A 144,179-nucleotide genomic window follows, 5' to 3' on the forward strand; every position below is an offset into this window, starting at 1 on the left:
CTCTCTCTGGCTGGCTCCCTTAGTATGGTGGTCTGAGATGCTCTTCTTTCCCGCTCTCCTATGCTAATAGGTTACATATGCTAATACGATACATATTCACAGTCCTAAAACACACACTTCTGGGCACAGGGAATGGGATACACATACAGTCCCTCTGCGTGTGGTTCTTAGCACCCCAAACACTAAATGCATACTCATACTATCACAGGCACAAACACACACACCTGCATACACATACACACACACACGCACACACACACGCACACTCACACATACACACACATGCACACATGCATGCACGCATGCACATAAACACACAAACACACAAACACACCTGCACACACACAGACACACTCAGACTCGTCTTCAGTTGCTGTGTACTTAACACACACTCGTCAGCACCCCGGCATACACACACACACACACACATTCACAGAGTCAGATCTGATGTTACTCATCTTTGTGCTAGCGAGGCGTGCTGAAAGGTTCTGCCTACATGATCCAGCCGCTATCATTCCAACAAGATATCACGGTTTGACACGATTTGACTTCAGTATTCAACGTTTGTCCAGGGTGGGCATAACTTCCAAATCCTTAAGGTAAGAGGTTAAGGGCTGGGATAGGGTTACAACAGAAACAACTCAATGGTTAAGTTTATTCTTCCAAATGGTAAAGGTAAGGGTTAAAGACATGCTCCGGAACTTTGCGACTACTAAGTATTTTTTAAAGCTTCCTCTTTGGGCTGGATGTGTCAATGTGTAGTTCATACATGCATAATCTATGAGCACAATAACTGTGTTAACTCAATTAGACATGAAATCCCTAGTTTGAAGGCAACTCTTCTGGAAGCTGTGCTAAACCATTTCCTCTACATTTTCCCCCAAGTGGACCATCCCCCTAGCAATTCATGTTCTAGCGAATGAGATTCAGCCCCTCGCCATTTGAATGACAGCTAGCAAGATGCACACAGAGCAGAGCAAGAGAGAGAGAAATAATTTGCAATGTTTCCACGAGAGTGTGTGTGTGTGTGCGTGCGTTAGTGCGTGTGTAGAATCTCTGCATGTGGTGTATATGATAATATCTCACATATATAACACATGCATTACACAATAACAACATTATGTTGTTGACACTTCTGCTCTCAATGGGAGATTTCCCCTCAGTCTTTCAGGAATCTGGAGTTTGTAGTCTAACTATACCTCTCTGTTCCACATTGCATCCAAGTACAGTAGCATGCAGTGCTGTGCTCTAACACTCTGGTGTGCAACTCTCCAATTCTACCAACCTTCATCTTGTTGAGCTTTTGGAAAGATTCCACATCTCCTTCTCCGTCTCCCTGGGTCTAAATATAGGGATGGAAATCGTGACATTACAGTATCCCTGTATCCCTGCAAGGCTGCCAAACACACCATAGCAGATCCATCATAAGAAACAAAATAATGAAAGTATTCACTCACTAACATATGCATGGAAATACGCACATTTACAGAATAAAGCTTAAGAGGAGCTTTCTTTCAATCCCTCAAGTCTCTCTCCACAGAATCCATAGTCTTATCAATTGAAAACAATAGCACCTGAAAGATACATATATATCTTGCAGACATGCTTAAAAAGGTCAATCTGCAGTTCCTACAGGCGGTAAAATGCAGTGAATGTGTCACTTCAATAACCACTAAAATGTCCTGCATTTTGAATGCACGGGTTTCATTCCGAAATAATAGTAATCTAGCCTAGGCTTTAGGCAACCATTTAGATCAGTAATGGGTCTTTTCTCTATAGTGTACAAGGTCCAGAAAGGCACATTAGCAGGCCAGTCATAATGTGTATTTTGTCAGGATGTAGAGTACCAGACAATAGTTTGGACACACCTACTCATTCAAGGGTTTTTCTTTATTTTTACTATTTTCTACATTGTAGAATAATAGTAAAGACAAACTATGAAATAACACATGGAATCATGTAGGAACCAAACATGTGTTAAACAAATCCAAATATATTTGAGATTCTTCAAAGTAGCCACCTTTTACCTTGATGACAGCTATGCACACTCTTGGCATTCTCTCAACCAGCTCCATGAGGTAGTCACCTGGAAAGAATTTAAATTAACATGTGTTTTAATACCAAGTCCATATTATGGCAAGAACAGCTCAAATAAGCAAAGAGAAACGACAGTCCATCATTACTTTAAGACATGAAGGTCAGTCAATACGGAACATGTCAAGAACTTTGAAAGTTTCTTAAAGTGCAGTCACAAAAATAATCAAGCGCTATGATGCAACTGGCTCTCATGAGGACCGCCACAGGAAAGGAAGACCCAGAGTTACCTTTGATGCAGAGGATAAGTTCATTAGAGTTACCAGCCTCAGAAATTGCAGCCCAAATAAATGCTTCACAGAGTTCAAGTAACAGACACATCTCAACATCAACTGTTCAGAGGAGACTGCGTGAATCAGGTCTTCATGGTGGAATTGCTGCAAAGAAACCACAACTAAAGGACACCTGTAAGAAGATACTTGCTTGGGCCAAGAAACAACATGGACATTAGACCGGTGGAAATCTGTCATTTGGTCTGATGATTTTTGGTTCCAACCGCCGTGTCTTTGTGAGACACGGAGTAGGTGAAAGGATGATCTATGCATGCTCTCACCGTTGCAGCTTGCTGTAGACCACCCTCTGCCCCCAGCTGTGCCCTCAACACCATATGAGAATTTATTGCCCCCCATCTATCTTCAGAGCTTGTGCTGCTACGTGACCTAAACTGCGACATGCTTAACACCCTGGCCATCCTATAATCTGAGCTTGATGCCCTCAATCTCACACAAATGATCAATGAACCTACCAGGTGCAACCCCAAATCCGTAAATACGGGCACCCTCATAGATATCATCCTAACCAACTTGCCATCCAAATACACCTCTGCTGTTTTCAACCAAGATCTCAGCGATCACTGCCTCATTGCCTGCATCCGTAATGGGTCTGAGGTCAAATGACCACCCCTCATCACTGTCAAACGCTCCCTAAAAAACTTCAGAGAGCAGGCCTTTCCAATCGACCTGGCCGGGGTATCCTGGAATGATATGGACTTCATCCCGTCAGTAGAGGATGCCTGGTTATTCTTTAAAAGTGCCTTCCTCACCATCCTAAATAAGCATGATCCATTCAAAGAAAATGTAACCGGGAACAAACAGCCCCCGTGATATGCAATTTTTCAGGGAAGTTAGGAACCAGCATACACAGGCAGTTAGGAAAGCTAAGGCTAGCTATTTCAAACAAAAATGTGCATCCTGTAGCACAAACTCCAAAACTGTCTGGGACATTGTAAAGTCTATGGAGAATAAGAGCACCTCCTCCCAGCGGCCCACTGCTCTGAGGCTAGGAAACACTGTCACCACCGATAAATCCACTGTCATTGAGAATTTCAATAAGCATTTTTCAATGGCTGGCCATGCTTTCCACCTGGCTACCCCTACCCCGGTCAACTGCCCGGCACCACCCACAGCAAAGCCCAAGCCTCCCCATTTCTCCTTCACCCAAATTCAGATAGCTGATGTTCTGAAAGAGCTGGAAAATCTGGACCCCTACAAATCAGCCGGGCTGGACAATCTGGACCTTCTCTTTCCGAAATTGTTGCAACCCCTATTACTAGCTTGTTCAACCTCTCTTTCGTATCATCTGAGATTCCCAAGGATTGGAAAGCTGCCGCAATCATCCCACTCTTCAAAGGGGGAAACACTCTATACCCAAACTGCTACAGACCTATATATCCTACTCTACCTTTCTAAGGTCTTCGAAAGCCAAGTTATCAAACAGATCACCGACCATTTAGAATCCCACTGTACCTTCCCCCCTGTGCAATCTGGTTTCCAAGCTGGTCATGGGTGCACCTCAGCCATGTTCAAGGTCCTAAACGATAACTGCCATCGATAAGAGACATTACTGTGCAGCCGTATTCATCGACCTGGCCAAGGCTTTCGACTCTGTCAATCAACACATTCTTATCGACAGACTAAACAGTCTCGGCAGACTAAACTCTCCTTTCAGACTCACATTAAGCATCTCCAATCCAAAATGAAATCTAGAATCAGCTTCCTATTTCGCAACAAAGCGTCCTTCACTCATACTGCCAAACATACCCTCGTAAAACTGACCATCCTACCAATCCTCGACTTCGGCGATGTCATTTACAAAATAGCCTCCAACACTATACTCAACAAATTAGATGCAGTCTATCACAGTGCCACTCGTTTTGTCACCCACCATTGCGACCTGTATTATGCTCTCGTTTGCTGGCCCTCGCTTCATACTGTAGCCAAACCCACTGGCTCCAGGTCATCTACAAGTCTCTGCTAGGTAAAGCCCCACCTTATCTCAGCTCACAGGTCACCATAGCAGCACCCACCAGTAGCACGCGCTCCAGCAGTTATATCTCACTTGTCACCCCCAAAGCCAATTCCTACTTTGGCAGCCTTCCCTTCCAGTACTCTGTTGCCAATGACTGGTACGAACTGCAAAAATCACATCTCCCTCACTAGCTTTAATCACCAGCTGTCAGAGCAGCTCACAGATCACTGCACCTGTACATAGCCTATCTGTAAATAGCCCATCGAACTACCTCATCCCCATACTCTATTTATTTACTTATCTTGCTCCTTTGCACCCCAGTATCTCTACTTGCACATTCATCTACTACACATCAATCACTCCAGTGTTTAATTGGTATATTATAATTACTTCGCCACCTTGGCCTTTTTATTGCTTTACCTCCCTTACCTCATTTGCACTCACTGTATATAGCCTTTTTTTCTACTGTATTATTGACTGAAGGTTTGTTTATTCCATGTGTAATTCTGTGTTGTTGTATGTGTCAAACTGCTTTGCTTTATCTTGGCCAGGTCGCAGTTGTAAATGAGAACTTGTTCTCAACTAGCCTACCTGGTTAAATAAAGGCGAAATAAATAAATAAATAAAAATGCTTAATTACAATTCTTTAACCAACAATGCTTTAAGAAGTTTTGAGAAAAAAATATGTGTTAAGGTTGCCAATGAGATGGCGGTGGTATTTATGATCACCGCCGACGATGAGACAGGCTATAGGGAGGAGCTCAGGACTTGGCAGTGTGGTGCCAGGACAACAACCTCTCCCCCATTCACCATCAATGGGGCTTTAGTGGAGCGGGCCGAGAGCCTCAAGTTCCTTAGTGTCCACATCACTAAGGACCTATCAGGGTTCAAACACACCCACATAGTCGTGAAGAGGGCACGACAATGCCTCTTCTCCCTCAGAAGGCTGAGAGCATCTTGACTGACTGCATCACCGCCTGGTATGACAACTGCTTGGCATCTGACCATAAGGCACTACAGAGTTTAGTGCCTAAGGCCCAGTACATCACTGGAGCCAAGCTTCCTGCCATCCAGGACCTCTATACCAGGTGGTGTCAAAGGAAGGCCCTAAAAATGTCAAAGACTGCAGACACCTATGTCATACATCAACTCCTGAACAGCTTCTACCCCCAAGCCATAAGAGTGCTGAACATTTAATCAAATGGTATCCCTGACTATTTGCATTGACCCACTTTTAAGCACGGACTCTCCTGCGACAGCTCTATACACACTCACTGGATTCTACACACACACACACACACACACACACACACACACACACACACACACACACACACACACACACACACACACACACACACACACACACACACACACACACACACACACACACGCTCACACGCAAATACACACACATTCACACAGTCACATTTTCACACTCTTCACATACGCTGCTGCAACTAATTATCTATCCTTTACTAGTATTAGCAGACTGATATAGACATCTGTAGAGCAAGCAAAAAAATGTTTTCAGCATCTACACCTTGGCACAAAAGGTAGTTGTATAATTAAGAACAATAGTTTTGTAATAGAATTGTAAGAGTTGTTGCCCTGTCTCTTTCTCTGTGATTGTCATTCTAATGGGATCCAGAAAGAACAAAACCCTGTCTCTTTCTCTGTGATTGTCATTCTAATGGGATCCAGAAAGAACAAAACCCTGTCTCTTTCTCTGTGATTGTCATTCTAATGGTTCCAGAAAGAACAAAACCCTGTCTCTTTCTCTGTGATTGTCATTCTAATGGGATCCAGAAAGAACAAAACCCTGTCCTCAAACATTTACATAAAAATATGCAAAGTTATGGGGAAAGACACAAAACATCCACATCAAATGAAATATTTTTTCTCAATAAAATAACATGGAAAATAACCACTTTTGTGCAGTATTAATTTACCATCCTTACAAACCACTTAAAGTAAATCTACATTATTGTATTGTACATAGGCTGGTCATCTACAAAGGTTGGTCATCTACACTGCATAGAGTGTCTACTAAAATGGAGTACATTGAGACAGCAAGTGGTTTGTGATGATGTGATGTGATGATGTGGCTCAGTTGGTAGAGCATGACACTTGCAATGCTAGGGTTGTGGGTTTAATTCCCATGGGGACCAGTATGAAAATGTACACCCTTACTACTGTAAGTTGCTCTGCATAGAGTGTCTACTAAAATTGATAAGGAATTAATAAACAGTTTCTGTTAGAAATATAAATAAGTTGCATTTGCAAACAGACAAAATGGCGCCGAAAGAAATGGTAGCAGTTTTACGGTCGCCCAACCAATTGTGCTTGTGTTCTTTTTCGCGTTATTTGTAACTTATTTTGTACATGACCAACTGGCAGGTGTCTTCACTGACATTTTCAGCATGTCCCTGATTGAGTCTGTAATACCAACATGTTTCAAGCAGAACACCATAGACCATGTGCCCAAGAACGCAAAGGCAACCTGCCTAAATGACTACAGACCCGTAGCACTCACGTCTGTAGCCATGAAGTGCTTTGAAAGGTTGGTAATGGCTCACATCAACACCATTATCCCAGAAACCCTAGACCCACTCCGATTTGCATACCGCCCAAACAGATCCACAGATGATGCAATCTCTATTGCACTCCACACTGCCCTTTCCCACCCGGACAAAAGGAACACTTATTTGAGAATGCTATTCATTGACTACAGCTCAGCGTTCAACACCATAGTACACTCAGAGCTCATCACTAAGCTAAGAATCCTGGGACTAAACACCTCCCTCTGCAACTGGATCCTGGACTTCCTAACGGGCCGCCCCCAGGTGGTGAGGGTAGGCAGCAACACATCTGCCATGCTGATCATCAACACTGGAGCTCCCCAGGGGTGCATGCTCAGTCCCCTCCTGTACTCCCTGTTCACCCACGATTGCATGGCCAGGCACGACTCCAACACCATCATTGCGTTTGCAGACGACACAACAGCCTGATCACCAACAAAGACGAGACAGCCTATAGGGAGGAGGTAAGAGACCTGGCCGGGTGGTGCCAGAATAACAACCTATCCCTCAGCGTAACCAAGACTAAGGAGATGATTGTGGACTTCAGGAAAAGGAGGACTGAGCACGCCCCCATTCTCATCGACAGGGCTGTAGTGGAGCAGTTTGAGAGCTTCAAGTTCCTTGGTGTCCACATCAACAACAAACTAGAATGGTCCAAACACACTAAGACAGTCGGGAAGAGGGCACGACAAAGCCTATTCCTCCTCAGGAAACTAAAAAGATTTGGCATGGGTCCTGAGATCCTCAAAAGGTTCTACAGCTGCAACATCAAGAGCATGGGTTGCATCACTGCCTGGTACGGCAATTGCTCGGCCTCCAACCGTACGGCCCAGTACATCACTGGGGCTAAGCTGTCTGCCATCCAGGACCTCTACACCAGGCGGTGTCAGAGGAAGGCCCTAAAAATTGTCAAAGACCCTAGCCACCCCTGTCATAGACTGTTCTCTCTGCTACCGCATGGCAAGCGGTACCGGAGTGACAAGTCTAGGACAAAAATGCTTCTCAACAGTTTTTACCCCCAAGCCATAAGACTCCTGAACAGGTAATCAAATGGCTACCCGGACTATTTGCATTGAGTGCCCCCCCCACCCCAACCCCTCCTTTTACGCTGCTGCTACTCTCTGTTTATCATATATGCATAGTCACTTTAACTATGCATTCATCTACATACTAGCTCAATTAGGCTGACCATACAGTGCTCCCGCACAGTGGCTAACCGGGCTATCTGCATTGTGTTCATTCAGCCACACCCTACAGAGCTCCACAAGCCCTACCTGTATGGAGGCGCTGTCCATTCAGCCACACCCCACGGAGCTCCACTATGCCTACCTGTATGGAGGCACTGTCAATTCAGCCACATCCTACAGAGCTCCACAACCCCTACCTGTATGGAGGCGCTGTCCATTCAGCCACACCCCACGGAGCTCCACTATGCCTACCTGCATGGAGGCGCTGTTCATTCAGCCACACCCAACAGAGCTCCACAACCCCTACCTGTATGGAGGCGCTGTCCATTCAGCCACACCCCACGGAGCTCCACTATGCCTACCTGTACGGAGGCGCTGTCCATTCAGCCACACCCCACAGAGCTCCACTAAGCCTACCTGTATAGAGGCGCTGTCCATTCAGCCACACCCCATGGAGCTCCACAACGCCTACCTGAATAGAGGCGCTGTCCATTCAGCCACACCCCATGGAGCTCCACAACGCCTACCTGTATAGAGACGCTGTCCATTCAGCCACACCCCATGGAGCTCCACAACGCCTACCTGTACGGAGGCGCTGTCCATTCAGCCACACCCCACGGAGCTCCACAATGCCTACCTGCATGGAGGCGCTGTTCATTCAGCCACACCCTACAGAGCTCCACAACCCCTACCCGTATGGAGGCGCTGTCCATTCAGCCACATCCTACAGAGCTCCACAACGCCTACCTGTACTGAGGCGCTGTTCATTCAGCCACACCCCACGGAACTCCACAACCCATACCTGTATAGAGGCGCTGTCCATTCAGCCACACCCCACGGAACTCCACAACCCCTACCTGTATAGAGGCGCTGTCCATTCAGCCACACCCTACAGAGCTCCACAACCCCTACTGGTATGGAGGCGCTGTCCATTCAGCCACACCCAATGGAGCTCCACAACCCCTACTGGTATGGGAGGCGCTGTTCATTCAGCCACACCCCACGGAGCTCCACAACCCCTACCTGTATGGAGGCGCTGTCCATTCAGCCACACCCCACGGAGCTCCATAACCCCTACTGGTATGGAGGCGCTGTCCATTCAGCCACACCCCACGGAGCTCCACAACCCCTACTGGTATGGAGGCACTGTCCATTCAGCCACACCCCACGGAGCTCCACTATGCCTACCTGTATAGATGTGCTGTCCATTCAGCCACACCCCACGGAGCTCCACTATGCCTACCTGTATGGAGGCGCTGTCCATTCAGCCACACCCCACGGAGCTCCACTATGCCTACCTGTATAGAGGCGCTGTCCATTCAGCCACACCCCACGGAGCTCCACTTTGCCTACCCGTGTAGAGGCGCTGTCCATTCAGCCACACCCCATGGAACTCCACTATGCCTACCTGTATGGAGGCGATGTCCATTCAGCCACACCCCACAGAGCTCCACTATGCCTACCTGTGTAGAGGCTCTGTCCATTCAGCCACACCCCATGGAGCTCCACTATGCCTACCTGTACGGAGGCGCTGTCCATTCAGCCACACCCCACAGAGCTCCACAAGCCCTACCTGTACGGAGGCGCTCTCCATTCAGCCACACCCCACAGAGCTCCACTATGCCTACCTGTACGGAGGCGCTGTCCATTCTGGGGTGCTGAATCAAGGGCGCGGCCTGAATGTGTAGATCTTTCTTCATTCCTTGGTCGAGTTTGTTTGTCTTTATGCGTCCTTGTCAATTGTAGGCCTAAGTAATTAATTTGACGTATGCCTTTTATTTCAATGCATGTGTAGGATTTATCTGGCATAGCTTTCATTCGCTGTCAGCTATTGCTCCAGTCACCTTCACATTGATGTCTGTGTTTGAAGTCGGCCTTGATGGCGTGTATTGTGCATCTATTTAATACTGCACTGTATGCGCTGTTCCACAAGTAGGCTAAATTAGTCAATGTAGCCTATGTATGATAAGGTTGAATAGTACATTGTAAATGCCATTCTACATTAAAAAAGCTTAACCTAATATAAACCTAATATTGAGGTGATAATGTCTAGGGGAAATTTTTGCTTGTTTTTGTTGTTCTCCAAAATAGTTATTTCCCAAAAGTTATTTCCCAAAAATTGTTGTTGCTATTTTGTCTTACTTTTTAACTCTGTATTGTTGGGAAAGGGCTCGTTAGCATTTCACGGTAAAGTCTACACCTGTTGTATTCGGCGCATGTGACAAATACAACTTGATTCGTTTTTGATTGGTTGTCAATGTTTTATCGTCGAAGAGACAGGGGGAAAAAAATCGCTCTGAAAGTGATCCAAACGATAGCTCTCGTTATCGTTCTACACTCTTTTTGTAGTTATGGCTGTAATGTGAACGCTCCTGTTCACTTGAATTGGAATGATTTATTTATTTACTGTTATAGTCATCGTTATAGTTATCATCCTTGGTGTGGACGGCCCTGTTCCCCCTAGAGTCGATGCCCGTGCAGAAATCGAATTAGCATAATAGAAACTATCTCATCAAAATCCGCCTGTTTAAACTAGATATATCTGCAATAGCATGAAAAAGTCTGTAGAGTCCGAAAAGTTTGGGCTACACATGACTAGTCTAAAGGTAACCTGCTACCGGGAGAAAAATGTATCGAAGTGAATAGGGCATTTCCATGTCAAAGGTACAGTATATGAGAAATTCCACTGTAAAAATATACATATAATATTCTGTTAGAAAGTTTGGGGTCACTTAGAAATGTCCTTGTTTTTGATTTTTTTGTCCATTAAAATAACATAAAATTGATCAGAATTAAAGTGTAGACATTGTTAATGTTGTAAATGACTATTGTAGCTGGAAACGGCTGATTTTTATGGAATATCTACATAGGCGTACAGAGGCCCAACAGCAACCATCACTCCTGTGTTCCAATGGAACGTTGTGTCAGCTAATCCAAGTTTATCATTTTAAAAGGCTAACTGATCATTAGAAAACCCTTTTTCAATTATGTTAGAACAGCTGAAAACGGTTGTGCTGATTAAAGAAGCAATTAAACTGGCCTTCTTTAGACTAGTTGAGTATCTGGAGCATCAGCATTTGTGGGTTTGATTACAGGCTCAAAATGGCCAGAAACAAAGAACTTTCTTCTGAAACTCGTCAGTCTATTCTTGTTCTGAGAAATGAAGGCTATTCCATGCAAGAAATTGCCAAGAATCTAAAGATCTCGTACAAAGCTGTGTACTATTCCCTTCACAGAACAGCGCAAACTGTCTCTAACTAGAATAGAAAGAGGAATGGGAGGCCCTCGGTGCACAACTGAGTGGGAGGACAAATACATTAGAGTGTCTAGTTTGAGAAACAGACGCCTCACAAGTCCTCTACTGGCAGCTTCATTAAATAGTATCCACAACACACCAGTCTCAATGTTTACAGTGAAGAGTATACTCTAGGATGCTGGCCTTCTAGGCAGAGTTGCAAAGAAAAAGACATCTCTCAGACTGGCCAATAAGAAGAAAATATTAAGATGGGCAAAATAACACAGACACTGGACAGAGGAACTCTGCCTAGAAGGCCAGCATCCCGGAGTTGCCTCTTCACTGTTGACGTTGAGACTGGTGTTTTGCGGGTACTATTTAATGGAAAGCATTGCATTTGGAACAAAACACTCACTAAACCCTAAACCTCAACTAAATATTGTAATAAATTACGTGGAAATTGAGCAGTTTAAGATGACTAAACTGCTTGGAGTAACACTAGATTGTAAACTGTCATGGTCAAAACATATTGATGCAGTAGTAGCTAAGATGGGGAGAAGTCTGTCTATAATAAAGCAATGTTCTGCCTTCTGAACAACACTATCAACAAGGCTGGTCCTACAGGCCCTAGTTTTGTTGCACCTTGACTACTGTTCAGTCGTGTGGTCAGGTGCCCCAAAAAATAACTTAGGAAAATTGCAATTGGCTCAGAACAGGGCAGCACGGCTGGCTCTTGGATGTACACAGAGAGCTAATATTAATAATATGAATGCCAATCTCTCCTGGCTGAAAGTGGAGGAGAGATTGACGTCATCACTACTTGTATTTATGAGAGGTATTGACATGTTGAATATACCGAGCTGTCGGTCTAAACTACTGGCACACAGCTCGGACAGCCATGCATACCCCACAAGACATGCCACCAGAGGTCTCTTCACAGTCCCCAAGTCCAGAACAGACTATGGGAGGCACAGGTACTAAGCTCAGCAAAAAAAAGAAATGTCCCTTTTTCAGGACCCTGTCTTTCAAAGACAATTCGTAAAAATCCAAATAACTTCACAGATCTTCATTGAAAGGGGGTTAAACTGTTTCCCATGCTTGTTCAATGAACCATCAACAATTAATGAACATGCACCTCTGGAATGGTCATTAAGACACTAACAGCTTACAGACTGTAGGCACTTAAGGTCACAGCATTCACAGCATTCATATACCACAACCCTACAGATTATCTCTCAACTCCAACAGTTATTACGAAAACATAATAAAGAAGAGTTTTCCTAGTATATGTGTGATGTTTATACATTGTACATTGTGTGGAAAATGTCCACATCAAAGGGAATGTTTTGGGGAAGATGAAATGTTAAGTTAGTTGTCTAAAATGGGATTTGAGAAAAATCTAGCCTTTGCCTCATTAACTTGGTACTCCTAGAGAAGTGCCCTAAAGGCGGCTACGCCCACTTCTGACCCAAGGGTATAAAACCTGTGAGTATAGAATTTACAATAGAACTATGTGACCCCAGCTGCAGCAGGATCTGAAAAAGTCAACGCAACGCAAGTTTGAGGACAAAGAAATCATTTTCTACCCAAGCTACGGATGAGTAGCTGTGTCTAAGAAGGTGAATTCAAGTCGAACCACCTAGCCTCCATCTCCCATCGAATCGTGGTATCTAAAGGGTTTCATTCCTATGCTGTGAGCTCTGAGCTACAGAGCTGTCTGTCCTCAGAAGACCCCTTCCAGAGAAAGGGGTGAGGTAACAGATTCCTAAGCCACAAAGGACACTGACACCGGGAGGACGAGCAGGGAGGTGCGCAGGAGAAGTGCGTCATCGACCAGCAGAACAGTCCACGCAGAGAATCCCCGGAGATCACCCCCCAAGTAATTACATCATTATATTCTGACCCATAAGACCGGCAGTTTGAGGCAAGGCTAGGGCTAGCTAGCATAGCTGACAAATTCACCCAAATGTATATTTCTCTTGGGTACTTCTTTTTTTCTCTCTCTTTTGAAATCCCCATTGTGGGTAACACGCGCCATAGTGTGTTGGCCCGTTATACTAAGTTCTAATCAATAGCCTTTATAATGTGTTTTGTCTATGTGTATCTTTCATCATAATTTTAGCTTTTTAGTAAATAAATATTCAATTAAGATTGGTGTGGTGCGGACTCATTGGTGAGACCCGGGTCCGTGCAGATTCACAGGCTATATGACGTTCAGAACGAGATTGGTAGAGGAAACTGGTTAATTAGCGGCTGTTGTAAAATCGATATTCTGATATTCTCTGAGGTAATTTGGGAAATAGAAACTCAATAAAAACTAGTTTTCCCATGGTGCTCCAGGTTAATGAGATAATAATTGCTTGATTCAGTTAATCACGTAATTAGAAACTTGTAATCATTCGATGAGCATCAGTCGTCACATTAACCAATACAACGTCACCACAGACACTGAAGAGGCCTGAAAAACACTCTGAAAAACACCAAAAGAAAGATGCCAGGGTCCCTGCTCATCTGCGTGAACGTGCCTTAGGCATGCTGCAAGGAGGCATGAGGATTGCATATGTGGCCCATGCAATAAATTGCAATGTCCGTACTGTGAGACGCCTAAGTCAATGCTACAGGGAGACAGGATGGACAGCTGATCGTCCTCACAGTGGCAGACGATGTGTAACAACACCTGAACAGGATCGGTACATCCCAAAATCACACCTGCAGGACAGGTACAGGAAGGCAAGAACAACTGCCCAATTAACACAAGGAACGCACAATCCCTCCATCAGTGCCCAGACTGTCCGCAATAGGCTGAGAGAGGCTGGACTGAGGGCTTGTAGGCCTGTTGTAAGATAGGCCCTCACCAGACATCACCGGCAACAACGTCGCCTATGGGCAGAAACCCACCGTCGCTGGACCAGACAGGACTGGCAAAAAGTGCTCTTCTCTGACGAGTCACGGTTTTGTCTCACCAGGGGTGATGATCGGATTCGCGTTATCATCAAAGGAATGAGCGTTACACCGAGGCCTGTACTCTGGAGTGGTATCGATTTGGAGGTGGAGGGTCCGTCATGGTCTGGGGTGGTGTGTCACAGCATCATCGGACTGAGCTTGTTCTCATTGTAGGCAATCTCAACGCTGTGCGTTACAGGGAAGACATTCTCCTCCCTCATGTGGTACAATTCCTGCAGGCTCATCCTGACATGGCCCTCCAGCATGACAATGCCACCAGCCATACTGCTCATTCTGTGCTTGATTTCCTGCAAGACAGGAATGTCAGTGTTCTGTCATGGCCAGCGAAGAGCCCAGATCTCAATCCCCTTGAGCACGTCTGGGACCTGTTGGATCGGAGGGTGAGGTCTAGGGCCATTCCATGTTCCCGGAAATGTCCGGGAACATGGAAGTGCCTTGTTGGAAGAGTGGGGTAACATCTCACAGCAAGACCTGGCAAATCTGGTGCAGTCCATGAGGAGGAGATGCACTGCTGTACTTAATGCAGCTGGTGGTCACACCAGATACTGACTGTTACTAATATAAACAGATGTAGATCACAGATACTACACCTTCCACAATACTACAATCTATTGACTGATACAGAAAAAGAATGTGGTAGTTTACTCATATCACAACATTTATTGTAAACAGTACTGTTGTACTGTCACAGTATGTACTGTAACCGTCTGTGACCATTTGAAGGGAGGCTCCACAGGCTGTGTGGCCTAAGGTAACATGACAGATGTTCTTGTGTAGCATGGAAGAGCAGTATTCAACTCAGAGTTTGTGAAAAGGGAGGACTAAGAGGGGGGAGACATGGTTCTTTCTTCCTCATGGGAATCTCCAGTCTCCTGGCACTCTGGCAGCTGCTCCATCTCTTCCTCTCCCTTTTCCGAGATGTTATCCTCTGTTGTGTCCATGTCCATTTCTATAGCTGCCTTGTGATTCTCATCTGACTTTCCTTCTCCATTTTCCTGCTCTTCTTTAACCTCTTGCTCCTCATCTAACCTCTCTTCTTCAGCCTCTTGCTCTTCATCTACCGTCTCTTTTTCAGCCTCCATTTCCTCTGTGTCCCTGCTGTTTTCTTGCTCCAGCTCAGGACCATCAGTGCCTCTCTGAGAGTACCCATCAGCTCTGACTGGGTCTCTGAAAGGATTTTGGTCATTTCCTGATCCTGCTGCCCAGGGACCAAGTCAGTAAGGTTGAAGGACTGTTGCAGCAGATTGGGATATTCCTCCAGGTAGGCTAGGGCCTACACTAACCAGGCCACTAGCAGCTGTACTATATAATTTTTTGTGTGGCCCCTGCTGCCCCGATATCAGCAGCCAGCCGAGCCCAACGGGCCAGCAAGAAGCTCTGCAGTACGGGCCACAGGCACATCTCCAGGGGCTGGAGGTGTAAGGTCGGCAGGGACCACGGCCGGCAGGGTGACAGCTGCACCAAGGGGGGTCAAGAAATCCGTAGACACGTGTCCGTGGTGGCCATCCAGGATCAGCATGCCATTGGTGCTCCTGCTCCGGTCCAACATGTGTTGGAGCCACACCAGAGCCTACCACAGCTCCAAATCTTCGTCACTGGTGAATCTCTCTACCTTGGCATCTAGCAGTACATAGTTGGGCAGGCCTGTCCCCTTCATCTCGGGGAGCTGCCCTTTGATTAGGACCAGGGTGCGCAGTATGGTGCCATCTACTTTGGCTGGATCCGCAAGCGCCTCAAAGTCTACAAATACGTACAGCTCGTCCAGCTACTCTATGTCTGTGTGTGGCAGATCGTGGGCCTGGATGTGTTTGCCAGTGAATGTCGTGAAGGAGTTAGCTTTGTCCTCCATGGAGCGTGGCATCTTTCTCTCTCACCTTCTCCCATCTCTCCATCCTTCTCTCTCACTTTTTCCCATCTCTCAATCTTTCTCTCCCCCATCCCCATCTCCCCATCCTTCTCTCTCACCTTCTCCCATCTCTCCATCCTCTCTCTCTCTCTCTCTCCTTCCCATCTCTCCATCCTTCTCTCTCACCTTCTCCCATCACTCCATCCTTCTGTCTCACCTTTTACCATCTCTCCATCCTTGTCTCTCACCTTCTCCCATATCTCCATCCTTCTCTCTCACCTTTTCCCATCTCTCCATCCTTCTCTCTCTCCTCCCCATCCTTCTCTCCCATCTTCTCCCATATCTACATCCTTCTCTCTCTCCTTCTCCCATATCTCCATCCTTCTCTCTCACCCTCCCATCTCTCCATCCTCTCTCACCTTCTCTCATCTCTCCGTCCTTCTCTTTCTCCTCCCTATCTCTCTATACTTCTCGCTCAACATCTCCCATCTCTCCATCCTTCTTTCTATCCTCCCCATCTCTCTCCTCTCACCTATTCTTGTCCTCTCCCTATCCCTCCTCTCCCTCCCCCTCGCCATCACCCTTTCACTCTCTTCCCCCTCTCTTCTCCCTCCCCCTCACCATCTCCCATTCACTCTTTTCCCCCTCACCATCTCCCATTCACTCTTTTCCCCCTATCTCCCTCTCATCCCTCTCTCCCCTCTGCCCCAATGTCACTCCAAAACTCCAGTCAGGTAATCATCCATCTCTGTGGGAGTCATTACTGGGTCATTGAGCTGTCTCTAACTATCCATTCACTCTCACGCGCTGTCTGTTGAATATAGATGAACTGTATTCACCTCAACAAGGCCAGTTAATGAATAGGGGATCTGCTTTAATGAGGCTAACTGTCAGTGAAGCACAACCTGCCTCATTCGCTCATCCCTCTTTTATGTGTAATTATGCACACACACTTGGAAGTACACACACACAGACATAGGCATAAGCATGCACACAAGCACAGATACACACACACGCACGCACGCACACACACACTCTGTCACATTGAGCTTCAAGAGCAGTGTAGAAGTAGCTCTGGCAATCTTCCAGGCTCAATCAACGTGGCTTTAAAACTCACTGGCTCAAACATCAAGGACGCTTAATACTTTGATAGGAGTTGGATGGAGAGGATGATGGGAAAGATTAAGACGTCCATCTGTTTCTGGTCACAGAGTGAAGATGGGCACAACACACACACACTGCATACACACACACAAATGCTGCATACACACACACACGCCGCATATACACACCAGTGGCGTATATATTTATGGATGCCAAGGGAAGCCAGGACCCCTCCCAAAAATAAAAATCTTTCGTCTCTCTGTGTTTTCTGAAAACTCTGTGTTTTCATGATTTTCCTTCAATTCGCAAGAGGCTGAATGTATCTCACCTGAGAAAAGCATCCAAGCGAGCGAAACAGCGGCCCTCTCTCTATGTATGTGTAGGCCATCTATCTGAAGCTGTCTGGTAAAAAAAAGAGTATGACGCTGTTGCCGCCTTAGCATTGAATGCAAGGGAAGCCAGCGAGCATTTGGCCACCCTTGATAAAAAAGTATAAATAAATAGCCAATCAGCGTTGAGCTAAACTGAGTGAGCTCAGTTTGGAGCCAGTTTGGATTTGGCTTCACTCCTATCACAGAGAAACACGTCATTGATAGAAACCATTTGAATTGTTGAATCTCGTTGTGTTGTTGTCCTCCGGTGGCTGGCTAGCTAGCTAAAATGGTCCCTTTACTAAATTAGCCATGGATGGAGTTAGAGATTTGGACTTGTGGTTTTAATTAATTATCTGTACTGGCCAATGATTATAACGGCAATTCGGATCCAACCATAAAATACATTGTGCCCCTGGACTGAGAGGATGGAAGTTCAATATTTAGTTAGATGTAGAAGGCTAATGTTAACTAGCTAACGTTGCCCATGAAAGGAAGTTAGGCTAGCGAGCAAGCATTTGATCCAGGTAGCCTAGAAGAACAAAAACTAAAAGCATGTACTATATGACAGTCTTAGACCGTTTCCTCGACATGAAAGAGAGGAGGATGGCATTGGCGTTTCTCTACAAGTAGGGTGAGTCAACATGTTTTTATACTTGCACGAACGTATACTGTACACACTCACACATCAGAACCATGGACAGCCACATCATATTTAGCTTACATTGATTGGACTAAATTGTTTTTGGTATCTTTTAGTTGTCACTGTATTAGACTAAAGCATGGGTGATTTAGATGATGTTGAAATGTTAAAGTTGAAATGGTGCTGGAATAGTGGAGGAAACTCCTATTTTTTTTGTGCGCAACTTGCAGTAACTCTCATTGGTTCTAAATCAATAGTTGTTTAGTTGTCCCAACATGTTGGAAATATGAATTTTTCTTGACCATGCTGTAGGTCATGTAACTGTTTGTTACATTCAATATCCTTTGTGAGGTTGCTCTCCGCTACTGTCTTCTTATTGTCTCAGTCTTAGGCCTGGACACTCTAAAAAGAAAAGGTTCCTGGAGTTTCCTTTAGGGGTTCTTCAAATTTAAACTGTGGGGGAACCCCTATAAGTTCTTCAAATAACCCCTTTTAATGGATCCTCAAAGAACCTTTGGAATAATCTTTTGGGGTTCATGTTTGAACTACCCCCCTATTATTATTATTAATAATAATAATGTGCATTACAACAATAACACTATATTTTAACTGTCAGTGTTTATTATGATTTTAGTGACAAAGTAGAATAAATTGTTTTGAATATGAGATAAACTCGCAGTAGAGCCCCAGGTCCAATGGATATATCATCTGGCGTGTTGATGTTAATGTGTTCTCCGTGTCCATAGCCAGAATGATTTTGCAGTGCAAGGTGTTCAAACAGGTTTCAAGTTATATTCAAAAGAGCTGTAGGGAGGGTGAAGTCTGTGAATCACAAAAAGAGTATTTATACAGATGATTAACAAAACATGCACACAACAGTATTCATACCTTGGTTTTGTATTGAATGTTAATGAAAAAACAGTTTTGATAATGGTTTTCATACACATACCTTGTCCACAATGTAGAGGCCTATGGGATATTCATTGACAAGGGAAGGGAGGAGGATGGTAAATGTGATCTGCATAACATACCAATACTAATTCACATGCCTTTTGCATGCCTCCTCGTCTGTATACCTGCAGACACAGACACAACATTGAGCAGTTCAGTCATCTGCACCCAATACAGCCAGCCTTTAACATAATTCTTATAGCCCAACATATTCTTACCTCTTTGTTGATTTGATATCCATTGAATTGTGTCCATTTTCTGTTTAAGAAAGATTTGCAGAATTATGAATAGATAGATGGTATCATCACAAAATAATATCAATTTAGATCATATAAGGGACAAACCTTACCTTAAATTGAGGAGATCTTAAAAATGTTCAGTTAAGTGCCTGCACCAGCTGTCCTCTGAAATCAAAATGTTTCAGTTGGGCAGAAAGGTTCCTGCAAGAACACCCACCAATTAAGGAGGTTCTTCGATGAACCTCACCTTCTATGGGGTTCTTGGAAGAATCCGTTGGGGGCCATTTTCAGTGCCAAGAACCCTAAGGTTCTTCGAAGAACCCTTGTTGAACCCCTCATTTTTAAAGAGTATATCATGGTGGCAAGGCATATGAACTAACAGGTTATAGAGCAAACAATGCAATTATCACAACACATTGGTTGGAATATGATATTTTCTTCTGGCTTGGTTTCCCCAGTGATTTTCCCACTCACCGCTACACACACACACACACACACACACACACACACACACACACACGCTGAGTATGTAACAGTTTTGCTTCCTTCCCTCTCCTCGCCCCAGGGATCCTCTGAACACATTAACATCTGCCTCCCATGAAGCATTGTTACCTATCGCTCCACAGAAGCCGAAGCCCTACTACTTCAAGGTCTCAGAATTTGTGATGCACTGCTAACTAGCTAGCCATTTCACACCGGTTACACTTACCCCCTTTGACCTCCTCCTTCTCCACAGTGATCCAGGTCAACAGCATCAGTCTAACAGTGTTGAGAGAGCGAGAGAGATAGAGAGAGAGATATATATATATATAATTGCATTGTACTTTATTGACTGAAATGCTGTACCACTACACTGCTTTGGCAAAATCTACAAATTGTATTTCATGCCAATAAAGCAATCTGAATTTGAGAGAGGGAAGCTTAGCCCTTTCTACCCTATACCCAGTATGCCCTACCTTACCCACAGAGAGAGACTACACCAGACTATTTGGCCCTACCTATCCCAGAGACTAACCCAGTCCAGTCCACCCTAGCTCACCCAGAGAGAGACTACACCAGACTATTTGGCCCTACCTATCCCAGAGACTAACCCAGTCCAGTCCACCCTAGCTCACACAGAGAGAGACTACACCAGACTATTTGGCCCTACCTATTCCAGAGACTAACCCAGTCCAGTCCACCCTAGCTCACCCAGAGAGAGAGACTACACCAGACCATTTGGCCCTACCTATCCCAGAGACTAACCCAGTCCAGTCCACCCTAGCTCACCCAGAGAGAGAGACTACACCAGACCATTTGGCCCTACCTATTCCAGAGACTAACCCAGTCCAGTCCACCCTAGCTCACCCAGAGAGAGAGACTACACCAGACCATTTGGCCCTACCTATCCCAGAGACTAACCCAGTCCAGTCCACCCTAGCTCACCCAGAGAGAGAGACTACACCAGACTATTTGGCCCTACCTTGTGGCGAAATCTGCTCGGAGCCTTCACCGTGCGCTGCCACTTTAAGAGCGCATGAGCAGTAAGGAAGGAGGAAATAAAGAGAGCTCGTTCAGCTCTTTGGGGAGGGGCTCTTTGGTGGCGCGACAGTTTGATTGTGTGTGCTGTGCTGCAGAAGTTTTGTTTGTTTTCAGCGTGTGTAGTTTATAAAGTATTTAACTCAATCATCGGTGTGATCGCTCTAGGTCGTGGTTGTTTTCGTTTGGGACCACGCCCGTTATGGATCGCATGGATTAGTAGCAACATTGTTGCGAAGCTTTAACATGCAAACCATCGGACAGTCAGACAGTACACCTGCACGCCTGAAGACCACAGCTAAGATCTCTCTTGTTCTCTTTCTCTTTTTCTCTTCCCTCTATCGTTCCAGTGCTTTACCCTGAAACAGACTCTCTATTTTTCCAATGCACTTCCTATTGAAGTTCATTAGAGCTGGACTATTATTGCCCTGCCAGAAGTATTTGGACATTTTAGTTAAAAGGGAGGTTGCTTGCAAGTTGTGTATTGTTATGTGAACTGTATTGAGGTGTACTAATGACATGTGGCCGAGAAGACTGGACATTTTTAAGGCCTTTGTTGTGTTGATGAACACCCCCCCACATTCATACCCTCTGCACTCATCCACTAGAAAATAATACAGATTATTGCAAATCCTATGTTGATGACTGGGTTCGTTCTTGTATGAAGTTGCTGTTGAATTGCTCTGCCATTATTAGTATTAGTATTATTGTATGAGGTATTCTTGTTTGGGTTACCCCTGTGCTGTGATGTGGTTTTATATGGTGTGTATTCTTTTTTCTCTCCACTGGCTATCTGGGAAACAGGCTACCCTCTAGGCAGTCTCTTCTGCTGATGTGTGTGGGTCTGGTAGTGGTACTCTCTCTATTCTACTCTTTTCCTTTCGGCATGGTTAATACCTGCCTGGCGCCCGAACAAAATCTTTCTTTACCCCTCTCTAATAAATACCGCTACAACCTATCCCAGAGACTAACCCAGTCCAGTCCACCCTAGCTCACCCAGAGAGAGACTACACCAGACTATTTGGCCCTACCTATCCCAGAGACTAACCCAGTCCAGTCCACCCTAGCTCACCCAGAGAGAGAGACTACACCAGACTATTTGGCCCTACCTATCCCAGAGACTAACCCAGTCCAGTCCACCCTAGCTCACCCAGAGAGAGAACAATTCTTCCCTGAACAGTCACTTTCGATGAAATGTGTGCTACACACCTTTGTGTGTTTGGTGACAGTGAAGTTGTCACAACGTACTGCCAACAAAAAACTTTTTCTGATCTCTACATGGACTGGGAAACGATGGAAGCTCACAATACCATTATATTTTGAATAAACTGAACAGAGGCACTGAACAATGTTCATTAGCACCTCTTTCACAGGGCTGTAATTTAAACGTAGTCAATTCGAACTATTTCAGTCAGAAATGCAAGGTTAGAAAGATGAATGAATGAGACGACATATACCATGTAAACTAGAGCAACTATTTCAGTAACAGGTGCAATAGATTGGATTAGTTTAGTTTTTCATGACAATGAGAAGCTTGGTTTTGCAGACCTCTCGGTCACTGGCATAGCACACCCCCCGAGCTTTGGCCTTGTGTTTTAGGTTATAGTCCTGTTGAAAGGTGAATTCATCTCCCAGTGTCTGGTGCTTAGCTTCATTCCTTGACTTTTTTCCCCTGAAAAACTCCCCAGTCCTTAACGATTACAAGCACACCCATAACATGATCAAATCAAATCCAATTACATTGGTCACATACACATGGTTAGCAGATGTTATTGCGAGTGTAGCGAAATGCTGATGCTTCTAGTTCCGACAGTACAGTAATATCGAACAGGTAATATCTAACAAATTCCACAACAAATCCTAATACACACAATCTAGTAAAGGAATGGGATAAGAATATATAAATAAAAAATATATGGATGAGCAGTGACAGAGCTAAGATTCAATAGATTGTGTAGTATAGAGTATATATATATGAGATAAGTAATGTGAGATATGTAAACATTCTTAACGTGGCATTATTAAAGTGAATAGTGTTCCGTTTATTAGTGGCCAATGATATCAAGTCTGTAGGTAGGCAGCCGCCTCTCTGTGGCAACAATCTGATGGCCTTGAGATAGAAGCTGTTTATCAATCTCTCTGTCCCAGCTTTGATGTATCTGTACTGACCTCACCTTCTGGATGGAAGCGGGGTGAAGAGGAAGTGGCTCGGGTGGTTATTGTCCTTGATGATCTTTTTTGCCTTCCTGTAACATTGGGTGTTGTAGGTGTCCTAAAGGGCAGGTAGTTTGCCCCCGGTGATGCGTTGTGCAGACCTCACTACCCTCTGGAGAGCCCTGCGGTTGTGGGTGGTGCAGTTGCCGTACCAGGCTGTGATACAGCCCGACAGGATGCTCTCGATTGTGCATCTGTAGAAGTTAGTGAGGGTTTTCAGTGACAAGCACTGCTGCGCCTTCTTCACCACACTGTCTGTGTGCGTGGACCATTTCACCTTCCGCTGCTGTTCCGTCGATGTGGATAGGGGGGTGCCCCCTTTGCTGTTTCCACGATCATCTCTTTGCTATTTGCTGACATTGAGTGAGAGGTTGTTTTCCTGACACCATACTCCGAGGGCCCTCACCTCCTCCCTGTAGGCTGTCTCGTCGCTGTTGGTAATCAAGCCTACCACTGTTGTGTCATTTGCAAACTTGATGTTTGAGTTGGAGGTGTGCACGCCGCATACAAAACCATGAAAAACATATTTCAACCGGGCAGGTGCGACATGAAAGTCAGAAATAGCGATATAATAAATGCCTTACCTTTGATGATCTTCTTCTGTTGGCACTCCAAAAGGTCCCAGTTACATCACAAATGATCCTTTTGTTCGATAATGTTCTTCTTTATATCCATAAAAACTCAGTTTAGCTGGCGTGCTTCAGTCAGTAATCCACCCAGTTTCCCTCCATCAAAATGCGTACAAAATGAATCCCAAATGTTACGAATACACTTTTCCAAACAAGTCAAGCAACGTTTATAATCAAACCTCAGCTACCCTAATACGTAAATAAATGCTCAAATTTAAGACGGAGAATAGTTATTGTCTTTACCGGAGAAAAATACCAAAGAACGCGTTCTCATTCACACGCTTGGAAACACTACAGCCAAAATGGGAGCCACCTAGATAAACTATCATTTCTGGGTCATTTTTCCAAAAAACAGCCTGAAACTCTTTCTAAAAACTGTTGACATCTAGTGGAAGCCCTATAAACTGCAATTTCGGGGGACTTCGCCTTATAATAAGAGTGACAGCCATTGAAAATAGTGGTAGGCTGAATTTTTTTTGGGGGGGGGGGTTTGTCCTCACGTTTTCACCTGCCATATCAGTTCTGTTATACTCGCAGACATTATTTTAACAGTTTTAGAAACTTTAGAGTGTTTTTTTTTATCCAAATCTACCAATTAGCTTCTGTGAATGAGTAACACTTTGGGCACGCTTTTCATCCGGACGTGAAAATACTGCCCCCTACCCAAGAGAGGTTAATGGTAAGTTTGAAGGGTACTATGGTGTTTAACGCTGAGCTATAAATGAACAGCATTCTTACATGTACATAGGTATTCTTCTTGTCCAGATAGGATATAGCAGTGTGCAGTGTGATGGTGATTGCATTGTCTGTGGAACTATTGGGATGGTAAGCAAATTGAAGTGGGTCTAAGGTGACAGGTAGGGGTGGAGTTGATTTGATCCTTGACTAGTCTCTAAAAGCACTTCATGATGATTGAAGTGAGTGCTACGGGGGAGATAGCCATTTAGTTAAGTTACCTTAGCTTTCTTGGGAACAGGAACAATGGTTGCCATCTTGCAGCATGTGGGGACAGCAGACTGGGATAGGGATTGATTGAATATGTCCGTAAAAACACAGCAGCCAGCTGGCCATGCTTTCCACCTGGCTACCCCTACCCCGATCAACAGCTCTGCACCCCCTGCAGCAACTTGTCCAAGCCTCCCAATTTCTCTTTCACCCAAATCCAGATAGCTGATGTTCTGAAAGAGCTGCAAAATCTGCCCCCTTACAAATCAGCTAGGCTAGACAATCTGGACCCTCTCTTTCTAAAATTATCTGCCGAAATTTTGTAACCCCTACTACTAGCCTGTTCAAACTCTCTTTCATATCGTCTGAGATCCCCAAAGAATGGAAAGCTGCCGCGGTCATCCTCTTCAGAGGGGGAGACACTGTAGACCCAAACTGTTACAGACCTATATCAATCCTACCCTGCCTTTCTAAGGTATTCAAAAGCCAAGTTAACAAACAGATCACCGACCATTTCGAATCCCACATTACCTTCTCCACTATGCAATCTGGTTTCCGAGCTGGTCATGGGTGCACCTCAGCCACGCTCAAGATCCTAAACGATATCATAACCGCCATCGATAGAAGACAATACTGTGCAGCCGTATTCATCGACCTGGCCAAGGCTTTCGACTCTGTCAATCACCACATTCTTATTGGCAGACTCAACAGCCTTGGTTTCTCAAATGACTGCCTCGCATGTTTCACCAACTACTCTAAGTCAGAGTGTGGCCGACTCTTTTCTCTGTATACATCAATGATGTCGCCCTTGCTGCTGGTGATTCTCTGATCCGCCTCTACTCTATTTAGAATCGGCTTCCTATTTCGCAAAACAAAGCATCCTTCACTCATGCTGCCAAACATACCCTTGTAAAACTGACTATCCTACCGATCCTTGACTTCAGCGATGTAATTTACAAAATAGCCTCCAACACTCTACTCAGCAAATTGGATGCAGTCTATCACAGTGCCATCTGTTTTGTCAGCAAAGCCCCATATACTATCCACCACTGCCACCTGTATGCTCTCGTTGGATGGCCCTCACTTCATATTTGTCGCCAAACCCACTGGCTCCAGGTCATCTATAAGTGTCTGCTAGGTAAAGCCCCGCCTTATCTCAGCTCACTGGTCACCATAACAGCACCCGTAGCACGCGCTCAAGCAGGTATATTTCATTGGTCACCCCCAAATCCAATTCCTACCTTGGCTGCCTTTCCTTCCAGTTCTCTGCTGCCAAAGACTGGAACGAATTGCAAAAATCACTGAAGCTGGAGACTCATATCTCCCTCACTAACTTTAAGCATCAGCTGTCAGAGCAGCTTAGAGGTCATTGCACCTGTACATAGCCCACCTGTAAATAACCCATCCAACTACCTAATCCCCATGTTATTTTTTCTCGCCTCTGCACCCCAGTATTTCTACTTGCACATTCATCTTCTGCACATGTACAGTGGGGCAAAAAATTATTTAGTCAGCCATCAATTGTGCAGGCCTGTAATTTTCATCATAGGTACACTTCAACTGTGACAGACAAAATGAGAGAAAAAAAATCCAGAAAATCACATTGTAGGATTTTTAATGAATTTATTTGCAAATTATGGTGGAAAATAAGCATTTGGTCAATAACAAAAGTTTATCTCAATACTTTGTTATATACCCTATGTTGGCAATGACAGAGGTCAAACGTTTTCTGTAAGTCCTCACAAGGTTTTCACACACTGTTGCTGGTATTTTGGCCCAATCCTCCATGCAGATCTCCTCTAGAGCAATGATGTTTTGGGGCTGTTGCTGGGCAACACAGACTTTCAACTCCTTCCAAAGATTTTCTATGGGGTTGAGATCTGGAGACTGGCTAGGACACTCCAGGACCTTGAAATGCTTCTTATGAAGCCACTCCTTCTTTGCCCGGGCGGTGTGTTTGGGATCATTGTCAGTCTGAAAGACCCAGCCACGTTTCATCTTCAATGCCCTTGCTGATGGAAGGTTTTCACTCAATCTCACGATACATGACATGGGGCCATGTATCGTGAGATTTTGAGTGAAAACCTTCCATCAGCAAGGGCATTGAAGATGAAACGTGGCTGGGTCTTTCAGCATGACAATGATCCCAAACACACCCACCGCCTGGGCAACGAAGGAGTGGCTTCGTAATAAGCATTTCAAGGTCCTGGAGTGGCCTAGCCAGTCTCCAGAGCTCAGCCCCATAGAAAATCTTTGGAGGGAGTTGAAAGTCCGTGTTGCCCAGCAACAGCCCCAAAACATCATTGCTCTAGAGGAGATCTGCATGGAAGAATGGGCCAAAATACCCAACAAAGGGTATATAACAAAGTATTGAGATAAACCTTTGTTATTGACCAAATACTTATTTTCCACCATAATTTGCAAATAAATTCATTAAAAATCCTACAATGTGATTTTCTGGATTTTTATTTCTCATTTTGTCTGTCATAGTTGAAGTGTACCTATGATGAAAATTACCGGCCTCATCTTTTTAAGTGGGAGAACTTGCACAATTGTTGGCTGACTAAATACTTTTTTGCCCCACTGTAATTACTAAAATACACTTAAGTGTCAAAATTAAAAGTATAAATCATTTCAAATTATTTGTATTATGCAAATCAGATGGCACCATTTTCTTGTTTAAATTTTTTTTAAATGGATATCCAGAGGCACACTCCAACACCCAGACATCATTTACAAACAAAGCATGCGTGTTTACTGAGTCCACCAGATCAGAGGCAGTAGGGATGACCAGGGATGTTCTCTTGATAAGTGTGAATGGACCATTTTCCTGTCCTGCTAAGCATTCAATATGTAATGAGTAAGTTTGGGTGTCAGGGAAAATGTATGGAGTAAAAAGTACATTATTTTATTAAGGAATGTAGTGAAGTAAAAATAAGTCAAATATAAATAGTAAAGTACAGATACCCACCGCCCCCAAAACTACTTGAAAGTACAACTGAAGTACTTTATACCGCTGCACTCTTCCCCCATCCTCACCTCCAGGAGTTCCTGGCTGACCATGTTAGTGCTGCATAACCTATTGGTGACAACACTATTTAGGATATCTAGTTTATTCAATTGGTATACTGACTTGCTTTTTGAAACAAATCTTGAACATATTGCAAAGCAATTGTTGTCCCACATGTACTCTGTTTGCCCCTGCATCACCGGGGGCAAACTACCTGCCCTCCAGGACACCTACACCACCCGATGTCACAGGAAGGCCATAAAGATCATCAAGGACATCAACCACCCGAGCCACTGCCTGTTCACCCCGCTATCATCCAGAAGGCGAGGTCAGTACAGGTGCATCAAAGCTGGGACCGAGAGACTGAAAAACAGCTCTCAAGGCCATCAGACTGTTAAAGAGCCATCACTAACATTGAGTGGCTGCTGCCAACACACTGACACTGACTCAACTCCAGCCACTTTAAATAATGGGAATTGATGGGAAATGTAAATATATCACTAGCCACTTTAAACAATGCTACCTTATATAATGTTACTTACCCTACATTATTCATCTCATATGCATACGTATATACTGTACTCTATATCATCGACTGTATCCTTATGTAATACATGTATCACTAGCCACTTTAACTATGCCACTTTGTTTACATACTCATCTGATATGTATATACTGTACTCGATACCATCTACTGTATCTGCCTATGCTGCTCTGTACCATCACTCATTCATATATCCTTATGTACATATTATTTATCCCCTTACACTGTGTACAAGACAGTAGTTTTGGAATTGTTATTAAGATTACTTGTTGGTTATTACTGCATTGTCGGAACTAGAAGCACAAGCATTTCGCTACACTCGCATTAACATCTGCTAACCATGTGTATGTGACAAATAAAATTTGATTTGATTTTTAGTGTCTGGAGGCTATCCAAGGCTTTAAAATAAATCAAGACAACTACTAGACATTTACACAATTGTATTTATTTCACCTTTCATGCTACACAAAGATAAATAGAATAGATTTTTTCAAAACGAATTAAATCTGTTAGTTGGACTTATTGCATCCGTTACTGAAATGGTTGTTCCAATTTTGATGTTTTATGTAGTCTACTGTATTAATCTTTCTAACCCTGGCAGTCATTGTGAATGCAGATTGTGGGGGAATTGAAGTTATAATATTCAGATATCCCCAGTCAGTGTGGATTGCAATTGGAATCAGATATCACTTTGAAGGCCTGCATAATGTGACTTGATGCTGGTTTTGCAGGTAACCAGCATATATTGGTATGCTGGTGACTAGTTTGTGTGTCCAAAACACAGCAAAGGCTGGCCACCTGCAAAAATCCAACCAAGGCTGGCCACCAGCGAAAACACAAGTCTGGCCACCAGCAAAAACACAACAAAGTCTGGCCACCAGCGAAAACACAACAATGTCTGGCCACCAGCGAAAACACAACAAAGTCTGGCCACCAGCGAAAACACAACAAAGTCTGGCCACCAGCGAAAACACAACAAAGTCTGGCCACCAGCGAAAACACAACAAAGGCTGGCCACCAGCGAAAACGCAACAAAGGCTGGCCACCAGCGAAAACACAACAAAGTCTGGCCACCAGCGAAACGCAACAATGGCTGGCCCCCAGTGAAAACCCAAGAGCGAAAACACAACAAAGGCTGGCCACCAGCAAAAACGCAACAGAGGCTGGCCACCAGCGAAAACGCAACAGAGTCTGGTGACTAGCGAAAACGCAACAGAGTCTGGTGACTAGCGAAAACGCAACAGAGTCTGGTGACTAGCGAAAACGCAACAGAGTCTGGTGACTAGCGAAAACGCAACAGAGTCTGGTGACTAGCGAAAACGCAACAGAGTCTGGTGACTAGCGAAAACGCAACAGAGTCTGGTGACTAGCGAAAACGCAACAGAGTCTGGTGACTAGCCAAAACGCAACAGAGTCTGGTGACTAGCGAAAACGCAACAGAGTCTGGTGACTAGCGAAAACGCAACAGAGTCTGGTGACTAGCAAAAACGCAACAGAGTCTGGTGACTAGCGAAAACGCAACAGAGTCTGGTGACTAGCGAAAACGCAACAGAGTCTGGTGACTAGCGAAAACGCAACAGAGTCTGGTGACTAGCGAAAACGCAACAGAGTCTGGTGACTAGCGAAAACGCAACAGAGTCTGGTGACTAGCAAAAACGCAACAGAGTCTGGTGACTAGCGAAAACGCAACAGAGGCTGGTGACTAGCGAAAACGCAACAGAGGCTGGTCACCAGCGAAAGCACAACAAAGGCTGGTCACCAGCGAAAGCACAACAAAGGCTGGTCACCAGCGAAAGCACAACAAAGGCTGGTCACCAGCAAAAGCACAACAAAGGCTGGTCACCAGCAAAAGCACAACAAAGGCTGGTCACCAGCAAAAGCACAACAAAGGCTGGTCACCAGCGAAAGCACAACAAAGGCTGGTCACCAGCAAAAACACAACAAAGGCTGGTTACCAGCAAAAACACAACAATGTCTGGCCACCAGCGAAAACACAACAATGTCTGGCCACCAGCGAAAACACAACAAAGTCTGGCCACCAGCGAAAACACAACAAAGTCTGGCCACCAGCGAAAACACAACAAAGTCTGGCCACCAGCGAAAACGCAACAAAGGCTGGCCACCAGCGAAAACACAACAAAGTCTGGCCACCAGCGAAAACGCAACAAAGGCTGGCCACCAGCGAAAACACAACAAAGTCTGGCCACCAGCGAAAACGCAACAATGGCTGGCCCCCAGTGAAAACCCAAGAGCGAAAACACAACAAAGGCTGGCCACCAGCGAAAACGCAACAGAGGCTGGCCACCAGCGAAAACGCAACAGAGTCTGGTGACTAGCGAAAACGCAACAGAGTCTGGTGACTAGCAAAAACACAACAGAGTCTGGTGACTAGCAAAAACGCAACAGAGTCTGGTGACTAGCGAAAACGCAACAGAGTCTGGTGACTAGCGAAAACGCAACAGAGTCTGGTGACTAGCGAAAACGCAACAGAGTCTGGTGACTAGCGAAAACGCAACAGAGTCTGGTGACTAGCGAAAACGCAACAGAGTCTGGTGACTAGCGAAAACGCAACAGAGTCTGGTGACTAGCGAAAACGCAACAGAGTCTGGTGACTAGCGAAAACGCAACAGAGTCTGGTGACTAGCGAAAACGCAACAGAGTCTGGTGACTAGCGAAAACGCAACAGAGTCTGGTGACTAGCAAAAACGCAACAGAGTCTGGTGACTAGCGAAAACGCAACAGAGTCTGGTGACTAGCGAAAACGCAACAGAGGCTGGTCACCAGCGAAAACATAAAAGGCCTGCGAAAACACAATGAAGGCTGGTCACCAGCAAAAACACAATAAAGGCTGGTCACCAGCGAAAGCACAACAGTGAAAACACGACAACGGCTGGTCACCAGCAAAAGCACAATAAAGGCTGGTCACCAGCGAAAGCACAACAGTGAAAACACAACAACGGCTGGTCACCAGCAAAAGCACAACAAAGGCTGGTCACCAGCGAAAGCACAACAAAGGCTGGTCACCAGCGAAAGCACAACAGTGAAAACACGACAACGGCTGGTCACCAGCAAAAGCACAACAAAGGCTGGTCACCAGCGAAAGCACAACAAAGGCTGGTCACCAGCGAAAGCACAACAAAGGCTGGTCACCAGCGAAAGCACAACAAAGGCTGGTCACCAGCGAAAGCACAACAAAGGCTGGTCACCAGCGAAAGCACAACAAAGGCTGGTCACCAGCGAAAGCACAACAAAGGCTGGTCACCAGCAAAAGCACAACAAAGGCTGGTCACCAGCAAAAGCACAACAAAGGCTGGTCACCAGCGAAAGCACAACAAAGGCTGGTCACCAGCGAAAGCACAACAAAGGCTGGTCACCAGCGAAAGCACAACAAAGGCTGGTCACCAGCGAAAGCACAACAAAGGCTGGTCACCAGCAAAAACACAACAAAGGCTGGTTACCAGCAAAAACACAACAAAGGCTGGTCACCAGTGAAAGCACAACAAAGGCTGGTCACCAGCGAAAGCACAACAGTGAAAACACAACAACGGCTGGTCACCAGCAAAAGCACAACAAAGGCTGGTCACCAGCAAAAGCACAACAAAGGCTGGTCACCAGCGAAAGCACAACAAAGGCTGGTCACCAGCGAAAGCACAACAAAGGCTGGTCACCAGCGAAAGCACAACAAAGGCTGGTCACCAGCAAAAACACAACAAAGGCTGGTCACCAGTGAAAGCACAACAAAGGCTGGTCACCAGCGAAAGCACAACAGTGAAAACACAACAACGGCTGGTCACCAGCAAAAGCACAACAAAGGCTGGTCACCAGCGAAAGCACAACAAAGGCTGGTCACCAGCGAAAGCACAACAAAGGCTGGTCACCAGCGAAAGCACAACAAAGGCTGGTCACCAGCGAAAGCACAACAAAGGCTGGTCACCAGCGAAAGCACAACAAAGGCTGGTCACCAGCGAAAGCACAACAAAGGCTGGTCACCAGCGAAAGCACAACAAAGGCTGGTCACCAGCGAAAGCACAACAAAGGCTGGTCACCAGCGAAAGCACAACAAAGGCTGGTCACCAGCGAAAGCACAACAAAGGCTGGTCACCAGCAAAAGCACAACAAAGGCTGGTCACCAGCAAAAACACAACAAAGGCTGGTCACCAGCGAAAACACAACAAAGGCTGGTCACCAGCGAAAGCACAACAAAGGCTGGTCACCAGCGAAAGCACAACAAAGGCTGGTCACCAGCGAAAGCACAACAAAGGCTGGTCACCAGCAAAAACACAACAAAGGCTGGTTACCAGCAAAAACACAACAAAGGCTGGTCACCAGTGAAAGCACAACAAAGGCTGGTCACCAGCGAAAGCACAACAGTGAAAACACAACAACGGCTGGTCACCAGCAAAAGCACAACAAAGGCTGGTCACCAGCAAAAGCACAACAAAGGCTGGTCACCAGCAAAAGCACAACAAAGGCTGGTCACCAGCGAAAGCACAACAAAGGCTGGTCACCAGCGAAAGCACAACAAAGGCTGGTCACCAGCGAAAGCACAACAAAGGCTGGTCACCAGCAAAAACACAACAAAGGCTGGTCACCAGTGAAAGCACAACAAAGGCTGGTCACCAGCGAAAGCACAACAGTGAAAACACAACAACGGCTGGTCACCAGCAAAAGCACAACAAAGGCTGGTCACCAGCGAAAGCACAACAAAGGCTGGTCACCAGCGAAAGCACAACAAAGGCTGGTCACCAGCGAAAGCACAACAAAGGCTGGTCACCAGCAAAAACACAACAAAGGCTGGTCACCAGCGAAAGCACAACAAAGGCTGGTCACCAGCGAAAGCACAACAAAGGCTGGTCACCAGCGAAATCACAACAAAGGCTGGTCACCAGCAAAAGCACAACAAAGGCTGGTCACCAGCAAAAGCACAACAAAGGCTGGTCACCAGCAAAAACACAACAAAGGCTGGTCACCAGCAAAAACACAACAAAGGCTGGTCACCAGCGAAAACACAACAAAGGCTGGTCACCAGCGAAAACACAACAAAGGCTGGTCACCAGCAAAAACACAACAAAGGCTGGTCACCAGCGAAAGCACAACAAAGGCTGGTCACCAGCGAAAGCACAACAAAGGCTGGTCACCAGCGAAAGCACAACAAAGGCTGGTCACCAGCGAAAGCACAACAAAGGCTGGTCACCAGCGAAAGCACAACAAAGGCTGGTCACCAGCGAAAGCACAACAAAGGCTGGTCACCAGCGAAAGCACAACAAAGGCTGGTCACCAGCGAAAACACAATTAAGGCTGGTCACCAGCCTAGGCTGCTCTATGCTTTCCCCCCCAGCATGGTTACAGCCAAATCAAACACTAAGAGGAGATACAGTAAGATGTTGATAGAGCACCCTCTCCTGGTAGTTCTGCTACAGTACACTGGAAATAATACTCTAACCCAGAGGTTCTTAAGCTTTTTCAGCTTGAGACTCAAATGAGAAATGTACCGTCTCCACACGAACCAAATTAAGAAACATAAATGTTTACTCATAACTCGACCCACCTCTCACATGCTCAGGGCACACGTCGGGTCCCAAACCATATAGTTTAAGAAACCCTGCTCTCAATTACAAATTATGCAAATATCCCACTTCTGATTTCTTATATTATCCCATGGGATCACATTTTCCTCCATTCCCAAACCCTTTCAGATTATAGATACAGTATGTCAGTTTCTCACATGATGTCCATGCCAATCTATCATGTTTCAGCACATTCTATATATGAGTGGTCTTCTTCTAGCCTGGGTATCAATCTGTTGGTTGCATCATGCTAAGGAGTTGGAATGATAGCAAACAGGTCTGGGACCAGGCTATTCTTGTTCTACTTTCATCTAAATTTTGACCTTTCTGAATGGGACAACCAGGAAAATGTATTAATGGACCAGGTGGGTGTTGTTGTTTGGCTTATAGCCTACCTCCAGCGAGGTGAGAGCAGCTGTGATCTTTATGTTCTCAATGATAAATAAGGTTGTGTTCTGCTGTGAAGCCATGCTTAACCCAGGTCCCTGCCTAGCGACATGGCTAATCTGTGTCACAGCAGGCAGAAACTCAGTATGTCATCTGTGTCACAGCAGGCAGAAACTGTATTCTCCCACCCTCAAGAAAACCAAGTCGATATATACCACAAAATAATGGTTCACTGTGGCAGCTCATGGGTCCCCCAGTATTGTCTGTCTGCAACCCTACCCTGTCTGAGTGACTGATGGCCTCGGTAATGGTGGAATAGAAAACACCTTTAGATGGGATCTTTCTCAGCATGGACCACCTTCAACTCAACCATTTCTTAATAAGTCAACTGTCGTGGCAATAAAGATTTTATTGTGACCATGAAAACTACACAAGATCTTGACAAGTATTACATATCACTCTGGTATTTTTCACTTTTTTCATTGGTGTCAAAATGTACATTCTTTTATCATGTATACACATACAGTAGCAACAGCTTTTTCAATAGAAAAAGGCACACAATGAAACTAGATGGCACATCTTTACATATCGTAAAGAAGTTTCAAATACAGTACATATACAATGAAGAAAATATATATATATTTTTTTGAGGGCTCAGTCAATGCAATTGCAGATCTAAAAGGCAATTCTCCACAACTGTTACAATAAGTGTTCCAAAAGCATCCAAATCCAACATCCGCCAGAGTCCAACCATTCAATAACACCTGCTTTGAGACACGATCCCATCATGTGCTTATGCTGTACAGTCTATCGAGCTCAGAGCAGCCATCGGAAAGAAAATAGACCTTTTCAGAAGATAGGCCTTTATTTTCCTTTTTTCTATTTTTTAAAGTAAATTCATCCCAGCATAATAGTTCCTGAAAGTGTGCAGCACTGAATGAAGGAGCCTCCACCCCTCTGCTCTCCTCTCTACGAGATGTGACAGAGCTGGCTTCCTGTGGACTGAACAGTAGCACTGTAGACGGAGAGAATGTGCTTATAAAATGGCATCCTATTACTTATAAAGTGGGCAGAGGCTTAGCATCTAGGACGCCTCGCACCATTGGATGCCTTTTCCCCATATTCTAAATGTCCAATAGAAGTGCACAACTTTTGCCCAGGGCCCATAGTGATCTAAGTGTACTATATTGGGAATAGTGTGCCATCTAAAAACAGCTAAGGTTCTGTAAATGCCCTCCACAGAATAGATGAGCCTATCACTGACTGAACACCGGCCACAGGCCATTGTCTGTGTCTCTCCTGAGTTCTCTCCCTCCTGAGGGACTAAACAGCAGCATCAGACTGAATCAGCTGTCCTGTGCTTTGAGTGGACTGGAGGGAGCAGTTCTGAACTGGGGGAGGTAGAGGGGGACACTCCTCATCCCTACCACCGACCCCTCGTCACTGTACTCACTAAACATAGAGTCCTGACTCCCGAGCAAAGGGATGGACTCAACGGACGAGCCCCCTCTCCCCAGAACCATCACCTCTTTGAGAAGCATAGCCCTTGTGTCTTCCTCCTCCTCACTCTCTTCCTGACAGTCCATCCCCAGGTAATACAGGTCCTTCTCCTCAATTACCTCTATCCCCCCATCCCTCTCTCCTCCCAGGGCCTCATCCTCCTGCTCTGAAGTCTCGGAAAACTCCTCGATAGAGTTGTAAGAGCAGGAACGCCGTGGGTCCAGGTCCGACTCTCCGGCTCCGGAATGGGAGATTTCCAGCTCCCACAGGCCTCCGGGGAAGGAGCCCGAGATGTCGGAGTTGTTGCCTGAGAAGTTGCCCTCGTCGCTGGAACTGCTGAGGCTGCCCTCCTGCTTGTAGAGGTGGTGGGGGTTGTCAGAGAGAAGCACGGTGGCGTAGGTCACTGACGGCTGGGCTGAGCTCTCCAAACTCCTGGGGAGATCTGGGAGTTGGAGGCTCTCCTCCTCCTCTGGGAGCCCAGGCACCTCTGAGTCCACACAGAGAGCTGGGGAGGAGGCTGGGATCAGATCCTTGTCTGAGCCTGACGTAGGGGGCCCAGTCTTCTCCATGATGGTGGCCTGGGAGATGGTCTCTGAGACGAGGAGTAGTGGCCAGGCTGGCAGACCCTCTGGGTGGCGGAACAACTGCTCCATAGTGTCAGCCTGGACAAGAAGATAGGAGGAGAGTTAGGACTACAGCAAGGTGAACAAGACTATGGATTAGATATGACTTTTTCAATACTGTGGCAAGCTGTCCTACACAGCACATGCATTTATTGGTCTCTATGGTCTCTTACTGTGTTAGTAGCCTGCTATATCTTTAAGTGTGTTTTCATGGCTAAGTGTGTGTGGAGTAATATTCCTGTACACCTCACCTTCCCGAAGTCAATCCCCTGAGCCCAAGAACAGTTGTTGGGGTTGGGAACATCTTTCCACATAAACTTCTTCATGCTGGGATTCAGACAGAATAGAATTTAACAACAAGGTATGGAGCCTTTCAGTCTCCAATCCAACACTCTCACTCATATACATTTACAAAGCATAGTGCGTTTGTGTACGGATGTGTGCTTAGGTGTAGCTAGGACTGAGGGCAGCATGTGTATGTGAAGTGAGCGCCTCACTCGCTCACCCCCTTTCTCCCTCGTTCTCAGAACACATTCAGCCAATCACCATAGTAATTGAGCCCTGAGGACATTCTGTACATTGTTGAAATGTCACGTATAATCGAATTCCATTCCTAATCAATGTGTCTGACTGTGTTCCTCAGATCAATAACTACCTGGAATCACCATTTTAGTCTTAACCACCTGCACAGAGGCAAAAAACATTGATCTTCTCTTTCTAATGTCAGACACAGTCCAAAAGTACTTTCTGTAAATACACCACTGGTATAGAACAGAACACACCACTGGTATAGAACAGAACACACCACTGGTATAGAACAGAACACTGGTATAGAACAGAATGCAACACTGCAATTGAATGTCTACGACTGAGCAAAAATCTGTTAGCAGTATATACAGTTCATTGTCAAATGATTAAACTTTAAATTATATTCAATAATGATGTGAAATATAATCTTACTGGTTTTGGGATATGACCAGGGTGACGAAGAGGACAATGGAGAGGAAGGCGATGATCATCAGAAGCATGTAGGCAGCAGGCCCAGCATCACTCCCCCTAAAGACTGGAGGACAGGACAACACCCTGTGTAAGTCTATCAGTCAATCAATCAATCCACATTGGATCATATTCCTATTGACAAGATGGCACCAGAGATCAACCAATTTTTTTTGTGTTCATTTCTTTGCGTTGTTTGTAACTTATTTTTAAACTTATTTTGTACATAATGTTGCTGCTTACAGTCTCTTATGACCGAAAATAACTTCTGGGCATCAGAACTGCGATTAATCACCACGGACTGGCAGAATACTTTTTTTCCTTTAACGAGTCCGATGTGAATGACATACTGCTTCCCGGGAACAGGCCCAGATCCCCGTCATTTGTGTGAAGAGAAAGGGGCTAGAGGGCGGGCTGCCTTCTGAGAATTCGTAGCCAATCTAATAAACCCCAACTTCCTTCCATTCTGATAGCAAACGTGCAATCTTTGGAAAATGAAATCTACAGCGAAAAATTAAACAGGCAAAGTGTCAACACAGGACTAAGATCGAATCGTACTACACCAGCTCTGACAATCGTCGGATGTGGCAGGGCTTGCAAACTATTACAGACTACAAAGGGAAGCACGAGAGCTGCCCAGTGACACAAGCCAACCAGAGGAGCTAAAGTACTTCTGTGCTCGCTTCGAGGCAAATAACACTGAAACATGCATGAGAGCACCAGCTGTTCCGGAAGACTGTGATCACGCTCTCCGCAGCTGATGTGAGTAAGACCTTTAGACAGGTCAACATTCACAAGGCCGCAGGGCCAGAGGGATTACCAGGATGTGTACTGCGAGCATGCGCTGACAAACTGGCAGGTGTCTTCACTGACATTTTCAACCTCTCCCTCTCCCTGTCTGAGTCTGTAATACCAACATATTTTAAGCAGACCACCAGAGTCCCTGTGCCCAAGAACACTAATGGACCCTGCCTAAATGACTACTAAATGGCCACGTCTGTAGCCATGAAGTGCTTTGAAAAGCTGGTCATGGCTCACATCAACCCTAGACCCACTACAATTTGCATACCGCCCTAACCGATCCACAGATGATGCAATCTCTATTGCGTTCCACACTGCCCTTTCCCACATGGACAAAAGAAACACCTATGTGAGAATGCTATTCATTAACTACAGCTCAGCATTCAACACCATAGTGCCCTCAAAGCTCATCAATAAGCTAAGGACTAAACACCTCCCTCTGCAACTGGATTCTGGACTTCCTGGCGGGCCGCCCCCAGGTGGTGAGGGTAGGTAAGAACACATCCGCCATTCTGATCCTCAATTCAGGGGTGCGTGCTCAGTCCCCTCCTGTACTCCCTTTTCACTCATGACTGCACGGTCAGGCACGACTCCAACACCATCATCAAGTTCGCAGATGACAACAGTGGTAGGCCTGATCACCGACAAGACAGCGAATAGGGAGGTCGTCAGAGACCTGGCCGTGTGGTGCCAGGACAACAACCTCTCCCTCAACATGATCAAGGCAAAGGAGATGATTGTGGATTATAGGAAAAAGAGGACCGAGCATGCCGTCCAAGAGGCTTCTAAACAGCTTCCACCTCAAGCCATGACTCCTGAACATCTAATCAAATGGATACCCAGACTATTTGCATTGCACCCCCCCTCTTTTATACCGCTGCTACTCTCTGTTATCATCAATGCAGTCACTTTAATAACTCTACCTACATGTACATATTACCTCAACTAACCAGTGCCCCCGCACATTGACTCTGTACCGGTACCCCCCCCCCCCCTGTATAGTCTCGCTATTGTCATTTTACTGCTGCTCTTTAATTACTTTTATTTCTTATTCTCACTCATATTTTTTTTTAAACTGCATTGTGGTTTAGAGGCTCATAAGTAACCTGTTGTATTCGGTGCATGTGACTAATAACATTTGATACCAATACAATACCTTAGAGGATCTGTGATAAAACACTTCTAGAATTGGCACTACATTTTTTAACATATGACTTACATTATAGATGCATGCATTTCAGTGCTTTAATATATAAAATAAACACAATCCATACTCATATGTCAAATACATAGGCTGCGTTTACACAGTCAGCCCAATTTTGATCATTTGTCCAATTATTGTAGAAAGATCTGATTGGTCAAAAGATCCAAATTGGGCTACCAGTGTAAATGCAGCCATTGAGACACATTTTTGGCCTGTTGTATTGTATGTTCCTATCTTGAGGGAGGGCTTACCTTTAGTATACACTGGCTCTCCTTCTCCATCCGCGAACACTGGATACAAAATAAACTCGTACTCATCAGTGTCATAGAAATTACCTGGGAAATATAGTCAGAGGACAGAGAGCGGCTCAGATTAAAACAGATTGAACCATTTAGTCACAGAGAACAGAGGCTCAGATTAGAATAGACTGAACCATATAACGTCACAGAGAACATAGAGACGTGCAGATTAGAACAGATTGAACCATTTATAGTAACAGAGTAAAGAGAGGCTCAGTTTAGAACAGATTCAACCATGTCTATAAAACTCACTAGAGGGCGCCAGAAGCTCACAGCCAACAACCTCTCAAACTGGAACTTCAAACGAATTGAAGTGCCACAGTTTGACTAGAAGCTGTTAAGGAGCCTCTTGGACCTAGACTTGGTGCTCTGGAACCGCTTCCTGTGCGGTAGCAGAGAGAACAGTCTATGACTAGGGTGGCTGGAGTCTTAACATTTGTAGGGCCTTCCTCTGACACCACCTGGTATAGAGGTCCTGGATGGCAGAAAGCTTGGCCGCAGTGATATACTGCACCGTACGCACTACCCTCTAGGCACCTTGTGGTCAGATGTCAAGCAGTTTCCATACCAAGCGGTGATGCAACCGATGGTGCAGCTGTAGAACTTTGAGGATCTGAGGTCCCATGCCAAATCTTTTCAGTCTCTTGAGGGGGAATAGGCATTGTCGTGCCCTCTTCACGACTGTATTGGTGCGTTTGGTCCATGATAGTTTGTTAGTGATGTGGACGCAAAGGAACTTGAAGTGATTGGGGGTATGCTCAGCCCCACTTTTCCTGTTGTCCACAATCAGCTCTTTTGTCTTGCTTACATTGAGGGAGAGGTTGTTGTCCTGGCACCACACTGCCAGGTCTCTGACCTCCTCCCTATAGGCTGCCTCGTTGTTGTTGGTGATCAGGCCTACCACCGTTGGGTTGTCGGCACACTCAATGATGCAGTCATGGGTGAATAGGGAGTACAAGAGGGGACTATTTATAATTTTATTTCACCTTTATTTAACCAGGTAGGCTAGTTGAGAACAAGTTCTCATTTACAACTGCGACCTGGCCAAGATAAAGCAAAGCAGTGCAACACAAACAACAGAGTTACACATGGAATAAACAAGCTAAGAACGCACCCGAGGGCTCCCACGTTGAGGATCAGTGGCAGATGTTTTGTTGCCTACCCTTACCACCGGGGGGAGGCCCGTCAGGAAGTCCAGAATCCAGTTGCAGAGGGAGGTGTTTTTATTTTCAGGGTCCTTAGCTTAGTGATGAGTTTTGTGGGCACAATGGTGTTGAACACTGACATGTAGTGAACGAACAGCATTCTCACATAGGTGTTTATTTTGTCCAGGTGGGAAAGGGCAGTGTGGAGTGACAAGCCTTTCAAAGCACTTCATGGCTACAGATGTGAGTGCTATGGGTCAGTAGTCATGTAGACAGGCTACCTTGGGGATCTTGGGAACCGGGACTATGGTGGTCTGCTTGAAAATGTAGGTATTACAAACTCGGTCACGGAAAGGTTGAAAATGTCAGTGAAGACACTTGCCAGTTGGTCAGCACATGCTCCGAGTATGCATCCTAGTAATCTGTCTGAATGTTGACCTGTTTAAAAGGTCTTGCTCACATCGGCTACGGAGAGTGTAATCACACAGTCATCCGGAACAGCTGGTGCTCTCATGCATGGTTTAGTGGGGCTTGCCTCGAAGCGAGCATAGAAAGCATTTAGCTCGTCTGGTAGGCTTGAGTCATTGGGCTGCTCATGGCTGGGTTTCCCTTTCTAATCCGTAGTAGTTTGCAAGCCCTGCCACATCCGATGTGCTTCAGAGCCGGTGTAGTAGGATTCGATCTTAGTTATGTATTGACGCTTTGCCTGTTTGATGGTTCGGAGGGCACAGGGCAAATTCTTATTAGGGATTTTCTTGTCTCGCTCCTTGAAAGCGGCACCTCTAGCCTTTAGGTCAGTGCAGATGTTGCCTGTAATCCCCGGCTTCTGGTAGGGATATGTACGGTCTCTTTAGGGATGATGTTATCGATGCATTTATTGATGAAGCCAGTGACTGATGTGGTATACTCCTTAATGCCATCGATGAATCCCGGAACACATTCTGTAGTAGCAAAACAGTCCTGTAGCTTAGCATCCACATCAGACCACTTCCGTATTGAGAGAGTCATTGGTACTTCCTGCTTTAGTTTTTGCTTGTAAGCAGGAATCAGGAGGATAGAATTATGGTCAGATTTGTCAAATGGAGGGTGAGCTTTGTATGCTTCTCTGTTTGTGAAGTAAAGTTGGACCAGAGTTTTTTTTCCTCTGGTTGCACATGTGACATGCTGGTAAAAATGAGGTAAAACAGATACGTTTCCCTGCATTAAAGTCCCCGGCCACTAGGAGCACCGCTTCTGGGTGCACATACTCTATACTGCTTATGGCCGTATGTAGCTTGTTGAGTGTGGTCTTAGTGCCTGCATCGGTTTGTGGTGGTAAATATTGATGGAAACTCTTGGTAAATAGTTTATCATGGGGTACTCTACCTCAGACATACAAAACCGAGACTTCCTTAATATTAGAGATTGCGCATGAGCTGTTGTTGACAACAGGACACAGACCACCACCCCTCATCTTACCGGAGGTAGCTGTTATCTTGCTGATGAACGGAAAACCCAGCCAACTGTATATTATCAATTTCCTCGTTCAAACACGACTCGGTGAAACATAAGATATTACAGTTCTAATGTCCAGCTGGTAAGATGGTCTCGAACCGAGCTCTACCAGTTTATTCTCCAGTGATTGCACGTTCGCCAGTAGGACGGATGGTAAAGGAGGATTATCCACTCGACAAATTCTCACAAAGCACCCTGATCTGCGCCCACTGTTTTGGCGTCTCCTCTTTATGCGAATGACAGGGATTTGTGCCTGGTCCGAGAGGAGCCGTACATTTTTGGCCTTCGATTTGTTAAAGAAAGAGAAAGAAAGAGAATGAAAGAGAGAGAGAGAAAGAATGAGAGGGGAAATGAGACGGCAAGGTACAACAGGAAGTACATGTACATACCATATAGGTAGAGGAGCTTGTCAGTAGTGGGAAACCTGGTCCACCTCGCTCTGCTCTCTGGGGTCTGGTCCGGCCTGTCCTGGTGGTTCTGACCGGACCACTCTACGACCAGGGACCACGGTACACTGCTGTTGGGCTGCAGAGACCACAACAGGACCACACAACTACTGTTCACACGGGACGCACTGAATGAACGCACACACTGACCTGGAGAGGGAGGGGCAGAAAAGGGAGGACGAGAGAAAGTGGGGAAAGGAAAGGACGAGAGAGAGAAATAAAAATGAAGTTTATATTTTCTCTTCATGAAAAAGCGGTCGGCTGTGAATGCCCTCACGCGTCTGAGCGGTCGGCTGTGAATGCCCTCACCCACTAGTAGACTTATGATGACTGTGGTTTGAGTTCTGACCCTCTACTGGATGTCCAGTAGGAACAATGCCGATACTCCTCCTTCTGTCTTCATCATCAACACACACGCACACACTTAAGTGAAACTGTCACTAAGGAAGAGGGATAATGCCCTCGAAGCCGGTGGTTGGAGGATATATTGGCAAGGTTTGCCAGCCCATTACTTTCTCGGGCCTAACAACTTCCATGCCAATATATCCTCCAACTACCGGCTTTGAGGGCATTATCACTTTTATCCAACAGGTTACCAACATATTCAAATAATGATCTACATATTTTCATTAAAACCATTTTTATTAATTCATTCGTAGTATTTCATCATTCCACAAGATATCATCCCGACACAAATCTAGAGACGCGACCCAGTCGTTCATTCTTTTTGTTCTGTAGCTATAGACACGAACCAGATGTTCATTCTAAATGGTCCATTGCAATACTGACTGGCAATGTTCTAATCCCTTGCTTGCTAGCTAGCCAACTACGGCTAATTTACAGTCACGTCAAAAAGTGCAGCCAGAATAACAGCAAAGTAGCAGCATTTGCATTTGTTTAAGCTGTTTTCTAGTTTGATTTATTTGGATACATCCATAACAATGAGCTTATGATGCGCGACTTTGCCTGGCAGAGAAAATTCTCTCTCATCAGGACACTGTTCAGACAAAAGAAAGAATCTATGACATTCATTTCAGCTGATTTTATTAAATGAAACCATACATTCTCTTTATTACCCACCCCAGCTGACATAGCTATAGCTACTGATTGTATGTACCATTTATCTGTACATTCTCCTGGATTGTGCATTGGTTGAAATATCTGTCTCAGTCTGTGCTACTACTTCTGCTGCCTTGCTTCAGCCTTTAAGGTGTTGATGGTGCTGCAGTGTTGACTTTGTTTTCGGCCAGGATGTTGCTCCAGAGTTTACTGTCGGTTAGTGACGGACGCCAGTAGCTATGGAGCGAACCTTCGCACCCATGTCCACTCACTGACAATCTCCCTCGCTTCTAAACCAGCATTGGCCAGTTTCTGGTCTGTCGTTGTCCTGATGCTGTGATTAGTGTATGAAGTTGTTCCAGCTGCCCTACAGATCTTGGGTAAAAGTGCTGCCAGATACTTCACGCCCATCGGCTCTGTGTAACCAATCCATTGGCATGCCGCCAAAAATTAAAAATAAATGTTCCAGTTTTCGCAACAAAGTATCGATTTAGCCAGTCAACTGAAAAAAAGTATGTGTTGCTATGACAACCAGCTCAATTTGCTGCTTTACATGGGACGGTGGAGATCCCAATTCAATATCGAAAAAGGTCTGAGAGACAGACAGCCAAGTTTATTCAAATCTCTGCTGTTGAAAACCTAGTCTAAAAAGAGATGGGAGATAATGTCTAGATGCTTTTTACAGTGGAGATCAAGATTTAGCAGGTGGTAACTTGTGAAATAGACACCGGCTGGAATGTGATTTTAACCAATCAGCATTCAGGATTAGACCCACCCGTTGTATAAACACACTGATTATATACCATGGATCTTGACTGGGAACGAATCTTGGTGGAATAATACAATTCCGAATGAATTGTGTTTCTATAACGCAAGAACATGCACAACATAACAGTATCAATAGCATAATATTACACTACTATAACACCGATAAACAAGGCTATAAACATAGCAGAATAAACAATAACCTAAACCATAAACATCTTGTCGTAGAGAGAGAAACCAATTACTGACAAGAAATATTTATGTCACCCTCTCTCTCTGGCCCATAGCCACAGGAAGTAGGGGTACTGAGGGTCCTGCAGCATGCCCTGAAAAATATGAATAAAAGTAGTGCACTGGGCCTTTTACAATCTAACAATTTTTTCAGAATGGCACAAATTCCCCGATATCAGGGTACTCATGTTTGCTTTCAGAGCATATTTGATCCCAAATTATATGCATCTATTTCATGTTGGATGCACGGTTAGGCTAAATGAGTCAATGTAGCCTATGTGCATTCGGGAAGTATTTCTCACATTTTTTATTTATTTTTTTAAACGTTACAACCTAAAACAAATCCTCATCAATCTACACACAATACCCCATAATGGCAAAGCGGAAGCAGATTTTTCGATTATTATTTTTTTTGCGCAAATGTATTCAAAATAAATAACAGAAATACCTGAATACCTTAAGTATTCAGACCCTTTGCTATGAGACTCGAAAACTTATTGGAGTCCACCTATGGTAAATTCAATTGATTGGACATGATTTGGAATTGCACACACCAGTCTATGTAACAGTTGACAGTGCATGTCAGAGCAAAAACCAATCCATGAGGCCGAAGGAATTTTCCGTAGAGCTCAGAGAGAGGATTGTGATCCGGGGAAGGGTACCAAAACATTTCTGCAGAATTGAAGGTCCCCAAGAACACAGTGGCCTCCAAGTTTGGAAACACCAAGACTCTTCCTAGAGCTGGCCGTCCAGCCAAACTGAGCAATTGGGGAAGAAGGGCCTTGGTCAGGGAGGTGACCAAGAACCAGATGGTCACTCTGACAGAGCTCTAGAGTTAATTTGGGGAGATGGGAGACCCTTTCAGAAGGACATCTCTGCAGCCCTCCACCTATCAGGCCTTTAAGGTAGAGTGGCAAGACTGAAGACACTAGACGGAAGGACTTTCAGACCATGAGAAACTAGATTTTCTGGTCTGATGAAACCATGATTGAAGTCTTTGGCCTGAATGCCAAGCATCAGGTCTGGAAGAAACTTCCACCATCCCTATGGTGAAGTATGGTAGTGGCAGCATCATGCTGTGGGGATGTTTATCAGTGGAAGGGACTGGGAGACTAGTCAGGAGTGAGGGAAAGATGAACAATGAACAAAGTACATAGAGATCCTTGATGAAAACCTGCACCAGTGCGCTCAGGACCTCAGACTGGGGCGAAGGTTCACATTCCAACAGGACAATGACCCTAAACACACAGCCAAGACAATGCAGGGGTGGCTTCGGGACAAGTCTCTGAATGTTCTTGAGTGGCCCAGCCAGAGCCCGGACTTGAACCCGATCGAACATCTCTGGAGAGACCTGAAAATAGCTGTACAGCGACGCTCTCCATCCAACCTGACAGCGCTTGAGAGGATCTGCAGATAAGAATGGGAGAAACTTTACTAATGTAGGTGTGGCAAGCTTGTAGCTTCATACCCAGGATGACTCGAGGCTGTAATCGCTGCCAAAGGTACGTAAATGTAATATCGTTTTTTAAAAGTCAATTTGCAAACATTTAAAAAAAATCTGTTTTTGCTTTGTCATTATAGGGTATTGTGTGTAGATTGAGGGAAAAACATTTTTTTGTTTTAGAATAAGGACGTAACAAAATGTGGAAAAAGTCAAGGGGGCTGAATACTTTCCGAATGCACTGTATGATGAGGTTGAGTAGTACATTGTGGACGCCATTCCACAGACCTTTTAACCTAATATAAACTTAATGTTGAGGTGATAATGTCTATGGGACATTTTTATTTGAGTTTCTTTTACAGGGACAGTGAAAAGTGCCGGTTTTAGCCAGCCGGCTAATTTTCAACCGCAGTCCCTGGGCAGGTTATTCAAAACAATTACAATAGAGACAAACAATGAGCAGTGAGCACATGCAGAGCAACATAGGACAAGCAACACGTAGCATGCAGACAGAGCAGCAACACAAAAAGCAACAAAGTGTTTCCAAATCTCACAAGCTACAGACAACAGATAACATGGACAGCGGCAATACACAGCTAGGGATAATGTTCACAAGTCTGATTGTCCTTTTGCCATCCCACGTTTGTTTTTGCTGTTCTCCAAGTAGCATTTTAGAGTTTTAAAATTGTGTCAAAGTATAAATGAGCTTCAACTGGTGGATGTATTTCTACACACTCCACTTTGCCATACCCCAGGCACAGATAGAACAATGAGACGGATATTTCACTGGATGTAGAAATATGAAGTATCCGCTTGGCATTTCCACTCACCACCAAATATTTTTTTACATTTGTTTTTACATTTTACCTTTATTTAACTAGGCAAGTCAGTTAAGATATGGTAATGAGAGGAAGCCCAGTGGCGGGCAGAGGGAACGAGATGGATTTTGGCCTACATTCTGCAAATTTTCTCATAGATGAATCTCAATACAGTTTTCTGTTCCCAAAACTAGAATCTGATATGAACAGAGTGGACAAAGTTTTGTAGACTTTTTCCTTTGCAAAAGTTAAGAAATCGTGTTGTTTACGAGTGCAAAGTTGAATTGTGTTATTGCACACGCGCATTTCCCAGAGTAGGCGTTCCCTGACGGAAATATGCAGATGTCTGCTAGAACGGACCAATAGGATCTCGCTAGCTTGTGCTTGGCTCTGCCCACCTCCTTACTTGTTCTGCCCACTATGAATCATCTGTTCCCATTGGAAACGACAGGCTGTGGTCCATCTTCGTTTAGTTATAAAAATCTTTGCCCTAGGTTTAGCTGAACGTCATCCCCAAACTTCCCGCTGCTATGCTCCGGGCTGGTGTGAGAATCTGCAATGCTTATCTTATCGTATCTGCCCCAGCACCACAGGGTCATGAATTACTCTGCACATGCGGGTGCTCCATGACCTGTCTGGGAAGGTTCTAGAAGCTCGCAACAAACCACTCTTAACAAAGGCCACTATGGAAAGCGCAGCGGTAGCATGTGTATATGAAAAACTGTGTTTACCAACACAACAGTGACACCTACGGTAACGGGGCATAATGCTATAAATGATATGCTAAACAGAATAGTAATAACTGTACTATAGAAAATATGGTTCCAAATTGAGCATAGTTACTGAGTCATTTGTGGTTATTACCCCCATTACTACACAACATGTAAAAAGAAACCCGATAGACCCCCCCCCCGCCCCCGAAACTTACATTTCAATTCACGCACAACATTCAGGTATTCATGTTACTATCCACAATAAAAATTGTCCTCAGAAATTGTGCGTCTTCTTTCTTCCTATGATGAGTGAGGGATTCCTAAAAGGGTAGGCTGCTGGGAATTAGCAAAACGAAGAGTGTTGCCCTCCTGTCCTTGACTAGAAAATAAACTGAACATCATATTTCATTTTTTTGGCCCATCCAAGTTGAGAGACCACTACCTATTTTACTAATAATAACAGTACCAGCATCACAGTTAATGGTTTCCTCTCAGCCAACAAGTTATTCATGAAAATATGAATAACAGATAAACACACAACAAACATCCTGGTGTGTCACAAAGACATGTGCCGAGAAGAGCTCCATTTGACAATGAATTCCAAGTCCATTATAATAATTAGAGATGATGGTTTTTGATCCACTCTCAGGCTTTTAACTGACATCAACATTCCTAATCATTTATATTTGAGTCATTTAGCAGACGCTCGTACCCAGAGCGACTTACAGGAGCAATTAGGGTTAAGTGCCTTGCTCAAGGGAACATCAACAGATTTCCCACTTAGTTGGCTCGGGGATTCAAGCCAGCGACCTTTCGGGTAAACTGGTCCAAAATGTTTAACCACCAGGCTACCTGCTGCTGTTCTCACCCTTCCTCTCCTCTCCCTCTCTAGTGAAGCCGCACCCCACTCTGGTCTTGAGGCAGTGAGCATGCCCAGTTTAGACCAACATGCCTGTTATCTCTCACTGATGACCACAAAGTCAGAAACATAGTATTTCAACTGACTATGACATGAAGCAAGAACACCAACTAAATATGCTATTTAAATTGGGAAAACAAACAAGCAGTTTTCAAATAACATTTTCTTTCTTCCCAGATATTTGTTTCTGAACGCAAACTCTTTTGACTGCTAGTAATCTGTTTATGCTAGTAATCTGTGTACTGGGTATAACAGTCCTTCAGCCCTATACAAATACAGTACATTCCCATTCAGTGTATTTTTCAGCAGCGACTTACGTTTGGGGTGTCTATCCAGGGTCATGTGGGTGTTCCTAGTGGAAGAGCCCTGGCTGTTCTGAGCCTTGACCGTCACAGAGTGGACCTCCCCTCTCCACTCAAAGCTATAGGATGACACCAGGCCTATTCTCTCCTCAGTAACAGTGCCCCCAGAGTCCTGGTGCTGTACTACAAGTTCCTCCACACAGTAGGTTGGCTCCACTATGGGGGAATGCTATGGGGAAGAGGAGAGGGAAGAGTTGAGACTATCAAGGACTGTAATGAGGATTTGTTATCCAATGTGCTACTTCCTTAGATTCTCTGATCTGATCTGAGATAGGTAACTGAGTACTGCTGTATTGCACAGACTCATCTATTATTTTCAGAATAAACTAAGAACAACGATATAGTGAAAGGGGAGGAGGCACCTGAGTACACATGTTCAAAAATATCTAACTCTCTGATGTTGACATTTAAACCACATACGATGAAACATGTAATGTGTCCTCTGAAGGCTATGGACTGTACCTCGAAGAGAAGAGTGACGTTCGTCTGCATACTTGCTGGATCCTCCTGAAACACTCGCCAGAAATCAGGACCCTGGTCAGGAGCTGAGAGAACAGAATATAGATGTTACAGCTGTGTGTGTGTGTGTGTGTGTGTGTGTGTACCTACTGTATGACTGAGGCTTGAATCTCTTATCAGAACGTTATTTTCCATTGGCAGCAGGCTACATGAAAACAGGCTACATGGAACAGCTGGATAGGGGAAACGGCTCGAGTCGTACAAAATGGAATATAATGTTGCAGATAAAGTTCTAAAGACCTACATCGCTATACTGAGAAGGTTTTAGGTTCAATAAGGACATATTTGGGTGTTTTTGAAGCATTTGTTAATGTTTATTCGGACCCCCGTACTGTACAACGAGGATGAGGAAGCGAATCGCTGGTTGGGGTAGGTTTCTCAAAAACAAGTGAAATCACAAGATCACATGGATCTTTTTATTTCTTTATGACACTAACCTGTATAAATAAAAGTGAAATGACATGCATGAAGTGATGAGGAAGTCATCCAGTACAATAATGTACCTCTGCTGTTGTGAGTGGTGGTGTAGAGCAAGTGACTCCAGTCACTCCAGGTCCCGGAGCCGTTGATGTGCATACAGCGGACCTGCACATTGTACACCCCACACACATCTGGTTCAAGGACCTCAGCCCACGACTCAGTCTGCAGAGCTAGGACCTGTGGAACATATTCCAATTAAATCACATATTTACACCAAATAATTTATTTCTCAATGATAGCTTCAAAATAAATAAATATTTATCCATTAACTCATAAGCAAATGGATTTTGGGAAAATACACTACATGACCAAAGTTATGTGGAGAGATGCTCTTCGAACATCTCATTCCAAAATTATGGATATTAATATGGAGTTGGTCCCCCCTTTGCTGCCATAACAGTCTCCGCTCTTCTGGGAAGGAGTTCCACTAGATGTTGGAACTGCTGAGGGGACTTGCTTCCATTCAGCCACCCGAGCATTAGTGAGGTCGGGCATTGAAGTTGGGCGATTAGGCCTGACTCGCAGTCAGCTTTCCAATTCATCCAAATGGTGTTTGATGGGGTTGAGGTCAGGGCTTTGCGCAGGCCAGTCAAGATCTTCCACACCGATCTCGACAAATCAATTCTGTATGGACCTCACTTTGTGCACAGGGGCATTGTCAGGCTGAAAACAGGAAAGGGCCTTCCCCAAACGGTTGCCAAAAAGTTGGAAGCACAGAATCGTTTAGAATGTCATTGTATGCTGTAGCGTTAAGATTTCCCTTCACTGTAATTAAGGGGCCTAGCCCAAAGCATGAAAGATAGACCATTATTACTCCTCCCCCAAACTTTACAGTTGGCACTATGCATTCGGGCAGGTAGCATTCTCCTGGCATCCTCCAAACCCAGATTTGTCTGTCGGACTGCCAGATGGTGAAGAATGATTTATCACTCCAGAGAACACGTTTCCACTGCGCCAGAGTCCAATGTCCGCGAGCTTTACACCACTCCATCTGACGCTTGGCATTACGCTTGGTGATCTTATGCTCGTGTGCGGCTGCTCGGCCATGGAAACCCATTTCATGAAGCTCCCGACGAACAGTTATTATGCTGACATTGCTTACAGAGGTAGTTTGGAACTCGGTAGTGAGTGTTGCAACCTAGGATAGACGATTTTTACATGCTATGTGCTTCAGCATTATGCGGTTCTGTTCTGTGAGCTTGTGTGGCCTACCACTTCACGGCTGAGACGTTGTTGCTCCTAGATGTTTTTACTTCACAATAACAGCACTAACAGTTGACCGGGGCAGCTCTAGCAGGGCAGAAAGTTGACGAACTGACTTGTTGGAAAGTTGGCATCCTATGATGGTGCTACGTTGAAAGTCACTGAGCCCTTCAGTAAAGCCATTCTACTGCCAATATTTCTCTATGGAGACTGCATGGCTGTGTGCTCAATTTTATACACTTGTCAGCAACGGGTATGGCTGATATAGTCGAATCCACTAATTTTAAGGATTGTCCATATACTTCTGTATATATAGTGTATACTGTACGTCTTAAAATATATGAATGTTAGGTGATCCAGTAAGAGAGGGAACATTTTGAATGGAGAAAAGATTTCCAAAATACCCATGTGCCCAGAGATGGTGGGCATTTCCAAAATACCCATGTGCCCAGAGATGGTGGGCATTTCCAAAATACCCATGTGCCCAGAGATGGTGGGCATTTCCAAAATACCCATGTGCCCAGAGATGGTGGGCATTTCCAAAATACCCATGTGCCCAGAGATGGTGGGCATTTCCAAAATACCCATGTGCCCAGAGATGGTGGGCATTTCCAAAATACCCATGTGCCCAGAGATGGTGGGCATTTCCAAAATACCCATGTGCCCAGAGATGGTGGGCATTTCCAAAATACCCATGTGCCCAGAGATGGTGGGCATTTCCAAAATACCCATGTGCCCAGAGATGGTGGGCATTTCCAAAATACCCATGTGCCCAGAGATGGTGGGCATTTTCAAAATACCCATGTGCCCAGAGATGGTGGGCATTTTCTAAATTAAAAATATTCTCCAAAATATTCTCATCTGCCCACCAAAAGTGTTAATCAAAGGATTTATTAAAATGACGTATTCTGCTTCATGCCACCAAGTCAGTGTTCCTCTACCAGTAAATGCCATGTATTTTAGGGCAAATAATGCCACTCCTAGATCAGAGATAGAAAATAGAGACCAGCTGATGCTCTTGGCCAGGCGGTTGGAGCTAGATGAGCTCAAGGCCGCATCCGATTTGGCCCCCTATTCAGGGTTCCCCAACTAGCAGCCCACTGGCCGAATTTGGCCCCCTATTCAGGGTTCCCCAACTAGCAGCCCACTGGCCGAATTTGGCCCGCCGGTGATTTTATTTCGCCTCCCAGATTTTCTGAGCAAAACAAAAAGTTAGATATAAAACATTCTTTTGACATAAAATACAGTAAAAACACCAGCAAATCAGCTACAATTGATTTTAATATTGGAAATATCTGTTCCAAAATTATTCCCACGCATAATAGAGAGATACATGTAATCGTATACTAATGTAAACCAGGTTTGAAATTATTACGTTTTAGTCAAATAATATATCTGTTTGGGCTTCTTGCGGTCAATTTACAGTCCACAAATGATTTGTAATTATGTTCTGGCACCCTGACCATCCGTTCAAGAATAAATCGGCGGCCCCCGGCTGAATCTAGTTGATGATCCCTACATAGTGCATCATTTTGACCAGAGCACTCTGGCAAGAGCCCTACGTACCTGCCAGAATGGATGGGCCTTGCCAGTTGAGAGGGCATAGCGGACCTGGTACTGCATATCATAGATGGGCAGTTCTGGGGGCACCCACGCCAGCTTTAGGACCCCACTGGGCATGCTCACTGCCTCAAGGCCTGAGGGAGGATGGGGCTTCACTAGAAGAAGGGAGAGGACAGTCATTATGTAGCCTGGTCAAGCAGACTATACATGTTTTAAAAACATATACTAAATATTATTAACACATGCTGGTGCAGTAGGTTTCAAAAAGCCGCAACATGTAAGAAAATAAATGTAACAAGACCAGAACTCCTATACTGGTCCTAACTCACCGTGATCCATAGGTGTGATGTAGACAGGATGTGACCTCGTGCTGTTGTCCGTCTTGGCCTCCATCCACAGCTTGTAGCAGGAAGTCACTCTTATTGGCTGCAGATTGCAGCTCTTCACTCCCCTATAGCCGCTGGACTCACACTTCGCCTGCCTGACCACACCCACTGGCACACCCACCCTCTCCGCCTCCTCCATGACGTCACAGGACAGGTCGGCCACCCTGGAGAATTTAATGGACACACACACACAAAGACCGTCAGGGTGAAAACACCTTTACCACTTCTGGGTATGTATGAACCATGTCATAGTCAATGGTATGCAACAAGTAAACTTCTACACTGCCTGAGTTTTGAAATCAAGGCAATAATTCACAAATTATCACACACACAGTCATTTACATTTTGCTTGACAACCTGGACTCAGGGGTAGATGTAACATAGTAAACATAAATCTGTCTCCCTCCATTTAGGTGGGCCTAGCCCTGTCAAGGATGCCATGGTTGTCCTTAGTTTAAAGATGGACAAAACACCTGTCTCTGGATTACATCTGTTTAGCTATCATTCTCCATCCATCCACCCAACCATTCATCCCACTGATTTCAAAAACTCAGTCTTCCAGGAAATGGAGAGCAACACTTATGCAGTTCTACTAAGCAATATATATTTTCTTTATATATATTTTTTTTATATTTAAGTCGCATTAGACAGGATTACCTACACGTTATTAAGGCACATGAAAGTTCACGTTGCAGAAGGCATTTCTGGCCAAAAACTCAATTTGATAAAAAAAATAAAAATTAGGCTCTCGTGTAAAGTAGTGACCCGCGACATACTGTACACCTAGTTTCCTGAAACGGGTCACAAATAGCTAAAATCAGGCCTTCATGGTTGAATTGCTGCAAAGAAACCACAACTAAAGGACCCCAATAAGAAGAAGAGACTTGCTTGGCCCAAGAAACACGAGCAATGGATATTAGACCGGTGGAAATCTGTCCTTTGGTCTGAGGAGTCCAAATTTGAGATTTTTGGTTCCAACTGGCATGTCTTTGTGAGACGCAGAGTAGGTGAACGGACGATCTCCGCAAATGTGGTTCCCACCGTGAAGCATGGAGGAGGAAGGTGTGATGGTGCTTTGCTGGGGACACTGATTTAGTTAGAATTTAAGGCACACTTAACCAGTATGCTTATCACAGCATTCTGCAGCGATATACCATCCCATCTGGTTTGCACTTAGTGGGACTATCATTTTGTTTTCAACAGGACGATGACCCAACACACCTCCAGGCTGTGTAAGGGCTATTTGACCAAGAAGGAGAGTGATGGAGTGCTGCATCAGATGACCTGGCCTCCACAATCACCGACCTCAACCCAGTTCAGATGGTTTGGGATGAGTTGGAGCGCAGAGGGAAGGAAAAGCAGCCAACAAGTGCTCAGCATATGTGGGAACTCCAAGACTGTAGGAAAAGCATTCCAGGGGAAGCTGTTTGAGAGAATGGCAAGAGTGTGTAAAGCTGTCATCAAGGCAAAGGGTGACTACTTTGAAGAATCTCAAATATATTTTGATTATATATATTTTGAACACTTTTTTGGTTACTACATGACTCCATGATATGTGCTATTTCATAGTTTTGATGTTTTCACTAGTATTTGACAATGTAGAAAATAGTCCAAAAAAAAAAAGAAAAAAAAAAAAAGAAAAACTTGAATGAGTAGGTGTGTCCAAACTTTTGACTGGTACTGTACGTGACCCGTTTCAGGACGCTAGGCATATGGTCACGTCACTACTTCACAGGAGGCATTTGATATTTATCAAAATGTGTCTTTTTTTGGCCAGAAATGCATAATGTTAGATAGCATTTGGTGTAGGGGGACAAAATACTTTTATGCACAATGGCGCACGTGCAGCTGGTTTGGGTTCTGTGTTTTATACAGTAGATTTGTTCTGTGTGCGCTATTGCATGGTGGCTAGCTATGACAATCTGTTTGTAGCGCTAGTAGTATTGTATGGGTTATTGGTTGGTTTGGGTTAATTAATACACATTGTTTAGTAAGCTCAAACCATTAAAATTGTAGCAACCAGGAAATGACAGAGCGATTTATGTACACTACATCTAACAAAGAGCCAAATGTAAGATCCTCCAGTATTTCAAATGCTCTAATAGACTGATCTTAATCATAAGATAACCAATAGTCACTTTAACTTTATGTGTACAGGTGTATGTGTAGGTTTTACAGGTTTTTGTGTAGGTTGTACAATGCTGTAAGTAGTATTTACCTGGACATGAAGTTGATTCCACCTATAGGTAGGTTGTTCCACCTACAGGTCATACTGTCCAGATCCCCACTGGTCACACAGCTGATATCAATGACCGGATCTAAAACACACAGATAATCTACATCAAATAAATACATTTCCAGGCCTCCCACAGTGGTCTAGGGCACTGCATCGCAGTGCTAGCTGTGCTACCAGAGACTCTGGGTTCGCGCCCAGGCTCTGTCGCAGCCGGCCGCGACCGGGAGGTCCGTGGGACAACGCACAATTGGCCTAGCGTCGTCCAGGTTAGGGAGGGTTTGGCCGGTAGGGATATCCTACCGGCCAAAAGGGATATCCTTGTCTCGTAGCCGGGCGCAGTGCACGCTAACCAGGTAGCCAGGTGCACGGTGTTTCCTCCGACACATTGGTGCGGCTGGCTTCCGGGTTGGATGCGTGCTGTGTTACGAAGCAGTGCGGCTTGGTTGGGTTGTGTTTCGGAGGACGCATGGCTTTCGACCTTCGTCTCTCCCAAGCCCGTACGGGAGTTGTAGCGATGAGACAAGATAGTAACTACTAACAATACCACAAAATTGGGGAGAAAGTGGGGTAAAAAAACAAAATAAATAAATAAAAATATATATTTTTTTCCTGAGGTCTAACCCTAACCCAATCCAAACAACCATCCATCCATCCCAGCACACCTTTAATGTAGATCGTTGAGTAGTGGTAGTTACAGCTATACATCTCCCCAAAAGGCTGGCAGCAATGCAGGGTGTCAGACAGTCTCTGCTCCGATGGTCGAACCGTTATCTTACTGACACGGTCGTTGACTGCAGCGTACTGGCTCTTAGGAAGGCGGTCACGGGAGTTAAGAATCCAGACCATGGTGCTGGCGTTCACCCGGAGGTCATTGCACACACAATAGACGGTCACGCTGTCTCCAAAGCTGGCCACTACTCGCTCAGGGAGATATGTCACATCTGAAACAAAGCAAAGTGAACTCAGTCAGAAAAACTGTACAACAGGCTAATAGCCACATCACATAAAACCTTCAAACCTTTCTAAACTTTATTAGGGTAATGTCAAAAGTAAGTCAAGCCATTGTTTATAGGGAAAATTTGAGGTGGAAATTTTATCGCAGCAAACATAACATTACAGTTGGAACTAGTGGTTAACTGCCTGTTCAGGGGCAGAACGACAGATTTGTACATTGTCAGCTCGGGGACTTGAACTTGCAACCTTCCGGTTACTAGTCCAACGCTCTAACCACTAGGCTACCCTGCCACCCCATATATGGCACATATGGCAGGGTCTACAGACAATCACGGACTACAAAAGGAAAACCAGCCACGTGGTGGACACCAACGTCTTGCTTCCAGTCAAACTAAACACCTTCTTCACCCACTTTGAGGATAACACAGCGCCACCGACGCGGCCCGCTACCAAGGACTGTGGGCTCTCCTTCTCTGTGACCGACGTGAGTAAGACATTTAAATGTGTAAACCCTTGCAAAGCTGCTGGCCTAGACGGCATCCCTAGCCTCATCCTCAGAGCATGCGCAGACCAGCTGGCTGGTGTGTTTACAGACCTATTCAATCTCTCACTATCACACTCTGATGTCCCCACATGCTTCAAGATGGCCAGCATTGTTCCTGTACCCAAGAAAGCAAAGGTATCTGAAATGAATGACTATCACCCCATACCACTCACTTCTGTCATCATGAAGTGCTTTGAGAGACTAGTCAAGGATCATATCACCTCTACCTTACCTGTCGCCCTAGACCCACTTCAATTAGCTTACCGCCCCAATAGGTCCACAGACGATGCAATCGCCATCACACTGCCCTATCCCATCTGCACAAGAAGAATACCTACGTAAGAATGTGGTTCATTGACTATATCTCAGCATTCAACACCATAGTACCCTCCAAGTTCATCATTAAGCTCGAGGCCCTGGGTCTTGACACCGCCTGTACTCCCATGACTGCGTAGTCACGCACGCCTCCTACTCAAATCATCAAGTTTGCAGACGACACAACAGAAGTAGGCTTGATTACCAACAATGACGAGACAGCCTACAGGGAGGAGGTGAGGGCTCTGGGAGTGTGGTGCCAGGAAAATAACCTCTCGCTCAACGTCAACAAAACAAAGGAGATGATCATGGACTTCAGGAAACAGCAGAGGGAGCACCCCCCCCTATCCACATCAACGGGACCGCAGTGGACAAGGTGGAAAGCTTCACATTTCTCAGCGTACACATCACTGACAAACTGAAATGGTCCAACCAAACAGAGATCGTGGTAAAGAAGGCACAACAGTGATCCTTCGATCTCAGGAGGCTGAAGTATTGTAGCTTGGCACCTATAACCCTCACAAAAGCTTACCAACGCACAATTGAGAGCATCCTGTCGGGCTGTATCACCGCCTGGTACGACAACTGCACCGCCCACAACCACATGGCTCTCCAGAGGGTGGTGCGGTCTGCCCAACGCATCACTGGGGGCAAACTACCTGCTACTTTCAGAACTACTCATTCAAGTGTTTTTATTTTGACTATTTTCTACATTGTAAAATTTTAACTATTGACTAACTATTGACTTTAACTATAGTGAAGACATCAAAACTATGAAATAACACGAGTCATGTCGTAACCAAAAAAAGTGTTAAACCAATCAAAACATATTTTATATTTGAGATTCTTCAAATAGCCACCCTTTGCCTTAATGACAGCTTTGTACACTCTTCCAGTTTAAAAGTTATTTTCTGTTTATGGAGGTACACAAAATCAAATCTATTGACTGAAAGCTAAAAAGGGCCATTGCCTATGTGATTAGTTGCATGTAATGATCTTGCTCTTAGCAATGAGACCTCTCAAGTGTAATAAAGAGAGGACATGAAAGAAAGGAGTGAGTGCGTGAGGGAAAACATCCTGGAGCCTCTCCAGGCTCTGCGTGTGTGTACGTGTGTGTCTGTATATGTTTGTCTTGACCAATATAAAATATCATTACAGTTGAAGTCGGAAGTTTACATACACCTTAGCCAAATACATTTCAACTCAGTTTCACAATTCCTGACATTTAATCCTATTAGAAATTCCCTGTCGTTGGTCAGTTATGATCACTACTTGATTTTAAGAATTTGAAATGTCAGAATAATAGGAGAGAGAAAGATTTATTTAAGCTTTTATTTCTTTCATCAAGTTCCCAGTGGGTAAGAAGTTAACATGCACTCAATTAGTATTTGGTAGCATTGCCTTTAAATGGTTTGATTTGTGTCAAACATTTCAGGTAGCCTTCCACAAGCTTTTGGCCCATTCCTCCTGACAGAGCTGGTGTAACTGAGTCAGGTTTGTAGGCCTCCTTGCTCGCATGCTCTTTTTCAGTTATGCCCACACATTTTCAATCGCATTGAGGTCAGGGCGTTGTCATGACTTTGTTGTCTTTAAGCCATTTTGTCACAACTTTGGAAGTATACTTGGGGTCATTGTCCATTTGGAAGACCCATTTGCGACCAAGCTTCAACTTCCTGACTGATGTCTTGAGATGTTGCTTCAATATATCCACATCATTTTCCTGCCTCATGATGCCATCTATTTTGTGAAGTGCACCAGTCCCTCCTGCAGGAAAGCACTGTCCACAACATGATGCTGCCACCCCCATGCTTCACGGTTGGGATGGTGTTCTTCGACTTGCAAGCCTCCCCCTTTTTCCTCCAAACATAAAGGTGCTCATTATGGCCAAACAGTTCTATTTTGTTTTCATCAAACCAGAATACATTTCTCCAAAAAGTACGATCTTTGTCCCCATGTGCAGTTGCAAACCGTAGTCTGGCTTTTTTTAAATGGCGGCTTTGGAGCAGTGGCTTCTTCCTTGCTGAGCGGCCTTTCAGGTTATGTCGATATAGGCCTTGTTTTACTGTGGATATAAATACTGTTGTAGCTGTTTCTTCCAGCATCTTCACAAGGTACTTTGCTTTTCACAAGTATATTCATCTCTAGGAGACAGAACGCGTCTCCTTCCTGAGCGGTATGACGGCTGTGTGGTCCAATGGTGGTTATACTTGCCTACTATTCTTTGTACAGATGAACGTGGTACCTTCAGGCATTTGGAAATTGCTCCCAAGGATGAACCAGACTTGTGGAGGTCTACAATTTTTTTTCCTGAGGTCTTGGCTGAGTCCTTTTTATTTTCCATAATGTCAAGCAAAGAGTTTGAAGGTAGGCCTTGAAATACATCCACAGGAACACCTCCAATTGACTCAAATGATGTCAATTAGCCTATCAGAAGCTTCTAAAGCCATGACAACATTTTCTGGAATTTTCCAAGCTCTTTAAAGGCACAGTCAACTGAGTGTTTGTAAACTTCTGACCCACTGGAATTGTGATACAGTGAATTATAAGTCAAATAATCTGTCTGTAAACAATTGTTGGTAAAATGACTTGTGTCATGCATGAAGTAGATGTCCTAACCGACTTGCCAAAACTATAGTTTGTTAACAAGAAATGTGTGTAGTGGTTGAAAAACAAGTTTTAAATGTCTCCAAGCTAAGTGTATGGAAACGTTCCACTTCAACTGTATATTTCCATTGTCCTGGCTCTTCTGTGTGTTTTTTCAATAATCACTTCTACACTGGGGCAGAATCCCTCAGTGGTCCCCATCTTTCATTATGTGTGTGTGTTTTCAATAATCACTTCTACACTGGGGCAGAATCCCTCAGTGGTCCCCATCTTTCATTCTGTGTCTTTGTCCTTTATGAAGAGCCTTCATCATGTGAGTCAGAGAGGGCTGACAGATTAATCTACAGCTCTGCAGTAAAGCTATAGGAGGAGAGGTTGGACATAAACAGACAACCTCCGAAAACCAACTCTCTGCATGAGTCATCACAGAGAGGGAGAGAGGGACAGAGAGAGAGAGAGAGAGAGAGATGGGAGAGAGAGGGTGAGAGAGACAAAGGGGAGAATAAGCTAATAAACTCATATCTACTGGGTGAAATTCCACAGTGTGCATCACAGCAGCAAGATGTGTGACCTGTTGCCACAAGAAAAGGGCAACTAGTGAAGAACAAACACCATTGTAAATACAACCCATATTTATTTATTTTCCCTTTTGTACTTTAACTATTTGCACATCTTTACAACATTTGAAATGTCTTTATTATTTTGGAAATTCTGTGAGTAAAGTTTACTGTTCATTTGTATTGTTTATTATCTTGGTAATGTTAAAGCAAGTGAAGTAGATAATCAACAATAAAAATTAATAAAGCGCTTAAATTAAATATGTAATAATTAAATATGTGAGAGTGAGTGTGAGAGAGAGCGAGATCAACTAGACTAAAATTTTATTTTGATGAAGATATAATCCCCACCTTCATATTCGAATCTAATTTTGTCTTTATTAATCCATCCAGCTCCCTAATTGCCACCTTGATCCTGTCCCCATATTTGACATTACATCTGACAACCTGAGACAACTTCACAATTTCCAAAACAAATATGTTGGCCAAGTTACCCAATGTATACTGTATCGGCTGCAAGTGTATGTAATGCATATTTCTGAATCATCGCGTCTCTAACAGTACAGTATGCAGCAGTTACAGACCCATCCCAGTCTCCTCATCCAGGGGTTCCAAACCAAATAGGTTTGCTAAGTTACCCAATTTCCCAAATATGTTTGCTAACTTACCCAATTACCCAAATAGGTTTGCTAAGTTAGCAAACATATTTGGGTAATTGGGTAAGTTACACAATGTATACAGTATTGACTGCATGGAAATGCAATGCATATCTATGAATCCTCAAGTCTCTAACAGTGTAGTATGCAGCAGGTACAGACCCATCCCAGTCTCCCCATATGTGTGTGTTTGTGTGGGCAAAATCTATCAACCACAGATGATTTATGACAGTGTGCTAGGAAAATAGCTTCTCCTTTCTCTGTTGCTCATTGTGGAAAAAACTGATTTCAGTCTTGGGGGTGTGGTTAAATGTGGCAGTTACTGAAGCTTGTCCCACATGAGCCACCATAGGAACAGAGCCAGAATTACTTCTGAACTAATCTAAGATAACTCAGAAGAAGGCTGTAATTTTTCCGTATGTTTTTGCAGAGGGTTTAGTCATGCAGTTTTACATCCAGCTAAAGTGTTTTTCCATAGGAAAACAGTATTTTTCACACCGGGTGCCTTTCCTTCGCTGGGCAGGCCGTTTGGGAACTTTTAGGCTAAATTAGAATATACCCGCTTCTCCAGGCACCACTACACCACTGCATAGGGCTGATGGAAAGTCAGCAGTTACACACAGCATGATGTTAAATTCCATAAACTTATAATAAGCCAGTAGGTCCCAATAATAATACAAAAACACAACCATTAAGCATTACCCAATCTAACTGTTCAACTATCAGTTGTAATTGAAACATATTTTTCTTCTCTATGTTGCCTGCAGCATGATCTATTTTGCCTGCGCACATGACAGACAGTCGTTGATCGGAGCACGTCTCCGGAGTCACCGGAGGAGCACTTATTAATCCTGCAGTAGAATTCATTTAGGCCAGCAGGCCAAACGAACGACTAAAATGAACGAGTTACTCAGAAAAACAAATCATGAGTAAAAAGAGTTGTTCAAAAAGAACGAATCATTGGCAAACTGCACATAACTAAAGCATATGTGTACATTGCTGTGTAACCAGAGGTTTTATTGTGCAGGTATACAGTATGTGAGGGGACTTTATCTGACTATATTTAATGTGTGTAAGTAGGGCAAGGCAGAGGTCTTACTGTGCAGGCAGAAGTCAAGCGAGTATGATAAGTTAACTCTGTGTTTATGGTGTGTATGTTTCTGTGTAGAGAGAGAGGTCTCACTTTCCAGACGGATACGATGTTGCTGGCTCCAGTCACTCCACAGGTGAGGCAGAGCAGGGTGGTGAGACCGGATCTGGAGAGTGTATTGCAGATCAGGCCTCAGTCCAGTCAGAGACACCCACTGGGCTCCAGACACGTTCACGTGCTGGAACAGAGGAATAGGGGCGAGAAACACAAGATGTCGTACAGAAGTTACTCCATCTGCAAAATGCAGTGTCAACATGGATTGACAATTTGACACAAATACAAAATGGCATTGTGATGACTGAGAACATAACTGAAAATGATATCTACATCTAAGAAAACCATGAGTGGCATTAAGACTCTTCAACATCCTCTATCCTCTAGGTGTTTGCTCTTGTTCTCTGTTGAATTATTATTGGCTTTAGCTTTATTTTCTTTAAGACCTGTACTTAGATGTGTTTGCTTGGAGGCCAGTGTGTTCTTACCAGCCAGTTGGGGTGAGAGGTACTTTGGGAGGTATTGTATCGGACCTCATAGCTCAGTTGGACAGGGCTGGCATGGGGCTGTGGGTCGCTCCAGCTCAGAATCAACTCTCCCTCTGTGGTCTGGGTGTGTGTTAGGTTCAGTGGTGGGCTTGGTTTCCCTGTACAACACAAGCAAATCATAATCATCTTCATCATCCTCCAAACTATGAAACACCATTATCGTCATCATTATGGGCAGCAGGTTGCCTAGTGGTTAGAGAGGGGGTGGCAGGTAGCCTAGTGGTTAGAGAGGGTGTGGCAGGTAGCCTAGTGGTTAGAGAGGGGGTGGCAGGTAGCTTAGTGGTTAGAGAGGGGGTGGCAGGTAGCCAAGTGGTTAGAGAGGGGTGGCAGGTGGTGGCAGATAGCTTAGTGGTTAGAGGCAGGTTGCCTAGTGGTTAGAGAGGTGGTGGCAGGTTGCCTAGTGGTTAGAGAGGTGGTGGCAGGTAGCCTAGAATTTGTTCTTAACTGACTTGCCTAGTTAAATAAAAAGGTAAACAAAATAAATTCTTAATAATCGTCATCATGGCATCCAATGTCGGATCTTAATTTGACCAGTATTTTGTAGCAACATGATTTGAAAGTTTAGTCCGTAATGTTCCTTGATCGGTGGTTAGGCTATTAGCTGGACAAAAGTAGGCTACATGAAAAGTGCAATACTGTTAATACACTGAACTAAAATATAAACGCAACATATAAAGTGTTAGTCCTAGTTTCAAGAGCTGAAATAAAAGATCACAGATATGTTCCATATGGACAAAAAGCTTATTTCACTCAAATTTCATGCACACATATGTTTATATCCGTTAGTGAGCATTTCTCCTTTGCCAAGATAATTCATCCAATTGACAGGTGGGATTAAACAGGTGCACCTGGGGACAATAAAAGGCTACCCTAAACTGTGCAGTTTTATCACGCAACACAACTCCAGAGGTCTCAAGTTGAGGGAACGTGCAATTGGCATGCTGCCTGTAGGAATGTCCACCAGAGCTGTTGCCAGAGACGTGAATGTTAATTTCTCTACCATAAGCCGCCTCCAATGTCATTTTAGAGAATTTGGTAGTACGTCCAACCGCCCTCACAACCGCAGACCACGTGTGTCGGTGTCATGTGGGCGAGCGGTTTACTGATATCAACGTTTTGAACAGAGTGCCCCATAGTGGTGGTGGGGTTAGGTTACAGGCAGGCATAAGCTACAGACAACGAACACGAGTGCATTTTATCGATGGCAATTTAAATGCGCAGAGATACCGTGACGAGATCCTGAGGCCCTTTGCTGTGTCATTCATCTGCTGCCTTCACCTCATGTTTCAGCATGATAATACACCACTCCTTTTAGCAAGGATCTGCACGTAATTCCAGGAAGCTGAACATCTCCCAGTTCTACCATGGCCTGCATAATCTCCAGTTGTCTCCCATTGGGATGCTCTGGATCGACGTGCACGACAGCATGTTCCAGTTCCTGCCAATATCCAGCAACTTCGCACAGCCATTAAAGAGGAGTGGGACAACGTTCTACAGGCCCCTACTTTTTTTTAAAAAATTTTAAAGGTATCTGTCATGTGAAATCAATAGATTAGGGCCTAATGATTTTATTTCAATTGACTGATTTCCTTATATAAACTGTAACTCAGGAAAATCTAAAAATTGTTGCATGTTACGTTTCTATTTTTGTTCAGTATATAACCGTGTGTTTGTGCAGGTTTTCATCAAGCTCATCTGCATTTCCAGCACAGGAACATTCTCATTAACAAACAAGTGATATCTGTATTTCTACACTGCAGAGACAGTCTCAGGCACATACAGTACTGTAACAGCCATTGGTGACACATTGATTGTCCCTAATAACTGCATTGGTTATAGACTCAAACAGGCTTCATACAGGGCAGCCAAATGATGAAATGAGCAGAAACGTATATGAGATGACAGGCTCAGTGGTGTATGAACATGATATAATAACGTCTATCTGAAAGACAGCATCTCGACTTTAGTGGTCCATTGGCTTCTTACTGAATACCGATCAATAACGCCAAGCTCCTCATGTCAGGAAAATCAATACCTGTCACACCCTGACCTTAGAGAGCCTGTTAATTTCTCAATTTGATTAGGTCAGGGTGTGATTTGGGTGGGCATTCTAGTTCTCTATTTCTTTGTTGGCCGGGTATGGTTCCCAATCCTGAGGCAGCTGTCTATCGCTCTCTGATTGGGAATCATACTTAGGCAGCCTGTTTTCCACCTGAGTTTGTGGGATCTTGTTTTTGCACAGTAGCTGTATAGCCCTGCAGAACTTTACGTTCTTGTATATTTTGTTGTTTTGCCGGTGTTTCAGCATTAAATATCATGAACACTTTCCCACGCTGCGCTTTGGTCTCATTCATTCAACGGACGTAACAATACCTCAATTTAATTCAAATAACTGAAAATGCAACCCAGTACCAAGGCAGAGTAGAAGACACCCTTTCGCAATTTCTTCCTGGAATTTTAACATATATTACAGTATTTGACAGTGAGATGCATCTTCCTGGTATTTAAACTGCTTTGTTCATTTTGAGGTTCGTGTTTACCAGTGATTGACTTGACAGGGGCGTTATTTGTAACCCATCTTATAAAACAGAAAAGTGTGATAATTATAGGGCTGTCCCCGACAAAAACAATATCTTAGTCAACCAAAAGTCATCTGTTCTTTCTACCAATTGATTGGTCGAAATGTTTCAACGTGTATTTTTCCATATAGAGATACACCCTATGTGTTTGAATAAAAATTATATGCATTGAGCTTGTCTGATGCTTTAAGCTTATGGTTTGATGAAGTAAGACAAACATCTCAAGAGGTGGCCAGAGATCTAGATAACCGGAAGAATAAAACCTGACCCAATTATTTTCCTCCCGCTCCTGCTAGCTTTCGCATTCTGCCATTACTCTCTTGAAGTTGTCGGTAATAGGCTACATGAGGAGTCGGCAACCTTTCTCGGTTGACGGTGCGTATGTCAGAGCAAAAATTAAGCCATGAGGTCAAAGGAATTGTCTATAGAGCTCAGAGATAGGATTGTGTTGAAGCACAGATCTGGGGAAGGAAAAAAATAATAATTCTGCAGCATTTAAGATAACCAAGAACAGTGGCCTCCATTATTAAATGGAAGAAGTTTGGAACCACCAAGACTCTTCCTCGAGCTGGCCGCCCGGCTAAACTGAGCAATCGGGGGAGAAGGGCCTTGGTCAGGGAGGTGACCAAGTGTGCTAAAATCTTCCTAGAAGTCAGAGGATGTACAAAGCATGTCAAAACACTGAATTTTGGCCCTTTAGCAAGTATAAAAATTCATATTCATATAAAAAAAATCTGACCTATAATAATGTTCCATGTGATCTAAATTAAATGACACTTCAATTAATTTAAGGCTTTTAAAACTCAATATTTGCACAATTTCTACTTGCATCAAACCAATGTTCCATTGACCAACAAGGCCGCAAAGAGCTTAGATTGAGCAAACAAGGTATGCGTTTCCCATCAGTGGAGAGATCTCCAGCTCATCACCATGGTTCCTGGGACCAGAGTAAACACTAATCTTGGCCTGCCTGGAAGTCCCAAAGGGCAGCTGGTATCAGACCTACTGAAGCTGCCCGTTACACTCACTATACTGTACAAGTGTGTATGTGGTCTTTAAGCCTAAACAAATAACTCCCCAGTTTCCTCATGGTACAAATGGCTCCCTAGATACCGCTAGCCTACATAATAAACAGTGCCAGCTCGCCAGGCAGCACGCTGGTACTTGGTAAATGTTAAGTGATATGCATTGACCTCAGAATATGAAGACCAGATAGATAAGCCATTAAAGCAATTGACATCCTCTAACATCTTCAGAAGAGAGGTTGAGAGGGAGATCAGGTACATTCACACTCCTTACAGAGACGCTGAGACGTCCTTGGAGGGACACTGAGCATCACCAGGGGACCCGCTGTGGTGTTGGACACATTGGCTGTCACCACGACGATACTGCTGACCACATGGAGAGCAACAGAACAGGTGATGGAATCCTCTCCCACACAGTCAGTCCCATGTGTGGAGTTAACCTCAATGTCAGGCAGTGTTCTGAAATAGACAAGACATTTATGCACTTCGCCAGATGAGGACATGGACTGCTTCACCCATATGTACCACGTTTAGCCCTGTGTCCTAAACCCAGCTTAAATAAATATACTTTCAGTCAGTAAAGATAAGAGGCTAGTGTAGTGTGCTAATCATAGACTAAGCACAGGTCAGGTTGCAACCTAGCCTGGTCCCAGATCTGTTTGTGCTATCAACTCCTTGTCATGCCATGTTTGAAAGGATCACAAACATCTAGGACCAGGCTAGGTGCAATCCACATGAAAGTAATGAAAACAACAAGTAAAAACACCATTGTGATATTTTGCCTAATTATTTGCAAAATATGCGATGGGCCAAAAGGCCAATTATCACAGTCTCAGCCTGCTCCATACGCTCTGCCAGTCACATTGCATGCACAGACAGGCACGGACACACACACACACCTCAGACCCCCACCTGAGCTCTTACTGCCTCAGGCACATCTTTGAGCCAACACTAGACAAGAATAACAAACAGGATGGGAGAGGAGAGGACAAACTCTAGACAATAGCAGCAGGTTGAATTGAAATTGATACTCACGTTAAGTGCTGCAAGCTAAGTGCCACTGACCCAGGAATGGAGGTGTCTGAGGAAGTGGCTGGGTGCTTTAGATCACATATTACATTATCCCAGGTCTCATCAACACGGCACAGGATGTCCCAACAGGTGGCTGGAGAGAAGTTCATTTAGCATATTAGCATCAACACAGGCACATACTCTGTCTGTTTGGTCACTGTAAACCCTAATATATGAACTCACCAACCCCACGCAAAGCACACACACACACACAGCTGAATAAACCCACAACTAATTAGGACAGTCATAGCAAGCCCTGGAACATATTCTGAAAAAGAAGCCCTAGAATCTGGCCAACGGCATTGTTTATCATCCATTCCCCCTCTTACTCACACTTAGGACCTCAGGTCTACCTGAGCTGAATCACCATGTCATTGGAGAAGAAAACGTAACACCCACTCACACCATTTTACCTCTGCACAGTTATTGTCAACGATTCATGAGACCGTTTTCAAAACGTCCCCTCTTTAAATGCCAGAGCCACCGGCTGTGGGTAGCGTCATCTAATATCCATCGATTAGCATTAGCACACGTCAGAGGCTACCACCAAGCTATCGATCTCATTAATAAATCCTTCACCCTGAGCCTTTGCTTCCTGTTGTTAAAACACACATATTCACGGATGCACACACAGATCTTTAGTTTGTGTTACCACCTCCCACTTCCACCGCCACCTCCAAACAGAGAAGAACACCACACTCAAGTGCACAGAGGCCATCTTATCACTCCAGTTAATTGGCCCCTATTCAATTGAATGAGCCTCAATGTTCTCTTCCTCAGTGCAGTTAAGTGGTCACAGGCTGTTTTATTACGCACCATTCAGAGAAATGAAAACACATTTATCCAGCTGTCCAAGTCCAGTATATACAAATTGTCTCAGAATAGGAGTGCTGATCTAGAATCAATTCCTTGCTCTTTTTCATTATGGTTTAAAAGGTATTTGATCCTCGGTCAGCATCTTGCTTTGTGAATATGGTCCCAGGGCAGTAGAAAGACAGAACTCTCACCCAGTAAATATCATGCACAGGAGGTTGGTGGCACCTTAATTAGGGAGAACAGGCTGGTGGTAATGACTGGAGCAGAATCAATGGAGTGGTAAATACATCAAACAAATTGTTTCCAGCCTTCTGTGATGTCATGTCAGTAAAACAGAGCAGGACGCTTACCTCTGCTGAGTTCAGACTCCGGGTGAGGTCCTAGTGTGCTTGTGAAGTTCCTGAAGAGGCACTGAAGGGTGTGTGGGTGTCCCGTATCAGATGGTGCAGACCCCCTGTCTTCTTCCTCTCCTCCGTGGTGAAGTTGGGCTGGGGTTGAGGAACAGCAGAGCTCTGTCTGCCAGGGGAGGTCTAGAAGGTCTCCATGGGGGGATACTTCCACAGGCTCCACCAACACAGCACCTGAGGCAAAAACGGGAAGTAAACATGGTTGACAGGAAATTACATCAGACACTGGACAGAAGTTGTGGCTGGGTTATATGGTGCTGGTAATACCATAGTTGTGGGTTTGATTCTCAGCATGGTATTCAAAGACGACATTGATATGAATTAAATTAGTACATTAATTTCAGACCGAATTGTGAAGATATCAAGAGATGTTCATGAAGTTGGTAAAAGTATTATAAAAAGGCTACAATATTGTTCAGAGACCTTTACTAGAATGAACTCTGGTAACCTCAGCCTATACCAGAGGATTTCTACCAGCTCAAGGATTCATACTGTACATGCTTCTTTGTCAACCAGGTAAAACAATGTGACTGACAAGACTATGGTTCATTCCACCTATTAGTCGCCCATCCACCCTCCCAGTCTCCCCATAGCATGCTAGCTTGGGATAGACATTACAAAAGGGATGTCTGTTGTATACTGATTCCCAAAGACGGAGTGTTCTCAATAACACAAAGACGCTTGCCCACATGTACACACAAAGGACTGCTACTTTACCTGACAAAGATCCCCTTCTAGGATCAATTTGTTGTCTAACTAGCCACATTAAAAGGTATGTGGTGCAGCAATCATGTGTGCGGTTCCAATTTCATTTCTACTTTTCATGGGGGAAATATATTTGTGTGTGTCTATTTGGTTGAATATGGGCCATTTTTGTGGTCAGGAGACATTATGCCCTGCTGAACGATCTATTCTGTGTTTCACTTGTGTGGTAGAAGGATTATTGCCAAACACATTGGATGATGTACAACATTACAAAGACAGCTAAACACAGAGACCGGCATACTTCTATTTAGATCACTCAGTGTCACACCAATGAAATGCAACACTCAATGGCCCTTTTTATTCTGCCAATAATGGACTGTATTGTAAGTAGGGGCGTGATTGTATGGGAAGATGACCTATGTTTCTGTATATATGCGTATGAGTGTACTGTTCTGTACGTTCTGGCACGTGAAGGTTCCAGAAAATTGCTGCCGGATGTAATTACATGTGGCATTGCTGCTGAAATGTTTGCTGTTCATTATTTTAGTCTAAGGGAAAGCTTTCCTGGGGATAGTGAAGTTGTGTGACTACAGGCAGAGCCACATGGGAGGTAAATGTGGATGGATGCAGTGAGATAGAAGAATCTGAACTAACGGGAAAGGAACTCAACTCACTGTGGGAGATGATGAGAATATGCACCAGGAATGTCAACATTGCAGACAGGATCCTGCAGAGATAGAGAAAGAGAGGGAAGGAGGGAGAGAGCGAAAGAGAGGTACGTACGGGTGTATGAAGAGAGAACCCGTAGAGAGATAGAAACATAGATAAAGAGAGAAAGATATGTAAAACACATACAGTCTATGCAATCTTAACTCAATCCAACACTGAAAACTCATTTGACAGGAGAACAGAGGGTTTTACTGAACTTTGTCAGAGCCTTTAGTAATAGTCACCACACCATGACCACAGTATTCTGCTGTAATGGCCTGGGTGTTGTCTGCTCATCTGCAGGCACAGGCTTGACTGATCTCTACACCACAGAAACTTCCTCATGGAAGATTAGAATGGATGATACTGTACTGTTTAACGAGCCTGCAGCTGTACGAAGGTTTGTCAGCTTCTGAATGTACAATTGCTGAGTAATTTTTCAAAAAGTACAATTCCCTTCCCCATTCACACTTAAATGACTATAGCATTCATATCATAAACCACTATATAGTCCAACCCCAACCCTCCTTTGATGACATAGGCAGTACAGTAAATAACATTAACACAGAATAAACAACACTAACCTACATTACATGCTGTATAAACATGGTGCCTGCCTGCGTTTTAAATCACACATGCTAAAGTTCAATCCCATGCCACATTAATTCCATTTCATATTCAAGTTCACCACCATCAATCATACTTACATTGTCTTCATGAGTGAGAGTTGGTGCACATGGCCTCTGTGAGTGAGATAACGCTCACTGGGGAGGGAACAGAGATAGAGAGAACCTTAGGGACCAGTTAGGAAGACAACACAACGATATACAATGTGTACAAAACATTATGGACACCTGCTCTTTCCATGAAAGACTGACCAGGTGAAAGCTATGATCCCTTATTGATGTCCCTTGGTAAATCAGTGTAGACGAAGTGGAGACAGGTTAAAGAAGGATTTTTAAGACAATTGATACATTTTTCAAAATGTATTTTACCTTTATTTAACTAGGCAAGTCAGTTAAGAACAAGTTCTTATTTTCAACGACTGCCTAGGAACAGTGGGTTAACTGCCTGTTCAGGGCCAGAACAACAGATTTGTAACTTGTCAGCTTGGGGATTTGAACTTGCAACCTTTTGGTTACTAGTCCAACGCTCTAACCACTAGGCTACATGGATTGTGTATGTGTGCCATTCAGAGGGTGAATGTGTAAGACAGATTTAATGGCCTTAGAACGGGGTATGGTAGTAGGTGCCTGGCACACCGGTTTGTGTTTCACTCTCAACAGTTTCCCGTGTGCATCAAGAATGGTCCCACCACTCAAAGGACATACGGCCAATTTGAGACAGCTGATGGAAGCATTGGAGTCAACATGGGCCAACATCCCTGTGGAATGCGTCAACACCTTGTAGAGTCCATGCTCCAACGAATTAAGGGCAAAGGGGGGCGGGGGGTGCTATCGAGAACCTAAAAAGATTAGGAGAACGTGCGTGTAAATTCATAAAAAATCCTACAATCTAATTTTGTCTGTCATAGTTGAAGTGTACCTATGATGAAAATCACAGGCCTCTCATCTTTTTAAGTGGGAGAACTTGCACAATTGGTGGCTGACTAAACACTTTTATGCCCCAATTGGTGGCTGACAATACTTTTTTGCCCCACTGTAAGTCAGTGGTCATATAAGTAGTCATATAAGTAGGCATGAAGCCTTAGAGTTCTTGGGGCCAGGAATGATGGTGGTGATCTTAAAACATGTGGGGATTAGACTGGGATAAGGAGGTTGAAATTGACTGAATATGCCAGCTATTCTGCGTATGCTCTGAGAACGCGACCTGGAATACCGCCGGGCCCCGCGGCCTTGCGGGTTTTGGCCTGATTAAAGACCTCTCTCACATCTGCCTCGGAGAGCGAGATCGCTCATTCTCTTGGTCGGTGACGGCCGTCAAACTCGGCATGATGATGATGTTGTTGTCATCATCAAAGGGGCATAAAATGCGGCTGGGTCCTTCTTCATAAACGGTAATGGTCTGTAGCCCCTGCCACATGCGGCAGGCGTCAGAGCCTGTGTAATATGATTTCACCTTATTCCTATAGTGTCCTTTTGCTTGTTTGATAACTCTGCGGAGGTCGTTGCAGGAATTATTGTACTTATTCTTGTCCGCAACTATAGTCTCAGGGTTGTATACGATAGCTCTGGGTGAGGTAGCCCTCTTCTTTAGTTTAGCACCAACCTCTGTGTTAATCCAGGGCTTTTGATTGGGGAAGGAGCGAACTCTCACCGTGGGGACAATATCGCTGACGCATTTTCTAATGAAGCCGGTGACGGAGGTGTTTAGCTCGGACTCTAAACATGACTTTCTAAACATATTCCAATCAGCGCTAGCAAAGCAGTCTTGTGGCATAATCTCGGATTCTCATTTCTCAACAGAGCAAGTCACGGGTACTTCCCGTTTGAGTTTATGCTTGTAAACAGCAAGCAGGAGTAGGGAGTCATGATCTGATTTGCCGATTGGCAGACGAGATAAAATTATCTAACCCCAACCCTTTTCCTAACCTTAACCTAATTCTCCTAACCTGCAACATTAAATTCTGTTAACTGCGTAAGTTCTCCTAACCAGCTACGAAAAGTCCCTTCCATCCATAGACAAAACCAAAGGTCAGCTGTGTGCAGGTGCACCTAACAACCCTGGAAAACATGGGAGGGATAGGCAGATAAACACTTCTCAAATAGTGTAATGATTACTAATAATATAACTTCCTAGCCCTCGCCCTCCGATCCTACAGGTCCCATCCGGGCTCTTTGCTGGCCATGGCAGAACACTGACATTCCTGTCTTGCAGGAAATCAAACACAGAACAAGCAGTATGGCTGGTGGCATTGTCATGCTGGAGGGTCATGTCAGTATGAACCTGCAGGAAGTGTACCACACGAGGGAGGAGGATGTCTTCCCTGTAACGCACAGCGTTGAGATTGCCTGCAATGACAACAAGCACAGTCCGATGATGCTGTGACACACCACCCCAGACCATGACGGACCCTCCACCTCCAAATCAATCCCGCTCCAGAGTACAGGCCTCGGTGTAATGCTCATTCCTTTGACAATAAACGCGAATCCGACCATCATCCCTGGTGAGACAAAACCGTGACTCGTCAGTGAAGAGCACTTTTGCCAGTCCTGTCTGGTCCAACGACAGTGGGTTTGTGCCCATAGGCGACGTTGTTGTCGGTGATGTAAGGCAGGTCCTCACCAGACAACAGGCCTACAAGCCCTCAGTCCAGCCTCTCTCAGCCTATTGCAGACAGTCTGAGCACTGATGGAGGGATTGTGTGTTCCTGGTGTAACTCAGGTAGTTGTTGCCATCCTGTACCTGTCCCGCAGATGTGATTTTTTAATGTACCGATCCTGTGCAGGTGTTGTTACATGTGGTCTGCCACTACGAGGACAATCAGCTGTCCGTCCTGTCCTTCTGTAGCTCTGTCTTAGGCGTCTCACAGTGCGGACATTGCAATTTATTGCCCTGGCCACATCTGCAGTCCTCATGCCTCCTTGCAGCATTCCTAAGGCACGTTCACGCAGATGAGCAGGGACCCTGGGCATCTTTCTTTTGGTGTTTTTCCAGAGTCAGTAGAAAGGCCTCTTTAGTGTCCTAAGTTTTCATAACTGTGCCTACCGTCTGTAAGCTGTTAGTGTCTTAACGACCATTCCATAGGTGCATGATGATTAATTGTTTATGGTTCATTGAACAAGCATGGGAAACTGTGTTTAAACCCTTTACAATGAAGATCTGTGAAGTTATTTGGATTTTTATGAATTATCTTTAAAAAGACATGGTCCTGAAAAAGGGACTTTTCTTTTTTTTCTGAGTTTATAATGAGCTACAGTGGACATGACTGAGCCATGAATATGTTCACGGCTATGGGATTCTAACTAGCAACCTTTCGTTTACTGGCCCAATGCTCTAACCGCTAGGCTACCTGCTGCCCTATTTGACTCACTCAGTAATGAGAAAGTGTTTTTACCTAGTCTGGTGACTTGATACCCACACCAAACATCAATATCTTACCCTTTGCAAGCATTACTCCAAACAAATACAGATCAATGACTGCATCCATTAATTAATTGGTTCTCTTGTTCAAAACAATAACATCCCAGGTTACAATAAAGTACCATGGATGGACAGCTACTCAGCCAAGTGGCCACCTGCAGCTGAGAGACCTATTCCTAGACAATCCATAGGGATGAGTTAGGCCACTGAGCAATAACAACTGGACTAGGTGTTATTCAATGTGATATAACAACCTCTGTGTGTGTGTGTGTGTGTGTGTGTGTTATCAAACTGCCATCAATATAATGATGAGAAGGAAGCATTGGGCATGATCGGCCCTAAATGAGAAAAAAAAAATGAAAAAAGTGTATCCTCTCCATCACAGCCCGTGCTGGTACACACATGCCTCATATTCATTAGATCACATATCAAAACAAGTTGTACTCTGCCAATGACAATAACAACATATGGTGGTAGGCGTATCACAAATTTCAAATGACCAGAAAATAAATTAATGTTAATCACTAGTCAAATGGAAAACCATCAAGATTTGATAAACAAATGTGGTCCAGATTTGATAAAGCACCTAATGGGTATTCACATAGATCAGTGGCCAAATCAAATCGCTCATCTCATTTTGAGTACTGCTTGAATTTCAGCAGGTTGACACATTGTCACGAGCAGAACTGCGCGACTTTCCCCTTAGATAGGCCAGCTGCAAGTTAAAAATGTACTATATTGTAAAAATGTACGAATACAAAAAGGTGCTTTTCGGTCTTCATTTAAGGTTAGGGTTAGGCATTTGGGTTATCAGTGTGGTTAGGGTTAGGTTTCTAATCCGATTGTATAACTTTGTGGCTGTCAGCTAGTGACCACCCACATGTCAGTTCAACATCTAGGTTTGATTTACATTTGGTTGAGTTGTCAACTAAAGTGAATTAAAAGCAAAATCAACTTCACATTTTACCATGTCATTGGATTTAGATTAAAAGTCCCCCTTTAACCTACGAAATTCCCTTATGTTGATGCCTTCTTCAAATCCAACCATTTCCAAACGTTGATTCAACGTCATGATATTTAATGTTTGTTGGTGAAATGACGTGGAAATGCAGAGCTGCCTTCAGAGCAAGATTCATGAGGAAAAACGCGAACCTGCTGAATTTCATCCATTGCCTGAACATCAATGTAGATGAATTCTCCTATAAAAAGGTGTGAAGTCTGTTTTTGACACACAAATCTCAGTCCTTCGATTGCATGCCTCTGTGAGTATTGCCTAACAACCTACTCTACGAAGCCACCGACGCAATGTGAGTCACAGCGTTGAACCAGTTCCAAACTGGGCGCGCTGGGGCTTGCATCACCGGGAGGAAATCCTGGTTGATTTCTTTAGAAAAGCAGTTGCACAGATTACTCTAGAGGGCCTTCCAATACATTATTTATGCATGCCAGAATTGCTCAAATATGGCTATAAGAGAGTTTGTTTTCTCTTTTTTTTTCTTTTTTTTAACTTGCAATCTTTAACTAAAAACAAATATATGCATATAAGCTATACAGCCTGGATGAAAAAAATAACAAGGCAAAAATATATATACACATTAGTTGTTTTTTCACTAAGAAAGACATGCAGCAAACATATCTGGCCAGGTGACACACAGACAGCTGTGTCTGTATTTATACTGTATGTCGACTATGTGTGCCGTTTTAAAATGCATTTCGTTTTGTACTTGAGCTGTTCTTGTTTATTCATGTTCTGTTTAGTCATGTTTTATGTGGACTCCAGGAATCCCCATAAAATACCACAAAAATTAGCCCCTTGAGTTCTTACACATGGACTACAAATATTCTAGAATGTTGCACTTATCTTGAAAGCGCGTACTGCTCTAAATAGTAGGCTATAATTCAAACATTTAGAAGAGAACATTAATTAACTGTGCCTTACTTGATATTTTGGTTCCTCTTTAAGTCGCCGATTTCCCAGTAGCCGATAGTTACCAGTCAGTGAATTACTATGCAACAAATACCGAAGTTGAGGACTCAATATGCTAGCCAATAGATTGCCTAATTCCTTCACAAATTCAAGTGCGGATCATAAGCTACTGTTGTAGACCATACTGTTAAAGCAATGTCAGAATGCTGAAAAAGTTCCTTGTCATTGAAGTCCAGTATGTTTCCCAGCGCTGTCTCTTCTCTCCCACATGTACTGAACTGAACCGCGGTCCTCTAGGTTTGGAGAAGGGAGTGGCGTAGGTTATGCATGAGACAATATCGTCACGGGAACTACCGCCTACCAAATAATAACACTTTTCTAATAACCATTAAAAACACAATTATAATAAAAATGTCTCCAACACAATATAACATGGTTGACAATGCACAATTAAATGTGCACTATGCATAAATCGCTCTGCCATTTCCTGGTTGTAAAAATGTTGCTTAAATTTCAGTTTATGTGACAAAACAAGGTATAGTGTAGATAATCATTGTACCATCTAAACCACTGTCAAATATATGTTCCATAACACAAAATATTGTATTTTCAGATTGTTTGAAGCTGGTGTACAAAAAGTAAAAGACACAAAAATGAAATGGGAAGCATAGAAATAGCTACATAGTACATATCTACCAGATCTATATTTCACATTTCTATGTACATTTGATTGATCACCCAAAAAGTTATATATTGCAGCTTTAATTAGTAATTAGTCTAATAAAAATACTTATTAATAGTATTTAGTCCCAGAGGCATTAATAATAACATATTCATAATGGGAAAATTATCATGACATTGCTTTGGAGGACAATGTGAAATTATTAAAGTTGAAAAAAGGAGTGAACTCATCGTCGACATACAGTATAAATACAGACACAGCTGTCTGTGTGTCACCTGGCCAGATATGTTTGCTGCATGTTTTCTTTAAGTGAAAAAACAACTAATGTGTATATATATTTTTGCCTTCTTATTTGTTATTTTTTTCATCCGGCTGTATAGCTTATATGCACTGCCCTAGAGGAGATCTGCATGGAGGAATGGGCCAAAATACCAGCAACAGTGTGTGAAAACCTTGTGAAGACTTACAGAAAACGTTTGACCTCTGTCATTGCCAACAAAGGGTATATAACAAAGTATTGAGATAAACTTTTATTATTGACCAAATACTTATTTCCCACCATAATTTGCAAATAAATTCATAAAAAATCCTACAATGTGATTTTCTGGATTTTTTTTCTTCTCATTTTGTCTGTCATAGTTGAAGTGTACCTATGATGAAAATTACAGGCCTCTCTGATCTTTTTAAGTGGGAGAACTTGCACAATTGGTGGCTGACTAAATACTTTTTTGCCCCACTGTATTTGTTTTTGGTTAAAGATTGCAAGTAAAAAAAATATTTAAAAAAAGAGAGAAGCCATATTTGAGCAATTCTGGCATGCATAAATAATGTATTGGAAGGCCCTCTAGGGTAATCTGTGCAACTGCGTTTCTAAAGAAATCAACCAGGATTTCCTCCCAGTGATGCAAGCCCCAGCGCGGCCAGTTTGGAACTGGTTCAACGCTGTGACTCACATTGCGTCGGTGGCTTCGTAGAGTAGATTGTTAGGCAATACTCCCAGAGGCATGCAATCGAAGGACTGAGATTTGGGTGTCAAAAACAGACTTGGTCTGGGATAATTACTCTCTAATTCCTTGGGTGATTCCCTGGGTGATTGCTAAATACTGCACCATTTAAACACCCCAATCCCCCCCAAAACACATGTAAATATTGGACTATAAATTGTGCCTTCCTGTATTATACTTGTGCTAAAATGTTTATTCTACTGAGCCATTTACTTTATGTTGGTATTCTTATCTTTTATTTCTTATTGTTGTTGCATTGTGGAGAAGGAACCTGTAGGTAAGCATTTTGTTGGACACTGTATACCATGTGTATCCTGTACCTACGACTAATAAAACTTAAAACTTGATTCTTTATGAGAGGCACACAACCAAAGCAGAGGTGGGTAACTGTTCTTAGCAGGTTGTTTGTTCCCTGACAGAGATGACAGTCTGATTCATCAGTGAAACACAGTTTGACACCTGGAGCATGTCCTTGTCTAACTGTGGACTGTTTTGCATGTAAAGGAAACAAAACCTCTTTTCACCAAAACCTACCTTTTTTCCTTCTATTATAGTAAGCAGATGTGTTTATATTGTAAAGATAATTTAAAATGAAATCAAATTGTATGTCACATGCGCCAAATGCAACAGGTAGACCTTACAGTGAAATGCTGATTTACAAGTCCTAACCAACAATGCAGTTTAAAAAAAGTAAAGTAATAAACTGATGCCTCACAAGTCCTCAACTGGCAGCTTCATTAAATAGTACCCGCAAAACCCCAGTCTCAGTGTCAACAGTGAAGAGGCGACTCCGGGATGCTCCTCTGTCCTGTCTCCTCTGTCCAGTGTCTGTGTTCTTTTGCCCATCTTAATATTTTCTTCCTTTGCAACTCCGGCCAGCATCCCAGAGTCGCCTCTTGTACTCTTGCTCTTGTACATCCCAGAGTCACCTCTTCAACTTGTACTCTTGCTCAGTTGTGCACCGGGGCCTCCCATTCCTCTTTCTATTCTGGTTAGAGCCATTTTACGCTGTTCTGTGAAGGGAGTAGTACACAGCGTTGTACGAGATCTTCAGTTTCTTGGCAATTTCTCGAATGGAATAGCCTTCATTTCTCAGAACAAGAATAGACTGACGAGTTTCAGAAGAAAAGTATTTGTTTCTGGCCATTTTGAGCCTGTAATTGTACCCACAAATGCTGATGCTCCATATACTCAACTAGTCTAAAGAAGGGCAGTTTTATTGCTTTTGAGGGTGGGGGTGTGTGTGCAGGCATGCTTGTGTGATGAGATGGAAAGCCCTGTGAGTATAGGATGCGTCATATGTAGAGGCACCCTATTATCGTTTTATGTAGGCTATATTTTGTGGGTTGCATTGATTGGTCTTCCCTGTCAGACCCCTGTCTAGTCCTATCCTCCACATGGTGTGCTGGATTGCAGCTGTGATAAATTTCTGCAGCTATCTCCACAGCCTGCAGTGTGTGGGTGTAAGTAGGCCATCAAGGGCAGGAAGATACCAAAGGCAGACAAAGCCTGCAAATCCTTTACTACCCTGTATTCACACCACAACTCTGCACTGAGATCACAGAGATATTAACTGATGTGGGGATTGCCTTCCATTAAGCATTAAGATCATTTTTAGCCCATGTTACAATGAGCCGTTATATTCATAGTACAGTTCACTCAGTGGGCTTCACACAATCACAATGGTTCACGGTTGGCTTTGACAAAGAACATGTGTGAGACAGTACAGTAAGCTACATTACAGTAAACTAGAAAGGACACCAGACGTACACATGCATTCAGGGGGGTGACATCATTCTCCTCTCACCAGGCATCAACCCACTTCTTGTAAGAATGACATCCTCCGATGATGTCATGCTCCCAGGAAAGTGGTCACATGGTGCACTGCACACTGATGAATAATTATTAAACGGATTCCATCATTTGATGTGCTGAGCAGAAAGAACAGTTGCCGAGCCACCGCCTATATACAGGAACATACACGGAGAGACACATACATTGTGGATAGGTACCTGTAGTCTAGAGTGGCATAATAGGATCGCAAGGGAAAATAATAGGGATATGAAATAATATGAAAACTAGGCGGTAGGGAATCCTTGCTACCAGTAGAAATATTTAATGACGTTGTTGCATGTGATACGAGCCACATTCATATGACTCTGGCTACGAAGGCTATTGCGCTTTGAAACGCCATCTAATTAATTGACTGTTGGCTAGTGTTTAGCAAATTAATATGCTCATGTCAAATTCATTTATCTAGATAGCAGTGACTGTGTCGTCTCTTATCTTGAGTAGTGAATAGCCATAGCTACGGAGTGAAGTAGAATTTTCCTGAGGGAGAAGATTATTATTTTACAAGGTGCGAGGAACAACAGAAGATTTACTATCTACGTCACAGGCAAGCCTAGCTGGCATTCTGAAGTTTGTCCACCGTTAAATCCACAAACCGGGCTGTAACTCTTTCCCTGGTGATGGATCTATCTCGTCGGTCAGCTAAATTGATTGTCCTACTGATGAGATCGATGGTGGCCAACAAAAGCTGGCCGAGCATCCTTTCATGAGACTATGAATTCTGTCCTGGCAGTCAGTATGGCTTCGCTTACCATCGTCTCCCAACAACATGATCTCACATCTCACTGCTATATTTCACCAATGTTTGTCCAAAAGACACAATCGTCAAACCGCAAAGCTGTAGTGAAAGGTGCTATACAACCGTTAAATGTGAGATTAGTTTCTGGCCACCTGCGATGCCTCCTCTCGACAGTGCCGCTTGAAGTCCACAGAGGCCAGGTCATATCCTAGATTTGGCTTTTTTTTATTTTGTAAATAAAGTGATCCTCTTCTGAAGGTTCTGACAGCTCTTGGCCTTGCCAAGACACTCAGCCAATTAACCCCTGCTGACATAGGCCAAAATCAGACAGAAGAAAATTCTGATGTCTGACAAAGCCATGCTGCATAATCTCACATTTTAATGTCGCAACTTGCCATTTGCACCACTTGGACAAACGTCAAGAGTCGACACGAGTTTGTGAGGTCTTGTTGCAATAGAATAGACCATGTTATGGCAGGTGACAAACCTGACTGGGATAGCCTTTTCACCTTTGATGCCCCCGAAGAGCGGTGCTCACTATAAAACTGATTTTACGGAGGTAGGATAGGAGAAGCTTGCAGAGTATTAGCACTGAAGCATGGTACTGTACAATAGTGCAATTCAGGCCCAGTGGAGCATGAAGGCTGAAGGCCAAGCTAAGTATCTCCCACCTCTATTAACAAAAGATTAGGTTATACCTCAGCGCTGTGTAAATTATTTTCCTTTAAAACTGTATAACGAAAGGAAATATAATTTGTTCAGGGTTGGTATTAATTGTGTCTGTATATTTACAGTGGGGCAAAAAAGTATTTAGTCAGCCACCAATTGTGCAAGTTCTCCCACTTAAAAAGATGAGAGAGGCCTGTAACTTTAATCACAGGTACACTTCAACTATGACAGACAAAATGAGAAAAAAAAATCCAGAAAATCACATTGTAGGATTTTTAATGAATTTATTTGCAAATTATGGTGGAAAATAAGTATTTGGTCACCTACAAACAAGCAAGATTTCTGGCTCTTACAGACCTGTAACTTCTTTTTTAAGGGGCTCCTCTGTCCTCCACTCGTTACCTGTATTAATGGCACCTGTTTGAACTTGTTATCAGTATAAAAGACACCTGTCCACAACCTCAAACAGTCACACTCCAAACTCCACTGTGGCCAAGACCAAAGAGCTGTCAAAGGACACCAGAAACAAAATTGTAGACCTGCACCAGGCTGGGAAGACTGAATCTGCAATAGGTAAGCAGCTTGGTTTTAAGAAATCAACTGTGGGAGCAATTATTAGGAAATGGAAGACATACAAGACCACTGATAATCTCCCTCGATCTGGGGCTCAACGCAAGATCTCACCCCGTGGGGTCAAAATGATCACAAGAACGGTGAGCAAAAATCCCAGAACCACACGGGGGGATCTAGTGAATGACTTGCAGAGAGCTGTAACAAAGCCTACCATCAGCAAGGGCATTGAAGATGACACGTGGCTGGGTCTTTCAGCATGACAATGATCCCAAACACACCGCACGGGCAATGAAGGAGTGGCTTCGTAAGAAGCATTTCAAGGTCCTGGAGTGGCCTAGCCAGTCTCCAGATGTCAACCCCATGGAAAATCTTTGGAGGGAGTTGAAAGTCTGTGTTGCCCAGCAACAGCCCCAAAACATCACTGCTCTAGAGGAGATCTGCATGGAGGAATGGGCCAAAATACCAGCAACAGTGTGTAAAAACCTTGTGAAGACTTACAGAAAATGTTTCACCTCTGTCATTGCCAACAAAGGGTATATACCAAAGTATTGAGATAAACTTTTATTATTGACCAAATACTTATTTTCCACCATAATTTGCAAATAAATTCATAAAAAATCCTACAATGCGACTTTCTGGATTTTTTTTCTCATTTTGTCTGTCATAGTTGAAGTGTACCTATGATGAAAATTACAGGCCTCTCTCATCTTTTTAGGTGGGAGAACTTGCACAATTGGTGGCTGACTAAATACTTTTTTGCCCCACTGTACATGTTTGTGGAAGGTCTGTGTTAGGCATCCTCCTCAGTCTACAGTGTTTCCACTGGACCCTTGCCCAGGGCCCCTGCTATGAATAACCCTGTGTCCCATAGCTGCAAGAGTTTCATTTCCCAGGCAAAGTGGACATGCCATCTGTAAGGACAACTCAGGACATCTTCCAGAAGTTTGCACACATACAGTACAGTACAGTGCCCTTCATGGATTCAAATTGAGAAAAAGGAACAATGTAAGGAATTTGTTGGAAACTTCCACCAGCCATACACCAATGCAGTGGTTTTAAATGCAAGAGGGAGAGTGAATGAGGACACACTTCTGGAAAAAGGGTAGAGAATTGGAATGCAGCTGAGTTGGCCTTGCAGAGGGGATCAGATGATATTTGTTCCTTCAGTTCAGTCTGGGACATACAGAAAATATCTAGTTATTAAAACCTCTTACTTCTACCCCCTCCTTTTTCGAACATTCTGTTAAAAATCGCGCAACTTTTCAGCATCCTGCTACTCATGCCAGGAATATAGTATATGCATATGATTAGTATGTGTGGATAGAAAACACTCTGAAGTTTCTAAAACTGGTTAAATCACGGCTGTGACTATAACAGATTGTGTGTTTCATTGAAAAACGCAAGAAAAACTGCTCTCTGAAAGCTAAAAATAATTTCCATAAGTCACTTTCATGGTTTGTTAAAAGAGGACAAAATTTAATATCGACCTGCATGCAATTCATACAAATTCCACACGATGTCGCCATTGTCGTCATTTTCAATTGAATTTTTTGTTGGAAAATCCAAGTATCTGGCATCCGTTTCTTCCAGTCTCCACCAGGACGCTGTAAATGTGGACAATGGCAGCCATTGATTTGAAAACGAGGAGCTATTGAATATACATCGCCCTGTAATCATTTTGATAGATTATAAACGTTTACTAATACCTAAAGTTGGATTACAAAAGGATTTCGAAGTCTTTTGTGAAAGTTTATCGTCAACTTTTTTAATTTAAAAAAATGATGCAGCGTTAAAAAACGATGTTTTTTTCTGAATGACACAGCTTCCATAGAAAGCTATTTTGGGTATATATGGACCGATTTAAAAAAAGACCCAATAGTGATGTTTATGGGGCATATAGGAGTGCCAAGAAAGAAGCTCGTCAAAGGTAATGAATGTTTTATATTTTATTTCTGCGTTTTGTGCTGCGTCGGATAAGCAGAGTCTTTGTTTACGTCGCATTCAGGCATTTTCAGGTGGTGCATGCTATCAGATAATACCTTCTCATGCTTTCGCCGAAAAGCATTTTAAAAATCTGACTTGTTGGCTAGGTTCACAACGAGTGTAGCTTTAATTCAATACCCTGCTTGTGAATTTTGATCAAGGTTTGAGTTTTAACGAGTACATTTAGCGTAGCGCATTTGCATTTCCAGGTGCCTACTTGAGACATATGTGTCTCAAGTAGAATCAAGATTAATTTATGAATTATTCACTAATTTGCATAAAGTAACACCTCCATGGAAATGTAAAATGCTGCTTACCGATAGAAGTGCTCCCCCAAATTAAACGTGTGTGTGTCACGGATCCCTCCGGAACTGTGTCATTGCTCACACCTGGTCCCCATTCCCACTGATTGTATTTGTAGAAATGTGCCCTTTGTTTCTCCATTGGGCTGTCGATTATTGTTACAATGTCTGTTGGTCATGTGAGTACCTATGCTATGTTGTTTTGGCTTTCGTGCCACGTGTATTGTGCAGATGATTACAGGTCTTGTCCTGTGTGATAATCATTGTGCGCTTGTGTTATTTATTCGAGGTACTCCTCTCTCTTTTGTTTGACCCTGTTTTGTAGACATGTTTGTTTGGGTTCAACCCTGTGTTTTGTAGACGTGTTTGTTTGGGTTCAACCCTGTTTTGTAGACGTGTTTGTTTGGGTTCAACCCTGTTTTGTAGACATGTTTGTTTGGGTTCAACCCTGTTTTGTAGACGTGTTTGTTTGGGTTCAACCCTGTGTTTTGTAGACGTGTTTGTTTGGGTTCAACCCTGTGTTTTGTAGACGTGTTTGTTTGGGTTCAACCCTGTGTTTTGTAGACGTGTTTGTTTGGGTTCAACCCTGTGTTTTGTAGACGTGTTTGTTTGGGTTCAACCCTGTGTTTTGTAGACGTGTTTGTTTGGGTCTCAACCCTGTGTTTTGTAGACGTGTTTGTTTGGGTTCAACCCTGTGTTTTGTAGACGTGTTTGTTTGGGTTCAACCCTGTGTTTTGTAGACGTGTTTGTTTGGGTTCAACCCTGTGTTTTGTAGACGTGTTTGTTTGGGTTCAACCCTGTGTTTTGTAGACGTGTTTGTTTGGGTCTCAACCCTGTGTTTTGTAGACGTGTTTGTTTGGGTTCAACCCTGTGTTTTGTAGACGTGTTTGTTTGGGTCTCAACCCTGTGTTTTGTAGACGTGTTTGTTTGGGTTCAACCCTGTGTTTTGTAGACGTGTTTGTTTGGGTTCAAACCTGTGTTTTGTAGACGTGTTTGTTTGGGTTCAACCCTGTGTTTTGTAGACATGTTTGTTTGGTCTTTGTCCCCATGCCTTTACATGGCACGCTGTAATCTGGTTATAATACAAATAAAAAAAATACTAATTCCTGCACCTGTCTCCCGAATCATTCATACCAACGTGACAGCTAGTGTGTGTGTGTGTGTGTGTGTGTGTGTGTGTGTTTCCATGTTTTCATCCATCCATGCAGGACAGAGGGGTACTCAACCAATCAGATGAGAGAGTGTGATGATGTGTACGCCGGCTTACGGTTTGTGGGAAACAACCAATCAGATGAAGGAGCGTGATGACTCGTATGCTGACTGGCTTGCAGGGGCAGATGAAAGACATGTATTTATTTTATCTAGTGATCATCAATGACTTGGTTATTTATTAGATATAGTAAAACCAACCGTTATAAATGCACCAGTGTTCATCGGATGTCTTATTACAACGCAGCTTGGAAGCTTGTCATAGTGACTAGCTAAAATAGGTTTACTCCAGTATCTGCATTGTTTTTAAAAGGGCATGTACACAAACAAATGGACACATCTTGAGTTTAGATGCATCTATTTTTTTATCCACAAGTAAAACATACAGTTTCACAGACGTTTCATTTTTTTTATTGGCTTATTTTTTTACTGATATTAAGATGAAAATGACATACTTTATTTTGCACATAAATAAATTACTATTGTAAGTGCCTAACTTAACATAGCCTTGCAGAATTACCACCCTAACCCCACTCACAGTACATAATGACTTTTTTTTTGTTAACAGATATTTTGTTCCATATACATTATTCATACAGTACATGTTCCTTTAATCACAGTTTTACATGATAGGAATCAGTGGAGGCTCCTTAGAGGAAGAAAGGGGAAGACCATCCTCAGTGAATAAAAAAAAAAGTCAATTGTGAAACATTAAAAAAGTGATCCTTTTAAGAAAAAACTATACTAAATATATTCATGTCACCAAATCATTTATTAAAACACACTGTTTTGTAACGAAGGTCTACAGTAGCCTCAACAGAACTCTGTAGGTTAGCACCATGGTGTAGCCGGAGGACTGAGAGTTTCCGTCCTCCTCTGGGTACATTGACTTCAATACAAAATCTAGGAGGCTCATGGTTCTCACTTCCATAGACTTACACAGTAATTATGACAGCTTTCGAAGGACATCCTCCAACCTACCAGAGCTCATGCAGAATGAACTGACATGTTGTCCACCCAATCAAAGGATCAGAGAATGAATCTAGTACTGAAATCATAACCTACAGCTATCTAGCAATGCAGTGCATAAAATGAGTAGTTGACCTACAGAGAGAAAGACAAGTTTAAAAGTTAACAAAATAATTTCTTCAAAAATGAAGGAGAAGCAAGAGAGAGAGCGAGAGCTATCTATATTTCAATGTATTGTTTTCACTTTCACTTAGCTCGTGAATGCAGCTAGCTAGTTTAGCCTACTCAAACACCCAGCTCAACCAGAGGGATGCTAAGTTAGCTAGCTGGCTATCCAACACTTGAACTCTTCCAAGTCAAGGTAAGTTTTTGGTTTTATTAATTTATTGTCACCGGGGACCTTTGGAGTAACTGCTAAATTGCTTGCTGATTGTACACTGCACTGCATGATTGTAGCGAGTTTACTAACGTGTTGGTTCTAGTAGCTATTTTGATTATGGCGTTAGCTAATATAGTGACAAAGATGTAGGCTGTGTGTAGAGGTTAGCGGTTATGATATGAAGGTTTGGCTAGTAAAGCTTTTCACCTGGTCAGACAGCTGATGTGTTGGGCACCCTTCACTTATTGTGCACAAGGGACAAGGTGACAGGAGGAGATTGCGTAGATGCGAGAAGAAATGATACAACAAACAAAGTGATCATGCTGTTTGTATGTGGCTGCTATGAAAGTGAACTCTGTTTGCGTGTGATCCGGGGTGTATTCATTCTGCCAATTCTGTTGAAAAACGTAAGCAAACAGAATGAAACGGGGATAAACATACCTGAATTTGTCCAATAGAAACTCTTTCACAACTGCTGGACTAATCATTACTCCATGGATCAGCTAGATGCAGGCAACAGTGTGCAAGGCAGTATTGAATGTGTCACTGTCTATCACCTTGATTACTCCAATTTCTCTCAACCTGTGCACCTACATTGTAAACTTTGATTCATAGACTAGGTTGTAGCAACCTCATGATGGGTATAGGGAAAATTCCAGTATTCCGTAGTAGCCTAAACCTAACGATGTTACAATGAACTGGGTGAATGGAATATGCAATGGCGGATTTAGGCATAGGCGACATAATGCCGGGGCGGCATGGGGTGCCCACACAAAAATAATTATATTCTGAATGGTGACATTTGTGCGATCGGTTTTCTATCGCTCATTTGCACGTCACGTCAATATCATGTCACCTTGTGGGACTGTGGGTCAATTAAGCTTGTCAGAGTGGGCGCCCTGAAGCTAGTTTGTGAGCTACTGAAATCTATCAAATAAGGCACCTCTAACTTTGTACAGTACTAATGCAATTAGTAAGGCAATTATTTGTGCAATTTAGTTTCTTGTTTGAAGTGCAATCGTGTAATAATCAGGTTCTCTTCTTTATAAGTGTGTTATTCTATTTGTTTATTTGTGTGACATAGGATTTGTGCTATGTAGTTTTATTTGTGTGTTTTTTGTTAGCAATTGGGTAATAGTGTAATATTTCGATTAACATCTTAAACAGTACCGACCGCCACAGATAGGAATACAGTTTGATATACACGTAAAATGGTACTCATCATTACATACTCTTGCAATAAGTGCCATGGGATCTTTAGTGACCACAGAGTTAGGACGCCCCTTTAAAGACCCATTTTCAATATGAGGAACATTCCATTGTTAGTTATTAATTGAACATTTTTAAATGAAATTTAAGTTGTGATCTGTCTTTGATTATACTGCTTTCTTGTTCATTTCAGAAGCATGTTTCTCTTTGTCTGTCTTTCCCCCTGGTCTCACTCATACGTCTTTGTGCCACCCAATTTGAAACGGAACACCATTGACTCTGAGACTTTTACTCTCCCAACTGAGTTTTTTCCCTGCCAAAGGATGTGCACATATTGAAGCTCAAGAATACGATATATTACTATTATAATAACGTTTCTATCTGTCCCGGGATCCTGCCAGATTCCGTATAGGGGGAGAGACGCGAAAGCCCAGCTTGCTTACCTGGCTGGGTGGTCTCAAATGGAGGCCGCTATTGAACGTTTCCAGCGTTGCAGGAGCTGTGTTTACTTTGCTTTGTTCAATGAAGACTGCGCTGACTTTCAATGTAGCAACTGTTTGTTTGTGGAGGACTACAGGAGTGAAGAAGCTACTCTTAGCAAGCAAGTAGCAAACCTACATAAGCTACTGGGGAACCCACGCCCACCTACTTTTTATTTTTCTACCACCCCAGTAGCCGGACGCCGCTCTGATCTGGTGGAAGTTTCGCCGTCGTGTCGGTTCTCTACAGCCGACTGGCCGGTGCTCGGCAGGGTTCCATCCCCAAAGGGGTCTCCCCCTTCATGGAGAACGGAGCTCGACCCAAACAACCAGCCATGGAGGTACGTCACTCGCCGTGGAAGTCAAAGGCGGCGTCCTCTGGCAACAGGGGTCTTCATGGAGATGTTGAGCCCGGAAATGGCACAGACCAGAAACAGCTTGACGCCCTGGCCAATCAAGATCGGAACCGGAGGTACCTGCATCTTCGTCCTCGGTTCTGTCTCCCTCTCCTGTGGCTTCTACTTCGGGTTCAGATCCTCGGAGCTCCCAGCCTCACCAGACCATGAGGCTGCCTGAAAGACCGGCCCATTCAACATCACCAGCTGTCATCATAGGCAGCTCTATGGTGAGAAACATCTCGGTCCCAAAGGCAAAAACGAGTACAGGACATAACAAGGCTGCTTCTGACTGTTCTACCACAGATGCCGGGAGCTGACACTGTCATAGTCCATGTGGGGTCAAACAACATCAGGAGGGCTAGCTCAGAATATTTGAAAATTAATTTTAAAATAACTGATTTTAGCATTAAAAGACTCCAAAAAACAGCCAATAATTTCAGATCTAGGACCATCGTTGGGCCGCGGGTGTGAAAGATTCAGCAGACTGCTGGAATTACACATCTGGCTAAAAGACTACTGTAGCTCTGCTGGAGTCACTGTTATTGATAACTTTGACACCTTCTGGAACAGAAGATACTCTACAGGAATGACGGAGTCCATCCAAATCATCTTGGCTCCTGGACTCCATGTCCATGCATTTCAAGGCTCTGTTGAAACAATGACTGGTAAATGATTCAAGACCAGCTCAGTTAAATCCCTACCATTGTGACAATGAGTCTTCATAATGCTCCATCAAATGTACATAATTGGCAAACACAATGTAAGTAATTTAATTTATGTACCCCTAATTGCACCGAATACATCTGTTTATCCTACAGGTATGCCCCTTGCTCCTGTCAATTTTTAGTAACGACATGCCACTGACTTTGAGTAAAGCCAGAGTGTCTATGTATGCAGATGACTCAACACCATACACGTCAGCTACTACAGCGAATGAAATGACTGCAACACTCAACAAAGAGCTGCAGTTAGTTTCAGAGTGGGTGGCAAGGAATAAGTTATCCCTAAATATTTCTAAAACTAAAAGCATTGTATTTGGAACAAAACACTCACTAAACCCTAAACCTCAACTAAATCAATTAGTTGAGAGTAGGAAAAGTTTGCTACTAGTTATCTGGAAAAATAATAAATCATGTGGAAATTGAGCAAGTTGAGATGACTAAACTGCTTGAAGTAACCCTGGATTGTAAACTGTCATGGTCAAAACATTACGATGCAGTAGTAGATAAGATGGGGAGAAGTCTATCTATAATAAAGCAACACCTTATGGAACAGTGGGGACTGTGAAGCAACACAAACATTGGCACAGACATACACACACACACACACACACACACGGTAACATATGCACTATACATACACATGGATTTAGTACTGTAAATATGTGGTAGTGGTGGAGTAGAGGCCTGAGGGCACACAGTGTGTTGTGAAATCTGTGAATGTATTGTAACGTTTTTAAAATTGTATAGACTGCCTTAATTTTGTTGGACCCCAGGAAGAGTAACTTCTGCTTTGACAGCAGCTAATGGGGATCCATATTAACTACAATACAATCCCTTATGCTAGCTAGCTAGCTCATTTTAGTTGAGAGTAGCAAAAGTTTGCTACTAGTTATCTGGGGAAAAAATACAGCTCACCCTTATGCCCAAAACTTTTGAATTTTCTTTGTAGCTAGGTTTCCGTCCAAATCCCGACAGTAGTGCACACCAAATGTACTTTTTTTCTTATTAAGTTTTCATGTTCCGAATATAAAAATCGAAAATTCAATAGGTTTCTATCTCATCTTCAATTTAATGTGTTAAATAGCAAATGTGCCTACTCTGGTCTTGTCACGTGTGCTCTGGCCAACAGTTTGCATATAAAGTGCGGGTAGGCTAGTCTACATGATGAGATTATTATGGATAAGAGCCAGAATATTTTTATTTGTCAAACGGCAGTCAAGCAACAATCATCATGTCACCAGAATAAGACCCTCAATATTTCTTGGAATGGAACATCAAGATCACAGTGCACTTTCAAAACCCTGTGAAGTTAATCATCATTTATTTAATCTGTGGCCTTTTAAACTGTATGGTTTCCTGGGTCATAGTGGGAGGATCACACAACATGTCATTGCACGTCTCCAAGTTTACTTCGATATGATGGTTGTTATATCAATGTTTGTGAATAAAGGCACTTTCAACGCCTTTTCTCGCATAATTAATTTTACAGACACAAAAAGATCACATCATGTCAAACGAACAAATAATATGTTAGTATTTGTAAAATTGTACTGAAACTTCCTGTTTCCATCACAGCTGTCGTGATTTTTTATTTTACGGACTTTGCTCGCATTAAAACTGTGGAGATTATTGGGAGGTCTGTGTTAGGCATCCGGGTTAATGTAACAAATTTTCATAACGTTGCCAAATCTTGTTCCCTAATCTATTTTATTTGGTCCTCAAACTTGAACATGACATTTCTGATCAGTCGGGTAGGTGGGCCTTCTGAGCCGGCATACGAGTTACCACACTCCTTCATCTGATTGGTCAAGTAGGCGGGCCTTCTGACATTGTGGTAGTAACTAGTGACGACCCAGCACTGGCTTGTACACTACCAATGATGAAGTCTTTAAAAAATACTTAACATATAGGAAGCTTAACAGTTTCTCTTGTAAAAATATATGTATTATTGTGGCGGCAATAGCCCCCACAATAATATATACAGTACATTGGTTGAAGCTCAATGTTACATTTATGACAGGGTCATTAGCATTAGGGTTGTCAGACAATTTTTTGCCCAAACCTAGCTCAAATTCTGGACGTCAGATTTAAACAAGGCTACAGCATCCATAAGGTGAAAATCAGACCTGAATCCATTTGGTCTGAATATGTTTGTACAGTATATGCAAAAATGAATTATTAAATTGATCATTTATAGCCCTCACGTGCACATTTCCGCCCATGAATGACAATGCTAACACATTCTGAATATTCAAACATTTTTCAGCCGAATCTCAGAGTTTTAAAACTGGACTAAAGCACTTGGGTTGATCAGCAACAGTGGTAGTATCTAGCTAACACCAGTCGGATGAGAGGCAAGCTACAAGCAAAGGAAGTTAGCTATATTTTACTATGGAAGGTTTTTCATGCGACTGTAATCATCTGTGTAAACCATGGGTGTCAAACTCTGGCCCGTGGGCCAAATTTGGCCCGCGGGGTAATTATATTTGGCCCGCGAGACAATACCAAGTTACTACTAGAGCTGGCCCGCCGGTATTATACAGCGCATTCACCACTAATACTACGAATCCCATAATGCTCTGCTGTTTTCGCGCGCCAATCAGGACAGGACCCAGAAACGCTCTCTCCTCTGTGACAGTAGTCATAGCAACATAGACGCTACAACTGTCAGCGAGCTAACCCTTCCCAAAAATGGCGAAAAGAAAGGCAGAAAACAGGAGCTTTCTGGACAAGTGGGAGGCAGAATATCTGTTTACATATGTAAAAGACAAACCTGTTTGTCTTGTTTGTGGAGTCAACGTGGCTGTAAGTAAGGAGTACAACATTAGACGACACTATGAAACGAAACACCATGACAAATACAAGGACCTGGACATGACTCAAAGGAGCCAGAAAGTAGAGGAGATGAAAATAAGTTTGGTTTCACAACAGAATATGTTTAAAAAAGCCACATCACAAAGCGAGGCTGCTGTAAAGGCTAGTTATATAGTGGCAGTAGAGATCGCAAAATCAGCCCGGCCCTTTAATGAGGGAGAGTTCATGAAAAAGTGCATGATGAAGGTTTGTGACCTCGTATGCCCAGAGAAAAAACAAGCATTTTCAAACGTGAGCCTGAGCAGGAACACAGTAGCTGATCACACATGTGATCTTGCCACCAATCTGTATGACCAGCTGATGGAAAAGGGAAAATATTTTGTTGCGTTCTCCCTCGCTGTGGATGAGAGCTGCGACGCATCTGATACTGCTCAGCTGTCAGTCTTCATCCGTGGAGTGGACTCAAATCTGTGTGTTACGGAGGAGCTATTAGGATTCAAATCAATGCATGGCACAACCACAGGAAAGGAAATCTTTGAGGAGGTTTCCAAATGTGTAACTGAAATAAAGCTGCCGTGGGATAAACTCGTTGGATTAACGACAGATGGTGCGCCAGCGATGTGCGGTAAAAAGAGTGGACTGGTGGGCATGGTTCGGGAGAAGATGCGGGAAGAGAACTGTGCAGGTGAGCTAACTGTTTACCACTGCATCATACATCAGGAAGCACTGTGTGCCAAAGCCCTAAAGATGGAACATGTTATGACCACAGTAACACAGGTAGTTAACTTTATAAGAGCCAAAGGTCTAAATCACCGCCAGTTTAAATCTTTTCTGGAGGAGTGTGGTTCGGAATACGCAGACGTGCCGTATCACACAGAGGTGAGATGGCTAAGCAGAGGAAAAGTACTGAACAGATGTTTCGAGCTGCGTGAGGAAATATGTCAATTCCTGGAAACCAAAGGGAAGGATACAGCAGAGCTCCGGGAGCAAAAGTTCCTGTGTGAGCTGGCCTTTCTCTGTGACATCTCGAGCCATCTCGATGCGCTGAACCTGCAGCTTCAGGGGCGGGGGCGCATCATCACAGACATGTACGCTGCAGTGAGGGCCTTCAAAACTAAACTCTGCCTGTGGGAGAATCAGATGCTGCAAGGAAACCCTTGCCATTTTCCCTGCTGCCAATCCATAAAAGCGCAGATCTCTACCGCCGTGTTCCCATGCGCACAGTTTGCTGAAAAACTCACTGTTCTCGCCGCTGAGTTTAGCCGGCGATTTGCCGACTTCGATGCCCAGAAAGGCAAGTTTGAACTGCTTAGTAATCCCTTCGCAGTTGATGTGGAAAATGCACCAACCAACATCCAAATGGAGCTGATTGAACTCCAGTGCAACGACACGCTGAAGTCAAAGTATGATGCTGTGGGCGCCGCACAGTTTCCACGGTTCATCCCTGACACAATGCCAGTGACACAGTGCATAGATTCAGTACATTCCTTCCTCTGTCAATGCAATTTTTATAATGCATTATAATCCACATTTGCTCTGACTGATTAATACAGAAGACGCCATTAAGTCAAAAGTAGCCAGGGGGGTCAACAACACCAACATCATTGGCAATGCTTGCTTGGGCGACCTTTGCGCAGTAAAAAGAAAACACCATGCTTGCTATCTTGATTAGCTGTGTGACTGTTTTCAACTCAACTGTTTTAGATGTTTAAGATAAATAAATGTTTCTATCAGTACTGAGTAAATGAACGATAACAAAAGCTTCCTGTCATCACCAGACTGTCCATTTAAATAAAGTGTCAAGATAATGCGTTGATGACAAGGTTCGTAATGTAAGCGTTAACATCATCGTCATGGGATCTGAAGGGTTACCACAGCCGCAAATAAACAATTGGCTGTATCGTACAAATTAATGAATCGTTTTATAGCTTTTTGGTCTTCATTTAAGGTTAGGGTTAGGCATAAGTTTAGCCGTGTGGTAAAGATTAGGGTTGAGGTTAGGGTTAGGTTCACAATCCTATTTTAAGTAGAGAAATTGCCCCCCCAGTCCTGACACACACTGGCCCGCACACGCACAGTGTAGTTATTTTCAGTTATTAGGTGGCTCTTTAAAGAGTATTTTTTGAGTGGCAATGGACAGGGATTGTTGTTTGCTCAAACATCTTCATGCGTGTTAGCGGGACAACTTCCGGTGAAACTGGAGGGCACGCAATTCAAATAAATAATCATAAACATTATGGATTTTAAACATTTAGGTACATATAAGTATCTTATATCGGCTGAAAGACTCAATTCTGGTTAATCTAACTGCACTGTCCGATTTACATTAGCTATTACAGCGAAAACATGCCATGCGATTGTTTGAGGATGGCGCCCCACATCAAAATATTTTTCCACCCGCACAGGTTTCATACATTCACATATAACGATTAAATATTCACTTACTTTACGAAAATCTTAATTTGATTTGTCATCCAAAGGGTCCCAGCCCTAACACGTAGTGTCGTTTTGTTAGATAAAATCCTTCTTAATATTCCAAAAAGTCTGTTTAGTTGGCGCCATCGATTTGAGTAATCCACTCGTTCAACTTGCAGAGAAAGGAATCTGAAAATCTACCCCTAAACTTTGTTTCAACAAGTCAAAATACGTTTCTATTTACTCCTCAGATACCCTCAAAAATTAATCAAACTATAATATTTCTTGCGGAAAGAAGTATGTTCAATAGGAAACCGATTTCAGCAGGTGCGTAATGTCTTCATGGCGTGCGCAAACACAAATTTCCAAGACTGTGTCCTTCTACTAAAACTGATATTTCTTATTCATTTTTGAAGTTACAAGCCTGAAACCTTGAACATAGACTGTTGACACCCTGTGAAAGCCATAGGAATTGCATCCAGGGAGCTAATGTTCAATATAACCTTTCTCTTGCATTTCTAAGAGGATGGTCTGTAAAAAAAACACATTTTGGTTGGTTTTCTTTGGATTTTCTCATTCCATATCTATTGTGTTATATTCTCCTACATTATTACATTATTTTAACATTTCTGCAAACTTCAAAGTGTTTTCTTTCCAATGGTACCAATTATATGCATATCCTGGCTTCAGTTTTAAAATGTGAGTCAAAATAAATTGGAAATAAAAGTATTATCTGAGTTTTCGGGGGCGAAGGACACGGTCTACCTGTATCTTAGCTACTGAAGCTACTGGTGTCGCTCCCGCCTCCCAACGGCTGTGCACGGGTCTTCCTAACTAACACACGTGTCCTTCCCTAATGCCTACCAAACACCTGCCCTCGCCGTCGTTAACAGAACCGCGGGAAAACAGTGCCCTACAGGCGGGGGCGAAGAACACTGTCTACCGGTGTCCTAGTTATCGTTAGCTAGCTATCTACAAAAGTTTGGACACACCTACTCATTCAATGGTTTTTCTTTATTTGTACTATTTTCTAGATTGTAGAATGATAGTGAAGACATCAAAACTATGAAATAACACATTTGGAATCATGTAATAACCATAAAGCAAATCAAAATATATTGTAGATACTTCAAAGTTGCCACCCTTTGCCTTGATGACAGCTTTGCACACTCTTGACATTTTCTCAAACAGCTTCACCTAGAATGCTTTTCCAACAGTCTTGAAGGAGTTCCCTCATATGCTGAGCACTTGTTGGCTGCTTTTCCTTCACTCTGCGGTCAAACTCATCCCAAACCATCTCAATTGGGTTGAGGTCGGGTGATTGTTGATGCAAGGTCATCTGATGCAGCACTCCATCACTCCCCTTCTTGGTCAAATATTTCTTACACAGCCTAGAGGTGTGTTGGATTATTTTCCTGTTGAAAAACAAATGATAGTCCCACTAAGCGCAAGCCAGATGGGATGGTGTATTGACGCCGAATACTGTGGTAGCCATGCTGGTTATGTGTGCCTTGAATTCTAAATAAATCACAGACAGTGTCACCAGGAAAGTACCCCCACACATCACTCCTCCTCCTCCATGCTTCACGGTGGGAACCACACATGCCGAAATCATCCGTTCACCTACTCTGCGTCTCACAAAGACATGGTGGTTGGAACCAAAAATCTCAAATTTGGACTCATCAGACCAAAGGACAGATTTCCACCTGTCTAATGTCCATTGATTGTGTTTCTTGGCCCAGCAAGTCTCTTCTTATTATTGTTGTCCTTTAGTAGTGGTTTCTTTGCAGCAAATCGACCATGAAGGCCTGATTCATGCAGTCACCTCTGAACAGTTGATGTTGAGATGTGTATGTTACTTGAACTCTATAAAGCATTTATTTGGGCTGCGATCTGAGGTGCAGTTAACTCTAATGAACTCTAGGTAACTCTGGGCCTTCCTTTCCTGTGGCGTTCCTCATGACAGCCAGGTAACTCTAATGAACTCTAGGTAACTCTGGGCCTTCCTTTCCTGTGGCGGTCCTCATGACAGCCAGTTTCATCATAGCGCTTGATGGTTTTTGCGACTGCACTTGAAGAAACTTTCAAAGTTCTTATAATTTTCCGCATTAGGACCTTCATGTCTTAATGTAATGATGGACTGTCATTTTTCTTTGCTTATTTGAGCTATTCTTACCATAATATGGACTTGGTCTTTTACCAAATAGGGACATGTTCTGCATACAACCCCTACCTTGTCACAACACAAGTGATTGGCTCAAATGCATTAAGAAGGAAATCAATTCCACAAATTAACCTTTAACAAGGCACACCTGTTAATTGAAATGCATTCCAGGTGACTTCCTCATGAAGCTGGTTGAGATAATGCCAAGCGTGTGCAAAGCTGTCGGAACCAGAAGCACACGCATTTCACTACACTCGCATTAACATCTGCTAACCATGTGCATGTGACAATTACAATTTGATTTGATTTGAAGCTGACATCAAGGCAAAGGGTGGCTACTTTGAAGAATCTCAAATATAAAATGTTTTGATTTGTTTAACACGTTTGTTTACTACATGATTCCATGTGTTATTTCATTGTTTTGATGTCTTCACTATTATTCTACAATGTAGGTGTGTCCAAACGTTTGACTGGTACTGTACCTGCTGTGTAGTTAACAAGGTAGCTAGCACCCAGTGTCCTTCACTAATACCAAACGAACACATTGCTTAAAAATGGTCCAATATAAGTATAAAGAGGTGTTCTATCCCTTCTCTGTCTTGCTACTACAGAGAATAGTACCGTGGAGACTGGACTCTCAACTAATTGCCCTCATCTGTCAGCTGCACTCCACCCCTACGGTACATCCCAGGGATACACTGCTTCGGGTGGAGGATTGTGTTCCCTGAAATGCGTACACCAGCTAATTTTTTTATTTTTATTTAACTTGGCAAGTCAGTTCAGAACAATTTCTTATTTATAATGACGGCCTACCCGGGCCAAACCCTAACCCAGTGCTGTCCCCTTGGTGTATCCCAATTGATTTCCACCAAGGTGGATGACTAGGATGTCAGGGGGAGAAGTAGCACAGGCCCTCTGCTGGCGCAGAGCCACCTAATGTGACAATAATGTGCATTATGTAAATAGTTAATGGGTAGGCTACATGTTCACTATTTGTGTATTTTCCAGGAGCTTGCTAAATTGTCTTGTTAAAATACATTTTACAACAACAACAAAAAATAACAGTTTACTCCAGATTGGCTTAAATGGGTTTCTGATTTTTCAGCTGTTAATATATATATATATTTTAAATACTAATAACTGCATTATTTCTGTTGCCATTTGTTTTACTTGACTTGTATTGCTGTGTTATGCTGTATTACAATGTTGTATAATAATGTTGCATAATCACCTTCCGGTGTTCAAACCAAGGAAATGGAAAGTTTTGAATGCTAAGCAAACTGCATACACATTGTTTGAAGTACAAAAGACCAACATAAAGTTGAAGTCGGAAGTTTACACCTTTAAACCTGCATGACGGCTGTGTGGTCCCATGGTGTTTATACTTGCGTACTACTGTTTGTACAGATGAACGTGGTACCTTCATGTGTTTGGAAATTGCTCCCAAGGATGAACCAGACTTGTGGAGGTCTGCATTTTTTTTCTGAGGTCTTGGCTGATTTTCTTTTGATTTTCCCATGATGGGTGTTTTGGCACTAAGTTTGAAGGTAGGCCTTGAAATACATCCACAGGTACACCCCCAATTGACTCAAATGATGTCAATTAGCCTATCAGAAGCCTCTAAATCCATTACATCATTTTCTGGAATTTTCCAAGCTGTTTAAAGGCACAGTCAACTTAGTGTATGTAAACTTCTGACCCACTGGAATTGTGATACAGCGAGTTATAAGTGAAATAATCTTTCTGTAAACAATTGTTGGAAAAATTACTTGTGTGTCATGCACAAAGTAGATGTCCTAACCATCTTGCCAAACTATAGTTTGTTAACAAGAAATTTGCGGAGTGATTGAAAAACGAGGTTTAATGACTCCAACCTAAGGGTTTGTAAACTTGCGACTTCAACTGTAACAACTGTAGTAGTTAAAAGCTGTATGCTGGCAAACCTTAGTATAGCATGGGTGCAGTAGGCATTGTGGTGCTCATGTGAATTTCGTAACTTTGTCGGCTTCAGACCAATGGCTATCTCTCACTTACATTTTCTTTTTAGTTTTTAATGATAGTAACATCTTATTTGTCTTTCTGATATAATGTATCACATTCCCTAAATACCTTTAAGGCTTGAAAATTATGCAATGTATGCATTGAATTCAATTGTCATATATAAATAGAAAAAGTGCACCAATATTTTAGCCCACATCGTGCCAGGGTGAACATTTTTGTGCTGGGAAGTATCCGTGAAATAAAACAGGAAAAGATGTACAGTGCCTTCAGAAAGTATTCACACCCCTTGAGTTATTCTACATTTTGTTGTATTACAGCCTGAATTCAACATGGATTACATTTATTTTTCTCTCACCCATCTGCATACATTAATTCCCCATAATGACAACGTGAAAACATGTTTGTAGACATTTTTGCCAATGTAATTAATAATTAAATACAGAAATATCTCATTTACATAAGTATTCACACTCCTGAGTCAATACATGTTAGAATCACCTTTGGCAGTGATTACAGCTGTGAGTCTTTCTGGGTAAGTCTCTTTGCACACCTGGATTGTACAGTATTTGCACATTATTATAATAAAAATGATTCAAGCTCTGTCAAGTTGATTGTTGATCAAACTGGCTGGACAGCCATTTTCAAGTCTTGCCATAGATTTTCAAGACGATTTAGGTCAAAACTGTAACCAGGCCACGCAAGAACATTCATTGTTGTCTTGGTAAGCAACTCCGGTGTATATTTGGCCTTGTGTCTCAGGTTATTGTCCTGCTGAAAGGGGAATTTGTCTCCCAGTGTCTCTTGGCAAGCAGACTGATTTGACTCTAGGATTTTGCCTGTGCTTAGCTCTATTCCGTTTTTCTTTTCATCCTAAAAAACTCCCTGGTCCTTGGCGATGACAAGCATACTCATAACATGATGCAGCCACCACCGTGCTTAACAATATGAAGAGTGGTACTCAGTAAAGTGTTGTGTTGGATTTGCCCCAAACATCATGCTTTGTATTCAGGACATAAAGTTAATTTCTTTGCCACATTTTTTGCAGTTGTTCTTTAGTGCCTTATTGAAAACAGGATGCATGCTTCTTTATTTTCACTCTGTCATTTAGGTTTGTATTGTGGGGTAACTACAATGTTCTCCTATCACAGCCATTAAACTCTGTAACTGTTTTAAAGTCACCATTGGCCTCATGCTGAAATCCCTAATTTGTTTCCTTCCTCTCTGGCAACTTAGGTTAGGAAGGATACCTATATCTTTGTAGTGACTGGGTGCATTGATACACCATCCAAAGTGTAATTAATAACTTTACAATGCTGAAAGGAATATTCCATGTCAGTTTTTATTTATTTTTACCCATCTACCAATAAGTGCCCCTTTTTGCGAGGCATTGGAAACACTCCCTGGTCATTGTGGTTGAGTCTGTGTTTGAAATTCACTGCTCGACTGAGGGATCTTAAAGATATTTGTAAGTGTGTGGTACAGAGATGAGGTAATCATTAAAAAATCATGTTAATCACTATTGTTGCATGTAGAGTGAGTCCATGCAACTTATTATGTGAATTGTTTAGCACATTTTTACTCCTGAACTTATTTAGGCTTGCTATAACAAAGGGATGAGATACTTACTGAATCAAGACATTGGAGCTTTTCATTTTTAATTATAAAATAAATAAATAAAAAATAAACATAATTCCACTTTGACATTATGGGGTATTGTGTGTAGGCCAATGACAAAAATTCTCAATTTAATCCATTTTAAATTCAGGCTATAACAGAAAAAAAAGAAAGAGAGAGAAAGAAAGAGAGAAAATCATGAGAAAACAAAAAGGTAATTACTTTGACACAAAAAAACAGAGCAAACTACAATGCCATTTGGCCCTAAATAGAGAGTGCACAGTGGCAGAATACCTGACCACTGTGACTGAAATGAAGAAAATCTTTGACTATGTACAGACTCAGTGAGCATAACCTCCTGAGTAGGGCTCCTGAGTGGCGCAGCGCTCTTAGGCACTCCTTCTCAGTGCTTGAGGTGTCACTACAGACACCCTGGTTCGATTCCAGGCTGTATTACAACCGGATGTGATTGGGAGTCCCATAGGGCGGCACACAATTGGCCCAGCCTCGTCTGGGTTTGGCCGGTGGAGGCTGTCATTGTAAGTAAGAATTCGTTCTTAACTGTTTTAGTTAAATTAGAACATTTTAAAAGCCTTGCGATTGAGAGAGGCAGACCTGGCGCTCTAGAGAAGACAGGCTGTGTGCACACTACTCAGAAAATGAGATGGAAACTGAGCTGCACTTCCTAACCTCCTGCCAATTGTATGACCATAGAGACACATATTCCCCTCAGATTACACAGACCTTCAAAGAATTCGAAAACAAATCGAATTTTGATAAACTCCCATATCTAGTGGGTGAAATGCCACAGCAGCAATATTTGTGACCTGTTGCCCCAAGAAAATGGCAACCAGTGAAGAACAAACACCATTCGTAAATACAACCTATATTTATGTTTATTTATTTTCCCTTTTGTACTTTAACTATTTTTACAACACTGTATATAGACATCTTTTTGATCTTGTGAGTGTTATGTTTACTGTTAATTTTTAATAGTTTTTTTACTTTGGTTTATTATCTATTTCACTTGCTATGACAATATAAACATGTTTCCCATGCCAATAAAGCCCTTACATTGAAGTTGAATTGAGAGAGGAAGGGGGGAGGGACAGAGGGAGTGATGTGGTCGGGGGCAGTGAAGAGGCCTAAGGGAGGATGTCAAGGATGCCAATAGTGTCACGGCCGTCGAATGACGAGGACCAAAGCACAGTGTGGTGAGCGTACATTTTCCTTTTATTAGAAATGACGCCGACAAAAACAATAAACAATACAAAAACAACCGGGAAGCTTAAGTGCTATGTGCCACAAACAAAGTTAACTTCCCACAATGAAAGGAGGGAAAGGGCTACCTGAGTATGGTTCCCAATCAGAGACAACGATAGACAGCTGTTCCTGATTGAGAACCATACCCGGCCAAACATAGAAATACAAAATCATAGAAAACAAAAACATAGAATGCCCACCCCAAATCACACCCTGACCAAATCAAATAGAGACATAAAAAGGCTCTCTAAGGTCAGGGCGTGACAAATAGTACGTTCTCACGCTCTGCCCAAAAGGGTGCTGTCTGTAACTTATTTTATTTCAGGAAAACAAAATGAACATTGATTCCAATACTTTTCTTCTACTGCTCTGTGTCTCTGTGTCTGTCGCTCTCTCGCTTTGTTTCATTGTCTCTGTCTCTCTTTCCCACTCCGTCTCTCAATCTCTCTCTCTCTCTCTCTCTCTCTCTCTCTCTCTCTCTCTCTCTCTCTCTCTCTCTCTCTCTCTCTCTCTCTCTCTCTCTCTCTCTCTCTCTCTCTCTCTCTCTCTCTCTCTATTCCCTCTTTGGCCTCTTATGTTCTTCCCTCACTCTCCTCTCTCTCCCCTCCCTGTGAGGAAAGCCTCAGCATGTGTATGTCGAGACAATGCCAGATCTGATCTTACTTCATCTACACTCCTAACATTCGTGTCGTAATTATAATTAATAGTTTGCACTTTGTGAATCATTATTGTCATTATTGTTTACTGAATTAACATTCAGGTCATAGAGAAGGGATGTCTTCAGGTACAGCATGTGCCAGAGTACTGTTATTATCACTGTAAAGTGCCAATGAGCCTTAGCATTAAACATGTTTCAAATGCCAATAAAGCCCTTAACCGGAAATGACATTGAATTGACAGCCAAGAGAGAGATTGTATGAGTAAGCATCAATAGAGAATGTATCTGTGAGAGATGAACATCTGATTGTTGTTTTATGACCCTCTCCATCTGTCTCTCAAGAGTAAAGCTGTGAGAGAATCAGCAGAAATGGCTTGACACATCACGACTCTCCCTCTGATGGTGATAGTGTCAGAGTGGTGTGTATAGGTGGCAGGGAAGTCAGGCGCAGGAGAGTCAAACGGAGTGTAAATGGAGTCTTTTAATATAAGTCCACTTAATATGCTCCAAACACTAAATACGAACATGGGTACGAGGACCCGTCGCGCACCTATACAACAAAAACACTTGACATAAAACAATCTCTGACAAAGACATGAGGGGAAACAGAGGGTTAAATACACAACAGATAATGAATGGGATTGAAAACAGGTGTGTGGGAAGACAAGACAAAACCAATGAAAAATGAAAAATGGCTCAATGATGGCTAGAAGGCCGGTGACGTCGACCGCCGAGCACCGCCCAAACAAGGAGAGGCAACGACTTCGGCAGAAGTCGTGACAGTACCCCCCCTGACGCGCTGCTCCAGCTGCGTGTCGACACCGGCCTCAGGGACGACCTGGAGGGCGAGGTGCAGGGCGATCCGGATGGAGACGGTGGAATTCTTTTAACATGGAAGGATTTAACACGTCCTCCACCGGAACCCAGCATCTCTTCTCCGGCCCGTACCCCTCCCAGTCCACGAGGTACTGAAGGTCCCTCACCCGACGTCTCAAATCCAAAATGGATCGAACAGAGTACGCCGGGAGCCCCTCGGTGTCTAGAGGAGGCGGAGGAACATCACGTACTTCAGCCTCCTGGAGCGGGCCAGCCACCACCGGCCTGAGGAGAGACACATGGAACGAGGGGTTAATAGGTAATTAGTGGGCACTCTCGTCAGGACTTTAAACGGTCCCACAAACCGCGGACCAAGCTTCCGGCAGAGCAGGCGGAGGGGCAGGTTTCGGGTTGAGAGCCAGACCCTGTCCTCTGGTGCGAACACCGGGGCCTCACTGCGGCGACGGTCTGCGCCAATTTTCTGGTGCCTTATGGAGCGCTGAAGGTGGACGTGGGCTGCCTCCCAGGTTTTCTCAGCGCGCCGAAACCAATTGTCCACCGCAGGAGCCTCGGTCTGACTCTGATGCCAAGGAGCCAGAACCGGCTGATACTCTAATACACATTGAAAAGGAGTAAGGTTAGTGGAGGAGTGACGTAGCGAGTTCTGGGCCATCTCTGCCCAGGGCACGAACTTCACCCACTCCCCCGGCCGGTCCTGGCAATAAGACCGCAGAAACCTATCCACATCCTGGTTAACTCTCTCCACCTGCCCATTACTCTCGGGGTGAAAACCTGAGGTAAGACTAACCGAGATCCCCAGATGTTCCATGAACGCCTTCCAGACCCTTGATGTGAACTGGGGACCCCGATCAGACACTATATCCTCAGGCACCCCATAGTGCCGGAAAACGTGTGTAAACAGGGCCTCTGCCGTTTGTAAGGCCGTAGGGAGACCGGGCAAAGGGAGGAGACGACAGAACTTCGAAAACCGATCCACAACGACCAGGATCGTGGTGTAAACCTGTGAAGGTGGAAGATCAGTCAAAAAATCCACCAACAGGTGCGACCACGGCCGTTGAGGAACGGGTAAACGTTGTAGCTTACCTCTGGGCAGGTGTCTAGGAGCCTTGCACTGGGCACACACCGAGCAGGAGGAAACATAAATCCACACGTCCTTAGCTAAAGTGGGCCACCAGTACCTCCCATCAAGACAGCGCATCGTCCGACCTATCCCAGGATGACCAGAGGAGGGTGAGGTGTGGGCCCAATAGATCAGTCAGTCGCGGACAGCAGACAGAACGTACAGATGACCAGCTGGACACTCAGGAGGAGAGGGCTCTGCACGTGACGCCCGCTCAATGTCCGCGTCCAGCTCCCACACTACTGGCGCCACCAAACACGAAACTGGGAGTATGGGAGTGGGATCCATGGACCGCTCCAATGTGTCATACAGCCGAGACAATGCTTCTGCCTTAACGTTCTGGGAGCCTGGTCTGTAAGAAAGAGTAAACACAAAACGAGTGAAAAACATGGCCCACCTTGCCTGGCGAGGATTCAGTCTCTTCGCCTGCCGGATGTACTCCAGATTGCGGTGGTCAGTCCAGATGAGAAAAGGGTGTTTAGCCCCCTCAAGCCAATGCCTCCACGCCTTCAAGGCTTTTACGACAGCTAACAGCTCTTAGTTTCGCTCCGCCGGGCTGAGCTTCTTCGAAAAGAAAGCACAGGGGCGAAGCTTCAGTGGCGTACCCGAACGCTGAGAGAGCACTGCTCCTATCCCAGCTTCGGATGCGTCCAACTCCACTATGAATGGCAAAGAGGGATCCGGATGAGCCAACACAGGCACCGAGGTAAACAGTCTTCAGGTGTCCAAAAGCCCTGTTCGCCTCAGCCGACCACTGCAAGCGCACCGGGCCCCCCTTTAGCAGTGAGGTAATGGGAGCAGCAACCTGACCAAAACCCTGGATAAACCTCTGGTAGTAATTGGCAAACCCTAAAAAACGCTGCACTTTCTTTACCGTGGTTGGAGTCGGCCAATTACGCACGTCTGCAATGCGAGGAGAGGCAACGACGTCGGAAGAAGTCGTGACAGATAGATTGAGTATGAGGGCCCTTTAAACATAATAACATACAAAATCACTTTTACAGATGCACCATTGAGAGAATCCTGTCGGTCTGTATCACCGCCTGGTACCGCAACTGCACCGCCCGCAACCGCAGGGTACTTCAGAAGGAGTGGCGGTCTGCCCAACGCGTCACTGGGGGCACACTGCTTGCCCTCCAGGACAGCTACAGCACCCGATGCCACAGGAAGGCCAAAAAGATAATTGAGGATGTCAACCACCCGATCCACGGCCTGTTCATCCCGCTATCATCCAGAGGGCGAGGTCAGTACAGGTGCATCAAAGCTGGGATCGAGAGTCTGAAAAACAGATTCTATCTCAAGGCCATCAGACTGTTAAATAACCATCACTAGCCGGCCTCCAACCAGTACCATGCCCTGAACTTAGTCACAATGCCATTCTCCTACATAAATCTACTGAAAGACAGCCTCAGACAACACACACACACACAAACACACACAGATAGTAAACCAACCCCAATGTGTATTAAATCTCAGTCATAATAGCAGAGACAGTCATTACCATTAGATTTAATGGAGCTCTTTAGTGCTGGGTTGAGTCAGTTGGCACAGAAGGGTAATAAAGTCAAACCCACGACAAAAAGACGTGGTTTGTTCTCACACACGGGGCTTGCAGTGCCCTACGCGGAAAGCCACGAAGAGTTGGCAATGGCACAGGCACTGCATGACACGGCATCAGGGCATCAGGGCTCATTTACCAGTAATGTGTTTGGTGTTTTTTGCCTAGCCGTTGCCAATCTTTACTGTGTAGGCAATCGGTTTTGCTCTCATTGTCTGTTGTTCCTCCTTTCTATCCACTTTCTTTCTCTGTCATGTTCATTGTTTTGTGTGTTATTTTGTTTTTGAAAAAACTATAACAGATTTTCAAAAAAGATTGACTCAATTGCCTGGGCCTGAATGGGCCTAAAGGCCCTCATCTCCAGGAGAGAAAAATAGGAAATAATTGAATGAAAGAGAGAGATAGATGAAGGAGCCAGTTGGTGCGTCACTCTGTGTCATTGTCTCAAGTGAGTAACCATCCAGAAACCACATTCAGGTAATGACTGGGGCACTTAGCAAATATCACTGGTGTCCATGACACTGCTCTCATTTGGAAACAGTAATAAGATCACTAATATTGTTTCTTTGTCATTGACATTGGATTGTTTTCTCTTTCTCGGTGAAAGACAAAGGAAAGAAACAGAGGCAGGGGAGGGGATAAGATTATAGCTGGGTTTGTAGAGAATTAGAAGGACCACTGACTGCTGTAGTCTGTATCTTGTCTTCCATTCATCCCAGAGGGGAAAATAACACTCCTGGGCAGGAAAGCTAATATGCCCTCTCTGAGTATTCGGCCATTTTCAGAGCTGAAATACTCAAACAGAAGCTACCACATACAGTTTCAGTAAAGTCCAGTGGTAAAAGTATGTTTGTTGACACGTTCCATAATGTCCAATCAAATCAAATGTTATTTGTCACATGCACCGAATACAACAGATGTAGACCTTACCGTGAAATCCTTACTTACAAGTCCTTAACCAACAATGCAGTTCAAGAAGAGTTAAGAAAATATTGACCAAATAAACTAAAGTAAAAAATTATAAAAAATTAACACAATAAAATAACAATAACGAGGCTATATTCAGGGGGTACCAGTACCGAGTCATTGTGCGAGGGTACAGGTTAGTCGAGGTAATTTGTATATGTAGGTAGGGGTGAAGTGACTATCCATAGATAATAAACAGTGAGTAGCAGCAGTGTAAAAACAAATGGAGGGGGGGTCAATGTAAATAGTCTGGTGGCCATTTGATTAATTGTTCAGCAGTCTTATGGCTTGGGGGGTAGAAGCTGTTAAGGAGCCTTTTGGTCCTAGACTTGGTGCTCTGGTACCACTTGCAGTGCGGTAGCAGAGAGAACAGTCTATGACTTGGGTGACTGGAGTCTCTGACAAATTTTGGGGCTTTCCTCTGACACCTCCTATTATATAGGTCCTGGATGGCAGGAAGCTTGGGCCCAGTGATGTACTGGGCCGTAAGCACTACCCTCAGTAGCGCCTTACGGTCAGATGCCAAGCATTTGCCATAGCAGGCGGCGATGCAAATGGTCAGGATGCTCTCAATGGTGAGAGAGAGATGGGTGGACGGGATTAGAAAAGAGAGTGAAAAGAGAGCGATAACTAAATAATGAACACCAAATAATGCATGCAGAGCAGAATGCATGCAGAGCCATCACAGCAGCAATATGTGTGACCTGTTGCCACAAGAAAAGGGCAACCAGTGAAGAACAAACACCATTGTAAATACAACCCATATTTATGTTTATTTATTTTCCCTTTTGTTCTTTAACTATTTGCACATCCTTACAACACTGTACATAGACATAATATGACATAATGGAACTTTTGTGAGTGTAAGGTTTACTGCTAAATTGGTATTGTTTATTTCACTTTTGTTTATTATCTATTTCACTTGATTTAGCAATGTAAACATATGTTTCCCATTCCAATAAAGCCCCTTAAATTGAAATTGAATTGAGAGAGAGAAGCTGGCGGAAGTGATAAGGAAAGAGAGAGAGATAAGGAGAGGGGGGGTTGATAAGGAAAGAGGGGGGGGGGCATATAGGAAAATATAGAGAAAAGGCACAGAGGAAGGAAAGGGAAAGGGGGATAACTAGTCAGTTGTACAACTGAATGTATTAAACTGAAATGTGTCTTCCGCATTTAACCCAACCCCTCTGAATCAGAGAGGTGCAGGGGGCTGCCTTAATCGACATCCACGTCCTTGGCGCCCGGGGAACAGTGGGTTAACTGCTAATGGTAGGACCAACACGTTGCATGTGTCTAGGGATTGTGTGAATGAAGGAGATTGAGTCATATCATCATCTTGAATCATTGATGATGATAGTAAAAATATTCAGATTTAAACTGTGGCGGTTTATGAATGAAACACCTCAGGCCACAGAAGAACATTGAAATGTATTATTATGTTTACATGTTATTACCTTGTTGGTACTAGCCTAACATTCATGTCATAATTATAATTAATAGTTTGCATTTTGAAAATCATTGTTTACTGAATGAACATTCAGGTCATAGAGAAGGGATGTCTTCAGGTACAGCATGTGCCAGAGTACTGTTATTATCACTGTAAAGTGCCAATGAGCCTTAGCATTAAACATGTTTCAAATGCCAATAAAGCCCTTAACCGGAAATGACATTGAATTGACAGCCTAGAGAGAGATTGTATGAGTAAGCATCAATAGAGAATGTATCTGTGAGAGATGAACATCTGATTGTTGTTTTATGACCCTCTCCATCTGTCTCTCAAGAGTAAAGCTGTGAGAGAATCAGCAGAAATGGCTTGACACATCACGACTCTCCCTCTGATGGTGATAGATTGAGTATGAGGGCCCTTAAAACAAAATCACTTTTACAGATGCACCATTAAGAGAATCCTGTCGGGCTGTATCACCGCCTGGTACCGCAACTGCACCGCCCGCAACCGCAGGGTGAAGTCAGTACAGGTGCATCAAAGCTGGGATCGAGAGACTGAAAAACAGCTTCTATCTCAAGGCCATCAGACTGTTAAATAACAATCACTAGCCGGCCTCCAACCAGTACCATGCCCTGAACTTAGTCACTGTCACTAGCCGGCTACCACCTGGTTACTCTACCCTGCACCTTAGAGGCTGCTGCCCTATGTACATAGACATAGAATCACTGGTCACTTTAATAATGTTTACATACTGTTTTACTATTTTCATATGTATATACTGTATTCTACTGTATTCTAATCTATGCTACTCTGACAGTGCCCGTCCTAATATTTATATATTTCTTAATTCCATTATTTTACTTTTAGGTTTGTATGTATTGTTGTGAATTGTTAGATACTACTGCACTGTTGGAGCTAGGAACACAAGCATTTAGCTACACCTGCAATAACATCGGCTAAATATGTGTATACGACCAATACAATTTTATTTGAACAATGAACACAACACAGGGAAAGGGGGAACAACAGACAATGAGAGCAAAATCGGTTATCTACACAATAAAGATTGGAAACTGCTAGGCAAAAAACACAAATACATTACTGCCAATTGAGCACTTATGCCAAGTGTCATGCCAGTGAGAGAGAGCGAGAGAGAGAGAGAGAGAGAGAGAGAGAGAGAGAGAGAGAGAGCGAGAGAGAGAGAGAAATACACTTTTGGCCAGGCTTCCTTGGTGTACAGGTTTCTGGCTCAGGTGTTGGCTGCAGTCCCTAAAATCACTAAAGAACTATCATGGTCCACACACATCAACACAGTCATGGCAACACCTCTTCCCCCTCAGGAGGCTGAAAAGATTTGACATGGGCCCCAGATCGTCAAACTATTCTACAGCTGCACCATTGAGAGCATCTTGACTGGCTGCATCGCCACTTGGTATGGCAACTGTTTGGCATCCGACCGCAAGGCACTACAGAGGGTAGTGCATACGGCCCAGTACATCACTGGGGTCTAGCTCTCTGACATCCAGAACCTCTGTACCAGGCGGTATCAGAGGAAGGCCTTAAAAATTGTCAAAGACTCCAGCCACCCAAGTTATAGACTGTTCTCTCTGCTACTGCACGACAAGCGGTACCGATGCACCATGTCTGGAACCAACAGGACCCTGAACAGCTTCTACCCAAAGCTATAAGACTGCTAAATAGTTAGTTAAATAGTTAACCATTCGCTACCCGGAATATCTGCATTGACCCTTTTTGCACAAATCTCTTTTGACTCATCACATACGCTGCTGTTACTGTTTATTTTTATTTGATTTATTTAACTTGCACATATCTACCTCAATTACCTCATACCCCCCTGCACATCAAATCAAATGTATTTGTCACATACACATGGTTAGCAGATGTTAAAGCAAGTGTAGCGAAATGCTTGTGCTTCTAGTTCCGACCATGCAGTAATATCTAACAAGTAATATAACCTAACAATTTCACAACAACTACCTTATACACACAAGTGTAAAGTAATGAATACGAATATGTACATAAAATATATGAATGAGTGATGCCCGAACGGCATAGGCAAGATGCAGTAGGTGGTATGGAGTACATATATGAGATGAGTAATGTAGGGTATGTAAGCATTATATAAAGTGGCTAGTGATAAATCGATTTCATCAATGTTCGTGGTGGCTGTTTAACAGTCTGATGGCCTTGAGATAGAAGCTGTTTTTCAGACTCTCGGTCCAAGCTTTGATGCGCCTGTACTGACCTCGCCTTCTGGATGATAGCGGGGTGAACAGGCAGTGGCTCGGGTGGTTGTTGTCCTTGATGATCTTTTTGGCCTTCCTGTGACATCGGGTGGTGTAGGTGTCCTGGAGGGCAGGTAGTTTGCCCCCGGTGATGCGTTGTGCAGACCTCACTACCCTCTGGAGAGCCTTACGGTTATGGGCGGAGCAGTTGCCGTACCAGGCGGTGATACAGCCCGACAGGATGCTCTCGATTGTGCATCTGTAAAGGTTTGTGAGTGTTTTTGGTGACACGGATTCGGTACTGGTACTCCCTGTATATGTGTATTTATTCCTTGTGTTATTATTTTTCTATTATTTCTACTATTTCTCTTTTCTTTCTCTCTGCATTGTTGGGAAAGGCCCGTAAGTAAGCATTTCACTGTTAGTCTACACCTATTGTTTACAAAGCATGTGACAAATAACATTTGATTTGAAACGGCTATGGTGTACTTAGCAATGTGGCCATTACCCCCTGTAGAGCATCATTAATGCAACCTCATGACTACCAAACCCTCTCAACAACCAGAGCTGTACTGACTTAACACTGAAGCTGAAGCCCTCTCACAGAGCAGGGGTGTGATGGAGGGAGAGAGAGCGAGCAAGACAGACAGACAGACAGACAGACAGACAGACAGACAGACAGACAGACAGACATGGATAGAGACAGACATGGATGTAGGGATAGGGGGGTTGAGGGAGAAAGTGGTGGAGAGGGAAGGGGGAAAGACAGACAGACAGACAGACAGACAGACAGACAGACAGACAGACAGACAGACAGACAGACAGACAGACAGACAGACATGGATGGATGGATGGAGGGATAGGGGGGTTGAGGGAGAGAGTGGTGGAGAGGGAAGGGGGAAAGACAGACAGAGGATATTGCATGATTCAGTATTCAACTAATTGACCATTAGAATAAATGACCATGAGTCTTCCTGTAATTTGTGATCGGCCAGTTCTGCGGAGCATCAACAAAAACAACAACAGTGGTGGCTGGCAGACCGCCACAGTAACAACAACACCATACGGACAGGCCGAGACCATGACTTCATTAACGGTCCTTAGTTGTCATTAGTTACTAATGCCATGGTGATGAGTGTTGAGACCCTGGGCTGGGGACTGGTGGTGATGAGTGTTGAGTCCCTGGGATGGTGGTGTTGAGTGATGAGTCCCTGTGCCGGGGGCTGGTGGTAATGAGTGGTGAGTCCCTGGGCTGGTGGTGGTGAGTGTTGAGCTCCAGTGCTAATTGCTAGTGCTTATGGGTGTGTATAGCTCCTGTCTCCTGAGGTTTGCGCTCGTTCACTACTTTCCACAAATCGAAAAGGCAAGTGTTAGTGGGGGTTTCCACCATATTTCTCATACCAGTCATTTCCTTTCAAATCAATGAAGGGAAGTGAATAAGTGAGAAGAATAGGATGGAGAGATAATTGGGACATGGCTGCCCATATGAGCTGCCCACTGAGACAGCTCTTCCCAGGGACTTGTTTGCAGTGTTGGCCCTAGACTGTACCCCCTAGTGTTGGAGAGGTCAGCTGAGTTTAGCAAACATGACTGCAAACATAGGCAGCAACATCGATTTGTTGACATCTTATTGATTAATTGAAGTCAAAACAAAGGAGCAGATTCACTCTCTATTTCTCTCTGCCTGCCAGTATTTCTCTCTGCCTGCCAGTATTACTCTCTGCCTGCCAGTATTTCTCTCTGCCTGCCAATATTTCTCTCTGCCTGCCAGTATTTCTCTCTGCCTGCCAGTATTTCTCTCTGCCTGCCAGTATTTCTCTCTGCCTGCCAGTATTTCTCTCTGCCTGCATGTATTTCTCTCTGCCTGCCAGTATTTCTATCTGCCTGCCAGTATTTCCCCCTGCCTGCCAGTATTTCTCTCTGCCTGCCAGTATTTCTCTCTGCCTGCCAGTATTTCTCTCTGCCTGCCAGTATTTCTCTCTTCCGTTTCTCTCTTCACTACTGATACCTCCTTCTCTTTCATCTGCTCATTCTCTCTCTCCTCTCTGTATTCAATCTCTTCCTCTCCTCCACTTCTTCTCTCTCTCCTCTCCGTATTCTCTCTTCCTCTCCTCCACTTCTTCTCTCTCTCCTCTCCGTATTCTCTCTTCCTCTCCTCCACTTCTTCTCTCTCTTCTCTCCGTATTCTCTCTTCCTCTCCTCCACTTCTTCTCTCTCTCCTCTCTGTATTCTCTCTTTCTCTCCTCCACTTCTTCTCTCTCTCCTCTCTGTATTCTCTCTTTCTCTCCTCCACTTCTTCTCTCTCTCCTCTCCGTATTCTCTCTTCCTCTCCTCCACTTCTTCTCTCTCTCCTCTCTGTATTCTCTCTCTTCCTATCAAGGTATCAGGTTGATTTGGCCCGTCTCATGGTTCCGCCATCCTAATGAATCTGTGTTATATTTACCTTTACACCGGCTGTTCTGTTTCTGTATCAGTGGAGAGGTTTTCCCTCCCTGTTTCTACTGTTCTAATGAAAGAGTCACAAGTCCTAATTTCATCAAGTAGTACAAGTTTGCGGATCGTCCTTATTTTTACAGAACAAAAATATAAACGCAACATGTAAAGTGTTGGTCCCATGTTTCATGAGCTGAAATAAAAGATCCGATACATTGTCCATATGCACAAAAAGCTTATTTCTCTCAAGTTTTGTGCACACATTTGTTTACATCCCTGTTACTGAGCGTTTCTCCTTTGCCAAGATAATCCATCAAGAAGCTGATTAAACAGCATGATCATTACACAGGTGCACCTTGTGTTGGAGACAATAAAAGGCCACTCTAAAATGTGCAGTTTTGTCACAGAAGACAATGCCACATATGTCTCAAGTTTTGAGGGAGCGTGCAATTGGCATGCTGACTGAAGGAATGTCCACCAGACCTGTTGCCAGAGAATTTATTGTTAATTTGTCTACCAAGTCATTTTAGAAAATTTGGCAGTACTACCAACCTCAAACCGCAGACCACGTGTAACCATTACAACCCAGGACCTCCACATACGACTTCTTCACCTGAGGGATCATCTGAGACCAGCCACCCAGACAGCTGATGAAACTGAGGTGTATTTCTGTCTGTAATAAAGCCCCATTTATGGGGAAAAACTCATTCTGATTGGCTGGGCCTGGCTCCCAAGCCCACCCCTGGCTGTGCCCCTGCCAAGTTATGTAAAATCCATAGATTAGGATCTAATGAATTTCTTTCAATTGACTGATTTCCTTAAATTAACTATAATTCAGTAAAATTGTTGAAATTGTTGCATATTGCGTTTATATTTTTGTCCAGTACATATTGTCCCTGGATCAACCAATCAGCAGTTACTAGCTTAGTTACTAAAGCAGGTGCTATTTTGTCTCAGATATAACAATGTCAAATAAAATAAAAACAATCGTATGACACAGCACATTCTGAGGCCTCGGTTTGCTACTCACCAACTGCTTAGTCAGGATCTTCACAGAGCCACTGTCTTCACAGAGCCAGGGTCTTCACACAGTCCGGCCAGTGGACAAATAGACAGGCTTGACGAGTCTGGAGAGTAAGGTAGATGTTGAGTAGTATTGATATTCAGGACAGCCAACTGAGAGTGAAGGAAGATATGTCCCAGAGCAGGAGATGTTTGGGAAGTTTTGTCTACGGCCTAAAAGGCGTGTAGTAAACAGGTGTGTAGTACAACATGTGTGTAGTTCTGTTTTTGAACATATCCCCGCTTCCTCGCAGGTTGCTGGGCAAACGTACAGTTATTCTGGGAGAGAGGGACAGGAATACACACCAATCATCTGCACTGACACTGGCATGCCAGGAGGGGCTGGGGGGGGGGGGGGGATTTAATGGTGACTGAAAGCCAGCTATCACGCACACACACACACACACACACACACACACACACACACACACACACACACACACACACACACACACACACACACACACACACACACACACACACACACAGACAACCCCCCTACAGTTGATCAGAATGGCAAACGTGCCAGCTTAGCAACCTAGTATCTTGGTTGCTACTGCCCTCTCCCCACCCTACCCCACCCTACCCTGGCTCATATGAGAGTGTGATGGATAGATAGGGGGGTTGTGTAAGGGAGTTCAGGGTGGGTGGTTGGTGGTGAGCCCTAACACTCCTCTGTCCTATTGGGAGAGTGATCACAGTAACAACAGTGTCATCTGTAGAGACATCTGTTGCTGGCCCAGAGCCCTGTTAAACTCAGCTCACCTCTCCAGTACCAGGGGGGGCAGGCAATGACTGCAAACAACACCCTCTGCCCTGAGACCTGGGGATACGGTTTTATTCATATAATACATTGTTTTATTATTGTCTTGTTACTTATTTACAAGAAGTATAACAGCATAATTGCATTAACTTGGTTCCAGGATATGTACAGTACTGCAGTAGTGTTCAGGCTATCCCATAGTAGTCCCTACCTTTCTCAATAAAAATTATATTGTACATTAAAATAATAAAATGATGTTGAAAATGTTTCATAAGTTAATATACTTCAGTTTATTTATTTAATTCAGAGAAGATAAAAGTTCCGACAGTAGGACAACATACAGTAACGGCACTGTACTTAAAGTTCTTCAAATCTAAATCAGTCATAACCAAACATCCCCAATAACAGAAAAAGGTTCCACTAACAGCTGTTCATTTTATTTGAGAATTGTGGCAAAAGAAAATCATGAGCCAATTTCCGATAAACTTCTATGAAAGTGACTATTACTGTTAATGCCATTTATTATTGTTATTTTCCTTCTTGGCAGATGTAACTCCTCTAATCCTGTGCCATGCCTGTGAACAGACTACCAGCCAATGTGTGCCCTCCTATTCTTAGGCTTCCAGGAAGGTATCTAGCTGCAGTACACTTAGTCTTGGACCTGCAGCAGCATTTTCCAATTATCACTTTCACATTTTAGGTTCTGAATCATAAGTTTATCATTCATGAATTCCCTGTAAACCGCAGACCAATCTTACTGGAAGAGATGCTATGGCAGGTTACGGTCACAAACATGGTTATAAAATGGTTCATGTTTCCAAACCGGAGAGTTTGGACACTAAGGACCATCATGCCGAGAGAGAGAGAGACGACAGGATGGTCAGAATGTTTACAACAACACACTAACAACATCCCAGTAGATTTAGCAGACATGAGTCAGGCTCATGGTCTCGGGGTGAGGTAGCCTGTCACTTAAAAATCAGTGTCACCCATGGCCCAAGAGTAAATTCCCTCTTGGTCAAGATGGGGTTTTTTTTCCTGTGGAAGGTCATGGTTCAGATCCTAGACATGCTCTTGTCTAGTCCCTACTTCCCAACAACCAGGCTCAACCATTTCTAACAGACACACTTCAGACAGGAGTGTTTAATTGACTGGGTTCTCAGAAGTACTGTGTCTCAATCTGCCCGAGTGCCAATTCTATGTTAGAAGCAGGGAGAGCTGAACCATGAGCAAATCAAATCAAAAAGTCCTCAGTGGCAGAGCAGGGAAGAAAAGACTCTAGTTCAAGCAGACAAAAACCTCCACAATGTCAATAACAAATCAATTAAATTATCTGTAGTCTCTCACGACACACACTTATCTATTACATTCAATTAAATTATCTGTAGTCTCTCACGACACACACTTATCTATTACATTTAATTAAATGACCATAGGCCTTTGCTCAGGTGAGAGTGATTTGATTCAAGATGCTGAGTTGAAAACCTCTTAGATGTAAAAGTCCCATTTGGGGGACCTGCGTGGTTCTGGTACCGGTTTCGGACCAACATTTTAGCATATAAATTGATCTGTGGACACTGTAGATTGAAATGGCTTGCATTGAGTGATAGCCCTGGTTCCCACGGATACTGAAAAACAGCTTCTATCTCAAGGCCATCAGACGGTTTCCACCCGGTTACGTAACCCTGCACCTTAGAGGCTGCTGCCCCATGTACATAGACTTGAAATCACTGGCAACTTGAATAATGGAACACTACTCACTTTAATAATGTTTACACATTTTTGCTTTATTCATCTCATATGTATATGCTGTATTCTATTCTACTGTATTTTAATCTATGACACTCTGACATTGCTCATCCTCATATTTATATATTCCTTAATTCCATTATTTTACTTTTAGCTTGTGTGTATTGTTGTGAATTGTTAGATATTACTTCACTGTTGGAGCTAGAAACACAAGCATTTCGCTTTCTGTTTGCTTCTGTTTGCTTCTGTTTGTCATAAAGTAGACGGACAAGATGAATATGAGATGAAAGGCAAGTTTCTAACAAGTTCAGGAAGCCACACTAGAGCTCTGTGAGACGTTCACAGCAATGGGGGCAGACATTTTGATCAAGTGAGACCTTTTTCTGTAATACTAAACACACAAATATATATTTTACAGTTATAAGGAATTTTTACCAGAAAGGTGAGATTTTAATCTTTCTTTGTGTATATAGCATTATTACTTATTGGTTATGGGCCTCTCTTGATAAATAATTACTTTTGGGGATTATGTAGATTCCATATAGTTACATTAAACTGGTTAATGATCATCAAAAATGAATGAAGTTGACTCTAAAACCTTCTAATGTTCTAACTTAGTACTCTGAGCTACCAGAGCTAGTAGTAGTAGTACTAGCAGCAGTAATGGCAGCACATTTTATTTATTTAACTAGGCAAGTCAGTTAAGAACAAATTCTTATTTACAATGACGGCCTACCCTGGTCAAACCCGGACGACGCTGGGCCAATTGTGTGCTGAGATGCAGTGCCTTAGACCTCTGCGCCCAATTAGTGCTAGTAGAACACTTTACGTTCGGCACAGAGCTTGGAAAGGAAGTGTTTGGTGCCCAAGACTAGTCTAGCAATGGCTCTATAACTTTATAATATTCAAATTTTTGGGTATTTTCAACCCTTTTTTTCTCCCCAATTGGTAGTAGTTATAGTCTTGTTTCTTTGCTGCAACTCCCGTACAGACTCGGGGGAAGCAAAGGTCGAGAGCCACGCGTCCTTCGAAAACACAACCCAACCGCACTGCTTCTTGACACAGTGCCCATCCAACCCGGAAGCCAGCCGCACCAATGTGTCAGAGGAAGCACCGTACACCTGGCAACCGTGTCAGCGTGCACTGCACCCAGCCGGACACAGGAGTCACTAGTGCGCAATGAGACAAAGATATCCCTGCTGGCCAAACCCTCCCCAAACCAATTGTGTCCCGCCGCATGGGCCTCCTGGGTGCAGCCAGCTGCGACAGAGCCTGGACTTGAACCCAGAATCTCTAGTGGCACAGTTAGTACTGCGATGCAGTGCCTTGGATCACTGCGCCACTCGGGAGGCCAACTTTACAATATTCTAACTTAGTGTTCTGAGCTGAATTAATAAATAAGAAGTTGAAACCCATAACAGTAACAGTTGTTAATTGCATTGGAGGGTTTAGGGAAGGCACTTTAACTATGGGATGGTTGAGATTAACACTGCTGTCTGATTTAGAAGAACGAGCAGAGAACAAAATAAGCTCTTATACAAAAGCAAAAGCATATTACAATCACGTAGGACTTGGATATTGTTTGTTTTTAAGTACACAACACCCTGTTTAGCCAAATCTTTCCTTCGAAGTACGAATACGAATACATAATGTCTTTCCTTCGAAGTACGAATACATAATGTACTCAAGTACCATGCAATACATGTAGGATCTTAATTTGAACACCCTGTTGCAGGATAACTTTGATTGTATTTTAGGTTTAAAAAGGCTTTTGAAGTTTGTAATTTCCATTTTGAAATTTCAGATTGATCAACCCCTACAAAAATGGCCATTGATTAGAATCCACATAATAATTCACATTTCCTGTCTCTGCAGGATTATTTTCCTGCTGTAGGAAACTGGCTCAAATTAAGATCCTACATCAGTATATGTCCTAAAATACTAGACTAAATGGATTCTGGAGGTATGCAAATACGTCAATACGACCCTATCATTCTATCAAAATCTTGTTTTCGCCACCATTCAGAGTTCTCTGGTACTATGCTATTAAATGCTGTCATTAAAAGCCCATTTACAAACAACCTTGAGAATGTAATTTCCATGACTGTGATTTCTGCACTCATAAAGTCCCTAATGGCCTGCACACGTGTCCACATAGAGGCTTTATGATGCTGGTGGATTTGAATCATCATTTACTGAGCAGTCGGGGACGTGGTTATGATGGGAAAATAGCCACGCAGGGAGCGGCCAGATGCGTAGAAGAATCCAACCATAGAGTACTTACACAGCCAAGAAACTCCACCACAGCTCACCAAAGTGCTCTTCTGCTTCCAAACCCATAATATATAATTATATCCATATAATAAGACACTTCATTGACTGGATATGGTTTTAAATGTGTTTACTCTGTACACAGAATGAAGTGTACCACTGTGAATTAATTACTAAGCGTTGCATTAGTAGTTCATTGTAGCTCTGGTGACCATTAGCAGTAGTTACTTTTCATGTTCAAGGATGAGGGGCTATCGGAGGAGACCAAATGTCCAGGAAAGAGAACAATGGACATGGAAAATGAAGTACGAAGTGTCAGATGGTGAGTGGAAATAGTTGCTTCACAGCAAACAGAGTGAAAGGACAGGGTGAAACTGAAATGATCCATTGAAAATGTTAAGGCCACTTGAGAGCATGTTGACAGTCGTTTCCCTTCCCACTTACTCTCTGTCTCTGACACACACAAACTCACCTGTATTCTCTGAAAAAATAATAATCAAAGCAAATAATCAAAATATTAACAGAGCCAACCGTGGAAGGAGGTAATGCAGGGGAAAAACTCAGGCAGGGTCTGAGACTTCATTTTACCCCAGTCACAGGCACAACACTGATTGATGCAGTGATTGAACCACAGTCTCCTGTGGGGAGCAGCATACAGTGCATTCAGAAAGTATTCAGACCCCTTGACTTTTTCCACCTTCAATTGTTACCCCCCCCCCACCCCACCCCCACCCCCTAATTAATCTACTCACAATACGCAATAATGACAAAGCAAAAACAGGTTTTTAGAAATATTTGGATATTTAAAAAACTGAAATTTCACATTTACATAAGTATTCAGACCCTTTACTCAGTACTATGTTGAAGCACCTTTGGCAGCATTTATAGCTTTGAGTGTTCTTGGGTAAGACGCTACAAGCTTGGCACACCTGTATTTGGGGAGATTGTCCCATTCTTCTCTGCAGATCAAGCTCTGTCAGGCTGGAGCGTCGCTGCACAGCTATTTTCACGTCTCTCCAGAGACGTTTGATCAGGTTCAAGTCTGGGCTCTGGCTGGGCCAATGAAGGACATTCTGAGACTTGTCCTGAAGCCACTCCTGCATTGTCCTGGCTGTGTGCTTAGGGTCGTTGTCCTGTTGGAAGGTGAACCTTCGCCTCAGTCTGAGGTGCTGAGCACTCTGGAGCAGGTTTTCATTAAGGATCTCTCTGTACTTTGCTCCGTTCATCTTTCCCTCAATCCTGAATAGTCTCTCAGTCCCTGTCGCTGAAAAACATCCCCTCAGCATAATGCTGCCACCACACTTCACCGTAGGGATGGTGCCAGGTTTCTTCCAGAAGTGACGCTTGGCATTCAGGCTAAAGTGTTCAACCATGGTTGCATCAGTTCAGAGGATCTTGTTTCACATGGTCTAAGAGTCCTTTAGGTGCCTTTTGGCAAACTCCAAGTGGGCTGTCATGTGCCTTTTACTGAGGAGTGCTGCAGAGATGGTTGTTCTTCTGGAAGGTTCTCCCATCTCCACAGAGGAACTCTGTTGCTCTGTCAGAGTGACCATCAGGTTTTTGGTCACTTCCCTGAACAAAGCCCTTCTCCCCCAATTGCTCAGTTTGGCTGGTCGGCCTGCTCTAGGAAGAGTCTTAGTGGCTCCAAACTTCTTCAATTTAAGAATGATGGAGGCCACTGTGTTCTTGGGGATCTTCAATGCTGCAGAAATATTTTGGTACCCTTCCCCAGATCTGTGCCTTGACAAAATCATGTCTCTGAGATCTGCGGACAATTGGTTTTTGCTCTGACATGCATTGTCAACTGTGGGATCTTATATAGACAGGTGTGTGCCTTTAAAAATCATGCCCAATCAATTGAATTTACCACAGGTGGAACCCAATCAAGTTGTAGAAACATCTCAAGGATGATCAATGGAAACAGGATGCACCTGAGCTCAATTTCGAGTCTCATAGCAAAGAGGATGAAATAAATCTAAATCAAATGTTATTTGTCACATGCGCGGAATACAACAGGAGTAGTTTCGCCTTACAGTGAAATGCTTACTTACAAGCCCTAAGCATACAATGCAGTTTTAAGAAAAATACCTAAAAAAAGAAATAAAAGTAACAAATAATTAAAGAGCAGCAGTAAAATAACAATAGCGAGGCTATATACAGGGGGTACTGGTACAGAGTCAATGTGCGGGGGCACCGGTTCGTCGAGGTAATTGAGGTAATATCTACATGTAAGTAGAGTTATTAAGTGACTCTGCATAGATAATAACAGAGAGTAGGAGCAGCGTAAAAGGGAGGGGCAATGCAAATAGTCTGGGTAGCCATTTGATTATATGTTCAGAAGTCCTATGGCTTGGGGGGTAGAAGCTGTTTAGAGGCCTGTTGGACCTAGACTTGGTGCTCCGGTACCGTTGCCATGCGGTAGCAGAGAGAACAGTCTACGACTAGGGTGGCTGGAGTCTTTGACAATTTTTAGGGCCTTCCTCTAACTCCGCCTGGTATAGAGGTCCTGGATGGCAGGAAGCTTGGTTCCAGTGAAGTACTAGGCAGTACGCACTACACTCTGTAGTGCCTTGCGGTCGGAGGCCAAGCAGTTGCCATACCAGGCAGTGATGCGACCCATCAGGATGCTCTTGCTGGTGCAGCTGTAGAACCTTATGAGGATCTGAGGACCCATGCCAAATCTTTTCAGTCTCCTGAGGGGAAATAGGTTTTGTCGTGTCCTCTTCATGACTATCTTGGTGTGCTAGGATCATGTTTGTTGGTGATGTGGACACTAAGGAACTTGAAGCGCTCAACCTGCTCCACTACAGCCCTGTTGATGAGAATGTGGGCATGCTCGGTCCTCCTTTTTCTGTAGTCCACAATCATCTCCTTTGTCTTGATCACGTTGAGGGAGAGGTTGTTGTCCTGGCACGACACGGCCAGGTCTCAGACCTCCTCCCTTATAGGCTGTCTCATCGTTGTCGGTGATCAGGCCTACCTACCACTGTTGTGTTATCAGCAAACTTAATGATGGTGTGGAATCGTGCCTGGCCGTGCAGTCATGAGTGAACAGGGAGTACAGGAGGGGACTGAGCACGCACCCCTGAGGATCAGCGTGGCATATGTGTTGTTACCCACCCTTACCACCTGGGGGTCCAGGATCCAGTTGCAGAGGGAGGTGTTTAGTCCCAGGGTCCTTAGCTTTTCATCCGGACGTGTAAATACTGCCCCCTGTCCCCAAGAAGTTAATGATGAGCTTTGAGGGCACTATGGCGTTGAACGCTGAGTTGTAGTCAATGAATAGCATTCTCACATAGGTGTTATTTTTGTCTGGGTGTGAAATGGCAGTGTGGAGTGCAATAGCGATTGCATCATCTGTAGATCTGGTGGGGCGGCATGTCAATATGAGTGGGTCTACGGTTTCTGGGATAATGGTGTTGATGTCAGCCATGACCTGCCTTTCAAAGCACTTCATGGCTACAGACGTGAGTGCTACATGTCGGTAGTCATTTAGGCAGGTTACCTTAGTGCGCTTGGGCACATGGACAATGGTGGTATGCTTGAAACATGTTGGTATTACAGACTCAGACAGGGAGAGGTTGAAAATGTCAGTGAAGACACTTGCCAGTTGGTCAGTGCATGCTCAGAGTACACGTCCTGGTAATCCGTCTGGCCCTGCGGCCTTGTGAATGTTGACCTGTTTAAAGGTCTTACTCACATCGGCTGTGGAGAGCGTGATCACACAGTCGTCAGGAGCCGGTGTAGTACAATTCGATCTTAGTCCTATATTGACGCTTTGCCTGTTTGATGGTTCGTTGTAGGGCAATTCAAGATTTCTTACATGCTTCCGGTTTAGAGTCCTGCTCCTTGAAAGTGGCAGCTCTACCCTTTAGCTTAGTGTGGATGTTGCCTGTAATCCATGGCTTCTGGTTGGGTATGTACGTACAGTCACTGTGGGGACAACATCATTGATGCACTTATTTATGAAGCCAGTGACTGATGTGGTGTACTCCTCAATGCCATTGGAAGAATCCCAGAAAATATTCCAGTCTGTGCTAGCAAAACAGTCCTGTAGCTTAGCGACTGCTTCATCTGACCACTTTTTTTATTGACCGAATCACTGTTGCTTCCTGCTTTAATTTTTGCTTGTAAGCAAGAATCAGGAGGATATAATTATTTTCAGATTTGCCAAATGGAGGGTGAGGGAGAGCTTTGTATGCGTCTCTGTGTGTGGAGTAAAGGTGGTCTAGAGCTTTTTTTCCCTTCTGGTTGCACATTTAACATGCTGGTAGAATTTAGGTAAAACGGGTTTAAGTTTCCCTGCATTAAAGTCCCCGGCCACTAGGAGCGCCGCCTCTGGGTGAACATATTCCTGTTTGCTTTTTGCCGTGTACAGCTCATTGAGTGCGGTCCTAGTACCAGTATTGGTTTGTGGTTGTAAATAGAATATAGATGGAAACTCTCTGGGTAGATAGTGTGGAATGCAGCTTACCATGAGATACTCTTCCTCAGGCGAGCAAAACCTCGAGACTTCCATAGATATCATGAACCAGCTGTTGTTTACAAATATACATAAACCGCCACCCCTTGTCTTATCAGAGGCTGCTGTTCTATCCTGCATATACAGTGTATAACTTGCTGGCTGTATGTTATTCATGTCGTCGTCCATGACTTGGTTAAACATAAGATATTACAGTTTTTAATGTCCCGTTTGTAGGATATACGTGATTGTAGTTTGTCCACTTTATTATCTAGTGATTGTACGTTGGCCAATAGTACCAATGGCAAAGGCAGATTAGCCACTCGTCGCCGGATCCTCACAAGGCACCCCGATCTCCTTCCGCGAAACCTCCGTCTCATGTGATTGAAGGGGATGAGGGCCTGTTCGGGTGTCTGGAGTAAATCCCTCTCGTCTGACTCGTTAAAGAAAAATTATTTGTCCAGTTCAAGGTGAGTAATCACTGTTCTGATGTCCAGAATCTATTTTCGGTCATAAGAGACGATAGCAGCAACATTATGTACAAAATAAGCTACAAACAATGCGAAAAACTGTTGAAGGAATTCTAAATTCCTCTGTTTTAATTCCCAATCAAAATTAAACACTCTGTCAATGCATTCGAAGGGTTTGTAAGACCCTATATTTTATAAGAATGGACAGAGCCCCTGACTCTTAAAAGTCAGGTAACAGCCTTTAATTCAAGAGAGTACTGCTTCATACACATTTTACCACAGGTTATAAACTGAAAATGACGTCAGCGTTTTCTAAATGTTCCGTCTCTTCTTGACACTGGTAGAAAGGCTCTATAGATCTCAAGCCTTCCCTCCTCGCCTAGAGCCAAGGTCAGTCAGTGTAGATAAGCATTCTAGACAGTCTGGAGATAGTCCGTCCCTGCCATCTGGAGATAGTTCATTCATTTGTACAAAGGAACAGACCGTCATTGTTCCAACTTTTGCCCACGTTCACACACCTCCGTTCCAGTACCAAGGCTGTGTCTCAAGCCTTCCCACATCCGTCTCCCTACCAATTTAATACAATTTACGAGTCAAGGGTTTCTTGTGTAGAAAAGCATTCTAGCCAGTCTGATTCATTTGTACCAATGAACAGACTGTCATTGTTACTAAACTCCTGACCACATTCACTTCAGTACTGGGATCAGATAAGAAAATTCATACATATACAGTAATATTTAGTATTTTGATTAGTACATATACAGTACCATAATTGTATTCTGATTAGTACATCCTGATTGAAATGTATACATAATTAGTCATTATAGATAAAAATTCCCTTAACAAAAACCAAACAAAATAGCGCGGTTGGTTAAGAGCCCAGAAAACGGCAGTCATCCCCTCCGGCGCCATCTTTTTGTTCTTATGTAAATAAGGTGTTTATTTTATATATTTTATAAATATGCCCAAATTTCTAAAAATCTGTTTTTGCTTTGTCATTATCGGGTATTGTGTGTAGATCGATGAGGATTTTGTTTTTATTGAATAAATGTTATATTAAGGCTGTAACAAAACAAAATGTGGGATAAGTCAAGGGTTCTGAATACTTTCTGAATGCGAGTGTCCAGGAGTGATACCACTAGACCACAACCCAGGCTTTGTACTGGCCCAATTCTTTTATGTGTGGATTCACTCTGATTTTCTTTTTTGCAAAACGTTATTCAAGCTACTGACGGAGTAAAGTCAATGGACAGATTGTGCAAAACCATTTTTAAATGCAAAACCATGCAGTGAGGTAAGTCCAAACACCTGTGCGTGTTTAGCCTTGTTAGCTTGAGATGCGCTCTCTGTGGAGATGGACTGAGTCGCATAAGATGGGATCCAGCAGGAGTTCCTATGCCCTCTGCTCCGGATTGGCACGGATTGGCCTTTTTTATTTTGGAAAGTCAGTTGGGAACAAATTCTTATTTACAATGACGGCCTACCCCGGCCAAACCCTAACCCGGACGACACTGGGCCAATTGTGCACCGCCCTACGGGACTCCCAATCATGGCCGGTTATGATCCAGCCTGGAATCGAACCAGGATCTGTAGTGATGCCTCAATCTAGCACTGAGATGCAGTGCCTTAGACCGCTGCTCCACTCAGCTTTATGCCCCACCACTACAGAGTTTAGTTAGCTTCTTAGCTAGCTGTAAATATTTGTGCGTCTAACTTTCTCACTCATCATTATTCACAATTCATTCAGGGTTATCTGTAATCATGGTAGCATCCACATTAATGTAGAAATGTTTAGAAACATAGTTTATTCTTACAATAAAAGGGATTCCAAACTGACACAATACTTACATTCATTTTTATTGGGCACAAAATGATCTGAAACACAAACAAAACTCATCAGCAAATGCATCCAACAAGTTTGTAGAGACCCAAACTTGATATAATCATTGTGTGCTAGGAATATGGGACCGAATACACCACCTTCGACTACTTTAATACACATACAAATTAATTTGTCCCAATACTTTTGGCCCCCTAAAATGGAGGGACTATATACAAAAAGTGCTGTACAAAAAGTGCTGTGAATCTCAATGATTCACCCAATATGGAAGAAAATACCCTCAAATTAAAGCTGACAATGTGCACTTTAACCTCATTGTTATTGTCAAATCCAAAGTGCTGCAGTACAGAGCCAAAACAACAACGAAAATGGTCAGTGTCCCAATACTGTTGGAGTGCACTCTAGGTAGGGGTAAAGTGACTAGGCAGCCTTTATCCATCTGATACTTTGTTTACTAAGCCTAGTTGGTACCGCATGCGCAGTTGTGTTGGTATTTTAAGCTAAGCTGATCTTCAGTATTTTTGTTTGCATGCATGAATAACTAGGCTACTAGTTAGTTGCACTAGTTATTATTCACTAGTTATTCATGCATTTAGTTTGCATTATTTAGGTACGACAGCTGTGTGTGTGCGGCTGCCTTCACGTAGGGTAATTCACCAATTACAAACAGCCTATCTATCTTGTAGCCTATATTAAAAATGGCCAAAACAGCCTTGCTTTAGTGTGGTGTGAGCTGTCCATTGTGATAATACAGAGCAGCGGAGATAGGCTACTTCAAAAGCACTCTATCCATGGTCTCGGAGTCTCTGCATTTGAACTTTATGTTAATTGTGGTATAGTCTGAAGTAAGCAGAATTCAATATAATTCCAAGGCAAGAGCCCACCAAAATGTATCCCCCTCGATGATTTCAACTGCTCCCTTAGTCACTTTTTGGCACCAGGACTGATGCAATACACAGGCTTACACAACCTTCACACAGGGCCTCTTTCCCTTGCCTGAGGATTTCTCTAAATGACTTACGCACGCTCTGATAATGTTAATATCCATAACACTGCGCAGTGTGCTCCGGCATTGTCTAATGATGTGCTTGGTCACCATGGATCATCATTAGATCAAGATGCTATAGATCAGTGTCAGACTTAACCTCATATTTTTGTTCTCTCTGCGTGCGTAAGAATCCTTTATGACTACTGTAATGTCCCTTAGTACCTCCCCTACTACGCATCCACACTGGCACAGAGCCTCATCCACTCTAATATGTGATTACCTGCAGCTGTGAGTGTATGTGTGTGTGTGTCTGTCTGTGTGTGTGTCTGTACGTGTGTGTGTGTCTGTGTGTGTGTGTGTGTGTGTGTGTGTGTGTGTGTGTGTGTGTGTGTGTGTGTGTGTGTGTGTGTGTGTCTGCACCTACTGTACCTCATCCTCTCATAGTCATATAGACACGTTCACAGCATCAGTCATATAGACACATTCACAGCATCAGTCATATAAACACATTCACAGCATCAGTCATATAGAGACATTCACAGTTTCAGTCATATAGACACGTTCACAGCATCAGTCATATAGACACATTTACAGCATCAGTCATATAGAGACATTCACAGTTTCAGTCATATAGACACATTCACAACATAATTCATATAGACACATTCACAGCATCAGTCATATAAAAACATTCACAACATAATTCATATAGACACATTCAGTTTCAGTCATATAGACACATTCACATCATATAGCACACGCTATTATTCTAAGCGACTTACTTTAATGAGATCATACTTCTATTCTTACTGGTCCCCAGTGGGAATTGAACCCACAACCTTGGTGTTGCCAGCGCCACACTCTACCAACTGATCCACACGAAACCCTCAGGCAGGACAAGAAGATGCTAAACTGGCCTGCCACTGTCTTCTAGTGGTAAGCATGAATAGCTTTACTCCTTCCCAGGAGCCACTGTTTTTACCTCAGGTATCTGCCGAAAGGAAACGCCAACATAAAGTGTCTTAGTAGGACGACATCACCAGCCAGAAGAGAGTCACTGCACCTTGGCATAGTGTCTGGAACTCTATTGGAAGGATGCAACGCCGTTCTTACACGCCGTTCTTACATTTGGTGTTTTGTTGATGGTGGTGGGAACCGCTGTCTCAGGCGCCGCTCCAGAATCTGCCATAAGTTTTCAATAGCGGAGGTGAATATGGTGGCCCCCATGTACTTACCACAAATTCCTCATTTTGCTAAGTTCTCCGTATTGTACAGTGGTCTCCGTTAATCTTTTCTTGTATGGCTATTAGCATTGTTTACATGGTCTCAATTTTTGCTTCAAGACAATTTGGAAAACTGAAAAAGTTTGTTGTGGATAGTGCTAAAACAATGACGTCATATCTGAATTCTGCCATCTTTATGCGTGTTCAGATCTGGTGACTGAGACAGCAACGGCATATGGTTTACATCTTTTTCCTGCTATTCAAACTATTCAGTGACCATTTATGCCCTGTGGACGGGGTCTTCATCATCCTATGGGGGCATAACCATGGTAGCCAAAATAATGGCCTGCCCAGCATTTTTATACCCTATCACCCTACTCATGACAGGATGTTAATTGCTTAATTAACTCAGTAACCACACCATGTGTGGAAGCACCAGCTTTCAATACACTTTGTATCCCTCATTTAATAAAGTGTTTCCATTATTTTGGCAGTTAGCTGTACATCAATGGCCCCCAGCTCCAGTCCTCCAGTACCTCTAACTGCACACACATTTCTGTTGTAGCCCCAGACAAACACTCTTGATTCAACTCAAAGGCTTGATGATTAGTTGACAAGTTGAATCAGGTATACTTGCCCAGGGCTACAATGATAATGTGTACTGTTGGGGGGGACACACACTGCTGAACAGGATGGTAATAAATGGTTCTGCTCCTTCTGAATTACACAGACTTATCATATTTCTTTAGTCTTTACAAATCTGATTTCTACATAACACACAGTAATGTCCTCATCACCTACAGCTCTTTAACACAGTAGAACCTCTCCACGATGCCATTGGCTAGATTGTGCCACTAAGAACGAAGACAGACACAGATGACGTTTGTTTGTTGTTTCTGACTTTCATCTTCTCTATTTATTTGTGCATTGCACTTATCACTTTATCAAGGGTAAACAGAACCCACAAAGAGAAACACAGAAACCACAGGAGGTTGGTGGCACCTTAATTGGGGAGGACAGGCTCATGGTAATGGTTGGAGTGGAATAAGTGGAATGGTATTAAATACATCAACCACATGGTTTCCATGTGGTTGATACCATTCCATTTGCTCTGTTCCAGCCTTTGTTTTGAGCCTTCCCCCCCTCAGCAGCCTCCACTGACAGAAACGGTTTAAATTTTTAGTAGTAATACTTTTACAGCCGACAAGCAAACACATACAGTAGTTGTATCCAAATCGTATCACATCCTCACGTACAACAGTTTCAACAACACTCATCCACTATATAGAGAGAGGTTGGCGTTTTAACATTGCCCTAAGTTAGCAGATAGACAAGAGATTTCAGTCAGCTAGGGAGCTTATAGGGGTTCTCTCTCTCTCACACACACACACACACACACACACACACACACACACACACACACACACACACACACACACACACACACACACACACACACACACACACACACACACACACACACACACACACACACTCAGTCTACATACATACAGTACATACATACTACACAGCCACAGCTTCTGCCATTGGTATAGTCACCAGAGAAAGCAGAGAATACAGTGGACAGACAGTCTCTTTAGTTATATACTGGTCAGTGGTCAGTCAGTGCTCACATTAGTCCACAACTCAGGTGTGGCCTTTTCACAGAGGAAAGGTTTGACAGAGTAGGCTGGTCCTCCTATAGCTCCTCTCACCAGCCTCCTCTGGTTGACAACATCAGTATGCAGGGGATAAAACAGGGAAATGGTTGTATCAGATGAAATAGATGTGCCAGTCTACCAAATGTATTGTTTTACACAGATAAGGGTTAGAGGGGGCAAGCTTGATAGTGGTCCAATACACTCAAGTATAGTAATGTATTATGGAATGATGTGCCTCCATGTGTAGCAATATAAAGATAAAGATAAAGTCAGTCCTGTAGTCCTTCCACTAGTTCTTCCAGTCAGTGAATGCAAAAAAGATATGCTTCAAACTAATGTAAATATAAAAGCCCTCATCAATGACAGGTTGCCTTTGATCAATCAGAATTTCATTTCAAATATTTGTCATGATTTAAAAGTAAACACTTTAGAGGATACAGCAAAGGATGAATAAGACAATACACCACCTGCATGTTCCTAAACATTACCCGCAATAAAATGAAAGATTCTTCATTGGGAGGGACTGAATCATCTGAAATGAGTCAATAAATGAACATAATACAGAGTAAAACTACACATAACGATGATGAAGCTTCAGCAGTTTAGTTCTTAGATAAGTACAGCAGTGTGATAGGGGATACTTTCTCTGATTATGGATAATATCCTTTACACACAGGTTATTTCAGACTGTAGACACTACATTTACAGGAGAAATTAGGGTTAAGTGCCTTGCTCAAGGGCACATCAAGTGATTTTTTACCTAGTCAGCTCAGGGATTTGAACCAGCAACTTTCCGGTTACTAGCACAACATGCTTAGCCGCAAGGCTACCTGCCGCCCACTAGCAAGTGACTGTAAAGATGAGAGTGAGTACTGTATGTTTAAAGCTGGAATCAATAGCAGTCAAACTGCCATGTCCATTTGTGATATTACAAAGACGTTACTTCAGACATGATTGCACACTCGATAGAACAGCAGAGTTTTTAAAAACCAAGATGCTAGATGCTGGATATCTCTCTCTCTCTCTGAACTCCTCTCCTCTCTTGGTAACAAATGTGCCTGGGGTGACCGGTGGCGCTGTTTCACCTAATGTGGATTCCAGCTTTAAGACTGGTAATAGACTGCAGCGGAGTTTACTCTCTGTGTTAAAGCTAAAGACATTTTGCACCTTTCTGAGACGGAGGGCAAGAAAACACAAGAACCAACCACCGTAGGTAGTAAAGGTGGGGGTGCAACAACGAATATCCTGCCTACCTTCACCTACTAACTGCATGTCAAGTTGAGTCTCCAGGTTGTTGTCAGAACGAACACATGTTACCCCTGGCTTGCAATTATCTTGTTGTCTCCTAGAACTCTCCTGTGGAGTTCTGTGGAAGCACATTGATCTAAATTGGTAATTCAAATAACATAGATAACAGTAGCGTTTCCATGAAGATAGACAACTCAGGTGGAAACTCTGTGATCGCTCTATATTAAATTATTTGACATGGTATTTCTGAGATCACTGTGGTGTATAGACCTTACAGTCAGTGGTACAGTGCCTAATTGAATAGGCCATCCACTCCCAACACTGGCTCTAGATCTTCACTTCAAAGTCACACAGGTGACTGACAGGAACACTGTGTTAATGCTACTGTGTGTAAAACATTGGCATCGTCTTGCTCTATATAGCACCTGGCTAACAACACTGTGACCACAGGTATGTCATTATCACCTATGTCCGGTGTTAGGTGGACAGTATCACTCTGGCGATGTCTCCATAGACAGCTGGATGACTGCATTCATTGGTTCAGGACTCTTTGCTTGGTTCAGGACTCGGACATGTAGGACAGGGTTGAACAGTTCTTGTTGGACAGTTGGACAGTTCTGCCACCAGATACATAGGTAGGTGGGTAGGCAGGTATATTTCTGTTAATCTGGCTATTGAAGTCTCTATGGAGTAGAGTCCACAGGACAGTGACAAGAAGAGAAGGAGGAGGGGAGTCAGATCCGGTGGGGGCTTGATTATTGATCACAGGGGGTCGGCAGGAACTCTTTCTCTCTCTCCCTCTCTCTCTCTCTCAGCTCAGTAGAGTGCTTTTTGTCCTTGGCTGTCAAATTCTGACCAGGCATCATTCAGTTCCATAAAAATCATCTTGGCATATTGTTCATAGGGCTGTCCAGTGGCCTGGGAGAGGGGACAAGGAGGAAAACATCAGTCAGTCACGTTGTAATTTACTGCAGAGGTGAAAAGTGTCTATTGTACAGAACCTCACTATATCATATCTGGTGTTTGTTTGTTTGTGTGTGTGTGTAGAAGAATTATACCCGTAGGGGGTACAGGGGCACTTTCCCCACACAGATTTGTCCTGTAAATGCTTTTTTCTTTCTCTGCAATACTACTAGCCATATAGTAATTGTATGAAATTGTCTTTAGCTAGCCCAGATAGGTTCTCAATCTCCCAACCTCATAACTAGCTACAAAGAAAACACTTCAGACCATCAATCAAGTTAGACAGTATATACGGTATATATGCAGCTCTGGAAAAAAGAGACCACTGCAAAATGATCAGTTTCTCTGGTTTTAGTATTTATAGGTGTGTGTTTGGATAAAATGTACCATTTTGTTTTATTCTATAAACTACTGACAACATTTCTCCCAAATTCCAAATAAAAATATTGTCATTTAGAGCATTTATTTGCAGAAAATAAATAACAAAATATCACCAGTCTCAACGTCAACAGTGAAGAGTCGACTCGGGGATGCTGTCCTTCTAAGCAGAGTTGCAAAGAAAAAGCCATATCTCAGACTGGCCAACAAAAGGAAAAGATTAAGATGGGCAAAAGAACACAGACACTGGACAGAGGAACTCTGCCTAGAAGGCCAGCATCCCAGAGTCACCTCTTCACTGTTAGCGTTGAGACTGGTGTTTTGTGGGTACTATTTAATGAAGCTACCAGTTGAGGACTTGTGAGGCGTCTGTTTCTCAAACTAGACACTCTAATGTACTTGTCCTCTTGCTCAGTTGTGCACCGGGGCCTCCCACTCCTCTTTCTATTCTAGTTAGCGCCAGTTTGTGCTGTTCTGTAAAGGGAGTAGTACACAGCTTTGTACGAGATCTTCAGTTTCTTGGCATTTCTTTTCATTTCTCAGAACAAGAATAGACTGACAAGTTTGAGAAGAAAGATCTTTGTTTCTGGCCAGTTGGAGCCTGTAATCAAACCCACAAATGCTGATGCTCCAGATACTCAACCAGTCTAAAGAAGGTTAGTTTTCAGCTATGCTAACATAATTGCAAAAGGGTTTTCTAATGATCAATTAGCCTTTTAAAATGATAAACTTGGATGAGCTAACACAAAGTGCCATTGGAACACAGGAGTGATGGTTGCTGATAAATGGGCCTCTGTACGCCTATGTAGATATTCCATTCAAAATCAGCCATTTCCAGCTACAATAGTAATTTACAACATTAACAATGTCTACACTGTATTCCTGATCAATTTGATGTTAGTTTAATGGACAAAAAAGCTTTTCTTCCAAAATAAGGACATTTCTAAGTGACCCCAAACTTTTGAACGGTAGCAAATTACACTCATTGGAGCTAATTATATTCACTGGAGAATCTGACAGTAGGCATTGAAAACCCCCCCACCAATACCAGTCACGGCAAGTGATGCTGGCTCCTGGCAAGCTTTCTTGGCTTGAACATTAACTTTTGTCAACACATTGCTCACTTTTGTTCAACCAGTGAAACACCTGTTATTAGTGAATGTGTTTGGAGCACAGCTATCGTATAATAATCACCATAATCGTCTTAATACATACATTTTAAGAGAAGGGGGATTCAACTTAATATTAAAGTAGATTTAGTTTACCCAAAAGTAGTGTTCCATTTTTACATGAAGTGGGTAAAGTTGGTAATCATTTCACGAGGAGAACAGCACAGTTGGGAGGAGAAGCTTCATTTCCAACAGTTCTAAGCAGTCCATTTGTTTTTAAGACAAGGGTGTCACTAAAGCTGTGTTGTATTTATTAGGTATTGTAGCTCATTTTGTAAGATGTTATGATGCATTACAAGCAAGAACAAAAAAATCAACAAAAATAACTATTATGAAAATAACTGCATGACAATGAATCATTACCCCAAATCCCATAATCGTCAAAGCCCTAGTTTGAGTTACCTGTCTACCTAATAGGCTATGTTAGAGTTTATACTTCTTCCAATTAGGTGGGGAAGTTAGAATAATGAACGACTATCTATCAAATCTATTCATTTTAAAATGTTGATTACTTGTCCTTGCCATTATCATCCACCGGATTATGTTTTTGCTAACATGATTGGGGTTCCTGGGTCGCCGGTTTGCCTGGGTGGGCGTCCCTGGGAAAGTTAACGTTTTAGACACCTGCTTTAGAAAAGCAATAAATAACTAAAGGTACTGAATAAGACACATTTCTTTCAATCTTTTACCTAGATTTTAGCAGAAATGCAGAGAAGCATTTTTTCTTAAAAAAAAACTGCTAGTCAGGAGGTGTTGTGGAATAATGTGTCAAATACAGTGGGGCAAAAAAGTATTTAGTCAGCCACCAATTGTGCAAGTTCTCCCACTTAAAAATATGAGAGGCCTGTAATTTTCATCATAGGTACACTTCAACTATGACAGACAAAATTAGAAAAAAAATCCAGAAATCACATTGTAGGATTTTTAATGAATTTATTTTCAAATGATGGTGGAAAATAAGTATTTGGTCAATAACAAAAGTTTATCTCAATACTTTGTTATATACCCTTTGTTGGCAATAACAGAGATCAAACGTTTTCTGTAAGTCTTCACAAGGTTTTCACACACTGTTGCTGGTATTTTGGCCCATTCCTCCATGCAGATCTCCTCTAGAGCAGTGATGTTTTGGGGCTGTTGCTGGACAACACAGACTTTCAACTCTCTCCAAAGATTTTCTATGGGGTTGAGATCTGGAGACTGGCTAGGCCACTCCAGGACCTTGAAATGCTTCTTATGAAGCCACTCCTTCGTTGCCCAGGCGTTGTGTTTGGGATCATTGTCATGGTGAAAGACCCAGCCACGTTTCATCTTCAATGCCCTTGCTGATGGAAGGAGGTTTTCACTCAAAATCTCACGATACATGGCCCCATTCATTCTTTCCTTTACACGGATCAGTCGTCCTGGTCCCTTTGCAGAAAAACAGCCCCAAAGCATGATGTTTCCACCCCCATGCTTCACAGTAGGTATGGTGTTCTTTGGATGCAACTCAGCATTCTTTGTCCTCCAAACACGACAAGTTGTTTTTACCAAAAAGTTATATTTTGGTTTCATCTGACCATATGACATTCTCCCAATCTTCTTCTGGATCATCCAAATACTTGCAAACTTCAGACGGGCCTGGACATGTACTGGCTTAAGCAGGGGGACACGTCTGGCACTGCAGGATTTGAGTCCCTGGCGGCGTAGTGTGTTACTGATGGTAGGCTTTGTTACTTTGGTCCCAGCTCTCTGCAGGTCATTCTCTAGGTCCCCCCGTGTGGTTCTGGGATTTTTGCTCACCGTTCTTGTGATCATTTTGACCCCACGGGGTGAGAACTTGCATGGAGCCCCAGATCGAGGGAGATTATCAGTGGTCTTGTATGTCTTCCATTTCCTAATAATTGCTCCCACAGCTGATTTCTTCAAACCAAGCTGCTTACCTATTGCAGATTCAGTCTTCCCAGCCTGGTGCAGGTCTACAATTTTGTTTCTGGTGTCCTTTGACAGCTCTTTGGTCTTGGCAATAGTGGAGTTTGGAGTGTGACTGTTTGAGGTTGTGGACAGGTGTCTTTTATACTGATAACAAGTTCAAACAGGTGCCATTAATACAGGTAACGAGTGGAGGACAGAGGAGCCTCTTAAAGAAGAAGTTACAGGTCTGTGAGAGCCAGAAATCTTGCTTGTTTGTAGGTGACCAAATACTTATTTTCCACCATAATTTGCAAATAAATTCATAAAAATTCCTACAATGTGATTTTCTGGATTTTTTTTTCTCATTTTGTCTATCATAGTTGGAAGTGTACCTATGGTGAAAATTACAGGCCTCTCTCATCTTTTAAGTGGGAGAACGTGCACAATTGGTGGCTGACTAAATACTTTTTTGCCCCACTGTAATTACACAGATACCGGAACTCATCTGGGGTGCCACTGCCTCTGCATATTGAATTCAAGAGTTCCGGTATCTGTGTAAATATTTGACTCAATATTCCACAACAGAGGATACAGACAGCTCAAGAGGTATGCAGAAAAATACAAAATTGAATTAAACATAGTGATTATGGCTCTAAACTCTTAGAAGAAAAGGTTCTATGTAGAACCTAAAATGGTTATTTGGAGAACAATTTCAAGTAGCATTTTAAGTTCCAGGTAGAACCCTTTTGGGTTCCATGAAAAACCCCTTCCACAGAGGGTTCTACATAGAACCCAAAAGGCTTCTAACTAAAACCAAAATAGGTTCTACCTGGAACCAAAGGGTTCTCCTTTGGGGACAGGCAAACTTGAGGTGTTTAAACAATGCTAAATTCTTCAACTTAAAGGATGGGGGGGGGCTAGCCTCCAGTCCACCTCCCAGCTATCCTCACGCACCCTCAGATTTTTGGGGTGCATGATGCCCCCTGTGTGTGTGTGTGTGTGTTTGCATGACTATGTGTGTGTGTATGCGTGTGTATGAGGTAAGTGTACATGTGTTACACTGTGCGTAGAGTTAACCTCTTCCTTCCCCCTCACCTTGTCTGGATGGACCACCAGCACAGCTTTACGGTAGACCTTCTTGACCTGCTCTGGGGTCACCAGGTCAGCCATGCCTACATGCTTCCAGCGGGTCTCCCCCTCCCACAGCACCGTGTGCATGGTGGACAGCAGGGCCCGGATGTTACGCTCCTTCCCCTCGATCCAGTCCAGAATCTGGTGGTAGAGGGGGGAGAGTCTGGGCCAGATACAACACTGAGCTCACAGGGCTTCTTCAACATCTTGAGATAGCTAGCTTGTTTTTCTTAGGCTGTCAAAAGACAGTCCAACATTGGACCCTCCTCCCCCCTGTAGTTATATCTTCACTACACTTTCCAACTCTCGGTCCAAGGCTAGTGATTGACCACTGTAAGACTACCTTGAGTTTCTCGGGGTCCATCTCTTTAGCCATCTCTTCCTTTCTCATCTCTGCTATTGTCCTGGGACCTTCCTTCTTTTTGGCTCCAGCAAAGCTTTGGCCAGACAGCAGGTCATCAAAGTTAGCCATTGCAACTTTGGGCTTGGTACCTGGGAGAGAGAAAGTAACATCTTCTCTCATCCACTTATAATACAGTATATGTGCAGTCATATCATGAATGACTACCTGCACAGATCACACACATGCAGGTCAGTTTCAAGTGGCACATTTGTACATTAATACAGAGCAACAGGAGTGATTTTGGGGGGAACACAACCCAACAGTCTATCCATCCCAGTGTGATAACAACCAGTCTCCCACTGACTCACCCATGTTGGGCTGCTGTTTCCCGGCTGCATTGGGAGCAGCTCCTCCTCCCATGGCAGAGAAGCTGATGTTGTAGTTGGGTCTGTTGGAGGGGGAGGAGTGGGGCATGGAGTGGCTGGTGCTGGGCTTGGCCTGGGGGGATGGACCACCCTGACCCTGTGGTTGGGGCTGCCACCCTGGCTGCCCTCCAACACCACCACCACCGGGCTTCCAGGAGGGAAGGCCTGTGTTGGCCTGCCAGCCCCCACCGTGCTGGGGCGAGGGAGGAGGCCGTGAGGGGGAGCCCATGGGGGGGAAGGCAGGGGTGGTGCCTGTAGGGGTGGTGGGCTTACTGGAGAACCCAGATCCTCCTATAGAGAGAGATGTAAGTGGAGTGTTTACAGAAACTGTAACTCAACTATCATAACATAACATAGCATGACATGACATAACCAGAGGAGGCTGGGGGGAGGATATATAGGAGGGCAGGCTCATTGTAATGGCTGGAATGGAATCAATGAAACTATATCAAACACATCAAACACATGGAAACCACATTTGACTCCGTTCCATTGATTCCATTCCAGCTATTACAATGAGCTCGTCCTCCTATAGCTCCTCCCAACAGCCTCCCCTGGACATAACATATTTAAAGCATCAGTTAGAAGAGTACTTAAAGCCTTCACTGACCTCCCAGACTTCCACCAAGGTTTCCGATGTCAGCAAAGGGGTCCAGAGTGTTGGGTTTGGCCTGGTGTGTGGGAGTGTTGTTGACCGACCCAGTAGGACTGGTACTGGCTGACTTGCTGCCCATACTGAAACCACCTCCTCACACAGAACACACAATAACACAGTTGAAATACTATACAATACTTTCTTTTATGTAGCCTTTATATTACCAGGAAGGTCATTTAAGAACACATTCTTATTTCCAAAGACGTAGGCACTGTAGTTCTATAAATATGATTCTCATAAGCACCAGCAGAGGTCCCTATTTAGTCCATTCTGATATTACACACGCTTGCTTGCTCATGGCAGCACAGTACGCTGGATGATGGCATGCCATAGTTCTCTGTTGCTCCTGGCAGCACAGTACGCTGGATGATGGCATGCCATAGCTCTCTGTTGCTCCTGGCAGCACAGTAAGCTGGATGATGGCATGCCATAGCTCTCTGTTGCTCATGGCAGCACAGTACGCTGGATGATGGCATGCCATAGCTCTCTGTTGCTCCTGGCAGCACAGTACGCTGGATGATGGCATGCCATAGCTCTCTGTTGCTCCTAGCAGCACAGTACGCTGGATGATGGCATGCCATAGCTCTCTGTTGCTCCTGGCAGCACAGTAAGCTGGATGATGGCATGCCATAGCTCTCTGTTGCTCATGGCAGCACAGTAAGCTGGATGATGGCATGCCATAGCTCTCTGTTGCTCATGGCAGCACAGTACGCTGGATGATGGCATACCATAGCTCTCTGTTGCTCCTGGCAGCACAGTACGCTGGATGATGGCATGCCATAGCTCTCTGTTGCTCATGGCAGCACAGTACGCTGGATGATGGCATGCCATAGCTCTCTGTTGCTCCTGGCAGCACAGTACGCTGGATGATGGCATGCCATAGCTCTCTGTTGCTCATGGCAGCACAGTACGCTGGATGATGGCATGCCATAGCTCTCTGTTGCTCCTGGCAGCACAGTACGCTGGATGATGGCATGCCATAGCTCTCTGTTGCTCCTGGCAGCACAGTACGCTGGATGATGGCATGCCATAGCTCTCTGTTGCTCCTGGCAGCACAGTACGCTGGATGATGGCATGCCATAGCTCTCTGTTGCTCCTGGCAGCACAGTACGCTGGATGATGGCATGCCATAGCTCTCTGTTGCTCCTGGCAGCACAGTACGCTGGATGATGGCATGCCATAGCTCTCTGTTGCTCCTGGCAGCTGGTTGTTCCTCTGTTCTCAGACCCCTGTCTCTGCAGATGTTGTCCATGAATGTTACACATGAGTAGAACTTACCTGGAGCTGCAGGTTTGTTCCAGTCCCATCCTCCCATGGCGTTGGGAGGCTGCTGAATGGTGACTACAGGGGTGGTGGGTGGGACTGGGGAGCTGTGGCCTATCAGAACACAGAAACATCAGTGACAGACCTCACAGACAATGGGAGGAAAGAGATATGAAGTCATGCAAATTATGACCACATTATCACCAATGACCATAGTGTTGGATACTATCTGACTTGAATTCCCTTTGAGCTACTGAATTGAGCCCCTCTGTTTGTAATTGTATAATTAGCCTAGCAGTAGTAATTATCATTGGTCTATGTGCATTGTATTCAGGCAGAGTGAAAGTACAAAGGGAGCATGTCTCTGAGTGTAAGAACGATTCTATAAGGGTTGAATAGGAGCCATGTGTCTGGGGTTAGAGCTGACAGATCATAATTACTGTTCTTTAACGCTGTCTAATATATTTACTGTTTTATATAGTTATATACTCTTATATACAGTTTTGATGTATTCTTAGAGATTGAAAGAGATTGAAACTCACTAAAAGTGGCAGTAATAAAGCCTCTCTTGAAAAAGCCAAACCTTGACCCAGAAAATATAAAAAACTAATCGGCCTATATCGAATCTTCCATTCCTCTCAAAATTTTTTGAAAAGGCTGTTGCGCAGCAACTCACTGCCTTCCTGAAGACAAACAATGTATACGAAATGCTTCAGTCTGGTTTTAGACCCCATCATAGCACTGAGACTGCACTTGTGAAGGTGGTAAATTACCTTTTAATGCATCTGTCCTTGTGCTCCTAGACCTTAGTGCTGCTTTTGATACCATCGATCACCACATTCTTTTGGAGAGATTGGAAACCCAAATTGGTCTACACGGACAAGTTCTGGCCTGGTTTAGATCTTATCTGTCGGAAAGATATCAGTTTGTCTCTGTGAATGGTTTGTCCTCTGACAAATCAACTGTACATTTCGGTGTTCCTCAAGGTTCCGTTTTAGGACCACTATTGTTTTCACTATATATTTTACCTCTTGGGGATGTCATTCGAAAACATAATGTTAACTTTCACTGCACATGACACACAGCTGTACATTTCAATGAAACATGGTGAAGCACCAAAATTGCCCTCGCTAGAAGCATGTGTTTCAGACATAAGGAAGTGGATGGCTGCAAACTTTCTACTTTTAAACTCGGACAAAACAGAGATGCTTGTTCTAGGTCCCAAGAAACAAAGAGATCTCTGTTGAATCTGACAATTAATCTTAATGGTTGTACAGTCGTCTCAAATAAAACTGTGAAGGACCTCGGCGTTACTCTGGACCCTGATCTCTCTTTTGAAGAACATATCAAGACCATTTCAAGGACAGCTTTTTTCCATCTACGTAACATTGCAAAAATCAGAAACTTTCTGTCCAAAAATGATGCAGAAAAATTTATCCATGCTTTTGTCACTTCTAGGTTAGACTACTGCAATGCTCTACTTTCCGGCTACCCGGATAAAGCACTAAATAAACTTCAGTTAGTGCTAAATACAGCTGCTAGAATCCTGACTAGAACCAAAAAATTTGATCATATTACTCCAGTGCTAGCCTCCCTACACTGGCTTCCTGTCAAAGCAAGGGCTGATTTCAAGGTTTTACTGCTAACCTACAAAGCATTACATGGGCTTGCTCCTACCTATTCCAGACTCAGGCTGGGCCACTATAACACCTGACTGATAAGAAGCCCTGTGAAAGGAATGGAGGAGCGCGAAGGTTCCAGACTCAGGCTGGGCCACTATAACACCTGACTGATAAGAAGTCCTGTGAAAGGAACGGAGGAGCACCAAGGTTCCAGACTCAGGCTGGGCCACTATAACACCTGACTGATAAGAAGTCCTGTGAAAGGAACGGAGGAGCACGAAGGTTCTAGACTCAGGCTGGGCCACTATAACACCTGACTGATAAGAAGTCCTGTGAAAGGAACGGAGGAGCACGAAGGTTCCAGACTCAGGCTGGGCCACTATAACACCTGACTGATAAGAAGTCCTGTGAAAGGAACGGAGGAGCACGAAGGTTCCAGACTCAGGCTGGGCCACTATAACACCTGACTGATAAGAAGTCCTGTGAAAGGAACGGAGGAGCACGAAGGTTCCAGACTCAGGCTGGGCCACTATAACACCTGACTGATAAGAAGTCCTGTGAAAGGAATGGAGGAGCACGAAGGTTCTAGACTCAGGCTGGGCCACTATAACACCTCATTTGAGTCAATTGGAGGTGTACCTGTGGAATTATTTCAAGGCCGACAATGACCCCAAGCATACTTCCAAAATTGTGGTAAAATGGCTTAAGGACAACAAAGTCAAGGCATTGGAGTGGCCATCACAAAGCCCTGACCTCAATCCTATAGAAAATGTGTGGACAGAACTGAAAAAGCGTGTGCGAGCAAGGAGGCCTACAAACCTGACTCAGATACACCAGCTCTATCAGGAGGAATGGGCCCAAAATTCCCCCAACCTATAGTGGGAAGCTTGAGGAAGGCTACCCGAAACATTTGACCCAAGTCAAACAATTTAAAGGCAATGCTACCAAATACTAATTGAGTATATGTAAACTTCTAACCCACTGGGAATGTGATGAAAGAATAAAAGCTTAAATAAATCATTCTCTCTACTATTATTCTGACATTTCACATTCTTAAAATAAATTGATAATCCTAGCTGACCTAAACCAGCGAATTTTTACAAGGATTAAATGTCAGGAATTGAGAAACTGAATTTAAATGTATTTGGCTAAGGTGTATGTAAACTTCCGACTTCAACTGTATCAGTGTAAAGACAGCAGTCACATAGTGGATAGTGGAAAGAGTGAAACGTTAATTGGTAGACAGTGCCTCTACAGGCTGCCCCAGGTTACCAAGATTACCTGCTGGACCCAGGAAGGACCCCATCAGCTCCTGGGGCTTGGGCATCGGACCCGCCCCAAACGGGTCCAACACTGGGTGGACAGAGAGAAAAGCATAAACCATTACTTTACTATTCAATTCAATACATTTTATTAATCTCCGACAGGCAATTAATTCTGGACGTCATAGGATACGCATAGATGAACATACTATGTACACATCTGTGTTAAAATGACTTTGTAAAAAAACAGACAAATGAACCTGAATTGAGTTGATCAGTAACTATGGCTATATGGTGTTATAGTAATAATTGACTACATACCTGGATAGGGGCAGGGGAGGGTGGAGGGAGGGGCTATTTTCTGTGGGGTGGACTGGGCCGAAGTGGGCCCACTCCCTGTCTGGGGGGAGGCCCCAAACAGGTCCCCCAGGAGGTCTGTGGTGGTGTTGGTTGTCGGGGGCTGGGGCGAGGGGCATGGGGTGTTCACTGCCACCCCATCCAGGCCCAGGAGGTCCACCTCTTCTGGGGGAGGAGGAGGAGCAGCGGGGGGGGCGTGTGGCTGCTCGGGTCTCTTGGGGCCCCTGGTACCAGTCTGAGCCCCTCCAGGTCTCTCTACACTAGCGTGGCTTTGCTGGCTGGAAAGGGACAGCATCTCGTCATCAGACGGCTCACTGTCCTCCCCGTGAGGACGACCATCCAGACCGCCTTGGGACCGGCTTGGCTCTACATGGGAGGGGGTAGGTCACATAAGGAAAACTTGGTCTTGATTTAGTAAATAGGTTTGCTTCCCACAAAATATTCAGCAGGAGAACAGGAGATATTTTGCTAAGTTATAGATATCAGCATTGCTAGCCACCACAGCAGCGTGATAAAGCTAAACTAACACATGTACATCACACAGGGGAAACTGCCTCGAACAATGTGCTGACTTCCTCTAACTACAGCAGCTAGTATCTTTACTGGTCTGTGGTCTCCTCTACTCTAGACCTACCCTCCAAGTCCAGTCCCTCCATCTCATCTTGGGAGGAGAGAATGAGACCAACGTTAGAGTAAGAAAGACTGTTCAACAGCAGCTCTCATTAGTGGTGACCATATCAGTATCTGTGTGTGTTTAGCTGTCTGTGTGCATAGTTTCTGTGTGTGTGCCTTGGTCCATCTGGGCATTGGAGTGTGTGGACCTCTGTGTCAGTGCATGTATCTGTGCCTGTGTACCAACATGTGCGTGCCCATCTGTGTCCGTTTGTATGCGTATGCGTGCATGTGTGTATGAGAGTGTGCATCTGTGTGTACATATTTGCCTGTGTGTGTGTGTTTGTGTGTGTGTCCATCTGTCCTGTATGCCTCTGCATGTGTGCTTGTATGTTGACCTCCCCTCTGCCCTACCTGCTATGGCCAGTGCGTCCTGGTGTTCCTGGTGACAGGAGAACAGCACGTTGGGGATGAGGTCTTTATTAGGGAACTGTTCCCAGGGAGGGGTCAGGTCCTTCTGCTTGTCAGTGCTCTCCACCTCGATGTCCACCAACACATGGAACAACTGAGGGTACTTCTCTGGAGAGTCACACGCATCCAGCTCCGGCCTAGACAGGTGTGAGTGTGTGTGTGTGTGTGTGTGTGTGTGTGTGTGTGTGTGTGTGTGTGTGTGTGTGTGTCAGACAAATAGTTAGTTAGTTCTCCAATCACTATTTCAAAAAATAGCCATGTTCCATATCATGACGTACACCAACATGTAAACATGATATAGTATTTCACATTCACGTGTTAATACTTCACATATGTACTGTACAGATATTATATGAGAGAGGGGCTCACTTTGTAAACTTTAACACAGTGGTCCCTGGAGCAATGAAGCCTGTGTGGAACTGGATCTGGAATATCTGGGTGTTGGACACCTGCAAACACCAACAAGCAATCACATAGATAGATTCAGGAATCACATAGATAGATTCAGGAATCACATAGATAGATTCAGGAATCACATAGATAGATTCAGGAATCACATAGATAGATTCAGGAATCACATAGATTCAGGAATCACATAGATTCAGGAAGCACATAGATTCAGGAATCACATAGATAGATTCAGGAATCACATAGATAGATTCAGGAATCACATAGATAGATTCAGGAATCACATAGATAGATTCAGGAATCACATAGATAGATTCAGGAAGCACATAGATTCAGGAAGCACATAGATTCAGGAAGCACATAGATAGATTCAGGAGGCACATAGATAGATTCAGGAGGCACATAGATAGATTCAAACAATTACACTGTGGACATTTATGATCGTAAGGGAAGGAGATTCCATCTAGATTTTAATTTAGTCTGTGCTGTGTTTATGTTCATTCAGGGCACACAATGTACATCAATGTGTTAGTGTGACAGTATCTCCCAGAGAGCGATCTCTGTCTGTAAATAACAAGGTATCAGGACATGGTCCCATACAATCAGAGCTAACAGAATCTCTCATAGCATAGCATATCATAATCTGTGTGTGCATCAGTGGTATGCTAGCATGCTAGACTAGCCATATGCTGTACTTTGGCCTGA

At 43.6% G+C, this 144,179-nt stretch overlaps 2 protein-coding genes across 9 annotated transcripts in view; both read right to left on the bottom strand.

Moving 5' to 3' along the window:
• Positions 1 to 34,666: 34,666 nt before the first annotated feature.
• LOC139409471 (leptin receptor) lies at positions 34,667 to 114,080 on the bottom strand. 2 transcript variants are annotated; one of them, XM_071154652.1, is made up of 20 exons: positions 113,819 to 114,080; positions 70,821 to 70,877; positions 70,080 to 70,132; positions 68,644 to 68,874; positions 67,442 to 67,571; positions 66,681 to 66,865; positions 62,743 to 62,900; positions 62,294 to 62,438; positions 56,143 to 56,421; positions 55,463 to 55,562; positions 53,188 to 53,408; positions 52,862 to 53,013; positions 50,116 to 50,269; positions 49,556 to 49,638; positions 49,049 to 49,262; positions 42,729 to 42,935; positions 39,653 to 39,736; positions 37,361 to 37,463; positions 36,652 to 36,727; positions 34,667 to 36,439 (listed from the first exon to the last, which is right to left on the bottom strand). In XM_071154652.1, the coding sequence occupies exons 2-20, from the start codon at positions 70,829 to 70,831 to the stop codon at positions 35,624 to 35,626; spliced, it is 3,402 nt and encodes a 1,133-aa protein (XP_071010753.1). In that variant the 5' UTR covers positions 70,832 to 70,877; positions 113,819 to 114,080; the 3' UTR covers positions 34,667 to 35,623. The 2 variants fall into 2 exon arrangements, with proteins under 2 accessions (XP_071010753.1, XP_071010755.1); XM_071154654.1 differs by lacking the exon at positions 113,819 to 114,080 and adding an exon at positions 76,097 to 76,357 and having other exon boundaries at positions 34,672 to 36,439.
• A 14,418-nt stretch (positions 114,081 to 128,498) lies between these two features.
• LOC139409472 (DnaJ (Hsp40) homolog, subfamily C, member 6) overlaps positions 128,499 to 144,179 on the bottom strand; it is a 67,391-nt gene continuing 51,710 nt past the window's right edge. For 4 of the 7 annotated variants that reach the window (XM_071154660.1, XM_071154657.1, XM_071154655.1 and 1 more), the window contains 11 exons: positions 143,436 to 143,515; positions 143,010 to 143,203; positions 142,618 to 142,644; positions 141,948 to 142,349; positions 141,646 to 141,717; positions 138,758 to 138,856; positions 137,435 to 137,572; positions 136,768 to 137,115; positions 136,400 to 136,548; positions 136,021 to 136,197; positions 130,354 to 131,443 (listed from right to left, as the gene is read on the bottom strand). In XM_071154660.1, the coding sequence (XP_071010761.1) occupies positions 131,342 to 131,443; positions 136,021 to 136,197; positions 136,400 to 136,548; positions 136,768 to 137,115; positions 137,435 to 137,572; positions 138,758 to 138,856; positions 141,646 to 141,717; positions 141,948 to 142,349; positions 142,618 to 142,644; positions 143,010 to 143,203; positions 143,436 to 143,515 (1,788 nt within the window). In that variant the 3' untranslated portion in view covers positions 130,354 to 131,341. Of the gene's footprint in view, positions 131,444 to 136,020; positions 136,198 to 136,399; positions 136,549 to 136,767; positions 137,116 to 137,434; positions 137,573 to 138,757; positions 138,857 to 141,645; positions 141,718 to 141,947; positions 142,350 to 142,617; positions 142,645 to 143,009; positions 143,204 to 143,435; positions 143,516 to 144,179 lie in introns of all 7 variants that reach the window. The other 3 variants (XM_071154659.1, XM_071154658.1, XM_071154656.1) reach the window with 2 other exon arrangements.

Source organism: Oncorhynchus clarkii, chromosome 5 (assembly GCF_045791955.1).
Source record: "Oncorhynchus clarkii lewisi isolate Uvic-CL-2024 chromosome 5, UVic_Ocla_1.0, whole genome shotgun sequence".
In the NCBI taxonomy this organism is placed as follows: domain Eukaryota; kingdom Metazoa; phylum Chordata; class Actinopteri; order Salmoniformes; family Salmonidae; genus Oncorhynchus; species Oncorhynchus clarkii.

Coding starts and splice junctions, on each gene's coding strand:
- LOC139409471 (XM_071154652.1), bottom strand. Junction 56,422..62,293: donor ACATCGTATCCGTCTGGAAA/GTGAGACCTCTC, acceptor GCTTTGTTTCAG/ATGTGACATATCTCCCTGAG. Junction 53,014..53,187: donor CATCACACCTATGGATCACG/GTGAGTTAGGAC, acceptor CCCTTCTTCTAG/TGAAGCCCCATCCTCCCTCA.